Here is a 144,179-nt window from a genome sequence, read left to right on the forward strand (position 1 = left end):
CGTGTGCTCTGATACCATCTTGTAGCGACCAGACCTCAAATGGTCAAGTCTCTGTGCATCAATGTCATCCCTGGATCGGTAATGCTGACACACATAGTACTCGAGGAATTATAACAGAGTTTCAGTCACACACTTATTACATCGAGTCCTCATTTAGATACATTATAACTGAGCACTTTTCCAGCCCTCTCAGATCATCAACATTTCTATCCCTTGGATCGTCTTTTTATGCTTTTCTGGCCATTCGATTCGCTCTTAATCCCACCTAAATCGCACCTATAGGCTAAATCGTGCGTACAGGCCGCACTAGCCTTATCGGGCCGCTACTCCAGTGGCTTTTTTGGGCACCTGACATTCAATTGGGCCTACTGGCTTAATGGGCCTATGCTGATTCCTGTCGATCGCTAAAAGGCTAAAACAAGGGCGGTTGTGACGCTGCTGGTCTGTTTCGCATTCTCTCACTCGCCAATGGCGATCCTTGACATGCCACCGCCATGGATCCCGCTCCTCTCCCCAAGCTCTCTCGTGACCCTGATGGACCAGATCTTGCTGAGGTATGCCACCACCGAGGTACAAATCCGTGGCTCCTGGAGTCCTTCGGCGCCACCCAGGAGCTCTCATCCCAATCCATGCCGAATTCCAGCGGTAGGTGTATCAACGATAGCGCAACAACGGAGAGCAGAGGAGATCGAGGAGGGATGGCCCGTTGTGACGAGATGGTTGGAGGTCAAGCAGCAGCGCTGGAGACAAGGACCCGCGACATGCAGATCTATCATCTTCATCACCCGCACCATGTGTTTTGCACAGCTCGGCACAGTTGTGGACCTGTGGTGTTGGGGCTGCAGGCTCATCCATCCTCCTCGCCGGTCCCTCACCAATCCTCTAGGCACCACATATTCCACTGGGAAAGGTTGAACTGGCAGAAGCCAGTGGACTGAGCATGTCATCGTGGCATCAAACCATAAAATGAAGTCAGAGTCCGGCCAAATCGTCTTCAAGGTGTGTGTCGGTGTCAAAACCGGCGGATCTCGGGTAGGGGGTCCTGAACTGTGCGTCTAGGCGGATGGTAACAGGAGACAAGGGACATGATGTTTTTACCCAGGTTCGGGCCCTCTCGATGGAGGTAAAACCCTACTCCTGCTTGATTGATATTGATGATATGGGTAGTACAAGAGTAGATCTACCACGAGATCAAGGAGGCTAAAGCCTAGAAGCTAGCCTATGGTATGATTGTTGTTCGTCCTACGGACTAAAACACTCTGGTTTATATAGACACCGGAGAGGGCTAGGGTTACACAGAGTCGGTTGCAATGGTAGGAGATCTACATATCCGTATTGCCAAGCTTGCCTTCCACGCCAAGGAAAGTCCCATCCGGACACGGGACAAAGTCTTCAATCTTGTATCTTCATAGTGTTGGAGTTCGGCCAATGATGATAGTTCGGCTATCCGGACACCACCTAGTCTAGGACTCCCTCAGTAGCCCCCGAACCAGGCTTCAATGACGACGAGTCTGGCGCGCATATTGTCTTCGGCATTGCAAGGCGGGTTCTCCTCCAAATTCCATGTACTCACCGAATGGTGTCCGACTCTTCATAAATGCTGTGCTTCTTGGCTTCCACGTCCAATAATGGCCATCTTCCACGTGTCGTACGAATGCGAAAAGCCAGGGTATTTTTACATTCCACCCCCTAGCTGCGCGAATGAGCTGCCTATAAAGAGAGGCGAGGATCTAGATCCGAATCACACCATCCTCCTTTCACGAGCATTCATCGGAGCGCCTCTGACCAAAAATCCATTCCATCATGGACAGTCGACGCGGCTCCTCCTCTCGCGCTCCCAGCCCTCAGCCAGGAGATTGGGGGAGATGCTCGGTTCCGCATAGTGAGCTGGTGACGCTCCAAACCGAGGGATTTCTTCCCCCAGCCTTCATGGTTCCGGTTCGAGCCGGACTTGCCACCTACAAGGACGGGAAGCAGGCAGAGAGCGTCCCCAATCCCTCCAAAGGAGAGCAGGTATGCTTCGTCCCTTATTTAATAAGAGGACTCGGATTTCCCATACATCCGTTTCTCCGGGGGCTACTCGAGTTCTATGGGCTCCAGCTTCATTATCTTACGCCTGCCTCTATCCTGCACATCGCGGGCTTCGTGGCCCTTTGCGAGCTGTTCTTGGGCGTCGAGGCCCATTTTGCGATGTGGAAGAGATTGTTTTGCCTCGTACCCCGTTCTCATGAGGAGTCAATATTTCAAGTGGGCGGAGCCGAAATATGGAGCATCGCCGGGACCGGATATCTATCCGGAACCCCGAAGAAGGCATCCGAAGACTGGCCTTCGGAATGGTTTTATATGGAGGACGCCCCGCTACCGGACCCAGTACGGATCGGCCTCCCGGTGTTCAGCAACGCTCCTTTGAAGAAACGCCTGAGTTGGCGCCCGCGGAGCCCTCAACGGTAGAATGATAGGGACGTCCAATATCTGATGGCCCGAATAAGGTTATTGGCTCATTCCGGATTGACCTTGATTGGGGTCATGGCCACATGCATTATGCGGGGGGTGCAGCCGCTCCAGTATAGGGGCCACCCCATGTGGGATTTCAATGGGGAGGATGATGCCACCCGCCATGGCCGCAAGGGGCCGGGATTGGTCGCCGATCTGGTAAAGATACTGTCCAGCCTATACAAAGGGGAGAAGGAGGACTTCCTCCGTGCTAGTCCATTGAATGGATTTTCCCTGAATAACCCTCGGAGCTGGGTAAGCGGACCTTTATCTCTCCGATCCATATTCCCAAAGTTAAGTGTCTCACTTTGTGATTTTGACGCAGGAACTGTGCCGGGACGTAGAGGACATACACAGCCTGACTCCACAACCCGAGGATCCGGAACGATCCCTTGATCCGGCCTCCGAAGAGGATCCGGACATAAAGGTGGAGCTAATCGATGGGGTGTTCCACCAACTCAGCATTGACAATGCTTTGGTCGCCATTACGGCCGACTACCCTGGAATATGTCCGGTTTCCCAGGTAACTGTGACCGGAGTCCTGATAACATTACTCATCCGTGCTTATCTCTAACCACCGTATACCAATGGTGTTTCGCAGGAGGTGCCTTCGAGGCGGGAAGCCGAACCCGCGGCGGCTGGCCAACAAGGGGCAGCTCAGCCCAGCGGGCGGAAAAGAAGTGCGGCGCGAATCGAAACGTCGCCGCAACGGTATGACGCACCACCGTGTTTAAAGGAAAGATTCCTGGGAGGTATATTAACGCTCATGATTTTCCCAGGAGAAAGAGCGCTGTCGGACTGTGTCCGGAGAGATTGCCAACCGAGCCTCCGCCAGCCAGGCTCCAACACCTGGTCCGGAGGGGGAGGCGATCACAAGGAATGCGCCGGATGCTCCTTCAACGGAGGATGCCGACAGGTTGTCTGCCACCAGATCTGAGGTGGAGAGCGCCATGAATCATAGGCGCCGCCGGACAGTTCTTCGTGACGCGTGTTTCTCCCCGGAGGCATTGAATGCCTTTAATGCAGGAGATGCGCACCTCCGTGCCGCTCGAGATGGTCTAACCAGAGCCACGGAGCAGTATGTGAAAGACATACGGGTGAGTGAATTTTGACCACTTATATATATTAGTAGCCCCCGAGACTTAAAATAGTTAGAATAACTGATTTAAGGATCATTTGTTTTGTAGGATCTTTCAGAAAAGAATACCCATCTATCCCAGGAGCTTCAAGAGTGCAAGGCCCAACTTGAGGCCGCACTAGCCGCCATAAGGAGAGCCACAGAGACCCCCTCTGGTAATACATACTTCAAAGGATGAGTAGTTTGTGAAGTGCGGAGTGTGTATAAGTCTGACAATAATATTGCAGATGGCGCCGGACTAGATCCGGACAAGCAACAGCTACTACGCCAGCTGAAGGCCGGCGAGAAGGTGCTTATGAGGGTGCAGGAAGAGAGGAACAAACTCCAAGATGCCAACACCCAGCTGGGCGAGGAACTAAAAGATGTTCGGGCCCAGCTGTCTGACTCCGTGAAGGAGACTCGGCGACTTCATCGCGGCATTTATAGTAAGTTCTTGAGCAAACTTTTTTGAAAAGAAGAGTTCGACGAGGAAGTCGATTGACAGAAATATGTCTGTAAGCGTGCTCATAGGTCGTCCTGCGGAGGAGATGCCCGTTTCAACGGGTGACCTACTTCCCGAGCTGCTGCAACTGCACGAACGAGTTCGGCAGGTGATGAGCGGAGTCGCCCAGGCCTTGTGGCCTTCCATGTCCCTGCCCGAAGGTCTTGGAGAGCTTGCGGAGAAGCTTCAGGGAGCACGGCGGCGCTTCCGGTTGTGGAAGATATCGGCCTGCCGTCAAGGCGCCAGGGAGGCCTGGGCCATGGTGAAGACACGGTATGCGAAGGCTGACCCGAACCACATGGCCGAGGTCGGACCTGTGGGGCCCGATCGGAAGGAGATCCCTGTGAGCTTAGTGTACGACCAAGTAGAGCTGGCCGCAAAGTACTCACAGCGGGACTGTAAACTAGACAGTTTATTAGATGGTATCGAAGAGGAATACCATCAGTCAGTTTGACTATGTAATTTGAAATGACATGAAAAATGCCTTCTAGCCGGATTGTAGATCGTTTGTCATTGCGGACCTTTTCGCTTCGACCTCGGGACCCGACAGTCTGGAGTGTGTCCGAATACCCTCGTGGTTATGTAACAACCGGGGCATGCATGGAGACCAGGCGTAGGGGTCATTAGTGCTTTATCAGACAAGTGCCCAACTAGTTATGTTATATTACAGGGTTAGTAAGAAACATCTTCCAGGGAGAATAGTTCTGTTAGGGGTTCCTTTCCCTGGGAGGCATGCCCTATAGTGCATGTCCGGACTGCGAAAAAAGCAGGAAAGCATCTGGGGGCAGATAAATAAATGGGTAGGAAATCATCTTTCAATTCACCGACCGAATATTCTCTTAAGAACGCTAGCTTTCGGCTTCACCCAGTCTGAGGTACACATCCGGCTGACCCAGCAGTAACAATCGCAGAGGTGCTCCCTTTACCTCCTAGCCGAACAATAGGGAACATAGGGGTAAGCACAGGAGCCAGGCAACCCAGCTTGGCCAAAACTTAAGTCATATCGATGCATATAATGGTGAATAAAAGGTACATGCGGAAGTGTGACACATGTGTTGGGCATAAGGCCCGTATAAGCTTCTGTTAAAGAAGCCCCCAGGTATAATGAGTGCGAGTAGCACGTCAAGTGTGTGCAATCAATGCGCAGGCGAGCCTGCGAAGGCTATGAGAAAGGGGGAGGGAGAAGGAGAGAAATAAAGGACAGCTAAAGTATAAAATGTAGTGGGAGAAAGGAGACGAACTCGGAGTCCGGCGCTAGGCGTAAAATCTTCAAAGACGGGCTGCGTTCCATGGGTTCGGCTCTAGTCGGTTATCCGATGCGTTTCGAAGATGGTATGCTCCGCCGGTCAGGACTTGGTCGATGATGAAGGGACCTTCCCATTTGGGCTTGAGTTTGTCCTTTTTCTTGTCCGGCAGGCGTAGAACTAGTTTGCCAACATTGTAAGTTTTGGCCCGTACTTCTCTGCTTTGATATCTTCGAGCTTGCTGTTGATAGAATGCGGAACGAGCTTTTGCCACATCGCGCTCCTCCTCTAAGGCGTCCAAACTATCCTGCCGATCCAGCTCGGCTTCTCTTTCTTCGTACATGCGCACACGAGGTGAGTCATGAATTATGTCGCAGGGCAAAACTGCCTCTGCGCTGTATACCATAAAAAATGGTGTGAATCCGGTAGTATGATTTGGTGTGGTCCATAGCCCCTAGAGTACGGAGTTGAGCTCCTCTACCCAGTGCGTGTTAGATTCCTTAAGGGACCGCACTAGTCTGGGTTTGATGCCGCTCATGATTAGACCGTTTGCTCGTTCGACTTGACCATTAATTTGAGGGTGATAGATTGAAGCGTAGTCGAGCTTGATGCCCATGTTTTTGCACCAGAGTTTAACCTCATCGGCCGTGAAGTTTGTGCCGTTATCATTGATGATGCTATGGGGGACGCCGTAGCGGTCTACTACCCCAGATATGAAGTCTATCACAGGCCCAGATTCAGCCGTCTTAACTGGTTGGCCTCTATCCATTTGGTGAATTTGTCCACCATGACCAATAGGTATTTTTGCTTGCGGGTTCCTCCTTTAAGGGGTCTGAGGGAGTCCCGGACTAGGGGGTGTCCGGATAGCCGAACTATCATCATCGGCCGGACTCCAAGACTATGAAGATACAAGATTGAAGACTTCGTCCCGTGTCCGGATGGGACTTTCCTTGGCGTGGAAGGCAAGCTTGGCGATACGGATATGTAGATCTCCTACCATTGTAACCGACTCTGTGTAACCCTAGCCCTCTCCTGTGTCTATATAAACCGAAGGGTTTTAGTCCGTAGGACAGAACAACAATCATACCATAGGATAGCTTCTAGGGTTTAGCCTCCTTGATCTCGTGGTAGATCCACTCTTGTACTACCCATATCATCAATATCAATCAAGCAGGAGTAGGGTTTTACCTCCATCGAGAGGGCCCGAACCTAGGTAAAAACATCGTGTCCCTTGTCTCCTGTTACCATCCGCCTAGACGCACAGTTCGGGACCCCCTACCCGAGATCCGTCGGTTTTGACACCGACATTGGTGCTTTCATTGAGAGTTCCTCTGTGTCGTCACCGATAGGCTCGATGGCTCCTTCGATCATCAACAACAACGACACAGTCCAGGGTGAGACTATTCTCCCCGGACAGATCTTCGTATTCGCCGGCTTTGCACTGCGGGCCAATTCGCTTGGCCATCTGGAGCAGATCGAAAGCTACACCCCTGGCCGTCAGGTCAGATTTGGAAGTCTGAACTTCATGGCTGACATCCGTGGAGACTTGATCTTCGATGGATTCGAGCCACAGCCGAGCGCGCCGCACTGTCACGATGGGCATGATCTAGCTCTGCTGCTGGACAGTACCCTGGAGGCCGCACATGAGTCCGCTCCGACCCTTAATTCGGAGCCGGCTGCGCAGATCAAGGATGGGTGGCTAGACACCGCTTCTGGGGCTGCAACCTCTACGGCGATGGAGCCGAATACTGACGTTGTCCCTTGTGAAACTCGTGACTCCGAGGTTCCGGACTCCTCGCCGGACTCCGAACCTCCCGTGCCCCCTCCAATCGAATCCGATTGGGCGCCGATCATGGAGTTCACCACTGCGGACATCTTTCAACACTCACCTTTTGGTGACATCCTGAATTCGCTAAAATATCTCTCGTTATCAGGAGAGCCCTGGCCGGACTGCGGTCAGGACGGTTGGGATGCGGACGACGAAGAAATTCAAAGCCCACTGTCAGTGTCAAAACCGGCGGATCTCGGGTAGGGGGTCCCGAACTGTGTGTCTAGGTGGATGGTAACAGGAGACAAGGGACACGATGTTTTTACCCAGGTTCGGGCCCTCTCGATGGTGGTAAAACCCTACTCCTGCTTGATTGATATTGATGATATGGGTAGTACAAGAGTGGATCTACCACGAGATCAAGGAGGCTATGCCTCAGAAGCTAGCCTATGGTATGATTGTTGTTATTGTTATGTCCTACGGACTAAAACCCTCCGGTTTATATAGACACCGAAGAGGGCTAGGGTTACACAGAGTTGGTTACAATGGTAGGAGATCTACATATCCGTATCACCAAGCTTGCCTTCCACGCAAGGGAAAGTCCCATCCGGACACGGGACGAAGTCTTCAATCTTGTATCTTCATAGTCTTGGAGTCCGGCCGATGATGATAGTTCGGCTATCCGGACACCCCATAGTCCAGGACTCCCTCAGTAGCCCCTGAATCAGGCTTCAATGACGACGAGTCCATCGCGCATATTGTCTTCGGCATTGCAAGGCGGGTTCCTCCTCCAAATAATTTATAGAAGATTGTGAACACCAGGATAGTGTCCGGCTCTGCAAAATAAATTCCACATACCACCGTAGAGAGAATAATATTTACACAAGTTCAATCTGCTGACATATTCTGTGGCGTGACGTCACACCACAACCAAGCTTTTACTCAAATCGTTTTTATTATACCACCTCAGCGCGTTTAGCGAAGCGGTTTCCTTGGCACGTCTTGTCGAAGCAGAGATTGTGTTCCCCTTATTCCGGGATTCCCATCAATACAGACGTGGGTAACCCAACCGCGCCCGTTGCCACGCCCCCTCCATCGAAGGCGAGTTCCAAACGGTCACGGGGATGGCTCTTGGTATTCTCCCTCTTTATAATGAGACCAAGGCTCGTTCCTTTTCTTCAATCCTCAATCGAATCCGCCCCTCGCCCCGAGTTCCAGCACCCAGGGCTCCAGATTCGGGCACTTCGAACCATCGACAATGTCCGGCTCCGACCTATAGGGCCGGTGGATGCCCTCCTCCGTCACGGAAGAGGACGTGCTAAAGCTGAGGGAAGCCAGGTACTTAACCTACGAGATTTTGCATAGGTTGTCTGCCCAAGGGCAAGCCATTCCTACTCCCGAGCCCGGCGCGAGTGTCGTGTTCGTGTCTCACCTCCGTCGGGGTTTAGGCTTCCCGATGGATCCCTTCATGAGGGGGCTCATGTTTTACTATGGGCTGGAATTCCACGACTTGGCTCCAGAGTCCATCCTCCACATCTCATCATTTATTGTCGTCTGCGAAGCCTTCCTCCGCACTACCCCTCACTTCGGTTTGTGGCTCAAAACATTCAACGTGGAGCCGAAGATGATTGAGGGGCGTCAGGCAGAGTGCGGCGGGGCGGTTATAAGCAAGAGGGCCTACGCTCCATGGCCCGAGGGCTCTTTTCAGGGGGAGCTCGGCTTGTGGCAGCAGGAGTGGTTCTACATCACCGCTCCCTGGGGCAGCAGGCAGAGGCCGCCGCCCGCCTTTCGCTCGGGCCCTCCACAACGGCTGACGTCATGGGTCAACAAAGGGCTTGACTGGGGGCCGTCCAAGGACGTACCCCTATTGCAGGGCCGGATTCGAGACCTCCAAGAGAGGGAGATCAACCTGGTCGTAGTGACGCAAGTTATGCTGATTCGGCGTCTTCTGCCCTGCAAACGTCGCCCCCTCCGCCTGTGGGAATTCAATCCGGAGGGACCTCGAGCTCTCCAACATTTCATGGGCACGACACCCGTGGAGATGTACAAACTGTTCTTCGGATCACGAGAGATGTGTCCGGAATTGACCAAGGACGCTGGCCTAAGTTGCAATCGCCCGGATACTCAAGTAAGTAGCCCTGTGTCCGGATATATCGTCCATTTATTTATCATGGATTTGCTTCTTAACCAGCTATCTCTTGGACAGGAGTGGATAGCGCAAGCAAAACTGATACGGTGTCCGACCCCCCTCCCTGAGACCACGCCGGATCCTGTGTTAGTCAAGATGTTGGAGGTTACGCCTTCGTAAGAGGGCGAAGGGGAGAACAGGAAAACTACCGCCTCCGCTGAGGAGGCTCTCAAGAAGGGAGAGATCGAGAATCCCTCCTTCCAGGGGCAGAAGAGGACCACTTCCGAGGACCCGGAGGCTAAGGCCTTAAAGCGGGGGAAGAGATCCGGACCAGAAGGTCCTGTACCGGGAGAAGCCCCGACCGCACTGTCTCCCCAAGGGAATCAGCCCTCCGGCAAGCCGTAAGTAGAAAGAGGGGAGTTTTGTAATAAGGGACATCCCTGTTTTTTTATTTCTGAGGATAACCGAAGTTTTTACCTTGCAGTTCGGATCTCAGCCCTTCTCAGCAGAGCTCATCTTCGGGGGATCTTCGTCCGGAGATGATGGAGAGCGAGACGCCTCCATCTGCCGCGCCGTCAGGTGGGGCGGGCGACCCTGAGGTGTCGTCGCGGAGGGTCTTCCCGATTCCGGCGGGGCCAGAGAGTTCGGCACCGACTGGTGTATGGCCGGAGGAGCTAAAGAATCTGCTCGAGAGGGCGTCTATCTCAGAAGATCACCATACATTAATGAGTACGGTGATTGAAAGGATTTCATCCGCTGAGAGCGGGTTGCATGAGGCCGTCAGAAGTTTACTGACGGGATTCGAGGTACGTAAAAATGACATACCTTTTGACAGTTTTGCACATAGAGTGCGCCCTGTATAGATAGTAGCCCCTGAGACTCGGTGCGTTGTCAGAAGTGAGGGCGTGCCGAGGATCATAATCTCAGTGTTAAGATGTCGTTGTTCCTATTCAGGGGGCGGAGCGTTCGGTGGCTATCCGGACTGATAGAGTTGCCGAACTGAAGCGGCAACTCAACGTTGCGGATGCGGACATCGCGCTGGTCAATAAGCGACTTGATGAGTCACAAGGTGGGTGCTTTCTCCGCGGTCACCTGGTAAGGGAGCTTATGCCCACGCCTTACAACATGTATGTTTGGTGCAGATGGCGCCGCTGCTATGGAGGGACTTCGGGCAGAGCTTGCTCGAGCCAAGGAGCAAGCCAGAAGGAGTGATGCGGCAGCCTCAAAGGCAGCCGAAGAGCTAAAAGCCGAAAAGGCTGCTCACTGCCGAAGCAGGGAGGAGATGGCCGGAATGTCCGTGAAGCTAAAAGATGTTACCGACCACTATGAGGTTCTTGAAAGAGAACGCCAGGCGGAGCAAGAGGTCCTGAAGAAGGCCACCGCCGAAGCCAAGGATGCCCGTTCTGCAATGCGGGCTATAAAGGAGGAACTGCGTCAGGCCGAAGACATTGCGGCTGGAAAGCCCTTCCTGCTGCATAGAAAGTTCACGGATCAGAAGTATGCCCAGTTAGGCCAGTTGTGGGGTGTGGAGGATCCTTATTTGAATTTGGCAGCGAGTGCGGCGGATGCAGTCGTGCACTTCCGAAGCCAAAAGGATCACGAAATGGAAGAGCTTTTTTGGTCTCAATTCCATAGTCCGGGGCGTCCACTTCCGTTAACCGATCGGTTGACTGAGTGGGCTGAGCTGAATAGGCTATCTGGACTTGCCATGAAGGATGTCGTGGCTCATCTGTGGCCGGAAAGGCCCAAGCCGAAGAGTTATTTTGGCTTAGTGCAGCAATTCCTTGATGCGGTGCCGCATATCAAGGCGATGAAGCGGTCGACATGCATAGAGGGTGCACGGATGGCTCTCGCCCGTGTCAAAACATGCTGGGCAGAGATGGATGCCACTGATGTTGCATCCCGGGATTCGGACAGAAGCCGATTACCCACCGAGCACTATTTTGAGGAAGTCCTGCAGGGCGCTCGTTTAATAGAGTCGCAGTGCTCGAAAAACGTTATGTTCAAATGACATGTATGATTTATAAAACCATATTTATAATATAAGGGCTTTTTATACTTGTGCGTTCAAGTATTGAAATATCTCATGTGCGGCCGTTAATGTATACGTGTATATAACCTGAAAGATGGCAGTCTTCGCCTTCAGCCCCCACGCACATGGTGCGGGGGTGTTTGCAAAGAAGCGCATTTTCACACTTAATCCAACGTCTTGGTCCTGTGAAGGAGGTGGTAGCGTAGCAAACTAGGCAACCGGACTATAATGCTTTATCACTTTCACTTAGCCATAGGAGTTCGAAGGTGGGGCTACGATATAGCCCCTAGGGGCACCGCGCTCTCCGAATTCGGGGCGCGTGTGTGCCTGACCGAGAAGCGGTCCTTCGTCAAAGCAGAGGAATTCTAAACATTCCAGAAGTCGATCGAGTGGCTGACCAGTCTCTCGCTATATCATGACAGTCAGTTTTCGGCTTTCTCTACTGAGGTGCTCGCCCGGCCGAACCGGGGCACAATCATAGTAGTTCTCCTGGTGCCGCGTTAGCCGATGATACGGAACGTAAGGCAGCAAAACACAGGAGCCGGGCAAACCCAACATTTGACCAAAGACATAATTCGGAGCTGATGCATATAAGGCCTAACTCGAGACGTCGAACACCCCCTGAGGTATTCGATCTTTATGATAACGGGCAGAGCAATGCCCTAAGCCCCTAGTGTCCAGGTACGAGCGAGAACTTCTGACGCGGCCGATGCTAAAATGCCAGCCTCCTCTTCGGTTGTGGTAGGAAACCGGGGGATGTGTGTCAACAAGAGACAGTAAGAAAGGTTTACGCAGGGTCTTAATCTGAAAAGAATCCTTGCAACGGGTCCCTGCTGCACGTCTGCGCCTGTGTCTCCGTTGTGCTGTATCCTGGACGGGTGTAGCACGTGGTTCATCTGTAAAAGAGACGAGCTTAGTTTGGAAAAAATATCATGCAAAAAATGTATTTAAAACAGAGTATGATTTGGAAGATGAATAAAGTTGAGCTTTATTGGCTCTCATTGTTCATGCGTGCAGCCCCTTGTAAAGAGGTATGCGGCTAGGAAGCCCCTTGTTTATTTATACCGGACTCGCCTAACCGTGTCCGAGGTCTAAATGACCTGTTTTTAGGGGCTTTGATCAGCAAGGCCGGATTAGTGTGTGGCTATCGAAGCAGTCTCACGTTTTCCATGGTCAAGGAACACTCGAAGTTACCCTTTAATGAGATTATGCCGCGTGGACCGGGCATTTTAAGTGTAAGAGACGCGTAATGCGGTATTGCGTTAAAGCGGGCGAAAGCTTCGCGTCCCAGTAGTGCTTGATGGCTACTTTTGAATGGGGAGATATGGAAGGTTAGCTTTTCGCGACGGGAGTTGTCGGATGAACCGAACACAACCTCTAGTAGTACAGAGCCTGTACAATTGGCATAAAGGCATGGCGTCACTCCTTTGAAGGAAGTGCTGCTATGGCGAATTTTGGTAGGGTCTATCCTCATTCTGCGGATGGTGTCCTAGTATAGCAGGTTTATATCACTGTCGCCATCCATTAGGACTTGTGTGAATTGTAGTCCGTCGATTATGGGATCCAATATCAAAGCGATCCCTCCTGTGTTTCGAATACTTCTGGAGTAATCCTGATGGTCAAAAGTAATTGGTTTTGACATCCAATTTCGGGACTCCACTGGGGTGGACCGTGCGGCGCGTGCTTTAGTGGGTGCCGCACTATTTTTCCTTGTTATCACATGAAGTGAGTTTACTGTTTTGACTTCTAGTGGGAAAGTCTTCTTTTTTCCGGTGCGCTGCTTGTGGGGTTCGTCATCGTCTTCGCTTGATGTGTCGAGCCCCTTGTGTCCGGCGTTAAGTCGGCCAGACTGCTTGAAGACCCAACAATCTCTGTGGGTATGGTTTGCAGGCTTCCGGGGGGTACTGTGGATTTGACATATCCTATCCAAGATTTTGTTTAGATTGGATAGCTCGTCACTGTTGTCCTTAAGGGTAGTGTTTTGTTATTCGGCCGAGAGCTTTTGAACCCGGCGTTGACCGCCGTGCTATTTGGACCATTTTCCTTCTTCCGGCGCTGATCTTTTTTGCGTCGTGCTTTCCCATTTCCATCCCTGACCTCGAATGTACTCGGGTCGCTGGTGCTGCATCTTGCCAGCCAGCTATCTTCCCCCGCGCAAAAGCGGGTCATGAGGCTTGTTAGCGCGACCATTGTTCTCGGTTTTTCCTGGCCGAGGTGTCTGGCGAGCCATTCGTCTCGGACCTTATGTTTAAAGGCTGCTAAGGCTTCGGCGTCCGGACAGTCGACTATTTGGTTCTTTTTGGTGAGGAACCTGTTCCAGAATTTCTGTGCTGACTCTCCGGGCTGTTGAGTTATGTGACTTAAATCGTCTGCATCCGGAGGGCAGACATAAGTCCCCTGAAAATTTGCTCGAAATGCATCCTCGAGCTCTTCCCAGCTTCCAATGGTATTTTCTAGGAGGTTTTGAGACAATGCCGAGCTAGCCCTTTGAGCTTGAGGGGTAGGTATTTTATGGCATGGAGATCATCTCCTCTAGCCATATGTATGTGCAGGATGTAATCCTCAATCCAGACTCCGGGGTCTGTTGTTCCGTCGTATGCCTCTATGTTTACGGGCTTGAATCCCGCTGGAAATTCATGATCCAGTACCTCATCGGTGAAACATAGTGGGTGTGCGGCGCCCCTGTATTTAGGTGTGCCGTTATCTTCGAACACTCACGTGTTGTATTGCTTCTTGGAGCCTTCTTTTTTGGCCCATAGATGGACCTGACTGGGTCATCCTTTTTGCGAGGATCCTTACGTGGATCGTGCGCCGGCTTGTGTGCCGTGCCGCTTGCCGCTCTTAGCCTATCATCTGGTCGTCTATCCGGCCAGGCGGCCTCTTTGTTTTTTGACTGTGGGGGCTCTACGGCCTCGTCAAATTCGAGCAACAGCTTGCGCTTCGAGTAGCTCTTTGCCTGGTGACTATCGCCGTATTTATCTGCGGTCTTGAGTACTTTGCTCCATCTCATTCTGAGTACGTCTTCCGTTGTATTGAGCTTCCGCTTCTGCTTCTTCAAACTTCTTGCAGTGGCGACGAGCCTTTTGTGAAGGTTCTTATGCTCCGGTGATGTGTCCGGCGTGAGATCGTCTGGACTGTTGTTTTCACCGGGGATGGGTTGCTCGTCCAATTCATCCTGTTCGGATGGTTTCTTGGTGGCGTGTTCGTCGTCCGCTGGTTTGCCCTGCTCTACGGCTGGGTCAGTATGGGTGCTGTTGTTATTGAGGCGGGACTTCGGGCGGCGCTTGCATCGCCATTTTGGTTGTTTTTCGGCGGAATTATCCTTCGCCGCGTCCCGTTGTTCTTCGTTATCGCTTCCTTTTGGTGTATCCACCATGTATATGTTGTATGATGAGGTGGCTTTCCAGTGCCCAGTGGGCGCTGGTTCTTGGTCGTCTCCGGCATCATCGTCCATACCGTCGATGTCTTCGGAGTCGAAGTCCAGCATGTCGGTTAGATCGTCGACAGTGGCTACAAAGTGGGTGGTGGGTTGGCTTTGAATTTCTTCGTCATCCGCATCCCAACCGTCTTGACCGTAGTCCGGCCAGGGCTCTCCTGATAACGAGAGATATTTTAGCGAATTTAGAATGTCGCCGAAAGGTGAGTGTTGAAAGATGTCCGCAGCGGTGAACTCCATGATCGGCGCCAAATCGGATTCGATTGGAAGGGGCGCGAGAGGTTCGGAGTCCAGCGAGGAGTCCGGCACCTCGGAGTCACGAGCTTCACAAGGGACAAGGTCAGTGTCGGTGTCAAAACCGGCGGATCTCGGGTAGGGGGTCCCGAACTGTGCGTCTAGGCGGATGGTAACAGGAGACAAGGGACACGATGTTTTTACCCGGGTTCGGGCCCTCTCTATGGAGGTAAAACCCTACTCCTGCTTGATTGATATTGATGATATGGGTAGTACAAGAGTGGATCTACCACGAGATCAAGGAGGCTAAACCCTAGAAGCTAGCCTATGGTATGATTGTTGTTGTTGTCGTTGTCCTACGGACTAAAACCCTCCGGTTTATATAGACACCGGAGAGGGCTAGGGTTACACAGAGTCGGTTACAATGGTAGGAGATCTACATATCCGTATCGCCAAGCTTGCCTTCCACGCCAAGGAAAGTCCCATCCGGACACGGGACGAAGTCTTCAATCTTGTATCTTCATAGTCTTGGAGTCCGGCCAATGATGATAGTTCGGCTATCCGGACACCCCCTAGTCCAGGACTCCCTCAGTAGCCCCTGAACCAGGCTTCAATGACGACGAGTCCGGCGCGCATATTGTCTTCGGCATTGCAAGGTGGGTTCCTCCTCCGAATAATTCAAAGAAGATTGTGAACACTAGGATAGTGTCCGGCTCTCCAAAATAAATTCCACATACCACCATAGAGAGAATAATATTTACACAAGTTCAATCTGCTGACGTATTTCGTGGCGTGACATCACACCACTACCAAGCCTTTACTCGAATCATTTTTATTATACCACCTCAGCGTGTTGAGCAAAGCGGTTTCCTTGGCACGTCTTGTCGAAGCAGAGATCGTGTTCCCCTTATTCCGGGATTCCCATCAATACGGATGTGGGTAACCCAACTGCACCCGTTGCCATGCCCTCTCCATCGAAGGCGAGTTCCAAACGGTCACGGGGACGGCTATTGGTATTCTCCCTATTTATAATGAGACCAAGGCTCGTTATTTTTCTTCAAACCTCAATCGAATCCGCCCCTCGCCCCGAGTTCCAACACCTAGAGCTCCAGATTCGGGCACTTCGGACCTTCGACAATGTACGGCTCCGACCTACAGGGCCGGTGGACGCCCTCCTCCATCACGGAAGAGGACGTGCTGAAGCTGAGGGAAGCCAGGTACCTAACCTATGAGATTTCGCATAGGTTGCCTGCCCAAGGGCAAGTCATTCCCACTCCCAAGCCTGGCGAGAGTGTCGTGTTCGTGTCTCACCTCCGTCGGGGTTTAGGCTTCCCGATGGATCCCTTCGTGAGGGGGCTCATGTTTTATTACGGGATGGAATTTCACGACTTGGCTCCGGAGTCCATCCTCCACATCTCATCCTTCATTGTCGTCTGCGAAGCCTTCCTCTGCACTACCCCTCACTTCGGTTTGTGGCTCAAAACATTCAACGTAGAGCCGAAGATGATTGAGGGGCGTCAGGCAGAGTGCGGCGGGGTGGATATAAGAAAGAGGGCCGACGCTCCATGGCCCAAGGGCGCTTTTCAGGAGGAGCTCGGCTTGTGGCAACAGGAGTGGTTCTATATCACCGCTCCCAGGGGCAGCAGGCAGAGGCCGCCGCCCGCCTTTCGCTCGGGTCCTCCACAACGGCTGACGTCATGGGTCAGCAAAGGGCTTGACTGGGGGCCGTCCAAGGACGTACCCCTATTGCAGGGCCAGATTCGAGACCTCCAAGAGAGGGAGATCAATCTGGTCGTGGTGACGCAGGTTATGCTAATTCGGCGTCTTCTGCCCTGCAAACGTCGCCCCCTCCGCCTGTGGGAATTCAATTCGGAGGGACCACGAGCTCTCCCATACTTCATGGGTACGACACCCGTGGAGATGTACAAACTGTTCTTCGGATCACAAGAGATGTGTCCGGACTTGACCGAGGACGCCGGCCTAAGCTGCAATCGCCCGGATACTCAAGTAAGTAGCCCTGTGTCTGGACATATCATCCATTTATTTATTATGGACTTGCGTTTTAACCAGCTATCCCTTGGACAGGAGTGGATAGCGCAAGCAAAACTGATACGGTGTCCGGCCCCCCTCCCTGAGACCACGCCGGATCCCGTGTTGGTCAAGATGCTGGAGGTTGCGCCTTCAGAAGAGGGCGAAGGGGAAGACAGAGAAACTACCGCCTCCACTAAGGAGGCCTTCAAGAAAGGGGGGATCGAGAATCCCTCCTTCCAGGGGGAGAAGAGGACCGCTTCCGAAGACCCGGAGGCTAAGGCCTCAAAGCTGGGGAAGAAATCTTCACCAAAGGGTCCTGCGCCAGGAGAGGCCCCGGCCGCACTATCTCCCCAAAGGAATCAGCCCTCCAGCAAGCCGTAAGTAGAAAAAGTGGAGTTTTGTAATAAGGGACATCCCTATTTTTGATTCTAAGGATAACCGAAGTTTTTACCTTGTAGTTCGGATCTCCGCCCTTCTCAGCTGAGCTCATCTTCGTGGGACCTTCGTCCGGAGATGATGGAGAGCGAGACGCCTCCATCTGCCGCACCGTCAGGTGGGGCGGACGGCCCTGAGGTGTCGTCACGGAGGGTCTCCCAGAGTCCGGCAGGGCCGGAGAGTTCGGCACCAACTGGTGTACGACCGGGGGAGCTGAAGGATCTGCTTGAGAGGGCGTCTATCTTAGAAGATCACCGTACATTAATGAGTATGGTGATTGAAAGAATTTCATCCGCTGAGAGCGGGTTGCATGATGCCGTCAGAAGTTTACTGGCAGGGTTTGAGGTATGTAAAAATGACCTACTTTTTGACAGTTTTGCACATAGAGTGCGCCCTGTATAGATAGTAGCCCCTGACACTCGGTGCGTTGTCAGAAATGACGGCGTGCCGAGGATCATAATCTCAGTGTTTAAGATGTCGTCATTCCTATTCAGGGGGCGGAGCGTTCGGTGGCTGGTCGGACTGATAGAGTTGCCGAACTGAAGCGGCAACTGGACGTTGCGGATGCGGAGATCGCGCTGGTCAATAAGCGACTTGACGAGTCGCAAGGTAGGTGGTTTCTCCGCTGTCACCTGGTAAGGGAGCTTATGCCCATGCCTTACAACAAGTATGCTTGATGCAGATGGCGCCGCTGCTATGGAGGGCCTTCGGGCAGAGCTTGCTCGAGCCAAGGAGCAAGCCAGAAGGAGTGATGCGGCCGCCTCAAAGGCGGCCGAAGAGGTAAAAGCCGAAAAGGCTGCTCACTGCTGAAGCAGGAAGGAGATGGCCGAAATGGCCGTAAAGCTGAAAGATGCTACCGACCGCTATGAGGTTCTTGAGGGAGAACGCCAGGCGGAGCAAGAGGACCTGAAAAAGGCCACCGCCGAAGCCAAGGATGCCCGTTCTGCAATGAGGGCTATAAAGGAGAAGTTGCGTCAGGCCGGAGACATTGCGGCTGGAAAAGCCCTTTTTGCTGCGCAGGAAGTTAACAGATCAGAAGTATGCTCAGTTGGGCCAGCTGTGGGGTGCAGAGGATCCTTATCTGGATTTGGCGGCGAGTGCGGCGGACACAGTCGTGCACTTCTGAAGCCAAAAGGATCACGAGATGGAAGAGCTCTTTTGGTCTCAATTCCATAGTCCGGAGCGTCCCCTTCCGTTAACCGATCGGCTGGCTGAATGGGCTGAGCTGAATAGGCTGTCCGGACTTGCCATGAAGGACGTTGTGGCTCATCTGTGGCCGGAAAGGCCCAAGCCAAAGAGTTATTTTGGTTTGGTGCAGCAATTCCTTGACGTGGTGCCGCATATCAAGGTGATGAAGCGGTCAGCATGCATAGAGGGTGCGTGGATGGCTCTCGCCCGTGTCAAAACATACTGGATAGAGATGGATGCCACCGACGTTGCATCCCGGGATTCGGATAGAAGCTGATTACCCGCCGAGCACTATTTTGGGGAAGTCCTACGGGGTGCTCGTTTAGTAGAGTCGCAGTGCTCGAAAAATGTTATGTTCAAATGACATGTATGATTTGTGAAACCATATTTATGATATGACTACTTTTTATACTTGTGCGTTCAAGTATTGAAATATCTCCTGTGCGGCCGTTAATGTATATGTATGTATAACCTGAAAGATGGCAGTCTTTGGCTTCAGCCCCCACACGCATGGTGCGGGGGTGTTTGCAAAAATACGCATTTTCACACTTAATCCAATGGCTTGGTCCTTTGAAGGAGGTGATAGCATAGCAAACTAGGCAACCGGACTATAATGTTTTATCACTTTCACTTAGCCATAGGAGCTCGAAGGTGGGGCTACAATATAGCCCCTAGGGGCACCGCGCTCTCCGTATTCGGGGCGCATGTGTGCCTGACCGGGAAGCGGTCCTTCGTCAAAGTGGAGGAATTCTAAACATTCCAGAGGTCGATCGAGTGGTTGACCAGTCTCTCGCTATATCATGACAGTCATTTTTCGGCTTTCTCTACTGAGGTGCTCGCCCGGCCGAACCGGGGCACAATCGCAGTAGTTCTCCTGGTGTCGCCTTAGCCGATGATACGGAACGTAAGGCAGCAAAACACAGGAGCCGGGCAAACCCAACATTTGACCAAAGACATGATTCGGAGCTGATGCATATAAGGCCTAACTCGAGACGCCGAACACTCCCTGAGGTATTCGGTCTTTATGATAACGGGCAGAACAATGCCCTAAGCCCCTAGTGTCTAGGTACGGGCGAGAACTTCTGACGCGGCCAATGCCAAAACGCCAGCCTCCTCCTCGGTTATGGTAGGAAACCGGGGGATGTGTATCAACAAGAGACAGTAAGAAAGGTTTACGCAGGGTCTTAATCTGAAAAGAATCCTTGCAACGGGTCCCTGCTGCACGTCTACGCCTGTGTCTCTGTTGTGCTGTATCCTGGACGGGTGTAGCACGCAGTTCATCTGTAAAAGAGAAGAACTTAGTTTGAAAAGATATCATGCAAAAAATGTATTTAAAACAGAGTATGATTTTAAAAAATGAATAAGGTTGAGCTTTATTGGCTCTCATTGTCCGTGCTTGCAGCCCCTTGTAAAGAGGTATGCGGCTAGTAAGCCCCTAGTTTATTTATGCCGGATTCGTCTAACCGTGTCCGGGGTCTGAACGACCTTTTTTGTAGGGGCTTTGATTAACAAGGCCGGTTTAGTGTGTGGCTGTCAAGGCAGTCTCACGATCTTCCGTGGTAGAGGAACACTCGAAGTTACCTTTTAATGAGATGATGCCGCATGGACCGGGCATTTTAAGTGTAAGAGACGCGTAATGTGGTATTGTGTTAAAGCGGGCGAAAGCTTCGTGTCCCAATAGTGCTTGATGGCTACTTTTAAATGGGGCGATATGGAAGATTAGCTTTTCGCGACGGAAGTTGTCGGATGAACCGAACACAACCTCTAGTAGTGCAGAGCCTATACAATTGGCATAAAGGCCTGGCATCACTCCTTTGAAGGAAGTGCGGCTGTGGCGAATTTTGGTAGGGTCTATCCCCATTCTGCGGATGGTGTCCTGGTATAGCAGGTTTATATCACTGCCGCCGTCCATTAGGACTTGTGTAAATTGTAGTCCGTCGATTATAGGATCCAATATCAAGGCAGTCCATCCTGCGTTTCGAATACTTCTGGAGTAATCCAGATGGTCGAAGGTAATTGGTTTTGACATCCAATCGCGGGATTCCGCTGGGGTGGGCTATGCGATGCGTACTTTAGCAGGTGCCACACTATTGTTCCGTGTTATCACATGAAGTGAGTTCACTGTTTTGACTTCTTGTGGGAAAGTCTTTTGTTTTCCGGCGCTCTGCTTGTGGGGTTCGTCGTCTTCGCTTGGTGTGTCGAGCCCCTTGTGTTCGGCGTTAAGTCGGCCGGACTATTTGAAGACCCAAAAATCTCGGTGGGTATGGTTTGCAGGCTTCCCGAGGGTACTGTGGATTTGACATATCCTATCCAAAATTTTGTTTAGGTTGGATAGCTCGTCAGTGTTGTCCTTAAGAGGCAGTGTTTTGTTGTTCGGCCGAGAGCTTTTGAACCCAGTGTTGACCGTCGTGCTCTTTGGGCCATTTTCTTTATTCCAGCGCTGATCTTTTCTGCGTCGTGATTTCCCATTTCAATCTCTGACCTCGGATGTACTCGGGTTGTTGGTGCTGCATCTTGCTAGCTAGCTATCTTCTCCCGCGCAAAAGCGGGTCATGAGGCTCGCTAGCACGGCCATTGTTCTTGGTTTTTCCTGGCCGAGGTGTCTGGCGAGCCATTCGTCTCGGACGTTATGTTTAAAAGCTGCTAAGGCTTCGGCGTCCGGACAGTCGACTATTTGGTTCTTTTTGGTGAGGAATCTGTTCCATAATTTGCGTGCTGACTCTCCGGGCTGTTGAGTTATGTGACTTAAATCGTCTGCATCCGGAGGGCGGACATAAGTCCCTTGAAAATTTGCTTGAAATGCATCCTCGAGCTCTTCCCAACTTCCAATGGTATTTTCTGGGAGGCCTTTGAGCCAATGCCGAGCTGGCCCATTGAGCTTGAGGGGTAGGTATTTTATGGCATGGAGATCATCTCCTCTAGCCATATGTATGTGTAGGATGTAATCCTCAATCCAGACTCCGGGGTCTGTTATTCCGTCGTATGCCTCTATGTTTACGGGCTTGAATCCCGCTAGAAATTCATGATCCAGTACCTCATCAGTGAAACATAGTGGGTGTGCAGCGCCCCTGTATTTAGGTGTGCCGTTATCTTCGAACGCTCGGCGTATTGTATTGCTTCCTGGAGCCTTCTTTTTTGGCCCATAGATGGACCTGACCGGGCCATCCTTTTTGCGAGGATCCTTATGTGGATCGTGTGCCGGCTTGTGTGCGGCGCCGTTTGCCGCTCTTAGCCTGTCATCTGGTCGTCTATCCGGCCAGGCGGCCTCTTTGTTTTTCGACTGTGGGGGCTCTACGGCCTCCTCGTCAAATTCGGGCAACAGCTTGCGCTTTGGGTAGCTCTTTGCTTGGTGACTATCCCCGTATTTATCTGCGTTCTTCAGTACTTTGCTCCTTCTCATCCTGAGTATGTCTTCCGCTGTTTTGAGCTTCCGCTTCTGCTTCTTCAGACTTCTTGCAGTAGCGACGAGCCTTTTGTGAAGGTTCTTATGCTCCGGTGATGTGTCCGGCGTGAGATCGTCTGGACTGTTGTTTTCGGCGGGGATGGGTTGCTCGTCCAATTCATCCTGTTTGGATGGTTGCTTGGTGGCGTGTTCGTCGTCCACTGGTTCGCCCTGCTCTACGGCTGAGTCAGTATAGGTGCTGTTGTTATCGGGGCGGGACTTCGGGCGGCGCTTGCGTCGCCATTTTGGTTGTTTTTCGAGGGAATTATCCTTCGCCGCGTCCCGTTGTTCCTCGTTATCGCTTCCTTTTGGTGTATCCACCTTGTATACATTGTGAGTTGAGGTGGCTTTCCAGTGCCCAGTAGGCACTGGTTCTTGGTTGTCTCTGGCATTGTCGTCCATACCATCGATGTCTTCGGAGTCGTAGTCTAGCGTGTCGGTTAGATCGTCGATAGTGGCTACAAAGTGGATGGTGGGTGGGCTTTGAATCTCTTCGTCGTCCGCATCCCAACCGTCCTGACCGCAATCCGGCCAGGGCTCTCCTGATAGCGAGAGATATTTTAGCGAATTCAGGATATCGCCGAAAGGCGAGTGCTGAAAGATGTCTGCGGCGGTGAACTCCATGATCGGCGCCCACTCGGATTCGATTGGTAGGGGCGCAGGAGGTTCGGAGTCCGGCAAGGAGTCCGGCACCTCGGAGTCACGATCTTCACAAGGGTCAAGGTTGGTATTCGGCTCCATCGCCGTAGACATGGCAGCCCCCGAGGCGGTGTCTAGCCACTCATCCTTGATCTGCGCAGTCCGCTCCGAATTAAGGGTCGGAGCGGGCTCGTGCGCGGCCTCCAGGGCACTGTCCGGCAGCAGAGCTAAATCATGCCCATCGTGACAGTGCGGCGCGCTCGGCTGTGGCTCGAATCCATCGAAGATCAAGTCTCCGCGGATGTCAGCCGTGAAGTTCAGACTTCCAAATCTGACCTGACAGCCAGGGGCGTAGCTCTCAATCTGCTCCAGATGGCCAAGCGAATTGGCCCGCAGTGCAAAGCCGCCGAATACGAAGATCTGTCCGGGGAGGAAAGTCTCACCCTGGATTGCGTCGTGGTTGATGATCGAAGGAGCCATTGGGCCTATATGCGATGGCACAGAGGAACTCTCAATGAAAGCACCAATGTCGATGTCAAAACCGGCGGATCTCGGGTAGGGGGTCCCGAACTGTGCGTCTAGGCGGATGGTAACAGGAGACAAGGGACACGATGTTTTTACCCGGGTTCGGGCCCTCTCGATGAAGGTAAAACCCTACTCCTGCTTGATTGATATTGATGATATGGGTAGTACAAGAGTGGATCTACCACGAGATCAAGGAGGCTATGCCCTAGAAGCTAGCCTATGGTATGATTGTTGTTATTGTTATGTCCTACGGACTAAAACCCTCCGGTTTATATATACACCGGATAGGGCTAGGGTTACACAGAGTTGGTTACAATGGTAGGAGATCTACATATCCGTATCGCCAAGCTTGCCTTCCACGCCAAGGAAAGTCCCATCCGGACATGGGACGAAGTCTTCAATCTTGTATCTTCATAGTCTTGGAGTCCGGCCGATGATGATAGTTTGGCTATCCGGACACCGCCTAGTCCAGGACTCCCTCACCCACCCACCACCCACTTAGTAGCCACTGTCGACAATCCAACCGACATGCTAGACTTCAACTCCGAAGACATTGATGGTATGGACGACGATGCCGGAGACGACCAAGAACCAGCGCCCACTGGGCACTGGAAAGCCACCTCGTCATACGACATATACATGGTGGACATCCGAAAGGATGGGAATGGCGATGGAACAGCGGAGGAAGACCCCTCCAGGAAACAGCCTAAGCGCTGGTGCACCGCTCTAAATCCCGCCACAGCAATAATGGAGATTCCGGCACCGGAGATAATAACACCCCAGACAGTGCCGAAGACAACCCCCACCAGCAAGATTCAACATAGGAGGACGGAGAAGCCAGCCCTCATGAGAGAGCGGCAGACGAAGAGGTAGAGGATGATAATTACATGCCTCCCTCCGGAGACGAGGCAAGCCTCGACGACGACAAATTCGTCGTGCATGAGGATCCCCATCGAACAAGAGCGTTTTAAACGCAGGCTTATGGCCACGGCAAACAGCCTCAAGAAAAAGCAGCAACAGCTTAGAGCTAATCAAGATCTGCTAGCCGACAGATGGACCGAAGTCCTTGCGACCGAAGAGCATGAACTCGAACGCCCCTCCAAAAGCTACCCCGATTAGAGGAGGAGGCATATAAACCTGCATCACCAGCGCACAATACGGCTGGCCGACCACCTCGTGGCCGCGATAGAGAGGCCTCTAGGCCCTCCACTAGAACCGTACCCCGGCATCGCTAGAAAATCACAAAGCCACAGGGGAACACTCCGGACTTTCGAGAGATATTGGAGGATAAGGCAAGACAATCAAGATCGATCTACGGATCGCGTGGGCGCCCCATGATACGCGACGACATCCATCGCGCCGGACACAGCAAGTCCGACCAGGCCGAACACAGTAGACAAAGCTCGTGTGAGCTACGTCGTGATATAGCCCAATACAGAGGCACCGCACACCCACTATGCTTCACAGATGAAGTAATGGATCATCAAATCCCCGAAGGGTTTAAACCCGTGAATATTGAATCCTATGACGGCACAACAGACCCCGCGGTTTGGATCGGACTATCTCCTTCATATCCACATGGCTCGCGGTGATGATCTTCACGCCATCAAATACCTCCCACTAAAGCTTAAAGGACCAGCTCGGCATTGGCTTAACAGCTTGCCAGCAGAATCAATTGGGTGTTGGGAGGACCTGGAAGCTGCATTCCTTGATAACTTCCAGGGCACGTATGTGCGACCACCAGACGCTGACGACCTAAGCCATATAATTCAGCAGCCAGATGAATCGGCCAGACAATTCTAGACACGGTTCTTAACTAAGAAAAATCAAATCGTTGACTGTCCGGATGCGGAGGCCCTCACGGCCTTCAAACATAACATCCGCGACGAGTGGCTTGCCCGGCACTTGGGACAGGAAAATCCGAAATCCATGGCAGCCCTCATATCACTCATGACCCGCTTCTGCGCGGGAGAGGACAGCTGGCTAGCCCGCAGCAACAACCTCAGCAAAAATTCTGGCAGTCCGGATACCAAGGACCACAATGGCAGGTCGCGTCGCAACAAGCACAAACGCCGCATTAACGGCGACAATACTGAGGATACGGTAGTCAATGCCGGATTTAGAGGCTCCAAACCCGGTCAGCGGAAAAAGCCATTCAAAAGAACTACTCCGGGTCCGTCCAATTTGGACCGAATACTCGATCGCTCGTGCCAGATACACTGCACCCCCGAAAAGCCAGCTAAGCACACCAACAGGGACTGTTGGGTATTCAAGCAGGCATGCAAGCTAATTGCCGAAAACAATGACAAGGGGCTCCATAACGATGACGAGGAAGATACCCGACCGCCGAACAATAGAGGACAGAAGGGTTTCCCCCCACAAGTGCGGACGGTGAACATGATATACGCAACCCACATACCCAAGAGGGAGCAGAAGCGTGCACTCAGGGACGAATACGCGATGGAGCCAGTCGCCCCGAAGTTCAACCCATGGTCCTCCTGCCCGATCACTTTTGATCGAAGGGACCACCCCACCAGCATCCGCCACGGCGGATTCGCCACATTGGTTTTAGACCCAATCATCGATGGATTTCACCTTACCAGAGTCCTGATGGACGGCGGCAGCAGCCTGAACCTGCTTTATCAGGACACAGTGCGAAAGATGGGCATAGAACCCTCAAGGATTAAACCCACAAAGACAACCTTCAAAGGCGTCATACCAGGTGTAGAGGCCAATTGTACAGGCTCAGTTACACTGGAAGTGGTCTTCGGATCCCCGGATAACTTCCGAAGCGAGGAATTAATCTTCGACATAGTTCCGTTCCGCAGCCGCTATCATGCTCTGCTCGGACGGACTGTGTTTGCAAAATTCAACGCGGTGCCGCACTACGCATACCTCAAGCTCAAGATGCCAGGCCCTCGAGGACTCATCACGGTCAACGGAAACACTAAATGCTCTCTCCGAACGGAGGAACATACAGCGGCTCTCGCGGAAGAAGTACAGTGCAGCCTCTTAAGGCAATTCACGAGTCCGGCCGTTAAGCGACCGGACACGGCTAAACGCGCCTGAAGTAACCTACAACAAGACCACCTGGCACGTTCCGAGCACGCGTAGCAATGCGGCCCCAACCCCAGCCCTTGCAAAATTGCAAGACTGGTCCTTCGCGTACATCATTACGCTCTGGAGATACCATGGGCATAGTGGGAGGGGAACGACCACGACAGGCCCATAATGCGGCTTAACCACACCAGGGGCTCCCAAGTGTGTCAATCTTTTTTTCCTTTTTCTTTTTTTTTCTTACCCACAGGACTCCGTTCACCAGAGGCCCTGTCCGGCAGTAGACCTGCCGAACTCACGATGCAACAGCCAGGGAAGGAGAAAGGCTACGACGAGTATCCAGGTGGTCTCCATTACGAGCATTAAATCTGTTTTATACACCATTCAGCAGCCTACCCCTGGAGGGGGACATGTTTAATAGTCCCAACCCTTGCTTACCGCACTATTTGTATCATTCTGCATTCATGGTAGTATTTCTTGAATAAACAATGCATCGCTTTTTTGCTTATAATTGCATTCTTTCTTATACATATGTTCATTTATGACATGTTGCATCCGTACACTTTGGTACGGCTAAATACACCAGGGGCTTAAGTTCCCCACATTATGGTGTGATAAGTCCGAACACTTTCACAAGTGCGGCACCCCGAACTTATAGCATTATATGCATCGACTCCGAATCATGTCTTGGGTCAATAGTTGGGTTTGCCCGGCTCCCATGTTTTGGTACCTTACGTTCCGTTGTATCGGCTAAGGTAGCGCTGGAGAAACCACTGCGATTGCGCCCCAGTTTGAGCTGGGCGAGCGCCTCAGTGGAGAAAGCTAAAACTGACCGTCATGATGAGGCGAGAGCCGGTCGCTATTCGAGAGGTTTTTTCGAGTCCCTAAAGACTTATGCCGCTTAGAGTGAGGAACCGGCTTTGTCCGGCCCAGGCGCGGATAGTGCCCCGAATTCGGCCTTCCGAACACTAGGGGCTTCGCCGAAATTTAAAATTATAGAATTCTATGGCTAAGTGAGAGTGTTCAAGCATTATAAGTCCGGTTGCCTTGTTCGTTGTCTTGAGCGCCTCCCTAGATGGACCCAAAAATGGGAACAAGAGCGCTCAAGTTTATACCGAACACCCCAGCACTTGTGGCATGGGGGCTGAAGCCGACGACTTGCCATCTCTCAGATTTGATAAACGGCCGCACAGAAGGTAATATTTTGAATTAACAAGCGTTGCTTAGTGCATATGAACAAAGTTTTCAGCGCACAGGATAACAAAATGCGAGTCTACTCAAATATTACATCTTTGGAGCACTCACCCGCAATAATGCGGGCACCCTTCAGGACACCCTTATAATACATCTCGGGCATGCGATACTCCTTGCCCGGTGGTGGCACGTCAGTCACAAGCTTCTCAGCGTCCATCTTGCCCCAGTGCACCTTAGCACGGGCAAGGGCCCGACGGGCACCTTCAATGCAGGCGGAGTGCTTGATGACTTCAACCCATGGACAAGCATCCACCAGCCGCCGCACCAAGCCGAAGTAGCTCCCAGGCATGGCCTCCTTGGGCCATAGCCGAACTATGAGGCCCTTCATGGCCTGTTCGGCCACCTTGTGGAGCTCGACCAGCTGCTTCAGCTGGTCGCTAAGGGGCACCGTATGTCCGACCTCAGCATACTGAGACCAGAAGACCTTCTCCGTTGAGCTCCCCTCCTTGGCCCTGTAGAAAGCGGCAGCATCGGACACGCTGCGGGGCAGATCTGCGAACGCTCCTGGAGAGCTCCGAATTTGGGTAAGTAATAGGTAATTCACATTCACATGCTTGCTTTGCATGAACAATGCCTTACCCGCCGCTATTTTCTTCAACGCCTCGATTTCCTGGAGGGCCTTATGGGCTTCGGCCTTAGCGGCTTTGGCACTCTCAAGAGCCGATCCAAGCTCGGACTCTCGAGTCTTCGAGTCGCGCTCCAAACTCTCATGTTTTTCCACGAGAGCTTGGAGCTCTTGCTGTACCTCCGCCACCCGTGCCTCTTGCTTCTCTCGCCAAGCATGCTCCGCGGCCAAATTGCGTTCGGCCGCGGACACCGCCTCCCTCAGGGTCGCCACCTCGTTCGTGGCCCCTGGAGTACCCACGTTATCCTTGTCATTCCTCTTGCAACCAAATCGTTTTCTGTAAGGTACAACTTTAGTAAGGTGTTACTCACCTTCCTTGTCCTCGAGCTGCTTCTTTGCACGGCCGAGCTCCCTCTCGGACCGCTCGAGGCTTTGCTTCAAAGCATTGACCTTCGCAGTCAGTGCGGCAAAGGTCAGCAGCGCAGCCTGCAATCCCATATTGACATATTTTTTAAGACTCCTGCGTATATCTTTTTAGATCCTCAGTCCGGCTTTTCTTTCCGAACACCGAACAAAGCATCAGGGGCTACTGTCTATGCGGTACTATTTTACATATATTAAAATTCTTACCTCAAAGCCAATTAAAAGGCTGCTCCAGGCCTCGGTCAGCCCACTTTTGGCGAGCTGAACCTTCTGAATCACCGCACTCATGACAGTGCGGTGTTCCTCTTCGATGGAAGCGCCGTTGAGCGCCTCCAGCAAGTTATTCGGCGCCTCCGGTTGGACGGAGGCCGCTGGCGTCACAGTCTTGCCCTTCTTACGAAGGGGCCACCCGCCGGACTCCGGAACCACTGCAGGTTCCGGTGCAGAGTCCGGTACGAAGTCCGGGAGGTTGCCCTGTGGCACCTCCGGGGCCTCCTCCTCCGGGTGGGTCCCTCTCTGGGATCCCACCTCAGCATCGTCGGCGTCACGGGGGGTGGAGGCGGTCGTAAGTGAAGTACTATCCACATCCGACGTACCCAAGGACCCGCTCGACGAAGCGGGAAGATCGTTCTTGGGCGGACTGCAGGGTTGTATGCGGCATTAGAAAGACACCGTGTGGCGAAAAGAAAAATCATGAAGTTATTCGGGAGTCCGGATACTTACGATCTTGCCAGGGGCTTGGCCCTTGAGGGCCACTCCTCGTCGCCGTCGTCGACGTTGGCGGAACAGTCTGGGGGAAGGGTCCTTCCCTTCTTGGACCCTTCGGCCTCCCTTGTTGGGGAGGCCTTCCTCTTCTTCTCTCCCCCCGCTGGGGGAGAGGCCTCTTTCTTCTCCTCCTCGTCCTCGTGGGAGGAGTCCGCCTCGGAGTCATCAGACGATGAGTCCGATACCACCTGACGCCGGGAACTCCTTCGGGTTCCCGTGGCCTTCTTCTCGGCCTTCTTCACTGGCACTACGTAAAGTGCCGGGACCAGCAGCCCTGTCAAACGGGCATCCGTTGGGTCTTCTGGAAGGGGAGCCGGACAGTTAACCTGTCCGGACGTCGCCTGCCAAGCCTGTTAAAGGTATTGGGAGTTTAGATCCCGCATAAAGTCAAAACATGAAAAGCAAGTGTCCCATAAAGGATAACATGGCTTACCTCGCCAGCCGGACGCTGCGAGCTAAATCCGCGATCTTCTGTAGCAGATGCGAGAGCTTCGGCGCCCTTGAACAGCACCCTCCAGGCATCTTCGTACGTAGTGTCGAAGAGCCCGCTCAAGGTCCGGTGCTGTGCCGGATCAAACTCCCACAAATTGAAGTCCTGTTGTTGGCAGGGGAGAATCCAGCGGACGAGCATGACCTGGATCACGTTGACAAGCTTGAGCTTCTTGTTCACCAGGGTTTGGAGACAGGACTGGAGTCCGGTCAGCTCTTCTGAGCTACCCCATATCAGGCCCTTCTCTTTCCAGGAGGTGAGCCGCATGGGGATGCCAGATCTGAATTTGGGGGCCGCTGCCCATTTAGGGTCACGCGGCTCGGTGATGTAGAACCACCCCGATTGCCACCCTTTGATGGTTTCCACGAAGGCGCCCTCGAACCAAGTGACGTTGGGCATCTTGCCCACCATGGCACCTCCGCACTCCACTTGGCTGCCCTTCACAATCTTCGACTTGACGTTGAAGGTCTTGAGCCACAAGCCGAAGTGGGGCTGGATGCAGAGGAAGGCCTCGGACACGACGATAAATGCCGAGATATTGAGGATGAAATTCGGGGCCAGGTCGTGGAAATCCAGGCCATAGTAGAACATGAGCCCCCGGACAAAGGGGTGGAGTGGGAAGCCCAGTCCGCGGAGGAAATGGGGAAGGAATACCACCCTCTCATGGGGCCCGGGGGTGGGGATGAGCTGCCCCTTGTCGGGGAGCCGGTGCACGATGTCGCTGGACAGATATCCGGCGCTGTGCAGCTTCTTGATGTGCCCCTCTGTGACGGAGGAGGCCATCCACTTCCCTCCCGCTCCGGACATGATTGGAGAAGGTTGAGGTGAGATGTGCGGACTTGGGCGCTGGAGCTCGAGTACGCAGAGATGGATAAGCAAAGGGGAAGAAGGCGTAGGTAACAAGGTGGATCCTTATCCCCTTATATATGGGCGGACGAAACTATGCGTCCCCACCGGCCTGGTAAAACTCGCTTATCTCCCAAGCGCCACAATCAATGGCGCGGTTGGGTTACCCACGTCCGTATTGATGGGAATCCTGGAATAAGGGGAACATGATCTCTGCTTCGACAAGACGTGCCAAGGAAACCGATTCGCTAAACGCGTTGAGGTGGTGTAATCAAAATGATTCGAGTAAAGGCTTGGTTGTGGTGTGACGTCACGCCACAAAATACGTCAGTAGATTGAACTTGTGTAAATATTATTCTCTCTACGGTGGTATGTGGAATTTATTTTGCAGAGCCGGACACTATCCTGGTGTTCACAATCTTCTATAAATTATTCGGAGGAGGAACCCGCCTTGCAATGCCGAAGATAATATGCGCGCCGGACTCGTCGTCATTGAAGCCTGGTTCAGGGGCTACTGAGGGAGTCCCGGACTAGGGGGTGTCCGGATAGCCGAACTATCATCATCGGCTGGACTCCAAGACTATGAAGATACAAGATTGAAGACTTCGTCCCGTGTCCTAATGGGACTTTCCTTGGCGTGGAAGGCAAGCTTGGCGATATGGATATGTAGATCTCCTACCATTGTAACCGACTCTATGTAACCCTAGCCCTCTCCGGTGTCTATATAAACCAGAGGGTTTTAGTCCGTAGGACAGAACAACAATCATACCATAGGCTAGCTTCTAGGGTTTAGCCTCCTTGATCTCGTGGTAGATCCACTCTTGTACTACCCATATCATCAATATCAATCAAGCAGGAGTAGGGTTTTACCTCCATTGAGAGGGCCCGAACCTGGGTAAAAACATCGTGTCCCTTGTCTCCTGTTACCATCCGCCTAGATGCACAGTTTGGGACCCCCTACCCGAGATCCGGCGGTTTTGACACCGACAGGGTCCAACCATGTCAAGCCCCCAGACCGTGAATGGCCAGGTGATGGGTATAGTTTTGAGGGCGGTGGGTGGCATGTGGCTTTGATTAGCAAAGAGCTGGCAACCAACGCATCGTTGGACTAAGTCCTAAGCATCTGCCCGGGCAGTCGGCCAATAAAATCCTGTACGGAAGGCCTTGCCTACCAGGTCCTACCAGGTCCCGGGCTGCGGCGTGGTGCCCACTGAGTCCGGCGTGAATTTTAGCTAGAAGATTTTGCCCTTCCTCTTCAGAGATGCACCTTTGAAGGACTCCGGTTGTGCTTTTCTTATAAAGCTCTCCCTCATGGACCTTGTAGGCTTTAGATCGCCGTACTATGCAGCGGGCCTCGTTTTGGTCTTCGGGAATTCCTGCCTGGTTAAGTAGGCCAGGAATGGTTCCGTCCACGGGGCAATGACTGCCATTATTTCATGGGCTGAAGGTGTTATTTCATTGGTAGAGCCACCGATTGTGTCAGAGTGTTCGGTGTTGGGCAGTGCGGTTGGTTCCAGGGTGTTGTTTCCGGACTCCCCTTCCCATAGTACGGATGGCTTGAAAAGCCACTCCAGGAAGATATTGGGAGGGACGGCGTCGCGCTTTGCGCTGATGTGTGCCAACACGTCGGCCGCCTGGTTATTGTCCCGGGCTATATGGTGGAATTCGAGTCCTTTGAACCGAGCTGACATTTTTAAGACGGTGTTACGGTAGGCTGCCATTTTCGGATCCTTGGCGTCAAAGTCTCCATTTATTTGGGATATTGCGAGGTTTGAATCCCCGCGGACCTCTAGGCGTTGAATTCCCATGGAGATTGCCATCCGGAGACCATGTAGAAGGGCCTCGTATTCGGCTGCATTGTTGGAGTCTGTGTACATTATCTGGAGTACGTATTGGACTGTTTCTCCGGTTGGGGACGTCAGGACGATGCCAGCCCCCAGGCCAGCCAACATTTTGGAGCTGTCGAAGTGCATGATCCAATTGGAATATGCGCCGTACTCTTTAGGGAGTTCGGCTTCAGTCCATTCGGCGATGAAGTCAGCCAAAACCTGCGACTTGATAGCTCGCCGTGGCTTATAGGTTATGTCGAATGGGAGGAGCTCAATGGCCCATTTTGCAATCCGGCCAGTCGCGTCGCGGTTGTTTATAATGTCATTAAGGGGTACTTCGGAGGCTACTGTTATCGAACACTCTTGGAAGTAGTGTCGCAGCTTCGGGGATTCCATGAACACCGCGTACACTATCTTCTGGTAATGTGGATACCGGGACTTGCATGGAGTTAGGACAGTGGACACGTAGTAAATAGGCTTTTGAAGGGGGAACTTGTGTCCGTCCGTTTCTCGTTCGACGACGAGCACCGCGCTTACAACTTGATGTGTTGCCGCGATATATAATAACATTGGTTCGCCCAAGTTGGGCACGGCCAGGACCGGATTTGTTGCTAATATGGCTTTGATTTCTTCAAGTCCGGCCGTGGCGGCATCCGTCCACTCGAAGTGTTTGGTGCGCCGGAGGAGGCGATAAAGGGGTAATGCCTTTTCTCCTAATGGGGAGATAAAACGGCTTAGAGCTGCCACGCATCCAGTCAATTTTTGTATTTGCTTGAGGTCTTTTGGGATATCCAATTGTGACAGAGCTCGGATCTTGGCTGGGTTTGCTTCTATTCCTCTACCGAATACAATGAAGCCCAAGAGCTTTCCGGCTGGTACGCCGAAAACGCATTTTTCCGGGTTGAGCTTAATGTCGTATGCTCGGAGATTGTCGAATGTGAGCCTCAAGTCGTCTACTAGGGTTTTGACATGCTTGGATTTGACGACCACATCGTCTACGTATGCCTCCGCTGTTTTGCCAATCTGGTTTGCCAGACATGTCTGAATCATGCGCTGATACGTTGCGCCGACATTTTTGAGCCCGAAGGGCATTGTGTTGAAGCAGAATGGTCCGTATGGAGTGATGAATGCCGTTGCAGCTTGGTATGGCTCCGCCATCTTGATTTGGTGGTAGCCGGAGTATGCGTCGAGGAAGCACAGTGAATCGTGTCCCGCGGTAGCGTCGATGATTTGATCGATGCGCAGGAGGGGGAATGGATCCTTTGGGCAAGCCTTATTAAGGTCTTTGAAGTCGACACATAGGCGCCAGGATTTATCCTTCTTTGGTACCATCACCAGGTTTGCTAGCCAGTCCGGATGTTTTATGTCTCTGATGAATCCGGCTTCCAATAGTTTGGCTAGCTCCTCTCCCATTGCCTGTCTTTTGGGTTAGGAAAATCGCCGAAGAGTCTGCTTGACTGGCTTGAATCCTTTTAGGATATTTAGGCTATGCTCGGCCAGCCGCCGTGGGATTCCTGGCATGTCTGAAGGGTGCCAGGCAAAAATGTCCCAATTTTCCCGTAGGAATTCTCGTAATGCGGCGTCTACATCAGGGTTTAATTGTGCCCCAATGGAGGTCGTCTTTGTGGGGTCCGTTGGATGGACCTGGAATTTGACTATTTCATCCGCTGGCATAAAAGAGGTGGACTTGGATCTTTTGTCAAGTATCACGTCATCCCTGTTCACCGTGGAGCGCAGTGCTGTGAGTTCCTGGGCCGCTAGGGCTTCAGAGAGCGCCTCTAGGGCTAGTGCGGCCGTCTTGTTTTCGGCTCGAAGCGCTACGTCCGGATCACTAGCAAGGGTGATGATTCCGTTGGGCCCGGGCATTTTGAGCTTCATGTACCCGTAGTGGGGTATAGCTTGAAAAATTGTGAATGCCTCTCGTCCTAATAAAGCGTGATATCCGCTGCTGAACGGGGCCACATGGAACGTGACCTCCTCGGACCTGTAGTTGTCCGGCGAGCCGAACACCACATCCAGTGTGATTTTTCCTCTGCAACATGCTTCCCGACTAGGGATTATTCCTCTGAAGGTTGTGCTGCTTCGCTCAATGTGGCTCCAGTCTACTTCCATTTTTCGAAGGGTTTCCTCGTAAATGAGGTTTAATCCGCTGCCGCCATCCATGAGTACCTTAGTAAGGCGAAAGCCGTCCACTATTGGACTGAGGACCAATGCGGCTGGTGCTCGGGCTGTTCAGAATTTAGGTTCGTCACTGGCGTTAAAGGTAATAACCGTGTCACTCCATGGATTTATTGTTGCTACTTGGTAGACTTCGGCGAGGCCGCGGAGTGTTCGTTTCCGCATATTATTTGATGCGAAAGTCTTGAAGACTGTTAATACCGTACTGGTATTGCTGGGCTGGTTCTCTGGAGCTAGAAGCTCTTCGCCACTTTTGGCCACCTGCCGTAGTATCCAACATGCTCGAAGGCTATGTGTTGGAGTGGTGCCCTCTGTACTATGAATTTTGCAGGGTCTGCTGAGCCATCCCTCCAGTACGGTTCCGAGCCCTTTAGGGGGTTTTTGTTTTTTGGTTTTTAACCCAGGTGCCTGAATATGATGCACCCTTTTATTTTGGAACATGGTTGTATTCGGAGCCGGATTGTCCCAAAACTTGGTTTCGGTTTTCCAGGCACTCTCCATCACACAGTACTTTCGTACTATGGATGCCAAATCGGCGAAGCGTGTAATTTCGTGACGACTTATGGTGTTCATGATTCCCTTGTCCATGCAATTATTGCAGAGGATTGCAATTGCGCTTTCCTCGCGGCAGTCCTTTATCCTGTCCATGACCAGGAGGAATCTGGCCCAGTAATGGTGTACTGTTTCAGTGGGCTCTTGCCGGATTCGGGATAAATCGCTTATGTTTGGGTGGGCGGGTGGTTTTGGATTCGAAACCCCGTCCAACTAAGGCTTAAAGGCCGAAAGGTTTCCAAACCTTGGAGCTTGGGTTTTTGGGTATTGTCCAATGAATCCCGCCAGCTGCGTGACTTTAGGTTCAGGGTTTGATCGACGTCTATCCCTCCGCGGGAATCCGGCATGGAGGGGTCAGGAATCCGGACATAACTAGTCCTTAATATGGAAGAAGAGTCGCCGCACAGTTCCTCTACCACACCGACGTAGTGGGTAGCTTGGGGAGAGTTGATCTCTCTTAGATCGGTTTTAGGCCCGATCTGATCGTAGTCAGTAGCGACTCCCAGGGCGGCGATGCGATCCAAGAGCTCGTTTAAGGAGGAGAGCTCCATTGGATCTAGCTGCTTGGCGAGTTCCGAGTTGACGTGAAGATTACTTTTGATGATTCGAGAAGTCATCGTCGGCGCGACGGCCGAACAAGCGGTCATGGGAAAACCGCCTAGCCGGAGAGTTTGGCCGACGGCCAAAGCTCCTTCAGCTACGATGCCGTCTTTGAAGATGGGACATGGCATCCTTCCTGATGGCAACGGCACAGAGGAACTCTCAATGAAAGCACCAATGTCGGTGTCAAAACCGGTGGATCTGGGGTAGGGGGTCCCGAACTGTGCGTCTAGGTGGATGGTAACAGGACACAAGGGACACGATGTTTTTACCCAGGTTCGGGCCCTCTCGATGGAGGTAAAACCCTACTCCTGCTTGATTGATATTGATGATATGGGTAGTACAAGAGTAGATCTACCACGAGATCAAGGAGGCTAAACCCTAGAATCTAGCCTATGGTATGATTGTTGTTCGTCCTACGGACTAAAACCCTCCGGTTTATATAGACACCGGAGAGGGCTAGGGTTACACAGAGTCGGTTACAATGGTAGGAGATCTACATATCCGTATTGCCAAGCTTGCCTTCCACGCCAAGGAAAGTCCCATCCGGACACGGGACGAAGTCTTCAATCTTGTATCTTCATAGTCTTGGAGTCCGGCCAATGATGATAGTTCGGCTATCCGGACACCCCCTAGTCCAGAACTCCCTCAATGTGCATCCCCAAATCCATCTCCTTGTTTACTACCTTTGATTCAATTTCCAGCAAGTGTTTTTGGGACAACTAGCAGTGAGTTATCCATCCAAGTCAACATGTCTGTATTGTTTGATTTTTTCCATGCACTGTGGCTGTACATGATATTGGTAAATACAGTGGAGATCATGGTCACAATACAATAGAGATCATGTCGAGGCTGAAATTTTGCTTTTTATATAGTAGCAGGACAGTTAAAAAATGTTTAAATTGTATCCTTCATTTATATATAAGTGAAGATTTTCATTAGATTTTAGTATTGAAAACTGTATACATTGATTCCTTATTTGATGCAAATAAACAAACTGATTGGACATTATTTAGAATCCAAGAAGCGGTGCACGGCATACCAGATCCGAGGCGACACCGCCGCCACCTGCAGCTTGTCCTCCTTGGTCTGATTCTCCACCCTGTATCCCCCCAAACCTCACAAGTTTGCAGGTACTGTCCTCTCTGATCAATAATCTTGTTCTTCCTCTTTGCTCCCAGGTTATTTTCTCTTATTATCTGGCAATCTCTGATGTTACTTTTGATTTTTGTAGTACCATTAGTTTCATTGTACTGATGAACATGGCGGTATGTAGGGAGTGTGCATCTAGGAAGAATGACGTGAAAATAAAAGATGCATTTATTTGATGATAAGATCAATACAATGATAATCCCAAATATATATAGAAACAAATTGAAGAGGAACAATGTACTGCTCCCGTAATGTTCATGCAAATTTCTAAGTAGAAAACAGTAAAACTATGTATTTGGTGAGTCGATTAATATAGACTTGAAATTACAAGTTTAGAATTCGCTTTAGACTTTCTAATTCAAAAGTATTTAAGTTCAAATTCAATAAGAATTCTGAACTGCACACACTGTGAATTGTTGTTCAAGGAAGGATTGTTTACATTTAAGCAGATCACTTTTATGCGACATGGGTTGTAAATAGCCTGTCAGCAACATTATTTATTATTTACCTTGAAGCTAAACAACATGGTGCCTTTGGTTCTTCATGTGTGCCAACTGATTTTTTATCTTCTCCCTCTGCTTATTTGCATATATCCTTAATGTTGCTTCGTTTTCATTGAGAGGCTAGACTTCATTTTGGTTCCACTACAACGATTTTTTTCTATGAAGTGGAAAAAGGGGTCGGAAACTGAATATTGTTATGCCAAAGCACTTCTTGCTGGTGTGTGCTTTTATCAATAAGATGCATGCTTTTGAAGAGAATGTGAACAACAACATTTGCTTCTACTAGGTACTTCCATTTATTGACATTCACCTGTTTGTGTTGTAACATTTAGTTCCATCTAAGGCCCATCAATTAGTTATAAGTTTTTGTATATTTGAATTAAGCTTCGGGGAAGAGTAGCAAATCATAATTTTGAAACATGGATCCTCGCATCGGTGACTTTCTTATGTGGGTATATAAATAGTTACTACTTCGTTGGCACAGTATGATTTTCCGAAATCCCTTTGGCCCAATATTTGCCATGTCTTTGTTTCCTCCTTCCCTTGTATTAAATCTCAGCCTGAACTTATGTTTTTTACTAACCCTATCAGATCATTATTTTTATTCTAATTTTTGTGCAATTTTCTATATCGACTTTTCTGATTGCACTAAAACTTTCTTGTGGTAATATGATCTATTTTGTAAGTTTTGCGGTTTATCTGTTCGTGTTTTGCAGCTGAAAAAATGCCTTGAATGGGTACATGCATGGTTTGGAAAGCTAATTAGTTGGGAAAGGTACATGCATAGTTTAGAAAGCCAATATTCTTCAACAAGGATACACAGACTTGTTTCTTTTATTTATTTTGTAGACATTGCTTGATCCGAATTAGAATAAAAGATCAATTGACGAGGCTGTAATAAACCACATATTTATTACATATTTATTACTAGGCAGTAGTAGTATAGTCTCTTAATTATCCTTTTAAAATTAAATTTATGTTTACCTATTATTAGAGAATTAGAAAAGCATAGGCTCTTCACAAGCTTTCTTGCCAAAAAAGAAGGCCCTTCAAAAAGCAAATACATGTATATATATGATCACATTATATGCATGTTTTTATTCTTTAATTTTCAAATGCTTATAGATCAACCGCAAAAGTAGTGTAGCTTGTAACTCTATAGGTGTTGAAGTGTAATAAATAATATAGGTTTTGTTCTGCCGAGAGGTCATGCAATGCTTCTCTATTTCCATTTCAAGTCGGATTTACCTCCAATCCATTGCATGGATTCTTGCACATAGTATCTACTTTATTTTTGTAACTTTTAATTACTTGCAAATTTTGTTCTCTATTAAATAAGTTATTTGTCTTCTGGATTGTACAAATGATTTTCGCTAATACGCTGCACACATCTTCACCATTGACAGCTATATTCTCCCTCCGTTTCTAAATATAAGTCTTTGGAGAGATTTCACTATGGACCACATACGGAGCAAAATGAGTGAACCTATACTCTAAAATGGATCTAGATACATCCGTATGTGGTCCATAGTGAAATCTCTACATGGACTTATATTTAGGAACGGAGGGAGCACGTTTGATTTCCTGAAGCATAAGATGAATCATTTATATATACATTTGATTTCCTAAAGCATAAGATGAACCGTTTATATATACATTTGATTTCCTGAAGCATAAGAATAACCATGTATGGTTTTCTTTCCATGTGGAAATTATTATGATATCATTTATTAGAGGTGCACACAAGCATGATTTTCTTCTATAGAAATTCAGATTTAGAAATTAGATTCGGCAATTATTTGACATGCCATGTAGTGTGTACTACGCCACTCACAAAAAGCGTAGGCTCCATCGAGCGGCTTTGGCAGAGTTAATCCATACATGCATGTTTAGCCGAATCCAGAAGTATAACTTTTACGGTTTCCTGCATATTATTGTTCAGGTTACTGCAATTAGTCCACTGATTGGAGGCTAGATGTTGCTTCTTGATCAACCCTGTTAGCTTTTAGATGTTGTTTAAGTTACAGGGACAGCTATTATGTCAATTTATTTTTCGACATTTTCATTTGAAAGTAGCAAAAGCTACAACTGGACATGTAGATTGTATACATAACTTTTATGAAACAACTTTTGTCAGTCTATTGTATCCTTTTCCATATTTTGTGATTCAATTATGTTACCTTTTGTCTCCTTGCATTTATAGAAATTCCTATCATTTTATTGCCAAAATAGACGGGCGCAGCAACGCGCGCCAATCATGATCTAATAAAGAGTATAATTACACAAAAATATCATAGTTGAAGGCCATCTAAACTAGAAAACTGCGGAAGCTTCGAAGGTAAATGAGTCCATCAACTCCAACAGCATAGTTGAGTGCAAAACAACGACCTATCGCAGCTTATTCGTCATCTGAGTAGTCTGCAACATGAGACGTTGCAGCCGTGTAGGTCAGTACATTGAATATGCTGGCAGAGTTACACTATAAAGCAATGAAATGCAAGAACTATATCTACATGCAATATTTGGCTGGTGGAGGCTGTAAGTAAGATAGTTTTTCCCTACGTCAAAGGAATAAATTTATTTAACTACTCCCAATTTACCCATTATTTGAGAAGGTAACCCCAACTCAAATCTCAACTAAATGTATCATCATTAACCCAATTCAATTAATTAAAGTAACATGATGAGATCACATCAATAGATTCAAGTACTACCTACTCAAGATGTCCATAACCGGGGACACGGCTAACCATGATTACTTTATACACTCTACAGAGGTTGTGCACTTTTGCCCACAAGACTCGACCGCATCCATGATTGGATGATCGAGACATAGTCTTTCTGAAGCATTAACTCTCTACTCCGGGCGGACCGGCACACGTACTTTCCTCTACATCTGCTAGTCCACGTCTTCAAGAGCTAAGGCCACTTACTCAACCATGCCAGAGCCCATAATGGCTTGTGGCTGCCCACAGAAGTTTCTAGCATGAATAATCTTATGATCCCTTTGAGCCTGGGTGGCATTCCATAGGAAAAATCACACGGGTACTCTGGGATTTCCCAAAAACAGGCAACACTGGGTTCCCCAGGTGCCTCAACCAATCCACCTAGATGTATATTAAAGTTGCCACCTTAATGTTATCCATGATTAAATAACTCTCAACTTCCATGTGTGAATCACGATCCAATCCCCCTCTACGAGCATGGCTAAGCAATAAATAAGCATAACGTATATTCCCTGGGTGATCAAAAGGTATTAGGTTCCTACCTCAAGCACTACAACCAAAACCACATGTTCCCAATCCTACTCATGCAAATATTTGAGGAGCAGAACTAATGCATAGTAAAAACTGGGTATAAAAGAGTATGATCAAAGTGTAACTTGCCTTGTTGACGATCTGCAAACTCTAGGGATTCATAGTCAGAAGCTATGCACTCCGGCTAGTATAGCATAGACAAACAGTAGCATACATAAGCAATCACTCAGACGAAACAGCGAGAAAACCGAGAAAAGATCCAAATCAAACACGAAATAAGCAAACGGCTTAAACTAACAAAATTCAAACCTAACAGCAATATTATCATGTGGATTAGATCTTAACAGTAGGTACATGTGATTAGCTTCGATTTGCAAAAAGAATCAACTCAAACGGAGAAACGAAACTCAAAATATGAACGAAACAAGATCGTTTACTAATATGGACTAAACTCAAATTTTATAGTACTAAAATCATGTTCAAGTTGGTTAACTGGAAGGAACAGATCAAAACGAAGATTTAGGCGCTGGTTTCATCTAATTTGGATAAACGAGTAACAAGTTATGCTAGTTTAAGGATCAGGGGTTAAATCACGATAAAACTATTCATAGATAGTTCCCTGGCCGAAAATGAACTAAAAACAAAAATTCTACGTTGCGGACGTTCGCTAACAGAACTTATACGGTGAAAACCGTTTGTTAAGACGAAAGAAGGAACGAACGTTAGTTAACTAAGAAAAACCGAATCTAAACCGAACCGAGGAAAAGAACCGGGACGGGTCGACGGTTTACCGATTAAACGAAAAAAACAGTCGCCAGCGGTGGTTCAGCGGCTCAGCGGCGGCGGACGATAGCGGTGGCTGCGCGGGGCGTCGGCGGCGGCGCGGGCGTTGCGGAGTGGCGCGAGGCGGCGGCGGCGTGCTGCTGCGGCTGCGGTGCAGCGGCTGGCATCGGTGCCGGCGGCGAGTGGTGGCGCTGGCGGCAGGGTTGGCAGCGACGGCGCGAGACGAGGGGAGAGGGGGCGGTGGCGGCGGTATTTAAAGAGGGAGGGGCGGCGGCTGCTTGGGGAAGGGGGCACGCAGGCGATGGCGGTGGTGGCGGCGTCCGGCTCGGACTCCATTTGTAGCGGCGGTGGGGACTCCTCCCCCGGGTCGGTGGCGCGGCGCTGGGCCGGCTAGGCTTCGGCCCAGTTGGTCCGAGAGAGATTTTTTTTTAAAAAAATTCGCCCGAAAGAAAAATCCTAATATAATATAAAAAAATCTAAAAATATTAGAAAAAATTTTCACCGTCCAAACCTAATATTTAGGACAAGATGAACATTTTTCTGGACTAAGATGCAATTTTCAAAAATGCAATATTTTTCTAATTCAAATAAAATACCAATAAAAAATAATTTGATTTCTCCAATATTTCTCTTACGTTGAAGAAGTCATATTATCTTCTCTCATATATTTTTATTATTGGAAATAATCGGAGAGAAAAATAATAAAATCAATTTGATCCTTTCTTCAAATTTGAATTAGATTCTATCATGAATTTTGTGAAACCTCCAACTCTCTCCTTGGGTCCTTGAGTGGCTTAAGATTTCTAGGATCGCAGCAAAATGCAAGAATAAAATATGATATGCATATGATGATCTATGTATAACATCCAAATTGAAAATTGGGATGTTACAAACCTACCCCCCTTAAGATGAATCTCACCCTCGAGATTCGGGTTGGTCAGCAAAAAGGTTTGGTGGTCTCTACGGAGATCTTCTTCTCTCTCCCGGGTGGCTTCCTCCTCGGTATGGTGGCTCCACTGAACTTTGCAAAACTTGATAACCTTGCTGCGAGTAACTCGACTAGAAAACTCGAGAATCTTGACTGGTTTCTCTTCACGGGTCAGATCACTGTCTGAATTGCTTCCAATGGCACTGTATCTCTTAGAGGAATATCGGCCATCTCTGCATGGCACTTCTTCAACTGGGAAACGTGAAACACATCATGAACTCCTGACAATCCTTCTGGCAATTCTAGCTTGTATGCAACTTCTCCCATGCATTCAAAAACTTTGTATGGTCCCAAAAAACGTGGTGCTAGATTTCCCTTGACTCCAAAATGATTAACTCCTCAAAGTGGGGACACACGACGATATGCTCTCTCTTCGACTTCGTAAACTATCTCCTTTCGTTTAGTATCCGCATAACTCTTCTACCTGGACTGGGCTACCTTGAGTCTGTCGCAAATCAACTTAACCATCTCCTCAGAGTCCTTGATTAAGTCTGGTCTGAACAACTAACAATCTCCAACTTCATCCCACGATAACGGTGTCTTGCACCTCCTTCCGTACAAGGCTTTGAAAGGGGCCATCTTCAAATTGGCTTGATAACTATTGTTATAAGAGAACTCTGCATATGGCAAATTGTCATCCCAACTAGATCCATAATCTAGTGCAGAAGCTCTCAACATGTCCTCCAGAATCTGATTGACTCTCTCGGTCTGTCCATCCTTCTGTGGATGAAAGGTTGTACTAAACTCTAGCCTAGTTCCCAAAGTTTCATGCAACTGATTCCAAAACTTTGAAGTAAATTTGGTTCCTCTATCTGATACAATGGTCCTCGGAACTCCATGCAGACATATGATCTTGGTCATGTATATCTTTGCCAACTTAGCACTCGTATAGGTGGTCTTCACCGGGATGAAATGAGCTACTTTCGTCAAACGATTGACTACAACCCAGATAGAGTCATAGCCTGAACTAGTCCTGGGTAATCCAGTGATAAAATCCATGCCAAGCTTATCCCACTTCCATTCGGGTATCGACAATGGCTATAGCAATCCGGCTGGCTTCTGATGCTTTGCCTTGACTCTCTGACATACATCACACACCGCTACATACTCGGCAATATCCTTCTTCATTCCTGTCCACCGGAAATTTTCCTTCAGATCCAGATACATCTTAGTGTTTCCTGGGTGAATCAAGTATGGTGAATCATGGGCCTCCTGCAGAATCAACTTCCTTATCTCAAGGTCATTAGGCACATATATGCGATCCTCAAACCATAAGGTGCCGTGCTCATCCTCACGAAATCCTTTAGCCTTTCCTTTGCTCATCCTTTCCTTTATCTCTGCAATCTCCTTGTCAGTCTTCTGGGCTTCCCTGATCTTTCCCAAAAGAGTAGATTTAATTTCCAATGCTGCAACATAACCTCTCGGAACTATCTCCAAGCAAAGCTCGCGAAGATCATCTGCTAGATCCTTAGGTAATCCTCCGGTTATGAGTGTGTTAACATAACTCTTGCGGCTCAACGCATCTGCTACGACATTGGCCTTTCCTGGATGATAGTGCAATTTCATATCATAATCCTTGATGAGCTCCAACCATCTCCTTTGCTTGAGGTTCAACTCCTTCTGTGTGAAGATGTATTTCAAACTCTTATGATCCGTGTATACATCACAATGGTTTCCGATGAGAAAGTGTCTCCATGTCTTCAGCGCATGTACTACGGCTGCTAACTCCAAATCATGCGTGGCATAATTTAGCTCATGAGGTTTAAGCTGTCGTGAGGCATATGAAACAACTCTTCCTTCCTGCATAAGCACATCTCCATGTCCTCGACGGGATGCGTCGCAATATACTTGGTAATCCTTGCGTTGGTCTGGGAGAATCAGGACTGGGGCTGTAACCAAACGTTTCTTCAACTCCTAAAAAATGGCTTCACACTCCTCAGTCCATTTGAACTTGGTGTCCTTCTGCAATAAGTTCGTCATAGGCTTTGCAATCTTGGAGAAATTCTCAATAAACCTCCGATAATAACCTGCGAGTACAAGAAAACTCCTGATCTCTCCAACTGATGTGGGTGCCACCCATTTAGTGACAGAAGTAACCTTGGTATTGTCTACTGCTATTCCTTCTCCGGATATAACATGTCTAAGAAATCCAACTTCCTTTAAGCAAAACTCACATTTGCTGAACTTGACATACAACTGATGTTCTCTGAGCTTCTCAAGAACCAAACACAAATGCTACTTATGCGCTTCTTAATTCTTCAAGTAGACCAATATATCATCAATGTACACCACGACGACCTTATCCAAAAACTCCATCATCACTTTGTTCATCATATGCATGAAATAAGCAGGTGTGTTAGTAAAACCAAATGACATAACGGTATACTCATATAGCCCGTACCTTGTGGTAAAAGCTATCTTAGGTATATCCTGCTCTCGGATCTTCAACTGGTGATAACCTGATCAAAGATCGATCTTAGAGAAAACTTTAGCTCCTTGCAACTGGTCAAACAAATCATTGATCATCAGTAGTGGTATTTTCTTGATTGTCACCTCATTCAGCGCACGATAATCAACAACCATCCTCAAATATCCATCCTTCTTATCCACTAGAAGCACTGGGGCTCCCCAAGGTGATGAATTTGGTCAAATGTAACCTTTCTTAAGTAATACCTTTATTAGCGTCTTAATTTGCTCCAGATCCTTTGCGGGCATCCGATACGGTCTCTTTGATATTGGTCTGGTGCCTGGCAATTGCTCAATCAAAAACTCAATGTCTCGATCCGGTGGCATGCCTGGTAACTCTTCCAAAAATACGTCGGGGTAATCCTTCACCACTCGTACTTCCTCCTGTATAAGTCCTGATAAGGAATTCACCTGAGTCCTCCTCGGTGCATGCCGGGATACATACTTGATCCTCTTTCCTTCTGGGGTGGTGAGAAGAATTAATTTACTAGCGCAGTCGATGTTTCCTTTAAACTTGGATAGCCAATCCAATCCTAGTATCACATCCAATCCTTGTGACTCCAGAACAATTAGGTCGGTGGGGAAAACATGTCTACCTATGATTAGTGGCAACTGATAGCATCCCCTACTAGCAATATACTCTGCTCCTGGGGAACTTTCTAACATAGGTGACTTAAGGGCTACGGTTGGCAGGTTATACTTATCCACAAATCCCCTTGATATGTATGAATGCGATGCACTAGTATCGAAAAGAACAAGTATGGTAAATACATTAATCAAAAACTTACCGACAACTGCGTCGGGTTGATCCTCAATCTCCTCCACGCTGAGGTGGTTCACCTGACCTTTGGTGAAGGTGTTGGGCTTCTTGGCAGAACCTCCATTGCCATTTCCATTCTTTGCTTCAGGACATTCAGTGGCATAATGTCCGGTCTTCTGGCACTTGAAACAGGTAATGTGGCTCAGATCCCTCTTGGCTGGTGTTGAAGGGTTGGAATGGTTCTGGCTGCTGCTTCCTCCATTCCCATTGCCATTCTTGGGGCCACTGTGGTTATGCGAACTTGCTCCATTGTGCGTATGTCCTCCATGGTTATGGCCTCCATGGTTGTGGTTATGTCCTCCTGAGTACCAGGAATAGCGGGGCTTCTGCTGAGCTCATGAAGTGTACCTCCCCTGTCCATACTTTCTATTGCGATTATCAATATGTTGCTGCTTTTCTTCAATCATGAGAGCCCTATCTACCAATTATTCCTGGTAGTTGTTGAATGTTGCCACCATCAACTGCATGCTCAGCTCATCATTCAGTCCCTCCAGCAACTTCTCGTTCTTAGCTGCATCTGTAGCTATGTCATCAGGAGCATAGCGTGCTAACTTGCTAAAATCATCCACATACTGGCCCACTGTACGTCCTCCTTGGCGCAAGTTGCGAAACTCACGCTTCTTCATGCTCATAGATCTTGCTGAGACATGGGCAGTGCGGAAAGCCTGCTGAAACTAATCCCATGTAACAGTGTCAATGGGGTAAGTGGCTATGAAGTTCCCCCACCAAGATGTTGCGGGTCCATCAAGCTGATGTGCGGCAAAGCGCACTCTCTCCGCATCTGTGCATCCTGCAGCAGTCATCTGCAACAATCAGCTCGGTGCTACTAGAGAACACCGGAGGATTCAACCTTAGGAAACAGGATAGGTGATCAACAGGGGGTGGTGCTGGTGGGTTGTTGTTGTTGTTGTTGTTGTTGTTGTTGCCTTGGTTCTGGTTCTGAACTAGTATCTGCATCAAGGCATTCTGCTGCTGGATCAACTGAGTGAGCTCCGGTGGGAAGGCAAATCCATTGTCACGTCTCGGAGGCATCTGATGATTCAGAAGGGGTGAGAAAACAGAATAGAATGAGGTCTAGGAGATATTCACTACCCATAATGCTCATGAGACAAACACAATCAATTTCACTTCATTCAATGGCACACAAGATCACACAATCGGTCTAACCTATGATGACAAACTCGATCGTTGCTAACTATTTGGAGGGAAATACTACTAGTTACAATGGTGGTCATCTAGAAATTTTCATCACTAGAAGAATACATGATATCTGCTCCAGCTTCATCAATGTAGTCGTCATCGCTGTCATCATTTGCATCACTATCTGTGTCGGTGTCGTCCAGGATGATGTATTCCTCCGAACGGATCTCTGTTGCTCGCTTGATATTCTCCACTGATATTCCCTTCTTCCTCTTCAGGTCTTCATGCTTCTCCAGTAGTACGGCAATCTCTTCCTCGTATCCATTGCGGGTAGACTTGAGTTCCTCTTCTAGCTCGTTGTTTCTCTTCACCAGTTTCTTGATCTTCTACATGTGGATAATTTGTTGATTCTCCTGTCGATGAATATGATCTCCCATATCTTGAATGTAGGCTGCAACTGATCCATCCCTCCTGGTATGAATCATCTCCCATTTTTCATCTCGGCGACCACATATCTGGTAAATGGTATTCTCCAACTCCTTGTGATACGCCTCACATATGCGTCCAAAGGTGATATATGCTGCCATGCTCTTTCCTATACTCCAGCTTGGTGCATCCAGGGAGAAATCGATAGGCTTTGTTGTTGGCGCAAATGTCCTCCCAGGTACCCAAACTTTGATCTTCCAGCGCTCCTCTTCCGGTATAGATGTAGAGAAAGTCCCCGTGAAGCTTGGTAGTCCGATGTTCAGATACGTAGTGACTTCCTTCAAGTGTTTTTCGAAAGGGGTGTCGTCATCGGGTTGAGTGAACTTGTTCCTCGGATCCGCCATCTATAGAGTAGAAAGAGAGGAGAATTATAAACGAGTAGAGAAGAGAAATCTTGTGGCTCATTCTAGTGGTCGCGTCCTACAGTCAGCGTTTGCTCTGATACCATCTTGTAGCGACCAGACCTCAAACGGTCAAGTCTCTGTGCATCAGTGTCATCCCTGGATTGGTAATGCTGACATGCACAGTACTCGAGGAATTAGAACAGAGTTTCAATCACACACTTATTACATCGAGTCCTCATAAAGAGTATAATGACACAAAAATATCATGGCTGAAGGCCATCTAAACTAGATAACTATGGAAGCTTCGAAGGTAAATGAGTCCATCAACTCCAACGACATAGCTAAGTGCAAAACAAGGACCTATCGCACCTTATTCATCGTCTGAGTAAGCTGCAACATGAGACATTGCAGCCGTGTAGGTCAGCACATTGAATATGCTGGCAGAGTTACACTATAAAGCAATGAAATGCAAGAACTATATCTACATGCAATATTTGGCTGGTGGAGGCTGTAAGTAAGCTAGTTTTTTCCTACATCAAAGGAATAAATTTATTTAACAACTCCCAAGTTTCCCATTATTTGAGAAGGTAACCCCAACTCAAATCCCAATTACATGTATCATCATTAACCCCATTCAATTAATTAAAGTAATATGATGAGATCACATCAATAGATTCAAGTACTAGGTACTCAAGATGTCCATAACCGAGGATACGGCTAACCATGATTAGTTTATACACTCTGCAGAGGTTGCACACTTTTCCCCACAAGACTCGACCGCATCCATGATCGGATGATCGAGACGTAGTCTTTCTGAAGCATTAACACTCTACTCCGGGCGGACCGACACACCTACTTTCCCCTACATCTGCTAGTCCACCTCTTCAAGAGCTCACACCACTTACTCAACTATGCCAGAGCCCATAATGGCTTGTGGCTGCACACGGAAGTTTCTAGCATGAATAATCTTATGATCCCTTTGAGCCTGGGTGGTATTCCGTAGGAAAAATCACACGGGTACTCCAGGATTTCCCAAAAATAGGCAACACTATGTTCCCCAGGTGCCTCAACCAATCCACCCAGATGTATATTAAAGTTGCCACCTTATTGTTATTCATGATTAAATAACTCTCAACTTCCTTGTGTGAATCACGATCCAATCCCCATCTACGAGCATGGCTAATCAATAAATAAGCATAACGTATATTCCCGGGGTGATCAAAAGGTATTAGGTTCCTACCTCAAGCACTACAACCTAAACCACCTGTTCTGAATCCTACTCATGCAAATATTTGAGGAGCAGAACTAATGCATAGTAAAATCTGGGTATAAAAGAGTATGATCAAAGTGTAACTTGCCTTGCTGACGATCTGCAAACTCTAGGGATTCGTGGTAACAAGCTTAGAACTCCGGGTAATCTAGCGTAGACAAACAGTAGCATACATAAGCAATCACTCAAACGAAACAACAAGAAAACCGAGAAAGATCCAAATCAAACACGAAACAAGCAAACCAGTCAAACTAACAAAAGTCAAACCTAACAGCAATATTATCATGTGGATTAGATCTTACCAGTAGGTACATGTGATTAGCTACGATTTGAAAAAATAATCAACTCAAACGGTGAAATGAAACTCAAAATACGAACGGAACAAGATCGTTTACTAATCTGGGCTAAACTCAAATTTTACAGTACCTAAATCATGTTCAAGTTGTTTAACTAGAAAGAACAGATCGAAACGAAGATTGAGGCGCTGGTTTCATCTAATTTGGACAAACGAGTAAAAAGTTATGCTAGTTTAAAGATCAGGGGCTAAATCGCGATAAAACTATTTGCGGGTAGTTCCCTGGCCGAAAGTAAACTAAAAAGAAAAATCCTACGGCCTGAACGTTTGCTAACAGAACTTATGCGGTGAAAACCATTCAGTAAAACGAACGAACGAACGGACGTTCATTAACTAAGAAAAACCGAAACTAAACCGATCTGAACCAAAGCGAGGAAAAAAACCAAAAAGAACTGGGAAGGGTCGACGATTTACCGATTAATCAATAAAAAACGGTTGGCGGCGGCGGTTCGGCGGCGGTGGATGACGGCGGCGGCTGCACGGGGCGTTCGCAGCGGCGCGGGCGTTGCGGGGAGGCGGCGCGGGGTGGCGCGAGGCGGCGGCGGCAGAGTGCTGCTTCTACTGCGGTGCGGTGGCTGGCAATGGCGGCGGGGCGAGCAGTGGCGCTGGCGGCGGGGTTGGCGGTAACGGCGCGAGACGAGGGGAGCGGGGGCGGTGGTGGCTGTATTTAAAGAGGGAGGGTGCGGCGGCTGCTTGGGGAAGGGGGCAAGCGAACGGCGGTGGCGTCGGAGTCCGGCTCGAACTCCTCCCCGGGGTCGGTGGCGCGGCGCTGGGCCAGCTGGGCTTCGGCCCAGTTGGTCAGAGAGAGATTTTTTAAAAAAATTAAATTCCCCCGAAAGAAAAATCCTAATAAAATATAAAAAAATCTAAAAATTTCAGAAACAATTTTCACCGTCCAAACCTAATATTTAGGACAAGATGAACATTTTTTTCTAGACTAAGATGCAATTTTCAAAAATGCAATATTTTTCTAAATCAAATAAAATAGCAAATAAAATACCAATAAATAATAATTTTATTTTAAAATTATTTCTCCAATATTTCTCTTATGTTGAAGAAGTCATATTATCTTCTCTTGTATATTTTTATTATTCGAAATAATTGGAGGGAAAATAATAAAATCAATTTGATCCTTTCTTCAAATTTGAATTAAATTCAAACATGAATTTTGTGAAACCTCCAACTCTCTCCTTGGGTCCTTGAGTGGCTTAAGATTTCTAGGATCACAGCAAAATGCAAGAATAAAATATGATATGCATATGATGATCTATGTATAACATCCAAATTGAAAATTGGGATGTTACACTAGGTTCTTGAAAGGATCGAGAAGAGGTGTCTAGAGGGGGGGGATTAGACACTAAGTGAGAAAAGTTGCAGATTTTAATTTCTTTAAGTTGAAGTGGAGTTTTGGCACAAGTTTAACAATCACAATACATATCAAGCAAGCATGTAAAGAGTATATGAGCAGCAAAAACTAAGGCATGCAACTTGCAAGAATGTAAATGGATGGGATTGGAGTGTGCAAATGCAATTTGGAGACACAGAGATTTTTGAGCCATGGTTCCGATAGGTGGTGCTATCATACATCCACGTTGATGGAGACTTCAACCCACGAAGGGTAACGGCTGTTCGAGTCCACGGAGGGCTCCACCCATGAGGGGTCCACAAAGAAGCAACCTTGTCTATCCCACCATGGCCGTCGCCCACGAAAGACTTGCCTCACTAGGGGTAGATCTTCACGAAGTAGGCGATCTCCTTGCCCTTACAAACTCCTTGGTTCAACTCCACAATCTTGTCGGAGGCTCCCAAGTGACAGCTAGCCAATCTAGGAGACACCACTCTCCAAGAAGTAACAAATGGTGTGTTGATGATGAACTCCTTGCTCGTGTGCTTCAAATGATAGTCTCCCCAACACTCAACTCTCTCTCACAGGATTTGGATTTGGTGGAAAGAAGATTTGAGTGGAAAGCAACTTGGGGAAGGCTAGAGATCAAAATTCATATGGTAGGAATGGAATATCTTGGTCTCAACACAAGTGTAGGTGGTTCTCTCTCAGAAAATGTATGTTGGAAGTGTAGGCATGTTTTGATGGCTCTCTCCACGAATGAAGAGTGGGTGGAGGGGTATATATAGCCTCCACACAAAATCTAACCGTTACACACAACTTACCAATCTCGGTGGGACCAAATCATGAAACTCGGTCGGACCGATTTAGCAAATCATGTGGCCGTTAGGATTTTTGGTGGGACAGACATGCAACTCGGTAGGACCGATATGGTTAGGGTTAGGGCATAACGTAATCTCAGTGAGACCGATTACACAAACTCGGTGGGACCGATTTTGGTAATGGACACACAGAGGGTTGGTCAGGCAAACTCGGTGGGACCGATTCGCTCATCTCGGTTGGACCGAAATGTTACGAAGAGGAACAGAGAGTTTGCATTGTAATCCCGGTAGGACTGATTACACAAACTCGGTGAGACCGATTTTGGTAATGGACATACACAGAGAGACTACAATCCCATCTCGATGAGACCGAGATCCCTATCGGTGAGACCGATTTGCCTAGGATTTGTGGCAGTGGCTATGACATCTGAACTCGGTGGCGCTGGATGGAAAGAATTTGTGGGGCCGAGTTGGACTTTTGGTTTAGGTCATATGTGGATGTGAGAAAGTAGTTGAGGGCTCTGGAGCATATCACTAAGCACTTTGAGCAAGCAAGCCATTAAGCAACACCTCATCCCCTCTTGATAGTATTGGCTTTTCCTATAGACTCAATGTGATCTTGGATCACTAAAATAGAAAGAGTAGATCCTTAAGCTTGGAGCTTGAGCCAATCCTTTGTCCTTACCATCTTGAAGGGGTTCCACATCCTCTAGTCCATGCCACTACATTGTTGAACTTATCTGAAACATACTAGGTAAAAGTGTTAGTCCAACAAGAGATATGTGGACATTAATTACCAAAATCACCCAGGGAGCACTTGTGCTTTCAATCTCCCCCTTTTTGGTAATTGGATGACAACATACATCAAAGATTTAGATAAATATATAAAGAATAACAAGTAAAGCTTTGGAAAGACATGTAACATGCATAGGCTCCCCCTACATGCATGCAATCAATTAAATATGGAATATTGGAGCATGTGAATGCATAAACATGACAGAGTAGGCAATGTGTTACATGTATCTTGGCTATATGCATCAGAGCAAAAGATGTGAATATGGGAAATGTACCTTCATGCTCATGAGTCCTTCTTGCAAACAGTATGTACATCAGCAAGAATTCCTCATACACATGAATGTGATGCATATACTTACCTTGTGGTCTTGAGTTGGCTTAGGATGGAATGAGCCTGCGTAAACAAGGTTAGATAACACAGATGCACTTACTAGCCAGAGCAAACAAAAGAAACCACAAGAGAACCAAGACTGGGCTGACATGTAGAGAGTGAGTACTGAGTACCACATTGGATATAGACATGTCCCCAAAAGTAAAGATGTGTAATGAATTCAAGGATTTCCTTCCCTTAGATGTCTTGCTCCCCCTGAATCTAGCATGGGATACTAGGAGAAGATAGGGAACAGAAAATCAGAGCTCAAAGAGAATAAATGGAGCTAATGCAAACAAACAAATATGAACATGTCTTTCCCCTCTTGAAGACATGTGACTTCTCTCCTCTTGAATACCAAGCATCTGGGGTCCTTGATGATTACTCTCTCTCCCCTTGAGTATTCTCTCCCCCTATAGATATGATTAAGCTTTGATGTGATCTCTCTCTCTCCCCCTTCGACATCAATTTCCAAGAAGGGTTCTTCTGGATTTTTGTCACGAATGGGTTTGGTCCTAGAGTCACAGAACAAAGCAGCAAGTTGAATGTGATGCTGGTAGAGGACAAGATTCATTGAGTGGAGCTGGATCGAGTCGAATGCAGAAACAAGTGGCAAGCTGTTGCTCCTGTAGTGAAATCGGTGGCTCCGAGTTTTATGCTTTAGTTGCACAGAAAGGTTTCAGTTGGACCGAAGGCAATATACCGGTGTGACCGACTTCATCATAGAGAAAACACTTTTTACCTCAGCTCACTAGACAAGTAAGATCTCACAAGGATTTCCAAGGAATTGACTGAAGGATTTGCAATGAATTGGAGGGAGGGAATGCAAAACAAAAATAAACAGAAAAGAAATCTAGATGAAGTTTTTTTTGAAAGGGGAAACAAATATGCATGAGACAAATGCAACAGCACAAAAAAAAAGACACGAGAGAACTTCATCTAGAATTGGTCGGCGACAAAGTCACCTATGTTAGAGTATATTGACTTAGGAGTCAAGTGAGATCACTTGATCATAGGTCATACTCATCGTTTAAGCTCAAAATGGGGTTACCATTTTTCGTTTAAGCATCTTGATGTATTCTCATCTTGTCTAGATGCTTTGACTCATGACTTGGAGTAAAGCTTCTCTAAGATGGAATGACATACCTTGGGTGATGGTGTTGATCGTGATCATGTAGTTGAACTTATGTGGGTTGCTCAAGGTTGATGTAGCTCATCAAGAGTGGGGAGCACCACTTTGGAATTTGAGTTCATCTACCTACATGGGTTAGTTTTTGCAAGGAAGAGCACTTGTGTATCCAAAATGACAATCATGAATCTCAATAATAAATTTGTCAAAGGATATGTTTGAATGGTTTCGTGCTTCCTTGTCTTCAACCACCATTGTGTAGAGACTTGGTGATGTAGAGATTGCTAAAGATGTGAGTGAGTTGCAATCTCATAGATTTAGATTTATCCAAGTACCTACACGGGTTAGATAACATGCAAGGTGCAAATATATCCAAGACATAAGATTATCATCATAAGAGAAATATCAAGGATTAGTCATAGGCTCATGTCTCGCATGCATCAAAATGGAGTTCCTACTCCAAGTTTGAAGCATCGATGATGTTCAGTTCACCTCTTAACCTGCAAAACACTTTCTTATCAAGTGGTTTAGTGAAAATATCCGCTAATTGCTTATCGGTGCGAACATGTTTAAGATTAATGTCCCCTTTGGCAACATGATCTCGAATAAAATGCTGATGAACTTCAATATGCTTAGTTCGAGAGTGTTGCACGGGATTGTGATCAATCTTGATAGCACTTTCATTGTCACAAAGCAATGGAACATGTTTCACATATATCCCATAATCTTTAAGAGTTTGGGTCACCCAAAGTAATTGAGAACAACAATAACCAACGGCAATGTATTCCGCTTCAGCGGTGGACAAGGACACTGAGTTTTGTTTCTTGGAAGACCAAGACACGAGATCTACCAAGAAATCGACAAGTACCTGAAGTGGACTTTCTATTAACCTTGTCACCGGCATAGTCTGAGTCAGAGTAGCCAACAAGATTAAAAGAGGCCCTCTTTGGATACCAAATGCCAAAATTTTGTGTATGGATTAAGTATCTCACTATCCTTTTCACGGCCTTAAGACGACATTCTTTAGGAGCGGCTTGATATCGTGCACACATGCACACACTTAGAATAATATCGGGACGTGAAGCACATAGATATAATAATGAACCAATCATTGAGCAATAAACCTTTTGATCAACCGGTTCACCATCTTTGGTTAAATCAAGATGTCCACTAGTAGGCATGGGTGTAGTCATACCTTTGCATTCTTGCATATTGAACTTCTTGAATAAGTCCTTGGTGTACTTTGTTTGAGAGACAAAGGTACCTTCCTTAGTTTGCTTGATTTGCAAACCGAGAAAGAATTTGAGTTCACTCATCATCGACATTTCAAACTTCTCCGACATTAGCTTTCCAAACTTTTCACTAAAGTGAGGGTTAGTCGAACCAAATATAATATCACCAACATAGATTTGGCACACAAATAGTTCTCCATTAACCCTTTTAGTAAAAAGAGTAGAATCTGTTTTTCCAATTTCAAAGCCTTTTTCAATAAGGAACTTGGTCAAGCATTTATACCATGCTCTAGGAGCTTGTTTAAGACCATAAAGAGATTTGTGAAGTTTGTAAACATGATTAGTTTTCTTAGGATTGACAAAGCCGAGAGGTTGCTTAACATAAACTTCCTCCTCTATTTCACCATTTAGAAAAGCACTTTTAATGTCCATTTGGTACAAGGTGATATCATGGTGATTAGCATAGGCAAGTAAGATGCGAATGGACTCAAGTCTAGCAACGGGGGCATATGTCTCACCATAGTCCATACCTTCGACTTGAGTGTAGCCTTGGGCGATGAGACGTGCTTTGTTGCGAACTACTTGTACATCTTCATCTTGCTTGTTGTGAAACACCCATTTGGTACCGATAATGTTGTGGTTGTTGTCAGGCTTCTCAACCAATGTCCAAACTTGATTTCTCTCAAAGTTGTGTAGCTCGTCATGCATGGAGTTTATCCAATCCGGATCTTCCAAAGCTTCTTCAACCTTCATAGGTTCAATGCTAGAGATGAATGAATATTGTTCACAAAAGTTAGCTAAACGAGTTATAGAGCGAGTGATTCTCCCGGTTTGGATATCATTGTAGATTTGCTCGATGGGATGGTCCTGAGCAACTCTTGCTCGAACTCGTGAAAGCTTTTGCTTGGATCTTGGTTGAACATCTTCTTCATCTTGTTCTTCTTCTTGCCCTTCTTCATTTTTGACGTTGTCGTTGTCTTGTCATGGTGGGGAAGGAGGTTATTGACGTTCAACTTGATGTACTTCCTCGTTTTCTTCATCTTGGTGTGTCCCACTTGTGGATGCTTCCATATCAACTCTTGGTTCACCTTGTCGTGAGGTAGAAGCTCCCACTTGGACGGACGAGGTACTCTCCTTTACCTCCATTGGATGAATCTTGCCAATAGACAAGTCTTGGATTGCTTCTGAGGGGTCTTTGTCTCCTACATCAATTATCAATTGCTCTACTTGCGAGCCGTTAGATTCATCAAACTTCACATCTACCGTCTCTTCAACCTTTTGGGTGAAATTATTGTAGACATGGTAAGTGTGAGAGTTTGAGCCATAACCAAGTAGGAAACCTTCATGAGACTTAGGACTACATTTAGAACGACGATGCTTATCAAGAATGTAGCACTATGAGCCGAATACTCGAAAGTATCCAACTTGGGGTTTGTTACCGGTGAGGAGCTCGTATGCCGTCTTTCCGAGTAGCTTGTGAAGATACAAGCGATTTGTTGCATGACAAGCTGTCTCAACCGCTTCCGTGCAAAAGTGCTTCAGTTGTACTCATCAAGCATCATTTGCGCCATTTCGATGAGCGTCCGGTTCTTCCTCTCAACAACTCCATTTTGTTGAGGTGTGTACGTAGCCGAGAACTCATGTGGAATCCCTTCTTTGTCAAGAAAGGTGTCATCATTTGCGTTCTTGATCTCCGTTCCGTTGTCGCTGCGAACCTTCTTGATCTTCACTTCAAATTGATTTTGGGCCTTCCTAGCAAAGTTTTTGAAGATCTTTTGGACCTGCGATTTATCATCAAGAAAGAACACCCACGTAAATCTTGAAAAATCATCAACTATAACTAGACCAAAATAATTTCCACCGGACTTTTGTAAGCGTTGGGACCACAAAGATCCATGTGAAGTAGCTCGAGTGGACTCCTTGTGGTCATGATGTTCTTCACGGGATGCCTTTCTCCAACCTGTTTACCTGCTTGACAAGCGCCGCAAAGTCTATCCTTATCAAATATGACATCGTTAACACCAAGGATATGATTTCCTTTAATAAGCTTGTCAAGATTTCGCATACCCACATGACCTAATCATCTATGCCACAACCAGCCTTTAGAGGATTTAGCAATAAAGCAAGTTCTAGGTTGAGCCTTTTTAGTGAAACCAACAATGTATATATCACCTCTACGTATACCGGTAAAGACCATTTTATGATTATCTCTATGAAACACTTGACAATCTACTTCAGTAAATAGGACATTAAAACCAAAATCAGCAAGTCTAGATACTGAAAGTAAATTGTATCCAAGAGATTCAACGAGCATGACATTTTGTATGGAGCTATCATGTGATATGGCCACCTTACCGAGGCCAACCACCTTACCCTTTATGTTGTCACCGAAAGAGACATACTTTTGAGGGCCATCATTTTCAGCAAGCTCACGAAACATATCTTTATCTCCGGTCATGTGATCGGTACATCCACTATCAAGAACGCATTCCTTTCCTCGTGCCATATATCCCCGAAGATTTGCCATAAGACCAAAGTGTCTCATTGCATCATCAAGATCAAAGTCACTATCATCATCCCCATCATAGTATCCATCTTCAACATCGTCATGTGGTGGATCAAATCCTAGAGAGGGTGATTCGTTAGAGTGAGTTTGATAGTAATCTTCTTTATGAATTTTAATAGCTTCGGAAATAATATCACTAATAATTCCAACATCTCCTTTGGCACGCTTAAGGTTTGTAAGCTGAAATAGACAATCACTGAACATAGGATCATTGGAATTCATATTACTCAAGGCAATAGACTTATGGAGAATTTCATCTAGATTTTTCAAGGAATAATTTGGAAAACGTTCCTCAAGAAATTTCCATATAGTGTAGGCACACTTAAGAGTAGGCAAACATCCAATCAAGTTTCTAGGAAAGCCTCTAGTAATAAGATTAACAGTTCTAAGATTGCGAATCATGTCAGTTGACTCATCAAGGGTAGGATGCATAGAATCAACATGAGGTGCACAAGAGATAGCAATGTACTTGTTCAAATGATATTCATTAAAAATCACAAGCATCTCATTTTTCCACTCATGAAAGTACTCTCCATCAAGTATAGGCACTCTATGTCTAAGACTCCCCAAAGTAGACTCATCCATCTTCCTCCAATGGTGTTTAAACCAAAGCAATGGAGACCAAAGCTCTGATACCAATTGAAAGGATTGAGAAGAGGTGTCTAGAGGGGGAGATTAAACACTAAGTGAGAAAAGTTGCAGTTTTTAATTTCATTAAGTTGAAGTGAAGTTTTGGCACAAGTTTAACAATCACAATACATATCAAGCAAGCATGCAGAGAGTATATGATCAGCGGAAAGTAAAGCATGCAACTTGCAAGAATGTAAAGGGATGGGATTGGAGTGTGCAAACGCAATTTGGAGACATGGAGATTTTTGAGCCGTGGTTCCGATAGGTGGTGCTATCGTACATCCACGTTGATGGAGATTTCAACCCACGAAGGGTAACGGCTGCGCGAGTCCACGGAGGGCTCTACCCACGAATGGTCCACAAAGAAGCAACCTTGTCTATCCCACCATGGTCGTCGCCCACGAAGGACTTGCCTCACTAGGGGTAGATCTTCACGAAATAGGCGATCTCCTTGCCCTTACAAACTCCTTGGTTCAACTCCATAATCTTGTCGGAGGCTCCCAAGTGACACCTAGCCAATCTTGGAGACACCACTCTCCAAGAAGTAACAAATGGTGTGTTGATGATGAACTCCTTGCTCTTGTGCTTCAAATGATAGTCTCCCCAACACTCAACTCTCTCTCACAGGATTTGGATTTGGTGGAAAGAAGATTTGAGTGGAAAGCAACTTGGGGAAGGCTAGAGATCAATATTCATATGGTAGGAATGGACTATCTTGGTATCAACACAAGTGTAGGTGGTTCTCTCTCAAAAAATGTATGTTGGAAGTGTAGGCATGTTCTGATGGCTCTCTCCATGAATGAAGAGTGGGTGGAGGGGTATATACAGCCTCCACACAAAATCTAACCGTTACACACAACTTACCAATCTCGGTGGGACCGAATCGTGAAACTCGGTCGGACCGATTTAGCAAATCATGTGACCATTAGGATTTTCGGTGGGACCGACATGCAACTCGGTAGGACCGATATGGTTAGGGTTAGGGCATAACGTAATCTCGGTGAGACCGATTACACAAACTCAGTGGGACCGATTTTGGTAATAGACACATAGAGGGTTGGTCAGGCAAACTCGGTGGGACCGATTCGCTCATCTCGGTTGGACCGAAATGTTACAAAGAGGAACATAGAGTTTGCATTGTAATCCCGGTAAGACTGATTACACAAACTCGGTGAGACCGATTTTGGTAATGGACATACACATAGAGATTACAATCCCATCTCGGTGAGACCGAGATCGCTATCGGTGAGACCGATTTGCCTAGGGTTTGTGGAAGTGGCTATGACATCTGAACTCGGTGGCGCCGGATGGAAAGAATCAGTGGGGCCGAGTTTGACTTTTGGTTTAGGTCATATGTGGATGTGAGAAAGTAGTTGAGGGCTCTGGAGCATATCACTAAGCACTTTGAGTAAGCAAGCCATTAAGCAACACCTCATCCCCTCTTGATAGTATTGGCTTTTCCTATAGACTCAATGTGATCTTGGATCACTAAAATAGAAAGAGTAGAGCCTTAAGCTTGGAGCTTGAGCCAATCCTTGTCCTTAGCATCTTGAAGGGGTTCCACATCCTCTAGTCCATGCCACTCCAGTATTGAACTTATCTGAAACATACTAGGTAAAAGTGTTAGTCCAACAAGAGATATGTTGACATTAATTACCAAAATCACCCAGGGAGCACTTTTGCTTTCAGTTCTTTGTTGAGAAAGAAAGGTTGCTCAAGGCAATGAGGTTTGTCCTATATTTACTACGCAGAAGTGAATGGATTGCTAAAGAGCGCAAACGTCTACAACTGAATGGAAAAGGCTCTGCACAAGCTGAATTTCAGTTTGTAACTTCATATGACAGATTATTCAGAAGTCACTGTATCAAGCCGCTATATGACTTCTCGGTGGCTGATCCTTTCACAGAAATAATGCATGAAAAAGATTCTAAAAAAGATGAATTTTATGTGTTTGAATAGTTTGAACCTTGTAATATTTGAATTTGGGCCTTGTAATGCTGAAATTTGAACCTTGCAATATTTATGGTATTTGTTATATAACGTAATTGGATGTTTAGTTTGGTCTTGCAATCATGTCATGTTATACATATATGTTGTTCTTATGTACATAGAGCATATATGTTCTGCGGACAGAGCATATCACATCGCACATGGACCACACTAGGTAACCCATCGGTGATGGATTCATCAATCGCAAACGGTTATATACCAGCAAGCGTTTGCCCACAACACACACAGCTTATTCCATCACAAACAACTCGGATTGGTCAATTGTATGCCATATATCGCACACGCAACTCTGATTCGTGCTTGATGTCTCCGCCATCGCTCGCACAGTTCATCTTATTTCCCACGCATCATTGTGTCGGCCTTTGCTCGTGTCCCTCGGTGTGCTCTGCTCGCCGTCAGGCGCCGCATCACGATCTACTTGCGTCTATCAGCGTGCTCACGTCCATCGACGCACTTTGCTCACGTACCTCCATGCGCTTGGCTTCTGGACAACTTTTGCTTGCATGTTCAACTGATGTATGCATATATATGGTTGCTCATTGTTGAGGCGCCACGAACCGCTCTGCTCGCATCCATGCGCGCGCGCTCTGCCAGCGGTTGCAGCCTGCGCACGATCATGTTGGGGGCCCATATGCATGCGGTTGCATCGCGTGCGTCACCATGATGTAGTTATGTGCGACCTGATGGAGTTATGCGCTGCAAATTAGAACTGCCATCACAGTGTGCGGATATTCCAGTCCGCCCGGCTTCCCCATTAATTCCCGCGGCCATTATAACCTTAGTCTCTTCAACCTTTCGATCTCGCCACACAACACAACAAGCACACCCATGACGACACATACAGAGAGGATATCTAGCAGCACTCCAATGGAGTTCGGCGAGCATAAAAACGATACGCATGCGAGGGAGACATATCTCACGGTGGTGTACACCATCAACCCGGCCGTAGTGGAGGACTACATCAACACCGTGGAGCTTGCTGGAGACAAGAAGGTGGTCGGCATCGACCTCTAGTACACCGCCGGTCTTCCCGACAAAGATCAGAAGGTTGCCGTTGCCTAGTTGTGCGTGCGCCATCATGGCCTCATCTACCACTACTGCATGGCCACAGAGCCTTGCGTATGTTTTGCCAGGTTTGTCAACAGCATCAACTACAAGTTCGCTATGGTGAAAACCACCGACGATGTAAAAGTGCTCAGGGTTACGGGCTTGGCCTGCAAGAACTTTGTCGAAATCCGTGAGCACTACAGGGTCTAGGGGAGCATCAAGAAGGACTCCCTGGTTGAACTCGCCTCAGCCATCATCGACCCCTACTACGAAAAGATGAATCAGGATGTCCAGAGAACAAGTCTTGTATCCTGGCACAGGGCCTGGATGCGGCAACTGGATGAACCTCACCTCAGGTTCGCAGCCAAGAGCATGTACACATGCTATGAGATGCACTGGCGGATCGTTGACATGAGGAAGTGCCTCGTTACCAAAATCGACGAGGTCGGATCGAGCCACAACCAGAGCAGTACTGACGAGCATCGCAAGCAGTAGATGAGGATCAGATGATCGTTTATCCTAGTTAATTATGCATGTAATATATAGTTGACTTTGGTGTGTGGAAATGGCATGTGTAGAGTAGCCACCTATGTAATTATGCATGTAATAGTTTACTTTGGTGTGTGCAAATGTCATGTGTGTAGTAGCCACCTATGTAATTGGATGTTTAATTTGGTTATGCAACCACGTCCTTCTAAGTGTGTATATATAGATGTTGGTGTTCTATATGCAATCCAAACACACAACACACACCTCTTATTAGCAACAATCGTCTGTATTATTATCGGTCTTCGCACACATTTCTGATTACAAACCTGTTTGCCGTGTATCACACACATCTTGTTAAATTGAACCATTTCTGTTATCTTGGCTCAACGCAAACAGTTCATCTGACTAAACTTTTTGCCCTCTATCACACACACCTTGATCTGGCTAACCGTTTCTTTTGTTCCGCATAATCACAAACAGTTCATCCGAGTGAACCGTATGCCGTATATCACACACACCTTCATCCGGCTGCCCATTTCTGTTCTTCTTCCTCATCACAAATAGTTCATTGAACCGAACCGTATCCCCTCAACGCACATGTAACTAAATTCTGAACCATGTTTGATGCATCTGTCATCGCAAAAGTTTTGCATCTTTTTTGACGGTTTTTTACATCACCATTTGCGATAATTGCATCACACACAATTTCGTCGAAGGGTCTCCGATCATAGTGTCGCGTTAGCAACATCCTGCAGTAGTGCCCTCTACTTCTTGCATTAGAGTAGTGTTACTGTTATTGCCTTATCGATTGATGATATGCTGCTGCATAGCCTGTCTTTGTTATTACTATTGATACTTTACCTGTCATCCTATATGCTTAGTATAGATATTCTAGTATCTCATCAGTGGACCTACATCCTTGTCCGTCCGCCATGCTATACTATCGGGCCGTGATCCCTTCAGGTGATGATCACGGATATAATATAGACGATGTACAAGATAAATGATATGAATTAAAGTTAGGTTGGCTCGGAGAGCACCCACGAGTGATTCACGGACTTGCGTAGAAAGGACATTTTTCCTAATGGCCCCTGAGTGCTTCTTTGTAGCGGAACGACATGGTGGGTAGAGACCACCTACGAGAAAGGTGTTCCTGGTCCCTGGTCAATGTCCACGGTTATTTCATGATAGCACGCTTAACGAGATTGGGTATTTGATCTAAGAGCGCTATTTGGAATATACGCACTAACCGCCGTGCCGGGTAATGGCTTATGGAGCCCTCGGCGTTGTATGTTCCTTCTGAAAGCTACCCAGATGTCACAACTCAAAGAGGCGGGCTGATTGTTGGGGTGGGCGGCAGGCCTAGTGAAGAGGTGGGTCTGGTCTCTGGCCAGTCACGCAACGTACATGAGTGCTTAGGGTGATGGGCCCATGACCCCTTTGTGCTTAGGATTTAGACCGGCGTGTTGACCTCTGAAGTTTGCTTGAACTACATCGGTATTTCCCCAAAGAGGAAGGGATGATGCAGCACATCAATAGTAGGTATTTCCCTCAGTGATGAGACCAAGGTTATCGAACCAGTAGGAGAACCACACAACACCATGTAAGCAGCTCCTGCACACAAAGAGCAAATACTTGCAACCCGATGTAAGAGAGGGGTTTGAGGGAGTCCTGGATTATGGGGTATCCGGACAGTCGGACTGTGTACAACGTCCGGACTATTGAAGTGTGAAGATACAAGACTCAAGACTTCAGCCCGTGTCTAGATGGGACTCTCCTTTGCGTGGAAGACAAGCTTGGCGATCCGGATATTGTGTTTCCTTCCTTGTAACCGACTCCATGTAAACGCTGGCCCTCTCTGGTGTCTATATAAACCGGAGAGGTTGGTCCTTAGAAGGCCGATCATAATTACAATCATACCATCATAGGCTAGCTCTTAGGGTTTAGCCTCTACGATCTCGTGGTAGATCTATTCTTGTACTACCCATATCATCAATATTAATCAAGCAGGACGTAGGTTTTACCTCCATCGAGAGGGCCCGAACCTGGGTAAACATCTGTGTCCCTCACTTCCTGTTACCATCAGCCTTGACGCACAGATCGGGACCCCCTACCCGAGATCCGCCGGTTTTGACACCGACATTGGTGCTTTCATTGAGAGTTCCTCTGTGTTGTCGCTATAGGGCTCGATGGCGCCTTCAATTGTCAGCAACACGGTCCAGGGGGAGACTTTTCTCCTCGGACAGATCTTCGTGTTCGGCGGCTTCGCACTGCGGGCCAATTCGCTTGGCCATCTGGAGCAGATCCATGGCTACGCCCCCGGCCACCAGGTTAGGTTCAAAAAGTTGAACTACACAGCAGATATTCACGGAGACTAGATCTTCGACAGATTTGGGCCTGCGCCGAGATCACTGAACAGTCACGACAGGCATGGCTTGAACCTGCTGTCGGGCAAAGTTCAGGATCTAAACCCGGAGCAAGTTGCGTTGCCTAAGGACGAAGGGGTGGACCTCGCCCTGCAGGCCGCACACTCATTGGCGATGGAGCCGAACACGGGTCTCACCTCTGTGGTGTCCTGTGACTTCGGACCCCCGGATTAACATCCGGATGTTGGTTCCTGCCCGCGCGCTCCTGAGCCTGCCGAGCCTGGTTGGGCTCCGGTAATGGAATTCACCGCAGCGGATATCTTCCAGCACTCGCCCTTGGGCGACATGCTGAATTCGTTAAAAACTCTCTCTTTGACAGAGGATTCCGGGCCGAACTATGTCCGGCTCTAGTGGGGAGCAGGCGACGAAGAAATTCGTTACCCACCCACCACCCACTTCATAGACACGGTTGCTGATTTAACCGACGTACTTGACTTTGACTCGAAGGCATCAACGGTATGGACGATGATACAGGAGAAGAATCAGAATCTATGGGGTACCGGACTTCCGCCTCGTCACATGACATATACATGGTGGATACGCCCAAGGAAGACGACGGTGACAATCCGGAAGATAAAACCCCCGGGCAAAAGCCAAAGCGACGGCGCAGACGCCGTTCCAAATCCAGCAACAGTAAAAATATCAGTAAGAGCGCTAGAAGGATGGATACTCCAGTCAACCCCGAAGGCAACAATGACCAAACGGAACCAGCGATGGAGCAGGACGAACCAGGTGACGCCGAACATAGTTCGGAGTAAGCACCGGACACAACAATAGCCGATGGTATGCCACAGCACGTCCAGCTACAGAGGGGCTGCTCACCCCCTGTGCTTTACCAAAGAGGTACTAGACCATGAATTCCCACAGGCCTTCAAACCTGTGAACATAGAGGCATACGACGGAACGACAGACCCAGGGGTCTGGATCGAGGACTTTATCCTACATATACATATGGCTCACGGGGATGACCTCCACACCATCAAATACCTTCCCCTCAAACTAAAGGGACCAGCTAGACACTGGTTGAAAAGCCTCCCTGAAAATTCAATTGGGAGTTGGGAGGAACTCAAAGACGCTTTCAGGGCCAATTTTCAAGGGACTTATGTCCGGCCTCCAGATGCTGACGATTTAAGTCACATAATCCAACAGCCCAGAGAGTCCGCCCGCAAGCTTTGGCACAGATTCCTCACTAAGAAGAATCAAATTGTTGATTGTCCGGATGCCGAAGCCTTAGCGGCATTCAAACACAGCATCCGTGATGAGTGGCTCGCCAGACACCTCAGCCAAGAAAAGCCAAGGACAATGGCAGCCCTAACAAGCCTTATGACCCGCTTTTGCGCGGGTGAAGATAGCTGGCTAGCCCGTAAAGGCACCAGCGACCCCAGCACATCCGAAATAAGGGATGGCAATGGGAATTAGTAAAAGCAACACCACCTTTGAAGGGGTGATACCAGGCGTTGAAGCCTACAGTAGGGGCTCCGTCATACTGGAGGTAACATTCGGCTCTCCAGGCAACTCCAGAAGCGAAGAACTACTCTTCATCATCGCACCCTTCCAAAGCAACTATCACACATTGCTTGGAAGAATGGCCTTCGCCCGCTTCAACGCATTGCCGCACTATGGCTACCTTACACTCAAGATGTCGGGTCCGCGTGGCGTCATCACTGTTAGCGGAATAACAAAGAGCTCTTCGCGCACAGCGGAACATGCAACGGCCCTAGCGGCCGGACTATAAGCAGCCTCTAACATAAAAAAAAACATGACTGGTCGTTAAGACCACAGACACGGTTAGACGAGTCCGGTAGCCCAGATCGAACCAGGGCACCGTATATGTAATCCCATAGCGGATACTAGGGGCTATAAACACTTAATAAAGCCCCACACTTGTCTCAACCTTATTGGCAGGCCAACATCTTACACTTATACTATCCATCTCATACTTACGTTGTACTCTCCTATGACTTTTCTTTTTTTCCACAGACAACGTTCGCGCGATACCCTTCCAGGATACGGCACAACAGAGACAAAGGCGCAGACGTGCAGCAGGGCCCCATTCAACAAGTTTCTTTTTAGATTAAGCCCCTGTGTAAACCTTTTCTATTGCCTCTTGTTGCTTAACCATCCCATGGGTTCCATACCCACAGAGGATACTGCCGTTTTTGGCATTTCGCCATGACAGATTAATGCACGTACCTGGAAACATAGGGTTTACAATGAATGAGCATTCTTGAGCCCATCATTTGTTATAAAGTCTGAATACCTTCGGGAGTGTTCGGCGTCACGAGTTTGCACTTATATGCATCAGCTCCGAATCATGTCTTTGGTCAAATGTTGGGTTAGCCCAGCTCCTGGGTTTGCCGCCTTAAGTTCCGTTACTATCGGCTAAGGTGGCCAAAGGAGAACTACTGCGATTGTGCCCTGGTTATTCCAGACGAGCACCTCAGTAGAGAAAGCCGAAAAGTGACTGCCATGATACGGCGAGAGGCTGATCAACCACTCGAAGACTCACCAGAATCTTTAGGATTCCTCCGCATTAACGAAGGGCCATTTCCCGGCCATGTACACACATGCCCGTATTCGGATGCACGCGAAGGTACCAGGGGCTACATAGTAGCCCCAACATTAAACTCCCGTGGCTAAGCGAAAGTGTTACAGCTATATAGTCCGGTTGCCTAGTTCGACGTGCGATCACCTCCTTAATGGACCAAGACGTGGGATCAAGTGTGATTAAGCACATTTTTTCGCGAACACCCCCGCATTGTAAGCGTGGGGGCTTAAGCCAACGACTGCTAACTTTCGGATTACACACACACACACACACACACACACACATATATATATATATATATATATATATATATATATATATATATATATATATAAACGGCCGCACATGGGACGCAATCATATTTTCAGGCAAACAGTATAAATATAGCCTTATAATCAAAATAAACATTGTTTTCACAATGATTCGACTCATCACTCGAACAAGACATTCTTCGAGCACTGCGCTTCTACTAGGCGGGCACCCTCTGTGACCTGCGCCAAGTAGTGCTCGGCCGGATATTGGCCACCCGCCGGATCCTGGGCCACTATAATGGTGGCATCCATATCCGTCCAATAGGCTTTAACGCGGGAAAGAGCCATCCGTGCACCTTCAATGCACGCCGACTGAGGGAGTCCTGGACTAGGGGGTGTTCGGATAGCCGGACTATCATCATCGGTTGGACTCCAAGACTATGAAGATACAAGATTGAAGACTTCGTCCCATGTCCGGATGGGACTTTCCTTGGTATGGAAGGCAAGCTTGGCAATACGGATATGTAGATCTCCTACAATTGTAACCGACTCTGTGTAACCCTAGCCCTCTCCGGTGTCTATATAAACCGGAGGGTTTTAGTCCATAGGACGAACAACCATTACAACAATCATACCATAGGCTAGCTTCTAGGGTTTAGCCTCCTTGATCTCGTGGTAGATCCACTCTTGTACTACCCATATCATCAATATCAATCAAGCAGGAGTAGGGTTTTACCTCCATCGAGAGGGCCCGAACCTGGGTAAAAACATCGTGTCCCTTGTCTCCTGTTACCATCCGCCTAGATGCATAGTTCGAGACCCCCCTACCCGAGATCCGCCGGTTTTGACACCGACACCGACCTTCCCATGGCATCGATCCGGGGCATGGTCCCTAGGAATTGTTGCACCAAGCCAAAGTAACTGTCCGGCTTAGGCCCCTTAGGCCAAAGATGGTCTATTACAGACCGCATTGCAAGCTCGGACAGCCTGTGGAGCTCCGCTACAGCAACCATCTTATCACTTAACGGCAGCGGGCGAGTGGGAGCATGGAATTGCGACCAGAAAAGCTTCTCCACTTCCTTATCACCTTGATCTTTGAAGAACTCGGCAGCGTCAGCTGTACTCTTCGCTAGATCTGCATATGCGTCCGCCGGACTCCAGCGTCCATCCAGGGGAGCGTACTTCGGATCGAAGAACTTCGTCCGCAGCAAATAAGAGCCCCCAGCCGCGATTTTACCATCCGCCTAGACGCACAGTTCGGGACCCACTACCCGAGATCCGCCGGTTTTGACACCAACATTGGTGCTTTCATTGAGAGTTCCTCTGTGCCATCATGATCAGGAAGGATGCCTCTTCCCGTATTTAAAGACGGTACCATTGCCAAAGGAGCTTTGGCCGGCGGCCAAACTATCCGGCTGGGTGGTTTTCTTAGAACCGCCTGTTCGGCCGCCACTCCGACGATGACCTCTCAGATCATCAAAAGCGATCTTCATGTCAACTCGGAATTTACCGAGCAGCTAGATCCAATGGAGCTCTCTTCCGTAAACGAGCTCTTGGATCGCTTCGCCGCCCTGGGAGTCGCTACAGACTACAATCAGATTGGGCTTAAAACCGATCTAAGAGAGATTGACTCTCCCCAGATTACCCATCACGTTGCTGTGGTAGAAGAACAATGCGGCGATTCTCCCCCTGTATTAAAAACCATCTATGTCCGGACTCCTGATCCCTCCATGCCGGATTTCCGTGGAGGGACGGGCGTCAACCAAGTACTGAACCTAAAGTCAGGCAGCGGACCAGATTCGTTGGATGACATCCAGCAATACAAGCTTCTAAACTCAGAAACTTTTCGTCCCTCGAGCCTCAAGTTGGGTAGGGCTACGGAATTAATTTCACCCGCCCACCCAAACATAAGCGATCTATCTCAAATCCGGCAAGAGCCCGCTGAAACAGTACATCATTACTGGGCCAGATTCCTCCTGGTTATGGACAGGATAAAGGACTGCCGTGAGGAAAACGCAATTTCAATTTTCTGCAACAATTGCACGGACAAGGGAATCTTGAACGCCATAAGTCGTCGCGAAATTACATGCTTCCGACCTGGCATCCATAGTACGAAATACTGTGCGATGGAGAGTGTCCGGAAAACCGAAACTAAGTTTTGGGATAATCCGGCTCCGAACACAACCCTAGTCCGAAACAAAAGGGTGCACCATGCTCAGGCACCCAGGACAAGAACCAAAAAGCAAAAACCCCATAAAGGGCACGGAACCGTACTGGAGGGATGGCCCAGCGGACCCTGTAAAATTCATTGTACAGAGGGCGCCACTCCAACTCCTAGCCTTCGAGCATGTTGGATACTGCGGCAGGTGGCCAAAAGTGGCGAAGAGCTTCTAGCCCCAGAGACCCACCCCAACAGTACCAGTACGGTATTGACTGTCTTTGAGACTTTCGCATCAAATAATATGCGGAAAAGAACAATCTGCAGCCTCGCCGAAGTCTACCAAGTAGCAACAACAAATCCATGGAGCGACACGGCCATCACCTTCAACGCCAATGACGAACCTAAATTCCGAACAGCCCGAGCACCAGCCGCATTGGTCCTCAGTCCAATAGTGGACGACTTTCGTCTTACCAAGGTACTCATGGATGGCGGCAGTGGATTAAACCTCATCTACAAGGAAACCCTTCAAAAAATGGAAATAGACTGGAGCCGCATTGAGCGAAGCAGCACAACCTTTACAGGAATAATCCCTAGCCGGGAAGCACGCTGCACAGGAAAAATCACACTTGATGTGGTGTTCAGCTCGCCAGACAATTACAGGTCCGAGGAGGTCACGTTCCAAGTGGCCCCGTTCAGCAGCGGATATCATGCTTTATTAGGACGAGAGGCATTCACAATTTTCCAAGCCATACCCCATTACGGGTACATGAAGCTTAAAATGCCCGGGCCCAACGGAACCATCACCCTTGCCAGTGATCCGGACATAGCACTCCGCGCCGAAAACAAGACAGCCGCATTAGCCCTAGAGGCACTATCCGAAGCCCTAGCGGCGGAGGAACTCACTGTGCTGCGCTCTACGGTGAACATGGATGATGTGATACTCGATAAGAGATCCAAGTCCACCTCTTTTAAACCAGCGGACGAAAGAATCAAATTCCAGGTCCATACAACGGACCCAACAAAGACGGCCTCCATTGGGGCACAGTTAAACCCTGATGTAGACATCGCACTACGAGAATTCCTTCGGGAGAATTGGGACATCTTTGCCTAGCACCCTTCAGATATGCCAGGAATCCCATGTAGATTGGCAAAACACAGCCTAAACATCCTAAAAGGATTCAAGCCAGTCAAACAGGCTCTTCGGCGATTTTCCGAACCCAAAAGACAGGCAATGGGAGAGGAGCTAGCCAAACTATTGGAAGCCGGATTCATCAGAGACATCAAACATCCGGACTGGCTAGCAAACCTGGTAATGGTACCAAAGAAGGACAAATCCTGGCACCTATGCGTCGATTTTAAAGACCTCAACAAGGCTTGCCCAAAGGATTCTTTCCCCCTTCCACGCATCGATCAAATAATCGATGCTACTGCAGGGCACGATTCATTGTGCTTCCTCGACGCATACTCCGGCTACCATCAAATCAAGATGGCGGAGGCGGACCAAGCCGCAACGGCATTCATTACTCCATACGGACCATTCTGCTTCAACACGATGCCCTTCGGACTCAAAAACGCCGGCGCAACATATCAGCGCATGATTCAGACATGTCTGGCTACCCAGATCGGCAAAACAGTAGAGGCATACATAGACGACGTGGTCGTCAAAACCAAACACGTCGAAACTCTAGTAGACGATTTGAGGCTCACATTCGACAACCTCCGAGCATATGACATTAAGCTGAACCCGGAAAAATGCGTTTTCGGCGTACCAGCCGGAAAGCTCCTGGGCTTCATTGTATCCGGTAGAGGAATTGAAGCAAACCCAGCCAAGATCCGAGCTCTGTCACAGCTGGATATTCCAAAAGACCTCAAACAAATACAAAAATTGACTGGATGCGTGGCGGCTCTAAGCCGCTTCATCTCCCGTTTGGGAGAAAAGGCATTGCCCCTCTATCGCCTCCTCAGGCGCACCGAACACTTCGAGTGGACGGATGCTGCCACTGCCGGACTCGAAGAAATAAAGGCCATATTGGCAACAAATCCGGTCCTGGCCGCGCCTAACCTGGGCGAACCAATGTTGTTATATATCGCGGCAACACATCAAGTTGTAAGCGCGGTGCTCGTCGTCGAACGAGAAACAGAAGGGCATAAATTCCCTCTTCAAAAACCAGTGTACTACGTATCCACTGTCTTAACTCCCTGCAAGTCCTGGTACCCGCATTATCAAAAGATAGCATACGCGGTGTTCATGGCATCCCGGAAGCTGCGACACTACTTTCAAGAGTGTTCGATAACAGTGGCCTCCGAAGTACCCCTCAACGACATCATAAACAACCGCGACGCGACGGGTAGGATTGCAAAATGGGCCATTGAGCTCTTACCATTTGACATAATCTACAAACCACGGCGATCTATAAAGTCGCAAGTCTTGGCTGACTTCGTCGCTGAATGGACTGAAGCCGAACTCCCTAAAGAGTACGGCGCATACTCCAATTGGATCATGCATTTCGACGGCTCTAAAATGTTGGCCGGCTTGGGGGCTGGCGTCGTTTTGACGTCCCCAACCGGAGACACAGTCCAATACATACTTCAAATAATGTACACAGACTCCAACAACGCAGCCGAATACGAGGTCCTTCTGCACGGTCTCCGGATGGCAATCTCCATGGGCATTCAACACCTCGAGGTACGCGGGGATTCAAACCTCGCAATATCACAAGTAAACGGAGACTTCGATGCCAAAGATCCGAAAATGGCATCCTACCGTAACACCGTCTTAAAAATGTCAGCTCGGTTCGAAGGACTCGAATTCCACCATGTAGCCCGGGATAATAACCAGGCAGCCGACGTGTTGGCACGCATCGGCGCAAAACGCGACGCCGTCCCTCCAAACATCTTCCTGGAGCGGCTCTTTAAGCCATCCGTAGTATGGGAAGAGGAGTCCGGAAACAACAATCCGGAACCAACCACACCACCCAACACCGAACATTCTGACACAACCGGTGGCTCAGCCAATGACATAACACCTTTCGCCCACGAAATAATGGCAGTCATTGCCCCGTGGACGGAACCATTCCTAGCCTACTTAATTAGGCAGGAACTTCCCGAAGACCAAAATGAGGCCCGCTGCATAGTTCGGCGATCTAAAGCCTACAAGGTCCATGAGGGGGAACTTTATAAGAAATGCTCAACCGGAGTCCTTCAAAGGTGTATCTCCGAAGAGGAAGGGCGAAATCTTCTGGCTGAAATTCACGCCGGACTAGGCGGACACCACGCTGCAGCCCGGGCCCTTGTAGGTAAGGCCTTCCGTACAGGATTTTATTGGCCGACGGCCCGGGCAGATGCTCAGGACTTAGTCCAACGATGCGTCAGTTGTTAGCTCTTTGCTAATCAGAGCCACATGCCACCCACCGCCCTCAAAACTATACCCATCACCTGGCTATTTGCGGTCTGGGGGCTTGACATGGTTGGACCCCTTAAAGGGGGAACCCACAAGCAAAAATACCTATTGGTCATGGTGGACAAATTCACCAAATGGATAGAGGCCAAGCCAGTTAAAACGGCCGAATCCGGATCTGTGATAGACTTCATATCTGGGGTAGTACACTGTTACGGTGTCCCCCACAGCATCATCACCGATAACGGCACGAACTTCACGGCCGACGAGGTTAAACTCTGGTGCAAAAATATGGGCATTAAGCTCGACTACGCTTTAGTTTATCACCCTCAAACCAACGGTCAAGTTGAACGAGCAAATGGTCTAATCATGAGCGGCATCAAACCCAGATTAGTGCGGTCCCTTACGGAATCTAACACGCACTGGGTAGAGGAGCTCGACTCCGTACTTTGGGGGCTGCGGACCATGCCAAACCGTACTACCGGATTCACACCATTCTTCATGGTATACGGCGCAGAGGTAGTTTTGCTCTGCGATATAATTGATGACTCACCTCGAGTGCGCATGTACGAAGAAAGAGAAGCCGAGTTGGATCGGCAGGACAGCTTGGACGCATTGGACGAGGAGCGCGACGTGGCAAAGGCTCGTTCCGCATTCTATCAGCAGCAGGCTCGAAGATATCAAAGCAGAGAAGTACGGGCTAAAACTTACAATGTTGGCGAACTAGTTCTACGCCTGCCGGACAAGAAAAAGGACAAACTCAACCCCAAATGGGAAGGTCCCTTCATCACCGACCAAGTCCTGACTGGCGGAGCATATCGTTTGCGAAACGCATCGGACAACCGACTCGAGCCGAACCCATGGAACGCAGCCCGCCTCCGAAGATTCTACGCCTAGCGCCGAACTCAGAGTTTGTTTCCTTCCTCCGTCCATGTTTTTTACTTCAGTTTTCTTTTGTTTCTCTCTTTTTCTCCCCACCTTTTCATTAAGCCTTGGCGGGCTGATCCGCGCATTGTTCGCACACACTTGACGTGCCACTCGCACTCATTATACCTGGGGGCTTCTTTAACAGAAGCTTATTTACACGGGCTTCATGCCCAACACATGTGTCAAACTTCCGCATGTACCTTTTATTCACCATTATATGCATCGATATGACTTAAGTTTTGGCCAAGCTGGGTTGCCTGGCTCTTGTGCTTACCCCTACGTTCCCAATTGTTCGGCTAGGAGGTAGAGGGAGCACCTCTACGATTGTTACTGCCGGGTCAGCCGGATGTGTACCTCAGACTGGGTGAAGCCGAAAGCTAGCGTTCTTAAGGGAATATTCGGTCGGTGACTTGAAAGATGATTTTTTACCTATTTATTTATCTGCCCCCAGATGTTTTCCTGCTCTTTTCGCAGTCCGGACATGCACTTTAGGGCATGCCTCCCAGGGAAAGGAACCCTTAACGGAACTATTCTCCCTGGAAGATGTTTCTTACTAACCATGTAATATAACATAACTAGTTGGGCACTTGTCTGATAAAGCACTAATGACCCCTACGCCTGGTCTCCATGCATGCCCCGGTTTTTTCATAACCGAGAAGGTATTCGGACACACTCCGGACTCTAGGGTCCCGAGGTTGAAGCGAAAAGGTCGGCAAAGACAAACGATCTACAATCCGGCTAGAAGGCATTTTACATGTCATTTTAAATACATCGTCAAATCGACTGACTGTACTCCTCCTCAATCCCGTCTAACAGGCTGTCTAATTTACAGTCCCGTTGGGAATACTTAGCGGCCAACTCTACTTGGCCGTACACTAAGCTCACAGGGATCTCCTTCCCATCGGGCCCCACAGGTCCAACCTCGGCCATGTGGTTTGGATCCGCCTTCTTGTACCGTGTCTTCACCATGGCCCAGGCCTCCCTAGCACCTTGACAGCAGGCTGATATCTTCCATAAACGGAAGCGCTGATGTGCTCCCTGAAGCTTCTCCGCAAGCTCTCCAAGGCCCTCGGGTAGGGAGACGGACGGCCATAAGGCCTGGACGACGCCACTCATCGTCTGCCGAACACGTTCGAGCAGTTGCACCAGCTCGGGAAGTTGGTCACCCGTTGAACCGGGCATTTCCTCCGCAGGGCGACCTGTGAGCACACCTACAGACATATTTCTGTTAATTGACTTCCTCGCCGAACTCTTCTTTTCAAAAGAGTTTGCTCAAGCACTTACTATAGATGCCGCGACGAAGCCGCTGATTCTCCTTCACGGAGCCAGACAGCTGGGCCCGAACACCTTTTAGCTCTTCTCCAAGATGGGTGTGGGCATCCTGGAGTTTGTTCCTCTCCTGCTGGACCTTCATTAGCACCCTCTCGCCGGCCTTCAGCTGGCGCAGTAGCTGTTGCTTGTCCGGATCAAGTCCAACAACATCTGCAATATTATTGTCAGACTTATACGCACGCCGCACGCTGCTTATCTTTTTGAAATATGTTGTTACCGGAGGGGGTCTCGGTGTCTCCTCCTGCGGCAGCTAGTGTGGCCTCAAGTTGGGCCTTGCACCCTTGTAGCTCCTGAGACAATTGGGCATTCTTCTCCGTGAGATCCTGCATATCAAATGATCCTTAAATCAGTTATTTTAACTACTTTATGTCTCGGGGGCTACTGGCATATACAACTATTAAAATCCTTTACCCGTATGTCTTTTACATACTGCTCCGTGGCTCTGGTTAAACCATCTTGAGCGGCATGAAGGTGCACGTCTCCCATGTTAAAGGCATTCAACGCCTCTGGGGAGAAACACGCGTCACAAAGAACTGTCCGGCGGCGCCTATGATTCATGGCGCTCTCCACGTCAGACCTGGTGGCGGATAGCCTGTCGGCATCCTCCATTGGAGGAGTATCCGGCTCGCGCCTTGCACTCACCTCCCCCTTCGGACCAGGTGTTGGAGCCTGGCTGGCGGAGGCTTGGTTGGCAACCTCTCCGGGCACAGTCCGGCGAGCGCTCTTTCTCCTGGAAAAGTCATGAGCATTAATACGCCTCCTAGGAATCTTTTTCCTAAACAACGGTCGCGAGCTATACCGTTGCGGTGATGTTTCGATTCGCACCGCACCCCTCTTCCGCCTGCTGGGCCGGACTGACCCTTGTTGGTCAGCCGCCGCGGGTTCGGCTTCCCGCCTTGAAGGCACCTCCTACAAGACACCGTTGTATACGATGGTCAGAAATACGCAAGGACGAAGTAATGGTGTCAGGACTCCGGTCATAATTACCTGGGAAGCCGGAGACAAGCCGGGGTAGTCAGCCGTAATGGCGACTAGAGCATTGTCCATGCTGAGTTGGTGGAACACCCCGTCGATTAGCTCCACCTTTATGTCCGGATCCTCTTCGGAGGACGGATCAAGGGATCTTCCCGGATCCTCGGGTTGTGGAGCCGGACTGTGTATGTCCTCCACATCCCGGCGCAGTTCCTGCGTCAAAATCATAGAGTAAGGCACTTAACTGTGAAAGCATGGGTCGGATGAATAAACGTCCGCTTACCCAGCTCCGAGGGTTATTCATGGAGAACCCATTCAATGGGCTCGTCTAGAGGAAGTCCTCCTTCTCCCCCTTGTACAGGCCGGACAGGATCTTCACCAGATCCGCGGCCGATCCCGGCCCCTTGCGGCCATGACGGGTGGCGTCATTCTCCCCGTTGAAATCCCACATGGGGTGGCCCCTATATTGGAGCGGCTGCACCCCTCGCATAATGCACGTGGCCATGACTCGAATAATGGTCAATCCGGAATGGGCCAACAACCTTATCCGGCCCATCAAATAATGGACGCTCCTGTCTTCCTCCTGTTGAGGGCTCCGCGGGCGCCAACTTAGGCGTTTCTTCAGAGGAGCCTTGCTGAACTCCGGGAGGCCGATCCGAACTGGGTCCGGCAGTGGAGCATCTTACACATAAAACCATTCCGAGGGCCAGTATTTGGACGCCTTCTTTGGGGTTCCAGATAGATATCCGGTCCCGGCGATGCGCCATATTTCGGATCCGCCCACTTGATATATTGACCCCTCGTGAGAACGGGGTACGAGGCAAAATAGTCTCTTTCACAACGCAAAATGGGGCTCGATGCCCAGGAACAGCTCGCAAAGAGCTACGAAACCCGCGATGTGCAGAATAGAGGCGGGCGTGAGGTGATGAAGCTGGAGTCTGTAGAACTCCAGAAGCCCCCAGAGAAACGGATGTATGGGAAATCCGAGCCCCCTTATTAGATAAGGGACGAAGCACACCCGCTCCCCTTTGGAGGGACTAGGGGTGGCCTCCGCTTGCTTTCCACCTTTTTAGGTGGCCAGCCCGGCTCGAACCGGGACCATAAAGGCCGGAGGAAGGTATCCCTCCGCTTGGAGCGTCACCAGCTCGTGGTGCGGAACTGAACATCTCCTCCAATCTCCTAGCTGAGGGCTAGGAGTGCGAGAGGAGGAGCCGCGTCGACTGTCCATGATGGAGTGGATTTTTGGTCAGAAGTGCTCCGATGAGTACTCGCGGAAGGAAGATGGTGTGATTTGGATCTGGATTCTTGCCTCTCTTATAGGCAGATTATTTGTGCAGCTAGGGGGTAAAATATGAAAATACCCTGGCCTCTCGCATTCGTGCGACACGTGGAAGAGGGCCATTATTGGGCATGGAAGCCAAGGAGCGCAACATTTGTAAGGAAGCCAGTCACTATTCCGCAAGCACATGGAATTTGGAGGAGAACCCGCCTTGCAACGCCGAAGACAATATTCACGCCGGACTCGTCGTCATTGAAGCCTGGTTCGGGGGCTACTGAGGGAGTCCTGGACTAGGGGGTGTCCGGATAGCCGGACTATCATCATCGGCCGGACTCCAAGACTATGAAGATACAAGATTGAAGACTTCATCCCGTGTCCGTATGGGACTTTCCTTGGCATGGAAGGCAAGCTTGGCAATATGGATATGTAGATCTCCTACCATTGTAACCGACTCTGTGTAACCCTAGCCCTCTCCGGTGTCTATATAAACCGGAGGGTTTTAGTCCATAGGATGAACAACCATTACAACAATCATACCATAGGCTAGCTTCTAGGGTTTAGCCTCCTTGATCTCGTGGTAGATCCACTTTTGTACTACCCATATCATCAATATCAATCAAGAAGGAGTAGGGTTTTACCTCCATCGAGAGGGCCCAAACCTGGGTAAAAACATCGTGTCCCTTGTCTCCTGTTACCATCCGCCTAGATGCATAGTTCGAGACCCCCTACCCGAGATTCGCCGGTTTTGACACCGACACCGACCTTCTCATGGCATCGATCCGGGGCACGGCCCCTAGGAATTGTTGCACCAAGCCAAAGTAACTGTCCGGCTTAGGCCCCTTAGGCCAAAGATGGTCTATTACAGACCGCATTGCAAGCTCGGACAGCCTGTGGAGCTCCGCTACAGCAGCCATCTTATCACTTAACGGCAGCGGGCGAGTGGGAGCATGGAATTGCGACCAGAAAAGCTTCTCCACTTCCTTATCACCTTGATCTTTGAAGAACTCGGCAGCGTCAGCTGTACTCTTCGCTAGATCTGCATATGCGTCCGCCGGACTCCAGCGTCCATCCAGGGGAGCGTACTTCGGATCGAAGAACTTCGTTCGCAGCAAATAAGAGCCCCCAGCCGCGATTTTACCGGCCTGTTGAAGCTCCTCCCGCGCACCCCTGAGCTCGGTCTGTATTTCCTTGGTCGCATTAAGTGCCTTGCTCAGATCGACCGATTTATCCTCATGCTCCTTTTTCAGGAGCTCATACCGGTTAGCGGCATTTTTTAACTCCAAAGCCATTTCGGCTATCTTTTCCTCGCTTCGGCGATGGGCAGCCTGTTCGGCTCTCAATTCCTCGGCTGCCTTTAGGGCAGCCGCATTGCTCACCCGAGCTTGCTCCTTGGCCTGGTTGAGTTCCGCCCTCAAGGCCTCCATGGCAGCAGCACTATCTGTAGTCCGAACATACTACATTAATATCTTGTCGCCTTCATATTTTTCTATACAAAGGAAGGCAGAGCACATATCTTGTGATTTGTCCAGCCGCTCGTTCACCAGCGTGATATTGGCATCAATCAATCCAATCTTCCTTGCTAGTTCGGCAACTTCAACTTACTGGCCGGCGGCCGGACCCACAGGTACCTGCACATTTTTGGCGACACAATCATTTGTTTATGATCCCCCGTTTGCCGCCTAGCGTGGACAACCAGAGTCTCAGGGGCTACTATCTATATGGAGCACACCTAGCGCGTGCCTCTCAGCCATAAAATGGTGTGTTCTTCACTACATACCTCAAAGCCTCTGAGCAGGCTTGTATATGCTTCATTCAACCCGCTTGTAGCGGATGAAATCTTCTGGAGCACCACGCTCTTTAATGAGCGGTGCTCCTTCGAGAGCGCAGCTCGCTCTAGTAAGCCCGTCAGTATGTCCGGCCGGACATTGAACTACGCTGGACCCTTCCCATCGCCCCTCGTGGGAGCCAAACGCCCCGGGCTCAGGGGGGCTGACGCATTGACTTCCGGCTTCGGCAGATCCGGACTCCTCCGTGACGACACCTCGGTGTCGCCCATTTCATGAGCTGGAGAGGTAGGTGGGGTCTCGCTCTCCATCATCTCCGGAGGAAGATCCCTTGAAGACGAACTCTGTTGAGAAGAGCTGCTAGCCGGGCTGCAAAAGACGAATCCTGGTTATTGATCTATGAGAAGCACAGTATCTTCGAATTAACGATTGACGTACATCTCGGTGGAGGCCTGGCCCGTTGGTGGGCATAATGCGATGAGGATGCCCGTCGCGGCAGAGCCCCTTGGTGAAACCTTCTTCCCTGGTTTGGGCGTCTCCGCCTCCAAGTCTTCGGAGGCGGCCCTATTTTGCCCGCGCGGGGAGGAGGCCTTAGCCTTCCCTCCCCGACTATCCTCCTTAGGGGAGGTAACCATTCCCCCGATTCGGATGCGTAGCGTGTGGAGTTCGGTTTCTTCGTTCTTCCCCGTCTCCTTCCCTGAAGGCATTCTGCTGAGTACCCGGTCAAGCATCTTGGCCATGGTAGGGCCAGGCGAGCCGTCGGGAAGTGGCGCCGGACACCTGATCCTCTCCGCTTTGCTGAGCTATTCCTGGCCACGGATGATTTTCAGAATAAACAATTATGACAAATGAAAAACGAGGTGTCCGGTGTCAAGATTACTTACTTGGGTGTCTAGGCGATTGCAGCTTAGGCCCGCATCCTCGGTGGTGTCCGGACACTCTACTTTCTGTCCGAAGAATAATTTGCACATCTCTTTGAGCCTCAAGCCAAAGAAGTGCTTAACAGTCCGCAGACCCTCCGGATTGAACTCCCACATCCGGAGAGGCCGGCATTGGCACGGCAACATCCATCGGATTAACATCACTTGCATTATGCTGAAAAGGTTAATGTCCCTCTCAAGAAGCTCCCGGATGCGATTCTGCAGTACTGGTACATCACCAGTGGGCCCCCAATTCTGTCCTACGTCTGTCCAAGATGCCAACTGTGATGGAGGGCCCGAGCAGAACTCGGGGGCAACCACCCACTTTGTGCCTCTGGGGGCCGTGACATAAAACCACCTCCGTTGCCATACATCGAATACTTCTGGGAAAGAACCCTCTGGCCATGGGGCATCGGCTTTCCAGCTTATTACGGCACCTCCACACTCCACATGTCGCCCCTCGATCATCTTCGACGTCACATTGAAGGTCTTGAGCCATAAGCCGAAGTCTGGAGTGACGTGGAGAAAAGCCTCAAACACGATAATGAACGACGAGATATGGATGATAGCGTCTAGAGCCAGATCATGAAAATCCAGCCCATAATAGAACATGAGCCCCCTCACAAAGGGATCGAGGGTGAATCCCAAGCCGCGGAGGAAGTGCGGGACAAAAACGACGCACTCATTAGGCTCCAGTGTGGGGATGACCTGCCCTGGAGCAGGAAGCCTGTGTTGGATGTCGGCGGTCAGGGATCCGACCTCCCTAAGCTTCACAATGTCGTCCTCTTGAATCGAGGAGGCCACCCACCGGCCTTGAGGGACGGATCCGGACATATTGGAGGATCTGGGGTGTTGAAGCTTGGGTTTCGGGTGTTAGAACTCGACATGCAAGAAGGCGCGAGGAAGATGGAAAAGAGGCATAGGCCTCGACCCCTTTATAAAGGGGGTGAATATCAAGAGTCCTTGGTGTGACCGTTTGAGGCTTATCTAAAAACACACGGAGTTATACCAACGGCCATCGTGGGGTCACACACGCCCATATTGATGGAAAATCCCGTAATAAGGCGAACACGATCTCTACCTCGACGGGACGTGCCAATAAAACTGCGTCGTAACACGAGTCGAGGTGGGGTAAGAAACGCCGGTTCGCGTTGGACCAGACAATGATGCAAGGGCACGATGCACGAAGATTGCCAGCAAATCAGATTTATACTATATGAAGATCATCTTGCAGATCCGGACACGGTCTACGTGTTCGATAACCACTTTGGAGTACTCGGAGAAGGAACCCTCCTTGCAATGCCGAAGACAATACTGCGCACCGGACTCATCGTCATTGAAGCCTGGTTCAGGGGCTACTGAGGGAGTCCTAGATTAGGGGGTATCTGGACAGCCGGACTGTGTACAACGTCCAGACTATTGAAGCGTGAAGATACAAGACTCAAGACTTCGGCCCGTGTCTGGATGGGACTCTCCTTTGCGTGGAAGACAACCTTGGCGATCCGGATATTGTGTTTCCTTCCTTGTAACCGACTCCATGTAAACCCTGGCCCTCTCCGGTGTCTATATAAAACAGAATTTTTGATGTGGAATGATGCCTAACATGTCCTCGAGTAGTTAAATGATAAGAACAGAATTTTTGATGTGGAATGCTGCCTAACATGTTTATCACATATTCTTTTCTTGGTAGAATGGACATTTGGGATTTTATATGGTTCAAAGAAATAGTCTAGTTTTGACATGAAGACTTTAATACTCAAGCATATCAAAAAGCAACCATGTCTTTAAAAAAATCAACACTAAAGCAAGTTATCCCTAGCCACATATGCTCCACCATTGATCCATTCATGAAACACACTCGAATACTAGCTATACACAATGCTCAAGTACGATCATAGTGCCCCTTAGTTGGTGCTTTATAAGAGAAGATGGAGACTCAACTAAAAATAAAAAATGATAAAGTAAAAGAAAGACCCTTCGCGGAGGGAAGTACAAATTTGTAGAGGTGCTAGAGCTCAAAGCAAAAATTGAGAGATAAAAACATTTTGGGAGGCATACTTTTCCCACCAAAGAAAGGAACTTAGAGTTCCCAACACTTTCCATGCTAGATATATCATAGGCGGTTCCCAAATAGAAAATAAAGTTTATTCCTTTTTCCACCATACTTTCACTTTCCATGGCTAACCGTATCCACGGGTGCCCTCCATACCAACACTTTCCAAGGAAATTATTATTTGACAACATAAAGTAAATTCATTTTTCATTTCGGGACAGGGCATCCCTAATACCTTTGCCATACTCTCGTGCAATGACAAGTGAATAAACACTCATCGTGAGAATACCACATCTAGCATGGAAAACATCGGCCACCCGTCACCGCCTCGCGAGCGGTACGAGCACACAAAAAGAGAAATTTATTTTGAAAATTAGAGATGGCACATACAAATTTGCTTAGAACGGCACGGAAATACCGCATATAGGTAGGTATAGTGAACTCATATGTCAAAACTGGTTTAAAGGGTTTTGGATGCACAAGTAGTGATCATACTTAGTGCAAGTGAAGGCTAGCAAAAGATTGAGAATCGTCCAACCAAGAAACGAAAAATCTCATAAGCGAGCATTAAGCATAACTAAGACCGAATAATGCACCACAAGTATGATGTAATTTCATTGCATAACTACTGACTTTTGTGCTTGCATAGGGAATCACAAACCTTAACACGAATATTCTTACTAAAGCATAATTACTCATTAACATGACTCACATATCATATCGTCATATCCCAACACCATTACAAAGAACCAAGTTTATTTTATCCAATGATCTTCATGATAGTTTTTATTATATCCTCCTTGGATATCTATCACTTTGGGACTAATTTCGTATGTTGCTTTTAATAAGATCAAACAAATTTCAGTGAAAATCATGAGCATAATATTTCTTTCACTCAAAATAATTTAAGTGAAGCAAGAGAGAATTTCTTAAATTTTTTACTAACTCCCGAATAAATCTAAGTGAAGCATGAGAGCATTTCTTCAAAAATAACAAGGCACACCATGCTCAAAAAGGTATATGTGAAGCACTAGAGCAATTCCATGACTCTAGAAATTTAAGTGAAGCATAGGAGCAAGCATAGCATAATTTTTGGCCCTCTCAAAAAGGTGTGTCCAACAAGGATTCAAGACTTAAAACATAAAGCAAAACAAGCAAAGACTCATATCATACAAGACGCTCCAAGCAAAACTCATAATATGTGACGAATAAAAATATAGCTCCAAGTAAAATACCGATGGTTGTTAGAAGAAAGAGCGGATGCCACTCGGGGGCATCCCCAAGCTTAGTTGCTTGCTACTTCTTGAATAATGTCTTGGGGTGCCTCGGGCATCCCCAAGCTTAGCCTTTTGCTAATCCTTATTCTTTCATCCATCATAATATCACCCAAAACTTGAAAACTTCAATCACACAAAACTCAACAAAACCTCTGTGAGATCCGTTAGTATAAGAAAGCAAACCACTACTATAAGTACTGTTGCAAACCCATTCATATTTTATTTTTGCATTATATCTACTGTATTCCAACTTTTCTATGGAAAACACTGTTCAAAGAAAACCATAGAATCATCAAAACAAGCACACAACGCAAAGAAAACAGAATCTGTCAAAAACAGAACAGTCTGTAGCAATCTGGAAACTTTGAATAATTATGTAACTCCAAAAATTCTGAAAAATTAGGAAAACGTGAGAAATTTGTTTATTTATCTTCTATAAAAAGAATCAACTCAAAATCGATCTTCTTTCAAAAATGGGAATTATTTTTGTGAGCGCAAAAGTTTCTGTTTTTTTAAGTAAGATCAAATCATCTCTCACCCAAATCATCCCAAAGGCCTTGCTTGGCACAAACACTAATATAAACCACAAAAACACATCTAATCAGAGGCATAATTTGGTATTTTATTGAAAACAACAAGAAAAGCAAAAAGCAAAAAGATACAAGTTGGGTTGCCTCCCAACAAGCGCTATTGTTTTACGCCCTTAGCTAGGCATAATGCGAAGGATCTAAGTGTTGTCATTTTTGGTTTTAGATCCATATGATGCCCTCAGGATTGATTCATATGGTGGCCTAATTCTTGTTCTAGGTAAGTGTTCCATAGCCTTCCTTAGTGGAAATTGAAATTTAATATTGCCTTCTTTCGTATCAATCACGACACCAATAGTACGTAAAAACGGTCTACTAAGAATAATTGGACAAGATGGATTGCAATCAATATCAAGAACAATGAAATCTATGGGCACATAATTCCTATCTGCAAGAATAAGAACATCATTAATTCTTGCCATAGGCTTTTGCCAAGTGCAAGTTTAAAGAGGATTCTTCAATATCAGTAAGACCAAGCACATCACATAAAGATTTCGGAATTGTAGAAACACTAGCACCCAAGTCACATAACAAAACACTCATAATTTATATCTTGAATTTGATAGTAGGTTCTCATTCATCATGTAATTTTCTAGGGATTGAGACTTCTAATTCCAACTTTTCTTCAAAAGCTTTCATCATAACATCAACAATATGTTTAGTAAAAGCTTTATTTTGTTCATAAGCATGGGGTGAATTATCATGGATTGCAACAAGGAGATACAATAAACAAAAGAGCAACTATCATAATTAAAGTCTGTGTAATCCAAAATAGTGGGCACATCACTAGTTAAAGTTTTGACCTCTTCAAACCCACTTTTATCAATTTTCTCAACATAATTTTCACCCTCCAAATTATCGCGACGCCTTCTAGCTAAAGTTGACTCTTCTCCAGTCCATTTTTAATAAATCTTAATTTTACTAAACAAAGAATCAATAGAAGAAACACCAATCATTTTAAGATCTTCATCACTTTTATGAAAGCAATCACTAGAAAATGTTTTTCTAAAAATTCTCTTTTAGCTCTAAGCATAGTGGTTCTTTTCTTACTTTCATCCATAGAAACATAAAGAGATTTAATTGATTCTTCAACCTTAGGCACAAAATTTTACATCTTAAGAGTTTCTACATCATGAGATTCTATCAATACTTCTAGACATATCTTCAACTTTATTCAGCTTTTCTTCTATCGTAGCATTGAAAACTTTTTGAGTATTGACAAATTCTTTAATATTATTCTCAAGATCAGAGGTGTTCCTATTATTATTGTAAGAAGGATTACCATAGGAATTACCATAATTATTAGAGGAATTGCTAGGAAAAGTCTAGGATTAAAATTGCCTCTATAAGCATTGTTATTGAAATTGTTTCGGGAGATTAAATTCACATCTATTGGATCACTATTTTGCTAAATCAAAGTGGAAAAAGGCACATCATTAAAATCAATAGGATCACTTTTATTAGCAACCAACTTCATAAGAGCATCAACTTTTTCACTCAAAGAATTTATTTCTTCTACCGAATTGACTTTTCTACTAGTAGGATCTCTTCCGGTATGCCATTGTGAATAATTTGCCATGATATTGTCTAGCAATTTAGTAGCTTCACCCAAAGTAATTTCCATAAAACTACCCCCAGCAGCGAAATCTAAAATATTACGAGAAACAAACTTCAACCCCTCATAAAAAATTTGTATGATCATCCAAAGATTTAACCCATGAGTTGGGCAATTCCTTAGCATAAATTTCATCCTTTCCCAAGATTGTGCAACATGCTCATGTTCAAGTAGCTTGAAATTCATGATCTGGGTTCTAAGGGAAATGATTTTTGCGGGCAAAAAATACTTAGTAATAAAAGCATCCTTGCACTTATTCCAATAATTGATACTATTGCGTGCCAAAGAAGAAAACCAAATTTTTCGCGTGATCTCGCAAAGAAAACGGAAATAGTTTCAAGTTCACAACATCATTGTCCACATCTTTTTTTTGCATATCACATAATTCAACGAATTTGTTAAGATGGGATGCGGCATCCTCATTTGGAGTACTAGAAAATTGATCTTTCATAACAAGATTCAGCAAAGTAGAATTAATGTCACAAGATTCCAAATTAGTGGCGAGAGGAGCAATTGGAGTGCTAATAAAATCATTGTTGTTGGTATTTGAGAAATCACACAACTTGGTGTTCTCTTGAGTCATGGTGACTACACACAACAAGATTGCAGTCAAAAACAGATCTGACGAGAAAACGGCGAATGAAAAAGAGAGGGCGAATAATACAACAAATTTTTGTGAAGCGGTGGAGAGGAAAATGAGAGGCAAACGGAAAATAATGTAAATTGCAAGGAGATGAGATTTGTGATTAGGAACCTGGTTGATGTTGATGATGTCTCCCCGGCAACGGCACCAGGAATTCCTTTTGATGTTTGCTTGAACTATGTCGGTGTTTGTGGTTATTTTATAATAGCATGCTTAACAAGATTGGGTATTTGATCTAAGAGTGCCATTTGGAATATACACACTAACCGCCTCGCTGGGTAATGGCTTATGGGGCCCTCGGCAGCGTATGTTCCTTCCAAAAGCTACCAAGATGTCACAACTCAGAGAGGCGGGATGATTGTTGGGGTGGGCGGACCTAGTGAAGAGGTGGGTCTGGTCCCCGGCTAGTCACGCAACGTATAGGAGTGCTTAGGGTGATGGTCCCATGACCCCTTTGCGCTTAGGATTTAGACCAGTGTGTTGACCTCTGATGTTTGCTTGAACTACGTCAGTATTTCCCCAAAGAGGAAGGGATGATGCAGCACATCAACAGTGGGTATTTCCCTCAGTGATGAGACCAAGGTTATCGAACCAGTAGGAGAACCATGCAACACCACATAAGCAGCTCCTGCGTTACTCAATTCTTTATGAACTTAATACTCTAGATGCATGGTGGATAGCGGTCAATGTGTGGAGTAATATTAGTAGATGCAGAATCAGTTCAGTCTACTTGACACGGATGTGATGCCTATGTTCATGATCATTGCCTTAGATATCGTCATAATTATGCACTCTTCTATCAATTGCTATGCATTAATTTGTTCACCCACCATATTATTTGCTATCTTGAGAGAAGCCACTAGTGAAACCTATGGCCCCCGGGTCTCTTTTCCATCATATAAGTTCTCTTTTCCATCATATAAATTTTTGATCTGCTATTTTGCAATCTTTTACTTTCCGATCTATAAACCAAAAATACCAAAATATTTACATTACCATTTATCTTTCTCTATCAGATCTCACTTTTGTAAGTAACCGTGAAGGGATTGACAACCCCTTTATCGCGTTGTGTGCAAGTTCGTTTGATTGTTTGTGCAGGTATTCGGTGACTTATGCGTTGTCCCCTACAGGATTGATATCTTGGTTCTCAAACTGAGGGAAATACTTACTCTACTTTGCTGCATCACCCTTTCCTCTTGAAGGAAAAAAACAACACAAGCTCAAGAGGTAGCTGATGCCTGCTTGAACCACGTCGGTATTTCCCCAAAGAGGAAGGGATGATGCAGCACAGCAACGCTAGCTATTTCCCTCAGTGATGAGACCAAGGTTATCGAACCAGTAGGAGAACCAAGCAACACAACGTAAACAGCCCCTGCACACAAATAACAAATACTCGCAACCCCACGTGTTAAAGGGGTTGTCAATCCCTTTCGGGTAATGGTGCCTGAAATTGGCGTGGAGACATGATAAAGTTGTAATAGATAGGATAATTAGATCGCAAATAAAATAAAGTGCAGCAAGGCATTTTTTTATTTTTGGTTTAATAGATCTGAAAATAAAAGCAAAGGAAAATAGATTGCAAAGGTAAATATGATAAGAAGAGACCTGGGGGGCATAGATTTCACTAGTGGCTTCTCTCGAGAAAAATAGCAAACGGTGGGAAAACAATTACTTTTGGGCAATCGATAGAACTTCAAATAATCATGATGATATCCAGGCAATGATCATTATATAGGCATCACATCCAAGATTAGTAGACCGACTCTTGCCTGCATCTACTAGTATTACTCCACACATCGACCGCTATCCAGCATGCATCTAGTGTATTAAGTTCATGGAAAAACGGAGTAATGCAATAAGAACGATGACATGATGTAGACAAGATGTATTTATGCAGAAATAGACCCCATCTTGTTATCCTTAATAGCAACGATACATATGTGTCGTTTCCCTTTCTGTCACTGGGATCAAGCACCGTAAGATCGAACCCATCACAAAGCACCTCTTCCAATTGCAAGATAAATAGATCAAGTTGGCCAACCAAAACCTAAATATCAGAGAAAAAATACGAGGCTATATGCAATCATGCATATAAGAGATCAAAGAAGACTCAAATAACTTTCATGGATAAAAACATAGATCTGATCATCAACTCAAAGTTCATCGGATCCCAACAAACACACCACAAAAAGAGTTACATCATATGGATCTCCAAGAGACCATTGTATTGAGAATCAAACGAGAGAGAGGAAGCCATCTAGCTACTAACTACGGACCCGTAGGTCTACGATGAACTACTCACGCCTCATCGGAGAGGCACCATGGACATGACGAACCCGTCCGTGATGGAGCCTAGATTGGATGTGGTGGTTCTGGAATTTGTAGTGCCGGAATAGATTTTCGTCGACTCCCCTAGGGTTTCTGGAATATTGGGGTATTTATAGAGCAAAGAGGCGGTGCGGGAGGCCCCCCGAGGTGGGCATAACCCACCTGGGCGCGCCTGGGCCCCCAGGTGCGCCCTCGGGGCACCCCTCTGATACTTCTACGGTCCATCTTGTGTCTTCTGGTCCAGAAAAAATCACAAAAAGTTTCGCTGCATTTGGACTCCGTTTGGTATTGATTTCCTGCGATGTAAAAAACAAGCAGAAAACAGTAACTGGCTCAGGGCACTATGTCAATAGGTCAGTACAAAAAATGATATAAAGTGATTACAAAATTATTGTAAAACATCCAAGAATGATAATATAACAGCATGGAACAATCAAAAATTATAGATACGTTGGAGACGTATCAACCTCTCTGGGAAGTCTAGGTTTGACTATGGCATGTTGATCATCCGAGGCCGGGCATTACCCAGAAAAGGTGTGTCCGGATAGAGGTAATCAAGCATATCCAGTAATGTGGCACACCCCTACAGGGATGTAATCTATTCGAATAGCTGTGTCCACAGTAATAGGACGACTTGGAGTTGTATACCGACCTCTTTAAACTAAACCGGATACTTGATAAAACACACCCAGATAAGTGACAGATACACCGGCGATCGCTTTCTCTCAGGGAGGCGAGGAAAGGATCTCCGGGTAGGTTTATTGCTATAAGTTTCTACTTGATGTTACCATACCAGCTCATCTCTTCTACTGCTGCAAGGTGATGGCCGCAAAAGATGTAGTCGTCAATAGGATGAGCTTCTCCCCCTTATTCTCGCATTTCTGCAGTTTAGTCCACATATACTACCCCATTTCTTTGGTATAGATGCATATGTAGTGTAGATCTGATGTAAGTATTGCGAGTACTTTAGATGAGTACTCACGGTTGCTTTGCTACCCTTTTCTTTCGACCCAGTTGCTGCAACAGATGGTAGCACCGCAGATGTAGGCTTCCCCGATGTCACGTACTACGTGGATACCGACGACCAGGAGCAATCCGGAGGTCCCAGGAAGGAAGCCTCGCCTTTCGATCTAGTGACATTGTTTTGCTCATCCTTCTTAAGGAAGAACTTGTCTAACTATATTTGTACTCAGATATGTTTTTTGTGATGATTTATGTATTTGGGCCCTTGTGGCCCTGGCATGTAATCTAAATATTTTATGTTTATCCTTTGTGTCGTCGAGTTGTGTTGTGACATCTTCCCTGAGTCTCTGATCTTGATTGTGCTTGTTTGCATGTATGATTAGTGCATGATTGAGTCAGGGGCATCACACCTCCCCTTTCTTTCTACAAGTAGAAAGGGGCGCCTCCACCTATTGGGCTCAAATGGCCCAATTCTCCTTCCACCACTTGGCCTTTTAAGGCCTGTTTGTATTAAAATTAAATATAAAAGCCTCCTAACTATTATTAGAGCCTTTTATTATTAATTTCACATCTCCGCAAACATGTTGCACATATATATTATTTATCGGTAATACCCGATATTGCCCGATAAACCCCGAAACTCTTCCGGTGACCCCAGAACGCTTCTGGTTCCTCGCGAAACTACTTCAATTATTAACGGGACCATTTCAAATATTAACAAAACTATTTCAAAAATATTAGCAAAACTATATCAAATATTAACGAAACTATATCACAAATATTAACAAAACTATATCACAAATATTAACAAAACTATTTCATGGCCTCGAGAAAGCTGCGCCATTACTTCCAAGCACATGAGATCACAGTCGTCACTCGTTTTCCGCTGAAGAGGATATTGCAAAATCTAGAAGCGACAGGCAGGATTGTCGAGTGGGCACTGGAACTGTCAAGCTTTGGCCTCAAGTTTGAGAGCACTTCAACTATCCAAAGCAGAGCATTGGCAGAATTCATAGCAGAGTGGACGCCAACACTAGATGAAGAAATTCCAGAGACGAGCATCCCCGTCAAGGAAGCAAGCAAAGAGTGGCTGATGTACTTTGATGGTGCCTTCTCGCTGCAAGGCGCCGGTGCAGGCGTGCTACTTGTTGCACCCACCGGAGAGCACCTCAAGTACGTAGTCCAGATGCACTTTCCCAAGGAGCAAGCAACGAACAATACTGCAGAGTATGAAGGATTGCTTGCCGGTCTCAGGATCGCGGCAGACCTTGGGATTAAGAAGCTCATTGTCAGGGGTGACTCACAACTTGTCGTCCGCCAAGTGAACAAGAATTACTAGAGTCCGTTGATGGAAGCTTATGTTGATGAAGTGAGAAAGCTAGAAGAGCACTATGACGGTCTGCAGATGGAACATGTCCCAAGAGCTCAGAACGACATCGCCGATGGTCTGTCAAAGTGCGCCGCACTGAAGTTACCTGTGGAACCGGGGATCTTTGTGCTCAAGCTGACTCAACCATCCGTAACGCCATCAACTGGACAGAGCAAGAAGAGGAAGTTGATTTCTGGTGACTACTTTCCGGCAGAGCTCCCCGAAGCCGCCGCCAAGAAGGTCCCCAAGATCAACACCAAGGATGCTGAGGAGAAGTCTGCTCCGGCAAGCCTTAGGGCTTGTTCCATTGAAGCAGACGCTCCCGACAAGTTTTGCTTCGGCAAGCTTGCCGGGGAACGTCAAGCTCCGGCTGAGCCGCAGGTTCTTGCCGTAGAAGCGGATGTTCCCGCAGCAGCAGATGTGCCTTTAGTCCTTGTTGTCGAGCCGCAAGCTCCAACATGGGCACAGCAGATTGTCCATTTCCTACAGACAGGAGAACTTCCTGAAGAACAAGAAGAAGCGGAAAGAGTAGCCCGGCAGTCAAGTATGTACCAGTTTGTTGACAACACACTGTACAGAAGAAGACTCAACAGCGTGAAATTGAAGTGTATTCACCGGGAAGATGGACAAAAGCTGTTGGCAGAGATACATGGAGGCATATGTGGCCACCACATTGGCGCAAGAGCACTTGCCGGCAAAGCGTTCCGGCAAGGTTTCTTTTGCCCGACAGCCCTCCAGGATGCAACTGCACAAGTAACCAAGTGTGAAGCATGCCAGTTCCATTCCAAGCAGATACACCAGCCAGCTCAAGCTCTCCAGACGATCCCTTTATCCTGGCCATTTTCAGTCTGGGGGCTCGACATCCTCGACCCCTTTCCCCGAGCTGTCGGGGGCTTTGAGTACTTGTACATTGCAATCGACAAGTTCACAAAGTGGCCGGAAGTGGAACCAGTGAGGAAGGTGACAGCACAGTCAGCAGTCAAGTTCTTCAGGTCGATTGTTTGCCATTTCGGGATCCCTAACAGGATCATCACCGACAACGGCACGCAATTCACGAGCCACACCTTCATGTAGTACGTCCAAGATCTTGGCGCCAAGGTCTGCTTCGCTTCTGTTGCTCATTCGAGAAGCAACGGTCAAGCAGAGAGGGCAAATGCTGAAGTGCTGCGCGGGCTCAAGACCAAAACTTTCGACAGGCTGCGCAAGTGCGGAAGGAACTGGATTGAGGAGCTGCCGGTGGTTCTTTGGTCGATCAGGACGACGCCAAATCGAGCCACTGGCCAGACACCTTTCGCTCTAGTCTATGGAGCAGAGGAAGTTCTCCCCACGGAACTCGTATACGGGTCGCCTCGAGTGCTCGCTTATGATGAGCTTGAGCAAGAGCAGCTGCGACAAGATAACGCGCTGCTCCTTGAGGAGGACCGTCTTCAGGCTGCTGTACGAGCTGCTCGATACCAGCAAGCTTTGCGCCGCTACCATAGCCACAAAGTTAATGCCAGAAGCTTCGAGGAAAGCGACCTTGTTCTTCGGCGCGTTCAGTCCGCCAAGAATTCCAACAAGTTGATGCCAAAGTGGGAAGGCCCTTACCGGGTGAAATGAGTCACTAGGCCTGGCGCAGTCCGCCTTGAGACTGAAGATGGCACTCCGGTGAGCAACTCCTGGAACATTGAGCATCTTCGTAAGTTTTACCCGTAGAGCGCGGTTGCCGGAACCCGTTCCGGCAACCACCTTTTGTACAAGTCTTGCCGATATTGCATGTAAACCTTTGTACAAAGCCGGGCGCAGATCCCGTGCATAAGTAAAGCTCATGTGCTCTGCACACCTTGTCAGTTTCATGCTTTCGCCCTTATATTTGCTTGCATTATCTGACACTTTGTGCAGCGCAACCCCCGGTAAGCAATAACGAGCCGGAAGGCACCATATCTTTATTTTCTCTTCTTTCTTTTTCTAATAAAGGAAAGCAAGGTTCCCTCGCACACAAGTTTGCCGGGGGGAAAGGAGAAGATTACGATGTGGACCAGGCATCGTTCAAGCAAGTTTTGCCTTGCCGGAAAGCAAACGACAGAAAAGCTTAGTTGCCAAAGTTTGAGCAATCAGTTTTTAAATTTTTAAGTTATATTCCTTGAACGACCGTACTTTGTATGGAAAACCTGTGCGCGGAGGAACCAACTCATAGCTAGTTGCGCCCTTACTTTGTTTCGAGTCCGCTCAACAACTTAAGTGAGCTGCGACTAGCTGCGACAAGGTTTCTTGTCGGAAGCGGCACCGCCAGCAGGCTGCTGATGTCCCGCACTCAGCGCTCGCGGCAAAGGTGCCTGCCCCGACAAGTTCCCTAAAAGCGTAGGGTAAAAACATACAAAGCAGGGAATCAAGTAAAGGTAATAACATAGCGATCATTACCCAAAATAGAGTTATATTACAAGATAGCTTGTCGCAGCTCTAATAGATTGTTCTCGTGACATGACCAGCAGCGACAAAGAGAAAAAGAGATGGGCGGCCTAGTCTACGCGATCGCCCTCAACCCTCTTGATCTCGCTCACCTTGTCCATAATGGGTGCAACAAGGGCCTTGAGCGCATCCAGATCAGCATCCGGCGGCAAGGATTTGAGGACGTTGGTGAGGTTGAGGCCTGGATTGCGGAACGCCACCTTCATCAGCACCTTCTGGAGAGCCCGCAGTAGAAGAACAACGCGAAAAAGGGATACCCGTTCGGAGCCAGTCTCGAAGCGGTGGCCGGGAGTACCCTCGTGCGCGGATGCGCTCGCGTCTCCATCGACCAGAAGAGGTAGTAGTACTCCCTCAGCTCCTTCGCACCGAGCTGAGGGGAGAAGAGGGCCCGCTCCTTCCGCAGCGTCGCGAGCCGCTGCGCCTCGGCCGACTTCACGCCCTTCCCCTTGTCGGCTTTTGGATCCATGGCGGAGATGGTGGGGGAGACCGGTGGCGTTGGTGATGCTGGTGGCAATGGGGGGCGGAGCGCTGCTCTCCTTTGGCTTCGGGAAGAAGGAAGGAGCGGCGGAGATTTTTGGAGTTGTAGCAACAACCAGCAAGGTGGGCGAACTACCCCTGTTTCCCCTGCTTATAAAGATGGAGGGGGCGGACGTTTCGCCCTTCCGAATAAAGAAACCACCCATGATCTCTCCCACGATGCCGCATTCAACGCGTGCCGTTCGGGGAGGGCGCGGTGGATACGGAGCAAGATTCGGCGTAACCCAGGCCGCGTGTGCCCGTGCCCGGCTTTGGGCCTGGCCCAACAGCGCTCGGCACCGTGTGTGGCCCAGGCCTGGGGGCTCCTGTCGGTGTACTAGAGTAGGGGTACCCTAGTATCCCGAACTTGTGCACGGGCAGTTGCAGCACCCCGCGGCAAGGCTTGCCGGGCGACCGCCAAGGTCCTCCGTGGTTCACTTGGAGCCATTCAAGAACAAAGTATTTAAGCTCAGGAGACAAGGCCCCGGCAAGAGGAGCTTGCCGGGAAGGCCAACCAAGGCATTTCAAGGAACTTGCCGCGACGCGCCGCGCGTCCCGGCAAGGCCCGGTGAGCGACAAGCTTCCGGACCCGACAAAACAACGGCCGCGGCAAGGCGCTTGCCGCGGCAGGCTACCACTCTGTACCCACGCTCTGGCACATCCACCAACGTGTCGCCATGAGGCCTTTCCAGGCGCACGTGGCAGGAGGCTGTGCAGCCAGCGGTGCGCAGTGGCATGCGGCGCTGACAAGATAGCCATCGTGGCAAGCGGTGGCGCCCCTGACGGTCCCTTTCTGCACTGTTTGGGTGACACAGACGGGCATTTAATGCCTTTGTCCCCTGCCGTCAGGGTTAGGTAGGATGCACTGTACAGTTAGCTGTACCAACCACCTCTCTTTTTACATTTTTACCCCTGTCTACTTTGCCACCTGTCGGTGACCCCTTGAGCATATAAAAGGAGGCCCATGCGCAACGTAGAGGGGGGTTCGGTTCGCTTCGGTTAGGGACCAGAGAACACTCACGCTCGGTCTCATGTGTACTGTAACACTCAGCGCTCCCGAGCAAGAACACAATACAATCAGACAAGCAGCAGTAGGAGTGTTATCTCTCCGGAGAGCTCCGAAGCTGGGTAAACTGCTCGTGTGTTTCGCCTCGATCTGCTCTTCGTGCGATCTCTGCCCCCCCCCCCCCGCCGAACCGAAAGGGGCCACGGTCCGCCGGCCCCATAGGTGTTCGTGGATCAGTTTCCCCGACAGTCATAATCAATATCAATTAATAAAATTGCATACAAATGACCGTGGTGCTCTGTAACTGGTGCTTTTTATAAGAGGATGATGCCTCAGCAACAAATGTAAATAGATAGGCCCTTCGCAGAGGGAAGCAGGGATTTGCAGAGGTGCTAGAGCTCGAATTTTTGAAACAAAGATGAATAATATTTTGAGAGGTATGCTTTCATTGTCAACATACAACTAAGAGATCTTGGTATCTTCCATACTAGATACATTATAGGCGATTCCCAAACAGAATGGTAAAGTTTTTACTCCCCCTCCACCAACAAGCACACTCCACGGCTGGTCCAAAACAATGGGTACCGTCCAGCTAACAACAATCCTGGGGGAGTTTTGTTTGAAGTTATATTTTGATTTGATTTGGGCATGGAACTGGGCATCCCAATTACCAGCCATTTTCTCGTGAATGACGAGCGGAGTCCACTCATCGTGAGAATAACCCACCTAGCATGGAAGATACTGACAGCCCCCAGTCGCTACATGAGCATTTTAGGCATACAAAGCAGATTATTATTTGAAGGTTTAGAGTTTGGCACATGCAAATTTATTTGGAATGACAGGTAAATACCGCATATAGGTAGGTATGGTGGACTCATATGGAACAACTTGGGTTTATGGAAGTGGATGCACAAGCAATATCCCCGCTTAGTACAAGTGACAACTAGCAAGAGATTGAGGAGCGACCAACTAGAGAGCGACAACACTCAATAACATGCATTGAAATTAACGAACAACGAGTGCAAGCATGAGTAGGATATAGATCACCATGAACATAAATATTGTGGAGGCTATGTTGATTTTGTTTCAACTATGCATGAACATGTGCCAAGTCAAGTCACTCGAATCATGCAAAGGAGGATACCATACAATCATACTACATCACAACCATTTTAAAAGCATGTTGGCATGCAAGGTAAACCATTATAAACTCTTAGCTAATTAAGCATAGCATGAGTAACTATAATATCTAATTGTCATTGCAAATATGTTTCATCATAATAGGCTGAATCAGGAACGATGAACTAATCATATTTACAAAAACAAGATAGGTCGAGTTCATACCAGCTTCTCCTCATCTCAATCATTTCATCAAATATCGTCATTATTTCCTTTAACTTGCACGACCGAACGGTGTGAATAATAATAATAATAGTGCACGTGCATTGGACTAAGCTAGAATCTGCAAACATTTATTCAAAGGAGAAGACAAGGTAATATTGGTTCTTTGTTAGATCAACAATAATGCATATGAGAGCCACTCAACATTTTCATCGTGGTCTTCTCCTCTCGACCCCAAAGAAAAGAAAAAGAATTTCAAAGAAACACACTATAATGTTTTTGTTTTTCAGAACAAAATAAAACAAGAACGAGAAAAACTATTTACACTGGAAAGCTCCCAACAAGCAAAAGAAGAACGAGAAATCTTTTTGGGTTTTCTCTTAATAGCACTGCTACACAAGGAATGAAAACTAAAAAGAAGCTACAACTAATTAATTTTTTTTGTTTTTTCTCAAAGTTTTTCAAACACACAAGAAGAAAGCGGGAAAAAGAAAATAAACCAGCATGGATAATACAAGGAAAAGTATGAACACCAACAACTGGAATGAGTGTGTGAACATGAATGTAATGTCGGTGAGAAATATGTACTCCCCCAAGCTTAGTCTTTCTGACTAAGTTAGTCTAGGCCCGTGGATCAAAGTAGCCCTCTTCGATGTACAGAGGAGGATCCTATGGGTTCCACTGGTTAGCGAGCTCCTGTGGATCCCACTGATAAATAGATTCTTGACATGGATCAGGTGAAGGCTCTGGCTCAGGAACTGGGGATCGCGTCCCCCCCAGTATGTGTAGATGTCCACGGGCATGATGAAGTACCTGCCTGAATGAATATCAAACAAAGAAGGTGCAAGCAAGGTAATAACCTGACAAGTCTTCTCGCTAAACACCAGGTTATAGATGAGTCTCTTGTCATCATCTTTATTAATAAAATCATGTCCTACCATACTGTCATAATCTAAGTATATAGTGGGCAACAACTTATCCTCTTTTTCATCGTGCCTAATGGGTATTTCGAAGCATTTAGCAAGACGGGAGGCATAGATACCTCCAAAGGTAGGACCCTACGTACGGTTTAAACTCAACCATTGAGAAACCATAGAACCCAAACTAAAAGTTTTATCACAAAGTAAAGCATGGCGCAAAATAGCAAGGTCAGGAGCACTAAGGCCTCCAATCTCCCGCGACCAATTAAACATCTCCCAGCAAATAATGAGTAGTAGCACAAGAAAATGTAAACTAGCTAATCTCGCTTCTGACACCTTTCTCCTTTCCCCAACAGTAACTTCATCAATAAAATCTTACACATCTCTAGGACGTGGATCATCGACGCTGCCCTCATAAGGTACCTTGCAAGCCTCACAAAAGTAATAAAGCGTCATCTGCTTATGCTCATCATATAAATAAAATTCTACTATGGGTGGTGATCTCCTAGCATGAAAGTGAAAATTTTGCACAAAAGTATTAGTGAGTAGGAGGTACTGGTCACACTTATCATGGAGAAAGTCGGTGATGCCTGCATTCTCAGCCAAATAATAGAAATCCTCATAAATTTCGGTTGCCTCCAAGAATGCATTAGATGGCCATTCAGACGGCCGAACCTCGATAGTGCGAGGAAGGTCATACTTAGGCTTCTTCTTCTCTTCATTCTCATTTTCCTTCAAACCCTGGCTTGAAGAGCCTCTGAACAATTTCGTCATCATTTCCCCCCTCTGAAAATTCTGAAATTTTTAGTGACTCAAAATAAAAGTGAACCAAACTAAACAATATTGATAACAACTACCCCCACAAGCACCTAGAGGCTATATCATGCATCAAAACAACTTTTGACCATATAAATTTGACATGCAAGCTCAAGAACAGGGTCACCACAGCAGCAAAAATTTGCAATAAATAAAGCACTAAGAATAAAAACTAATTGGACCATTGGAGGAGTCACATACCAAAGAACAATCCCACAAAACAGTTTTGCAAATGGATTTTTGCACATGGAGATCAAAAATGGCAGCAAGATGAGCAAGAACCAAGTAGGACGAAGTGGATGTGTACTGGAATAAGTGTGGGAGACCCAAGTAGGACCCACAAGGCAGGGGCGCGTCTAGGGGGTAGGGCGTGCCCTCCACTCTCGTGGTCCACTGGTGCAGCCCCCTGGTGCATTCTCAGTGCCAGAAATTCTTAAATATTCTATAAAAATCATACTAAGTTTTGAGGGCATTTGGAGAACTTTTATTTTCGGGACATTTTTTATTGCATAGATAATTCAGAAAATAGACAGATAATACTATTTTTGCTTTATTTAATCAAAAAAAAGTAAAAGGTTGGTACAAAAAGTTGTACTTTCTAAATTCATCCATCTCATGCTCATCAAAAGGAATCCGTTAACAAGGTTGATCAAGTCTTATTAACAAACTTCTTTCAAGTAACATAAAACCGGAGAATTTTCGAATAACACTAGGTTACCTCAACGGGGATATGCATGTCCCCAACAATAACAATATCATATTTCTTTTTGATAGTAGGGAGAGGGAACTCAAAACCTCCACTCGTAATAGTTGAAATTTTTCCAATAGAATTGATACTATGAACTTGAGGTTATTTCTTTGGAAAGTGTACCATATGCTCATTACCATTAACATGAAAAGTGACATTGCCCTTGCTGCAATCAATAACATCCTCTGCAGTATTCAAAAAGGGTCTACCAGGATGACCGACATATTGTCGTCCTCGGGAATATCAATAATAACAAAGTCCATTAAGATAGTAACGTTTGCGACCACAATAGGCATATCCTCACAAATACCAATGGGTATAGAAGTTGATTTATCAGCCATTTGCAAAGAGATTTCACTAGGTGTCAATTTGTTCAAATCAAGTCTATGATATAAAGAGAAAGGCATAACACTAACACCGGCTCCCAAATCACATAAAGCAGTTTTAACACAGTTTCTTTAATGGAGCATGGTATAATTGGTATTCCCGGATCCCCAAGTTTCTTAGGAATTCCACCCTTAAAAGTATAATTAGCAAGCATGGTGGAAATTCAGCTTCCGGTATCTTTCTTTTATTTGTAACAATATCTTTCATATACTCAGCATAAGTAGACACTTTCAACATATCGGTCAGACGCATACGCAAAAAGATAGGTCTAATCATTTCAAGCACTCAAAATCCTCATCATCCTTTTTCTTGGATGGTGTAGGAGGAAAGGGCATGGATTTCTGAACCCATGGTTCTCTTTCTTTACCATGCTTCCTACAACAAAGTCTCTCTTATCATAATATTGATTCTTTGATTGTGGGTTATCAAGATAAACAACGGTTTTACCTCTACATCATTATCATTACTAGGTTGAGCATCAACATGAACATCATCATTGACATTATCACTAGGTTCATGTTCATCACCAGATTGTGTCTCGGCATCAAGAATAGAAATATCATTTAGATTCTCAGGTGTGTCTATAATAGGTTCACTAGAAGCATGCAAAGTCCTATCAGTTTTCCTTTTCTTTTTATTACTAGGACTAGGTGCATCAGTATTAATTCTCTGAGAATCTTGCTCAACACTCTTAGGATGGCCCTCAGGATACAAAGGTTCATGGGTCATCTTACCACCTCTACTCATGACCTAACAACATTATCATTATTCTTACTATTCAACTCATTGATCAAATCATCATGTGCCTTAAGTACTTGATCTACTTGAGTTTTAACCATGGAAGCATGTTTACTAATAAGCTTAAGATCATTAACAGTTCTACTCATGTAATCACCCAAGCATTCAAGCATGTTAGCATTACGTTTCAATTGTCTACTAACATATCCATTGAAGTTTTATTGTTTAACAATAAAATTATCCAACTCATGCAAGCATTGACTAGCAGACTTATTATGAGGAATATCACCTTCATCAAACCTATAGAGAGAACTTACCTATACTACATGTGTCGAGTTATCAAGACCATGTATTTCTTCAATAGGCGGTAAATTCCTAACATCTTCAGCTTCAATACCTTTTTCTTTCCTAGATTTCTTTGCCTCTTGCATATCTTCACGACTAAGATATAGAATACCTCTTTTCTTCGGAGTTGGCTTAGGAGTTGGTTCAGGAAATGTCCAATCATTATCATTACTCAATATATTATTGAATAGCAGTTCAGCCTGCTCAACAGATTGTTCCAAAAAACACAACCATCACAACTATCTAGGTGGTCCCTAGAAGCATCAGTTAGTCCATTATAAAATATATCAAGTATTTCATTTTTCTTGAGAGGATGATCAGGCAAGGCATGATGTTTGCTTGAACTACGTCGGTATTTCCCCAAAGAGGAAGGGATGATGTAGCACAACAACGGTAGGTATTTCCCATAGTGATAAGACAAAGGTTATCGAACCAGTAGGAGAACCATGCAACACCATGTAAGCAGCTCCTACACACAAAGAACAAATACTTGCAACCCAACGTAAGAGAGGGGTTGTCAATCCCTCACGGGTAAAAAGATAGGTAAAATTGTAGTTGATTGGATAAATAGATCTCGTGGAAACGCGAGATAAAATAAATTACTAAAAATTGCAGCAAGGTATTTTGGTATTTTTGGTTTAATAGATCTGAAAATAAAAGCAAATAAAAGTAGATCACGAAGGTAAATATATTAAAGAAGAGAATCGGGGGCTGTAGGTTTCACTAGTGGCTTGTCTCGAGAAAAATAGCAAACGGTGGGAAAACAATTACTGTTGGGTAATTGATAGAACTTCAAATAATCATGACGATGTACAGGCAATGATCAGTATATAGGCATCATGTCCAAGATTAGTCGACCGACTCTTGCCTGCATCTACTACTATTACTCCACACATCGACCGCTATCCAGCATGCATCTAGTGTATTAAGTTCATGGAAAAATGGGAGTAATGCAAAAAGAATGATGACATGAGGTAGACAAGCTCTATTTATGTAGAAATAGACCCCATCTTGTTATCCTTAATAGCAACAATACATACGTGCCGTTTCCCCTTTTGTCACTGGGATCAAGCACCGAAAGATTGAACCCATCACAAAGCACCTCTTCCCATTGCAAGATAAATAGATCAAGTTGGCCAAACAAAAACTAAATATCAAAGAAGAAATACTTAGTTATAAGTAATCATGCATATAAGAGATCATAGAAGACTCAAATAACTTTCATGGATAAAAACATAGATTTGATCATAAACTCAAATCTCATCAGATCCCAACAGACATACCACAAAAATAGCTACATCATATGGATCTCCAAGAGAATATTGTATTCAGAATCAAACGAGATAGAGAAATCCATATTGCTACTAACTACGGGCCCGTAGGTCTACAGTGAACTACTCACGCATCATCGGAGAGGCACCAATGGACATGATGAACCCTCCGTGATGGTGTCTAGATTGGATCTGGTGGTTCTGGAACTTGCGGCGGCTAGAATTGATTTTCGTCGACTTCCCTAGGGTTTATGGAATATTGGGGTATTTATAGAGCAAAGAGGCGGTGCAGGAGGCCACCGAGGTGGGCATAACCCACCTAGGTGCGCCTGGGCCCCCAGGCGCGCCCAGGTGGGTTATGGCCACCTCGGTGGCCTCCCGCACCGCCTCGCCCTAGTGGGTTGTACCCCCTCAGGGAAACCCTCTGGTACTTCTTCGACCCATCTTGTGTCTTCTGGTCTACAAAAAATCCACAAAAAGTTTCGCCGCGTTTGGACTCCGTTTGGTATTGATTTCCTGCGATGTAAAAACAAGCAGAAAACAGTAAATGGCACTTGGCACTATGTCAATAGGTTAGTACCAAAAAATGATATAAAATTATTATAAAATGATTGTAAAACATCCAAGAATGATAATATAACATCATGGAACAATCAAAAATTATAGATACGTTGGAGACGTATCAGCATCCCCAAGCTTAATTCCTGCTCGTCCTCGAGTAGGTAAATGATAAAAACAGAATTTTTGATGTGGAATGCTGCCTAACATGTTCATCACATATTCTTTTCTTTGTAGCATGGACATTTGGAATTTTATATGGTTCAAAGCAATAGTCTAGTTTTGACATGAAGACTTTAATACTCAACCATATCAACAAGCAACCATGTCTTTCAAAATATCAACACTAAAGAAAGTTATCCCTAGCCCATTATGCTCAACCATTGATCCATTCATGAAACACACTCAAATACTAGCTATACCCAATACACAATACGATCATAGTGCCCCTTAGTTGGTGCTTCATAAGAGAAGATGGAGATGCAAGTAAAAATAAAAATTGCATAAAGTAAAAGAAAGACCCTTCGTGGAGGGAAGTAGGGAATTGTAGAGGTGCCAAAGCTCAAAGCAAAAATTGAGACATAAAAACATTTTGGGAGGCATACCCACCAACGAAAACAACTTAGAGTTCCCAACAATTTCGATTGTAGATATATCATAGGCGGTTCCCAAACAGAAAATAAAGTTTAATCCTTTTTCCACCATACTTTTACTTTCCATGGCTAACCGTATCCATGGGTGCCCTCCATTCCAACACTTTCCAAGGAATTTATTTTTTGACAACATAAAGTAAATTCATTTTTCATTTTGGGACTGGGCATCCCTAATACCTTTGTCGTACTCTCGTGCAATGACAAGTGAATAAACACTCATCATGAGAATAACACGTCTAGCATGGAAAACATCAGCCACCCCTCACCACTTCACGAGCGGTGTGAGCACACAAAAGAGAAATTTATGTTGAAACTTAGAGATGGCACATACAAATTTGCTTAGATCGGCACGGAAATACAGCATATAAGTAGATATAGTGGACTCATATGGCAAAACTGGTTTAAAGGGTTTTGGATGCGCAAGTAGTGATCATACTTAGTGCAAATGAAGGTTAGCAAAAAGATTGAGAAGCGCCCAACCAAGACACAAAAAATCTCGTAAGCGAGCAATAAGCATAACTAACACCGAATTATGCACCACAAGTAGGATGTAATTTCATTGCATAACTTTTGACTTTCGTGGTTGCATAGGGAATCACAAACCTTAACACCAATATTCTTACTAAAGCATAATTACTCATCAACATGACTCACATATCATATCGTCATATCTCAAAACCGTTACAAAGAACCAAGTTTACTTTGTCCAATGATCTTCATGAAAGTTTCTCTTATATCCTCCTTGGATATCTATCACTTTGGGACTAATTTCATATGTTGCTTTTAATAAGCTCAAACAAATTTAAGTGAAGATCATGAGCATAAAATTTCTTTGTCTCAAAATAATTTAAGTGAAGCAAGAGAGAATTTCTAAAAAAAATTACTAACTCCCAAATAAATCTAAGTGAAGCATGAGAGCATTTCTTCAAAAATAAAAGCACACCGTGCTCAAAAAGATATAAGTGAAGCACTAGAGCAATTCCATGGCTCTAAAAAATTAAGTGAAGCGTAGGAGCAAGCATAGCATAATTTTTGGCTCTCTCAAAAAGGTGTGTCCAGCAAGGACTCAAGACTTAAAACCCAAATCAAAACAAGCAAAGACTCATATCATACAAGACGCTCCAAGTAAAACTCATAATATGTGACGAATAAAAATATAGCTCCAAGTAAAATACCGATGGTTGTTAGAAGAAAGAGGGGATGCCACTCTGGGGCATCCCCAAGCTTAGTTGCTTGCTACTTCTTGAATATTATCTTGGGGTGCCTCGGGTTTACCCAAGCATAGCCTTTTGCTAATCCTTATTCCTTCCTCAGTCGTAATATCACCCAAAACTTGAAAACTTCAATCACACAAAACTCAACCAAACCTTCGTGAGATCCGTTAGTATAAGAAAGCAAACCACTACTATAAGTACTATTGCATACCCATTCATATTTTATTTTTGCATTATATCTACTGTATTCCAACTTCTCTATGGCAAAAACTCTTCAAAGAAAACCATAGAATCATCAAAACGAGCACACAACATAAAGAAAACAGAATCTGTCAAAAACAGAACAGTCTGTAGCAATCTGGAAACTTTGAATACTTCTATAACTCCAAAATTATGAAAACAGAGGACAACTTGAGAATTTTTTTATTAATCTTTTGCAAAAAGAATCAACTCAAAATCTCTCTTCAGTTAAAAATGGGAATTTTTTGTGAGTGCAAAAGTTTCTGTTTTTCAGCAAGATCAAATCAACTCTCAATCAAATCATCCCAAAGGTCTTGCTTGGCACAAACACTAAATTAAACAACAAAAACACATCTAACCAGAGGCATAATTGGCTATTTTATTGAAAACGGCAAGAAAACCCAAAAGCAAAAAGATACAAGTTGGGTTGCCTCCCAACGGGCACTATTGTTTTATGCCCCTAGCTACGCATAATGTGAAGGATCTAAGCGTTGTCATCTTAATCTTTGCCACTTTAGTAAGGGTCCTTTCAAATTCGGGGGGCTCTTTGCGCTTCCGTCAATTTTTCGGGAAAGAAACCATCTTGAAATCTAAAATATCCAACCGTTTATTGCAAAGGGTAATCAAAGTGTTTAAACGATTGATACTAGCATTGAGATGTTTGAGAGTCTCATTATATTTTTGCAATTCAACCATATGCTTATGCAAATCACGGAGTTTGTCCAAAATTTGAAATCCCTCTAGGTGAAATAAAACCCTTTCTTTTGTGGTGGAACCCCAAAATTCCTTCTAATATTTCATAGCAGCATCGACATCAAGCTCAATAAAATTCCCTTTTGCGTCAAAATCTAAAAGTTGTCTATGATGAAAAGCCAATCCTACATAAAAATTTCGAAGCAAAATTTTGGCGTCTCTCTTTAAATTGCAAACACAATAGGGTTCCATTAGCCTATACCAAGCATCTTTTAAATTTTCTCATTGTCTTTGTTTGAAGTATAAAACTTCAAAATCTGGTAACAAAGGAGGACTAGTCAAACCAGCCATTTTGATGAGAAAGCAACGAGAAAACGCTGAACAAAAAAGAAGGCGAATAAAATGACAATTTTTTGGGAAGTGGGGGAGAGGAAAATGATAGGCAAATGGCAAATAATGTAAATTGCAAGGAGATGAGATTTGTGATTAGGAACCTGGTTGATGTTGATGATGTCTGCCCGGCAATGGCGCCAAAAAATCCTTTTGATGTTTGCTTGAACTACGTTAGTATTTCCCCAAAGAGGAAGGGATGATTTAGCATAGCAACGGTAGGTATTTCTCTCAGTGATGAAACCAAGGTTATAGAACCACGCAACACCACGTAAGTAGCTCCCGCACACAAAGAACAAATACTTGCAACCCGACATAAGAGAGGGGTTGTCAATCCCTCACTGGTAAAAAGATAGGTAAAACTATAGTAGATTGGATAAATAGATCTCGCAGAAATGCGAGATAAAATAAATTAGTAAAAATTGCAGCAAGATACTTTTTTATTTTTTTGGTTTAATAGATCTGAAAATAAAAGCAAATAAAATTAGATCGCGAAGGAAAATATATTAAAGAAGAGACCCGGCGGTCGTAGATTTCACTAGTGGCTTGTCTCGAGAAAAATAGCAAACTGTGGGAAAACGATTACTGTTGGGCAATTGATAGAACTTCAAATAATCATGACAATATCCAGGAAATGATCAGTATATAGGCATCACGTCCAAGATTACTAGACCGACTCCTGCCTGCATCTACTACTATTACTCCACGCATCAACCGCTATCCAGCATGCATCTAGTGTATTAAGTTCATGGAAAAATGGAGTAATGCAATAAGAATGATGACATGATGTAGACAAGATCTATTTATTTAGAAATAGACCCCATCTTATCATCCTCAATAGCAACGATACCTACATGTCGTTTCCCCTTTGTCACTGGGATCAAGCACCGTAAGATAGAACCCATCACAAAGCACCTCTTCCCATTGCAAGATAAATAGATCAAGTTGGCCAAACAAAACCTAAATATCGAAGAAGAAATACGAGTCTATAAGCAATCATGCATATAAGAGATCAAACAAGACTTAAATAACTTTCAGGGATAAAAACATAGATCTGATCATAAACTCAAAGCTCATCGGATCCCGACAAACACACCGCAAAAATAGCTACATCATATGGGTCTCCAAGAGACCATTGTATTGAGAATCAAACGAGAGAGAGGAAGCCATTTAGCTACTAACTACGGGCTCGTAGGTCTACAATGAACTACTCACTCATCAACGGAGAGGCACTAATGGACATGATGAACCCCTTCGTGATGGTGTCTAGATTGGATCTGGTGGTTCTGTAACTTGTGGCAGCTGGAATTGATTTCCGTCGACTCCCCTAGGGTTTCTGGAATATTGGGGTATTTATAGAGCAAAGAGGTGGTGCGGGAGTCCACCGAGGTGGGCATAACCCACCTGGGCGCGCCTGGGCCCCTAGGCGCACCCTGGTGGGTTGTGCCCCCCTCGGGGCACCCCTCTGGTACTTCTTCAGTCCATCTTGTCTCTTTTGGTCTAGAAAAAATCCACAAAAAGTTTCTTTGCATTTGGACTCCGTTTGGTATTGATTTCCTGCGATGTAAAAACAAGCAGAAAACAGCAACTGGCACTGGGCACTATGTCAATAGGTTAGTACAAAAAAAATGATAAACTCTTACCATAAAATGATTGTAAAACATCCAAGAATTACAATATAACAACATGGAACAACAAAAAATTATAGATACATTGGAGTCGTATCAAGGCATTAAGTAATTGGAGAAGCCTCCCCCAAGCTTGTGGAGACTCTCTTCTTCAATTTGCACAAAGTTAAATATTTCCTGTAAGGCAGCTTATTTCTTATGAGCAGGAAAATATTTTGTAGAGATGTAGTAAATCATATCCTGGGGACTACGCACAGAACCAGGAGCAAGAAAATTAAACCATAACTTAGCATCATCCTTTAATGAGAAAGGAAACAACTTAAGTATATAGTAATAGCGGATTTTTTCCTCATGAGCAAATAGGGTGGCTATATCATTCAATTTAGTAAAATGTGCTACAACAGTTTCAAATTCATAACCATGGAAAGGATCAGTTTCAACCAAAGTAATTAACGCAGGATCGACAGAGAATTCATAATCCTTATCAGTAACAAAGATAGGTCAAGTAGCAAACTTAGGATCATATTGCATTCTAGCATTCAAAGATTTTTCTTTCTACTTGCATAATAATTTCTTAAGATCATCTCTATCCTTACAAGCAAGAAAATCCCTAGCTACCTCTCCATCCATAACATAGCCCTCAGGCATAACAGGAAGTTCATATCTAGGAGAGCTAGGTCTAACAGGTGTTTCAAAGTTTTCAATTTCAATAGTTTCATCAGTTTCAAAAATGCCATCATCTTCAACATAATCAATAGTTCTAACTCTATCAAGATGTTCATCAAGTAATTCACCCAGTGGCACAGTTTTATCAAGCAAAGTAGTACCATCATAAGCATCATTCATAGTAGAAGTAGCATCATCAATAACATGCGACATATCAGAATCAATAGCAGGTGTAGGTGTTGCAAGCTTACTCAAAATAGAAGGTGAATCAAGTGCAGAGGTAGATGGCAGTTCCTTACCTCCCCTCATAGTAGAGGGAAAATCTTGGTTCTAGTATCTTTCAAATTCCTCATAGTGATCAACATATATAAATCTCAAGTGACTTAGAGAATAGAGCTATGCTCCTCAACAACGGCGCCAGAAAAAGGTCTTGATAACCCACAAGTCTATGTGATCGCAACCGTTTTTGAGGGTAGAGTATTCAACCCAAATTTATTGATTCTACACAAGGGGAGGCAAAGAATATTCTCAAGTATTAGTAGCTGAGTTTTCAATTCAACCACACCTCGAAGACTTAATATCTGCAGCAAAGTATTTAGTGGCAAAGTAGTATGGAAGTAACGGTAAAAGTGGCAAAAGTAACAATTACTTTGTAGCAATCATAATAGTGGCAACGGAAAAGTAACTAAGCAAAGATCAATATGTGAAAAGCTTGTAGGCAATGGATCAATGATGGATAATTATGTCGGATGGCATTCATCATGCAACAGTTATAACCTAGGGTGACACAGAACTAGCTCCAATTCATCAATATAATGTAGGCATGTATTCCGAATATAGTCATATGTGCTTATGGAAAAGAACTTGCATGCCATCTTTTGTCCTACCCTCCCGTGGCAGCGGGGTCCTAATGGAAACTAAGGGATATTAAGGCCTCCTTTTAATAGAGAACCGGACCAAAGCATTAGCACTGAGTGAATACATGAACTCCTCAAACTACGGTCATCACCGGGAAGTGTCCCAACTATTGTCACTCCGGGGTTGCCGGATCATAACACGTAGTAGGTGACTGCAACTTGCAAGATCGGATCAAGAACACAAATATATTCATGGAAACATAAAGGGTTCATGGAACTCGAGCCCTAGTGACAAGCATTAAGCATATCAAAGTCATAGCAACATCAATCTCAGCACATAGTGGATACTAGGGATCAAACCCTAACAAAACTAACTCAATTACATGATAAATCTCATCCAACCCAACATGGTCCAGCAAGCCCGGGATGGAATTACTCACGCACAGCAGTGAGCATCATGAAATTGGTGATGGAGGATGGTTCCTGATGACGACATCGACGGATTCCCCTCTCCAGAGCCCCGAACAAACTCCGATTTGCCATCCCGATGAAGAATAGGAGGCGGCGGTGGCTCTGTATCGTAAAACATGATAAATCCTTGTCTCTGCTTTTTTTCTCCCCGAACATGAATGTATGGAGTTGGACTTGAGGTCGGTGGAGGTCCAGGGGACCCACAAGGCAGTGGGTGCACCCTAGGGGTGGGCGTGCCCTCCACCCTTGTGGACAGCCGGCGGGTCCCCCTTTGTTGATTCTTTTGCCTGTATTTTTTATTATTCCAAAAATATTCTCCGTGAAGTTTAAGGTCATTCTGAGAACTTTTATTTCTGCACGAAAATAACACCATGGCAATTCTGCTGAAAACAACATCAGTCCGGGTTAGTTCCATTCAAATCATGCAAATTAAATTCCAAAACAAGGGCAAAAGAGTTTGGAAAAGTAGATACGATGGAGATGTATCATTTCCTACGACGAAGTAGAGCAAGTGCAGCACTGGCATGAAGATGTCGTGCTCCTTGAGGAGAACCGTCTCCAGGCTGGTACATGTGCTGCATGCTATCAGCAAGCCCTGTGTCGCTATCACAGCTATAGGGTTCACACCCGGAGCCTTGAGGAAAGCGACCTTGTCCTTAGGCGTGTTCAGTATGCCAAGGGTGCAAACAAGTTGACGCCGAAGTGGGAAGGCCCTTCCTGGGTAGTACGAGTCACTAGACCTGGCGCAATCCATTTGGAGACTGGAGATGGCATTCAATTGCAAAACTCATAAAACATTGAGCATCTTCGTAAGTTCTACCCGTAAGGCGCGGCTGTCGGGCCCTGCCCCGGTAGCCACCCTTTTGTACAAGCCTTGCCGATGGGCATGTAACCCTTTGTACAAAGCCAGGTGCAAACCCTAAGCATAGACAATAAAATGAAGCGTTGGGGGCCCAAAAACTTGCATGCATGCATAGCATAACATAAACATTGCCATGAGCATGTAGATAAGATCATATGTTGCCTTGTTTTTCTCTGCACTAACTACAGGGCTCTTGCCGCAGACTCGATCCCGAAAATAAGAAACGAAAACAAGCCTACATATCGATCCCCGGCAAGCCAAACAGATAAGTTCCCTTTTATCCATACATGTCTGTGTAAGAAGAAAACTTGTGCATAGAAAAACCTTGTCACCCTCGAAGCATTTGTGCTCCCATCCATCGATTCAAATTTTAGTCAGATGATTGTAGTGGCATTTGATGGAAAAGGTTCGACAAGGGGCTAGTCTCCTTCCATAGCTTTGAGCCCGGCAGGCCAAGCCCAGGCGCCAGCAGGATAGTTTGCCAGAGAAAACTTGTTTACTTAAAAGTATAGAGGCACTCCTCCTCTGCATGGATGTAGTACATGCACAAGTGCCTAGCAAGCCTATGTTTTTCATTAATATGCAGATAAACAAGTACAGACCTTACAGAGTACAAACATGGATAGAAGAGATTACATATTTGAAGCTAAAGTTTGGCAAGTGCCTACTTATTTTAGATTGAAAAAAGATAAGTGCCCCGTAATCCCTTTCTTGTACCTTTCCTCCTAGGGACTACAGCGGGAGGCGAAGTGGGCAAAAGGAGCGCCTGGGCAGAAGCCCGGCCTGACCCCTTCAGGGCCTGCCGGGGGCAACCTGGCAAGATTGGAGGGCGTGGACGGAGGTGATGGGCGGGGAGAGTGACTAGGCGATGCCCTGATCACCGCCACCAGGGCCAGCAGGGCGCATCAGGGCGAACGAAGCCGAAGCCCACGAGGAAGCCTGTCAGGGCCCAGCTGGAAGTCTGCTGGAGGAGAAGGACACACCATCTGCACCCATCCTCCTCGGCAAATCTCCTTGCCAGGGAGGAGATACAGGTGCGTATGGTGGTGCCACCGGCCTCCTGCTGATGCTGACGGTGTGGCTGGTGGTCATCCAGAGTCGTTGTCCTCCCCATTGGTGTCATGACATTGCCATCGCTGTCCTCCTCATCGCCATTGCTCGAGGAGGAGCTTTCGTCGTTGGTGGATCTCTCCACGCACTACCCTAAGCGAGCACCCAAGCGCCCAAAGACCTTGATGGAGAGCAGGGTGGCATCCATTAACTTGAAGTGAAGGATGTGCCCGGCCGCTAAACTGTGGGCACATGCGAAGGTCTTCCAGCCACGCCATAGAAGCATGACGTGATGTGCAGGGAACTCCACATTCGCCCACATTCTGCCATTGTAGCATCCCCTCATGTGCGGCCTCAACCTCGGTAGTTGTTCGATCTCCATCACGCTTGCGAACGGAGTGGGAAGTTGAAGACGACTCTTGCAAACGAATGCTCATTGTTGATGTAGATCATTTGAAGCAATCATTGAAGTGAGTTGCACTTTCAATACCTACATGGGTTAGTCCCACAAGGAACAAACAAGGATATCCATATACATAGAGTGAAGCACACACATGATGATGTCCATGAAAGCATTAGGTTACCTTGTCCCTTGTCTTATCAACAAGAGGGTTTTGTGACTCCTTGAACTAGTGCAAGATGTGGAGGTTGTTTGCACTTGTCCTTGCCAAAATAAATATGAGTTAAGTATGTTGGCGGAGTCACCCTCAAGAACTCTCTAGTTCTTCTTCTTTGGGATCCACATCATCTTGATGGTAATCCTTAGAGTTGTATATGTACTTGATGAAGTAGAACTTGATGTAGTCTTGGGAACCCACTTAACCAAGGCCTTCGAAGCATCTTCAAATGCATCAATCTCTTCTTGAAGCTTTTCCTTGCCTTTTAGCTTGTGGTCTTGTGGCGGAAGATCATCTTGAGCTTGTGTTGTTGGAAATATGCCCTAGAGGCAATAATAAATTAGTTATTATTATATTTCCTTGTTCATGATAATCGTTTATTATCCATGCTATAATTGTATTGATAGGAAACTCAGATACATGTGTGGATACATAGACAACACTATGCCCCTAGTGAGCCTCTAATTGACTAGCTCGTTGATCAATAGATGGTTACGATTTCCTAACCATGGACATTGGATGTCGTTGATAACGGGATCACATCATTAGGAGAATGATGTGATGGACAAGACCCAATCCTAATCCTAGCACAAAGATTGTGTAGTTCGTATGCTAAAGCTTTTATAATGTAAAGTATCTTTTCCTTAGACCATGAGATTGTGCAACTCCCGGATACCGTAGGAATGCTTTGGGTGTACCAAACGTCACAACGTAACTGGGTGACTATAAAGGTGCACTACAGGTATCTCCGAAAGTGTCTGTTGGGTTGGCACGAATCGAGACTGGGATTTGTCACTCCGTATGATGGAGAGGTATCTCTGGGCCCACTCGGTAGGACATCATCATAATGTGCACAATGTGACCAAGGGGTTGATCACGGGATGATGTGTTACGGAACGAGTAAAGAGACTTGCCGGTAACGAGATTGAACAAGGTATCGGATACCGACGATCGAATCTCGGGCAAGTACAATACCGCTAGACAAAGGGAATTGTATACGGGATCGATTGAGTCCTTGACATCATGGTTCATCCGATGAGATCATCATGGAACATGTGGGAGCCAACATGGGTATCCAGATCCCACTGTTGGTTATTGACCGGAGAACGTCTCGGTCATGTCTACATGTCTCCCGAACCCGTAGGGTCTACACACTTAAGGTTCGATGATGCTAGGGTTATAAAGGAAGTTTGTATGTGGTTACCAAATGTTGTTCGTAGTCCCGTATTAGATCCCGGATGTCACGAGGAGTTTCGGAATGGTCCAGAGGTAAAGATTTATATATGGGAAGTCCTGTTTTGGTCACCGGAAAAGTTTCGGGTTTTATCGGTAACATACCGGGACCACCGGGAGGGTCCCGGGGGTCCACCAAGTGGGGCCACCAGCCCCGGAGGGCTGCATGGGCCAAGTGTGGGAGGGGACCAGCCCCAGGTGGGCTGGTGCGCCCCCCCACAAGGGCCCAAGGCGCCTAGGGTTTGGGGAGGGGGCGCCCCACCTTGCTTGGGGGGCAAGTTTCCCCCTCTCCACCCCATGGCCGCCCCCCTAGATGGGATCTAGGGCTTGCCGCCACCCCCTAGGGGTGGAAACCTAGGTGGGGGCGCAGCCCCCTCTCCCCCTATATATAGTGGAGGCATAGGAGCAGCCCAACACATGAGTTTCTTCTCCTGTTGGCGCAGCCCTACCTCTCTTTCTCCTCATATCTCGCGGTGATTGGCGAAGCCCTGCTAGACTACCATGCTCCTCCATCACCACCATGCTGTTGTGCTGCTACTGGATGGAGTCTTACTCAACCTCTCCCTCTCACCTTGCTGGATCAAGACATGGGAGACGTCACCGGGCTGTACGTGTGTTGAACGCGAAGGTGCCGTCCGTTCGGCACTAGGATCTCCGATGATTTGGATCACGACGAGTACGACTCCTTCAACCCCGTTCTCTTGAACGCTTCCACTTAGCTATCTACAAGGGTATGTAGATGCACTCTCCTTCCCCTCGTTGCTGGTTTCTCCATAGATAGATCTTGGTGACACGTAGGAAAATTTTGAATTTCTGCTACGTTCCCCAACATGTGTCCCCTTGAAGGAAGTAGGGTTATACTTCTCTTCTTGAGGAACAAACTTCCTCTTGGGGTATTGATCTTCTTCCCACTCAACTCCATTGGCATTGAACTTTCGTTGAAAACCCACACCTTGATTCTTCTGGTGTCTTCCTTGCTTGTGTACAGTTTCCTCAAATTGCTTACTTCCGACAAGGCTTTTGTAAACACCTTTCTCTATAATTCCTTTCAATAAGTTATTTTCTTGCTCAAGTGTAACTTGGCTAAGAGAATCATTAGTGGAATCAAGAGTACTACTAGAAGCAACAATATTCAATTTAGCATGATTATTGTTACTACTAGAAGAAGAATCTTTCTTGTTCTTGTTGCTAGATTTTACTTGTGGCATGTAAGTAGACAAGAGTAAACGCTTGGCAATGTAAGAAGAACTTTTCTTCCAAAGATCATCATTGATGGCCTTTAATAACTCATGCTCTTGTTCAAGATTGAGCTTTTCGAAGCATAACTTCTCATGATTTTTTATAAGTTCTCGATGATCTTCGAAAGTAGTTTAATGAGCTAACTTAAGAGTGTTTAGTTATGGGCAGTGATAGGCATCAGACTACTGATGTTTTGCTACCTATCAGACTAGTTGGTAGCCGTAGGATGCAAGATTAGATCAGTGGTGGATGAGACATGATTGCATGCAGCCCATCCCGTGTGGTAGTTTCCCAAATAGAAAGTAATCACCGTACATTACTCACAATTGCATGCAGCCGTTTAAGTGCTCACGTAAATTACTCATAATTTATGTTTTTTAGAAACTAATAAATTACTTTAACAAAATTATTTCCCAACGTGCATCAAGGATATTTTATTTCTACTATTTGGTGATGTTGCTTCCAACGCAACTGAAGCCTACTTCGATCTAAAGCATGGCAAATGAAATTAGCTTCCAATATATCCACATGCTTCCTTATTTTATGTCACTTTCATATATAATTTCGCTCCAGGTCCCTGTTACCATCAACTTCCTTTTATTCCATACTTGTTTCCATCATAAGACAAACATGCTTTCGGCACTGCATACGATGCTTCATAATTTGTGCTATGAAGCACGTGTGATTGTATCCGACGCACAATTTTATGATGGTTGAAACCATGTCATGTAATATTGATGCATTTTATGTGTTGGTGGGCCATTGGAAACATAGTTTGATATTGTTGAAGCATGAACTACGTAGTACCGATGCATTGCCGTGATTCTGTAAAAGAAGGAAGCAATTATGTAGATAGTTGGAAACATATTATACATAAGCTGGAAGCATGCCTTGTATTACAACCAAGCACGTATGTGGTACTAAAACCAAAGGAAACTCTGAAGCATTGCATCCATGAAAACAAAACACGACACCCCCACTCTCAGGTACATAACAAGGTATGTGTCGGTGTCAATGATAGGAAGCATCCAAGGCAGTGGTGACTCAAACAAGGCAACATGCAAAGGGACGTCTCCATGTTACCATGGAATAAAGGTGTCGATCTCGTTGTGGTGGAAGCGGCCGGCAACACAGCGGGACCGGATCAGTGGCAAGAATTGGGACGACTCCCAGGTTCTAGCCTGGCCGAGCGTAGATGGGGGAGTTGTCCATGCTATGGACCATGACACCGTGTATGAGATCTATATGCTGAGTTGATCGATCTCACATGTCCGCTCACCATGCAAGGGATCGAGCATGAAACTTCTCGGTAGATCACAACCACACGCATCATGGAGAATTAGTCGGCGCTCCTTGTCGACGGACAGCCGCTACATGCAGATGTACTTTCCAAGGAGATGCTCCTCATCCCTGTTCCCCATCGGCATCCTCACCGTTGTCGTCTGCAGGAGGCAGGAGCGGTGACGAACGTGAAGCTTCGCGATGGTGGTTGGTCACTGGTAGAGAGAGGCAGGACGGGCTGGTCACTAGCAAAGAGAGTGGGGGCGATGGGCGACGAGGGGTGTGGCGAGCTAGGTGATGGAGCAGTGCTCGAGGCAGGCGAGACGAGGAAGAGGATCGGGTCGGTCAGGGTAGGTGAGATTTATGCGGGATATAAAAACTGGCGAGAGATTATAGGGGCTTAATTTGGAAACAGAAGAAGGATTTGGAAAGCAACCCAGCCATGCGATTAATACCATATCAACGTTGATTGACCAGTCTGACGAATGCCTCGTATCATACGTATGGTAGGAAGCGTTTCCCTTTAGTTATTTAGTTAGACGCTCAATCTCCTTCTTATCCCTGTCATTCGTTTTACCTTTAATAGCATCATTAATTGACGTTTCATCATAGTATTTATCACTAGAGTTGTCAACAAGTAAATCATCATCACCTAGCAAGTCATCTTCATCACTATTGAAATCAACATACTCGGGGTGTGTTACCTTGGGGCCTTTACCCATGAAGCATCTCCCAATTCCTTCATTTGGTGAATCAAATATGTCATTGGAGTTGGTTGACACAAGTGCTAGACCGGCAACACCTTCATCTTGAGTATATTCAGAGTCGGAGTGATAACTTCTTTCGGAGTGGTGGTCGGAGTCGGAGCCGGATACCCATTCACCAACATGAGCTTGATGTCTTTGTTTTGTGTAGCTCCTTGATGACTTGTCCTTCCTTTCCAAATCCTTGCTTCTTCGAGAGGTTCTTCGTTCATAGCAATCATCTCTACTCCTTCTCTCTCTTTGAGGTGATTCTTCCATTTTGCTTCTTCTTTTAGGTGAGTATTCTCTTTTTTTGTAGGGAGCCGTACACTCATTGGAGTAGTGTCCAGGTCTTCCACAATTGTAGCAGTTTCGCTCACGACTAGAAGATCTTTTGTTATTGTAGGACCTTGACTTGGAACTTCTTTCCTTGCTTCTACTCTTGTAGAATTTGTTGAAGTTCTTCACCATTAAGCTCAATTCTTCATTGAAGGCTTGTTTCTCATTTGATGATGTAGGAGCATCACATGAGGCTTTGTAAGCACCACTAGATTTGTTGTGAAGCTCTTCTTTGTCCTTGAGTGACATCTCATGAGCAACAATCCTTCCAATGACTTTGGTTGGCTTGAGATCTTTGTAATTTGGCATCATTTGGATCAATGTGCATACGGTATCATATTTTCCATCCAAGGCTCTCAAGATCTTCTTGATGATGAATTTGTCGGTCATCTGTTCACTTCCTAAGCCGGCAATCTCATTTGTGATGAGAGCAAGCCTAGAGTACATTTCAACAACACCTTCACCATCCTTCATTTTGAACTTGTCAAGTTGACTTTGAAGCACATCCAACTTGGATTCCTTGACGGAGTCGGTACCTTCATGCATATCAATCAAAGTATCCCAAATTTCCTTTGCACTCTCAAGACGGCTGATTTTGTTGAATTCTTCGGGGCACAATCCATTGAAGAGGATATCGCAAGCTTGAGCATTGTATTGCAACATCTTCAATTCTTCCACGGTAGCTTCACGGTTTGGTTCTCTCCCATCAAAGCATTCACCTTGCAAGAGGCAGGGTTATGTCCAAGAATATGCATTTTCATCTTATATTTCCAACTAGCAAAATTAGTACCACCAAAGTAAGGACCTCTATAGTGGTAATTTCCCCTTCTAGATGCCATACTCTCCTAGGTTGTGAAACCAAGGCTATGATCACCAAAGCTATGGAAATCAAGGCAAATGGATACCAAAGCTCTGATACCACTTGTAGGATCAAAATTATGTCTAGAGGGGTGTGATTAGACTACTTAACCAAATAAAAATTTAACCTTTTCCCAATTTTAATTCTTGGCAGATTTTAGCAACTTAGCACAAGTCAAGCAATCTCAATACAATTCAAGCAAGCATGCAAAAAGTATATGGGCAGCGGAAAGTAAAGCATGCAACTTGCAAGAAAGTAAATAGGGGGAGTTTGAAGGGAGCAAACGCAATGTTGACACGGAGATTTTTGGCATGGTTCCGATAGGTGGTACTATCGTACATCCATGCTGATGGAGACTTCAACCCACGGAGGGTAACGGATGCGCGAGACCATGGAGGGCTCCACCAACAAAGGGTCCACGAAGAAGCAACCTTGTCTATCCCATCATGGCCATCGTCCACGAAGGACTTGCCTCACTAGGGTAGATCTTCACGAAGTAGGCGATCTCCTTGCCCTTACAAACTCCTTGGTTCGACTCCACAATCTTGACGGAGGCTCCCAAGTGACACCTAACCAATCTAGGAGACACCACTCTCCAAAAGGTAATAGATGGTGTGTTGGTGATGAACTCATTGCTCTTGTGCTTCAAATGATAGTCTCCCCTGTTGGGGAATGTAGTAATTTCAAATAATTTCCTACGCACACGCAAGATCATGGTGATGGCATAGCAACGAGAGGGGAGAGTGTTGTCCATGTACCCTCGTAGACCGTAAGCGGAAGCGTTAGCACAACGTGGTTGATGTAGTCGTACGTCTTCACGATCCGACCGATCCAAGCACCGAACGTACGGCACCTTCGAGTTCAGCACACGTTCAGCTTGATGACGATCCCCGGGCTCCGATCCAGCAACACTTCGGGGATGAGTTCCGTCAGCACGATGGTGTGGTGACGATGATGATGTTCTACCGGCGCAGGGCTTCGCCTAAACTCCGCGGCGATATGACCAAGGTGGAATATGGTGGAGGGGGGCACCGCACACGGCTAAGGAATGATCCGTAGATCAACTTGTGTGTCAATGGGGTGCCCCCTGCCCCCGTATATAAAGGAGCAAGGGGGGAGGCCGGCCGGCTCTAGAGGGCACGCCAGGAGGAGGAGTCCTCCTCCTAGTAGGAGTAGGACTCCCCTTTTCCTACTCCTACTAGGAGGGGAAAGGAAGGGAGAGAGGGGAAGGAAAGAGGGGGGTGCCGCCCCCCCTCCTAGTCCAATTCGGACCAGAGGGAGAGGGGGCGCGCGGTCCACCCTGGCCGCCCCTCTCTCTTTCCACCAAGGCCCATGTGGCCCATTATCTCTCCTGGGGGGGTTCCGGTAACCCTCCGGCACTCCAGTTTTCTCCGAAAACGTCCGGAACACTTCCAGTGTCCGAATATAGCCGTCCAATATATCAATCTTTATTTCTCGATCATTTCGAGACTCCTCGTCATGTCCGTGATCACATCCGGGACTCCGAACAAACTTCGGTACATCAAAACTTATAAACTCATAATAAAACTGTCATCGTAACGTTACGCGTGCGGACCCTACGGGTTCGAGAACTATGTAGACATGACATAGAACTATTCTCGGTCAATAACCAATAGCGGAACCTGGATGCCCATATTGGTTCCTACATATTCTACGAAAATCTTTATCGGTCAAACCGCATAACAACATACGTTGTTCCCTTTGTCATCGGTATGTTACTTGCCCGAGATTCGATCGTCGGTATCCAATACCTAGTTCAATCTTGTTACCGGCAAGTCTCTTTACTCGTTACGTAATGCATCATCCCGTAACCAACTCATTGGTCACATTGCTTGCAAGGCTTATAGTGATGTGCATTACCGAGAGGGCCCAGAGATACCTCTCCGACAATTGGAGTGACAAAACCTAATCTCGAAATACGCCAACTCAACATGTACCTTTGGATATACCTGTAGTACTCCTTTATAATCACCCAATTACATTGTGAAGTTTGGTAGTACCCAAAGTGTTCCTCCGGTAAACGGGAGTTGCATAATCTCATAGTTACAGGAACATGTATAAGTCATGAAGAAAGCAATAGCAATATACTAAACTATCAAGTGCTAGGCTAACGGAATGGGTCATGTCAGTCACATCATTCTCCTAATGATGTGATCCCATTAATCAAATGACAACACATGTCTATGGTTAGGAAACATAACCATCTTTGATTAATGAGCTAGTCAAGTAGAGGCATACTAGTGACCATATGTTTGTCTATGTATTCACACATGTATCATGTTTCCGGTTAATACAATTCTAGCATGAATAATAAACATTTATCATGATATGAGGAAATAAATAATAACTTTATTATTGCTTCTAGGGCATATTTCCTTCAGTCTCCCACTTGCACTAGAGTCAATAATCTAGATTACATAGTAATGATTCTAACACCCATGGAGTCTTGGTGCTGATCATGTTTTGCTCGTGAGAGAGGCTTAGTCAATGGGTCTGCAACATTCAGACCCGTATGTATCTTGAAAATTTCTATGTCTCCCACTTGGACTTGATCCCGGATGGAATTGAAGCATCTCTTGATGTGCTTGGTCCTCTTGTGAAATCTGGATTCCTTTGCCAAAGCAATTGCACTAGTATTGTCACAGAAGATCTTCATTGGTTCCGATGCACTAGGTATGACACCTAGATCGGAAATGAACTCCTTCATCTAGACTCCTTCATTTGCTGCTTCCGAAGCAGCTATGTATTCCGCTTTACATGTAGATCCCGCCACAACGCTTTGTTTAGAACTGCACCAACTTACAGCTCCACCGTTTAATAAAAACACGTATCCGGTTTGCGATTTAGAATCGTCCGGATCAGTTTCAAAGCTTGCATCGACGTATCCATTTACGACTAGCTCTTTGTCACCTCCATATACGAGAAACATATCCTTAGTCCTTTTCAGGTATTTCAGGATGTTCTTGACCGCTATCCAGTGATCCACTCCTGGATTACTTTGGTACCTCCCTGCCAAACTTATTGCTAAGCATACGTCAGGTCTGGTACATAGCATTGCATACATGATAGAGCCTATGGCTGAAGCATAGGGAACATCTTTCATTTTCTCTCTATCTTCTGCTGTGGTTGGGCATTGAGTTTGACTCAACTTCACACCTTGAAGCACGGGCAAGAACCCTTTCTTTGCCTGATCCATTTTGAACTTTTTCAAAATTTTATCAAGGTATGTGCTTTGTGAAAGTCCTATTAAGTGTCTTGATCTATCTCTATAAATCTTGATGCCGAATATGTAAGCAGCTTCACCGAGGTCTTTCATTGAAAAACTTTTATTCAAGTATCCCTTTATGCTATCCAGAAATTCTATATCATTTCCAATTAATAATATGTCATCTACATATAATATCAAAAATGCTACAGAGCTCCCACTCACTTTCTTGTAAATACAGGCTTCTCCAAAAGTCTGTATAAAACCATATGCTTTGATCACACTATCAAAGCGTTTATTCCAACTCCGAGATGCTTGCACCAGTCCATAAATGGATCGCTGGAGCTTGCACACTTTTCTAGCACCTTTTGGATCAACAAAACCTTCTGGTTGCATCATATACAACTCTTCTTCCAGAAATCCATTCAGGAATGCAGTTTTGACATCCATTTGCCAGATTTCATAATCATGAAATGCAGCAATAGCTAACATGATTCAGACAGACTTAAGCATCGCTACGGGTGGGAAAGTCTCATCGTAGTCAACCCCTTGAACTTGTCGAAAACCTTTCGCAACAAGTCAAGCTTTATAGACAGTTACATTACCATCAGCGTCGGTCTTCTTCTTAAAGATCCATTTATTCTCAATGGCTTGCCGATCATCGGGAAAGTCAACCAAAGTCCATACTTTGTTCTCATACATGGATCCAATCTCAGATTTCATGGCCTCTATCCATTTTGCGGAATCTGGGCTCATCATCGCTTCCTCATAGTTCGTAGGTTCATCATGGTCAAGTAACATGACTTCTAGAATAGGATTACCGTACCATTCTGGTGCGGATCTTACTCTAGTAGACCTACGAGGTTCAGTAGAAACTTGATCTGAAGTTTCATGATCAATATCATTAGCTTCCTCACTAATTGGTGTAGTTGTCACAGGAACCGGTTCTTGTGATGAACTACTTTCCAATAAGGGAGCAGATACAGTTATCTCATCAAGTTCTACTTTCCTCCCACTCACTTCTTTCAAGAGAAACTCCTTCTCTAGAAAGGATCCGATTTTAGCAACGAAAATCTTGCCCTCAGATCTGTGATAGAAGGTGTACCCAATAGTCTCTTTTGGGTATCCTATGAAGACACATTTCTCCGATTTGGGTTCGAGCTTATCTGGTTGAAGTTTCTTCACATAAACATCGCAGCCCCAAACTTTAAGAAACGACAACTTTGGTTTCTTGCCAAACCACAGTTCATAAGGCGTCGTCTCAACGGATTTTGATGGTTCCCTATTTAACGTGAATGCGGCCGTCTCTAAAGCATAACCCCAAAATGATAGCGGTAAATCAGTAAGAGACATCATAGATCGCACCATATCTAGTAAAGTACGATTACGACGTTCGGACACACCATTTCGTTGTGGTGTTCCGGGTGGCGTGAGTTGCGAAACTATTCCACATTGTTTCAAGTGTAGACCAAACTCGTAACTCAAATATTCTCCTCCACGATCAGATCGTAGAAACTTTATTTTCTTGTTACGATGATTTTCTACTTCACTCTGAAATTCTTTGAACTTTTCAAATGTTTCAGACTTGTGTTTCATTAAGTAGAGTATACCCATATCTGCTCAAATCATCTGTGAAGGTGAGAAAATAATGATATCCGCTGCGAGCCTCAACATTCATTGGACCACAAACATCAGTATGTATGATTTCCAACAAATCAGTTGCTCGCTCCATAGTTCCGAAGAACGACGTTTTAGTCATCTTGCCCATAAGGCACGGTTCGCAAGTACCAAGTGATTCATAATCAAGTGATTCCAAAAGCCCATCAGTATGGAGTTTCTTCATGCGCTTTACACCGATATGACCTAAACGGTAGTGCCACAAATAAGTTGCACTATCATTATCAACTCTGCATCTTTTGGTTTCAACACTATGAATATGTGTATCACTACTATCGAGATTTAATAAAAATAGACCACTCTTCAAGGGTGCATGACCATAAAAGATATTACTCATATAAATAGAACAACCATTATTCTCTGATTTAAATGAATAACCGTCTCGCATCAAACAAGATCCAGATATAATGTTCATGCTCAACGCTGGCACCAAATAACAATTATTTAGGTCTAAAACTAATCCCGATGGTAGATGTAGAGGTAGTGTGCCAACCGCGATCACATCGACTTTGGAACCATTTCCCACGCGCATCGTCACCTCGTCCTTAGCTAATCTTCGCTTAATCCGTAGTCCCTGTTTCGAGTTGCAAATATTAGCAACAGAACCAGTATCAAATACCCAGGTGCTACTGCGAGCATTAGTAAGGTACACATCAATAACATGTATATCACATATACCTTTGTTCACTTTGCCATCCTTCCTATCCGCCAAATACTTGGGGCAGTTCCGCTTCCAGTGTCCAGTCTGCTTGCAGTAGAAGCACTCAGTTTCAGGCTTTGGTCCAGACTTGGGTTTCTTCTCTTGAGCAGCAACTTGTTTGTTGTTCTTCTTGAAGTTCCCCTTCTTCTTCCCTTTGCCCTTTTTCTTGAAATTGGTGGTCTTGTTGACCATCAACACTTGATGCTCCTTCTTGATTTCTACCTTCGTGGCTTTTAGCATTGCAAAGAGCTCGGGAATAGTCTTGTTCATCCCTTGCATATTATAGTTCATCACGAAGCTCTTGTAGCTTGGTGGCAGTGATTGGAGAATTCTTTCAATCACACTATCATCAGGAAGATTAACTCCCAGTGGAATCAAGTGATTATTATACCCCAGACATTTTGAGTATGTGTTCACTGGCAGAACTATTCTTCTCCATCTTGCAGCTATAGAACTTATTGGAGACTTCATATCTCTCAATCCGGGCATTTGCTTGAAATATTAACTTCAACTCCTGGAACATCTCATATGCTCCATGACGTTCAAAACGTCGTTGAAGACCCGGTTCTAAGCCGTAAAGCATGGCACATTGAACTATCGAGTAGTCATCAGCTTTGCTCTGCCAAACATTCTTAACGTCGTTAGTTGCATCAGCAGCAGGCCTAGCACCCAGCGGTGCTTCAGGGACGTAATTCTTCTGTGCAGCAATGAGGATAATCCTCAGGTTACGGACCCAGTCCGTGTAATTGCTACCATCATCTTTCAACTTTTCTTTCTCAAGAAACGCATTAAAATTCAACGGAACAACAGCACGAGCCATCTATCTACAACAAACATAGACAACCAAAATACTATCAGGTACTAAGTTCATGATAAATTTAAGTTCAATTAATCATATTACTTAAGAACTCCCACTTAGACAGACATCTCTCTAGTCATCTAAGTGATCACGTGATCCAAATCAACTAAACCATGTCCAATCATCACGTGAGAGGGAGTAGTTTCAATGGTGAACATCACTATGTTGATCATATCTACTATATGATTCACGCTCGACCTTTCGGTCTCCGTGTTCCGAGGCCATATCTGTATATGCTAGGCTCGTCAAGTTTTAACCCGAGTATTCCGCGTGTGCAACTGTTTTGCACCCGTTGTATTTGAACGTAGAGCCTATCACACCCGATCATCACGTGGTGTCTCAGCACGAAGAACTTTTGCAACGGTGCATACTCAGGGAGAACACTTCTTGATAATTAGTGAGAGATCATCTTAAAATGCTACCGTCAATCAAAGCAAGATAAGATGCATAAAGGATAAACATCACATGCAATCAATATAAGTGATATGATATGGCCATCATCATCTTGTGCTTGTGATCTCCATCTTCGAAGCACCGTCGTGATCACCATCGTCACCGGCGCAACACCTTGATCTCCATCGTAGCATCGTTGTCGTTACGCCATCTATTGCTTCTACGACTATCGCTGCCGCTTAGTGATAAAGTAAAGCAATTACAGGGCGTTTGCATTTCATACAATAAAGCGACAACCATATGCCTCCTGCCAGTTGCCGATAACTTCTGTTACAAATCATGATCATCTCATACAATAAAATATAGCATCACGTCTTGACCATATCACATCACAACATGCCCTGCAAAAACAAGTTAGATGTCCTCTACTTTGTTGTTGCAAATTTTACGTGGCTGCTACGGGCTTTAGCAAGAACCGTTCTTACCTACGCATCAAAACCACAACGATAGTTCGTCAAGTTGGTGTTGTTTTAACCTTCACAAGGACCGGGCGTAGCCACACTCGATTCAGCTAAAGTGAGAGAGACAGACACCCGCCAGCCACCTTTAAGCACAAGTCCTCGTAACGGTGAAACCAGTCTCGCGTAAGCGTATGCGTAATGTCGGTCCGGGCCGCTTCATCTCACAATACCGCCGAACCAAAGTATGACATGCTGGTAAGCAGTATGATTTGTATCGCCCATAACTCACTTGTGTTCTACTTGTGCATATAACATCAACGTATAAAACCTAGGCTCGGATGACACTGTTGGGGAACGTAGTAATTTCAAAAAGATTCTTACGCACACGCAAGATCATGGTGATGGCATAGCAACGACACGGGAGAGTGTTGTCCACGTACCCTCGTAGACCGTAAGCGGAAGCGTTAGCACAACGCGGTTGATGTAGTCGTACGTCTTCACGATCCGACCGATCGAAGGACTGAACGTACGGCACCTCCGAGTTCAGCACACGTTCAGCTCGATGACGATCCCCGGGCTCCGATCCAGCAAAGCTTCGGGGATGAGTTCCGTCAGCACGATGGCGTGGTGATGATGATGATGTTCTACCGGCGCAGGGCTTCGCCTAAACTCCGCGACGATATGACCGAGGTGGAATATGGTGGAGGGGGGCACCGCACACGGCTAAGGAACGATCCGTAGATCAACTTGTGTGTCTATGGGGTGCCCCCCTGCCCCCGTATATAAAGGAGCAAGGGGGGAGGCCGGCCGGCCCTAGAGGGCGCGCCAGGAGGAGGAGTCCTCCTCCTAGTAGGAGTAGGACTCCCCTTTTCCTACTCCTACTAGGAGGGGAAAGGAAGGGAGAGAGGGGGAAGGAAAGAGGGGGGCGCTGCCCCCCCACCTCCTAGTCCAATTCGGACCAGAAGGAGAGGGGGCGCGCGACCCACCCTGGCCTCCCCTCTCTCTTTCCACCAAGGCCCATGTGGCCCATTATCTCTCCCGGGGGGGTTCCGGTAACCCTCCGGCACTCCGGTTTTCTCCGAAAACGTCCGGAACACTTCCGGTGTCCGAATATAGCCGTCCAATATATCAATCTTTATGTCTCGACCATTTCGAGACTCCTCGTCATGTCCGTGATCACATCCGGGACTCCGAACAAACTTCGGTACATCAAAACTTATAAACTCATAATAAAACTGTCATCGTAACGTTAAGGGTGCGGACCCTACGGGTTCGAGAACTATGTAGACATGACCTAGAACTATTCTCGGTCAATAACCAGTAGCGGAACCTGGATGCCCATATTGGTTCCTACATATTCTACGAAGATCTTTATCGGTCAAACCGCATAACAACATATGTTGTTCCCTTTGTCATCGGTATGTTACTTGCCCGAGATTCGATCGTCGGTATCCAATACCTAGTTCAATCTTGTTACCGGTAAGTCTCTTTACTCGTTACGTAATGCATCATCCCGTAACCAACTCATTGGTCACATTGCTTGCAAGGCTTATAGTGATGTGCATTACCGAGAGGGCCCAGAGATACCTCTCCGACAATTGGAGTGACAAAACCTAATCTCGAAATACGCCAACTCAGCATGTACCTTTGGGTATACCTGTAGTACTCCTTTATAATCACCCAGTTATGTTGTGACGTTTGGTAGTACCCAAAGTGTTCCTCCGGTAAATGGGAGTTGCATAATCTCATAGTTACAGGAACATGTATAAGTCATGAAGAAAGCAATAGCAATATACTAAATGATCAAGTGCTAGGCTAACGGAATGGGTCATGTCAATCACATCATTCTCCTGATGATGTGATCCCGTTAATCAAATGACAACACATGTCTATGGTTAGGAAACATAACCATCTTTGATTAATGAGCTAGTCAAGTAGAGGCATACTAGTGACCATATGTTTGTCTATGTATTCACACATGTATCATGTTTCTGGTTAATACAATTCTAGCATGAATAATAAACATTTATCATGCTATGAGGAAATAAATAATAACTTTATTATTGCCTCTAGGGCATATTTCCTTCATCCCCAACACTCAACTCTCTCTCACAGATTTGGCTATGGTGGAAAGATGATTTGAGTGGGAAGCAACTTGGGGAAGGCTAGAGATCAAGATTCATATGGTAGGATTGGAATATCTTGGTCTCAACACATGAGTAGGTGGTTCTCTCTCAGAAAATGAGTAGTGGAAGTGTAAGTACATTCTGATGGCTCACTCCACGAATGAAGAGTGGGTGGAGGGGTATATATAGCCTCCACACAAAATCTAACCGTTACACATAGATTCCCAAACTCGATGGGGCCGATTCAGCAAACTCGGTCAGACCGATCCAGGTAAAAAGGTGAATGTTAGGATTTTCGGTGGGACATAACGTAATCTCATTGTGACCGATTACATAAACTTGGTTGGGCCTATTTCAGCAATAGGTAAACGGAGGGTTGGTCAGGCAAACTCGGTGGGACCAATTCGCTCACTTCGGTGGGACCGAAGTGTTACGAAAAGGAAACAGGGAGTTTGTAATGCAGACTCGGCAGGACCGATTTGCTCATTTCGGTGAGACCGAAATGTTACAAAAAGGAAACAAAGAGTTTGCAATCCCATCTTGGTGAGACCGAGATCCCTATCGGTAAGACCGAAGTAACTAGGGTTTGTGGCAGTGGCTATGTCAAATGAAACTCGGTGGCACCGGATAGACCAAATCGGTGGGGCCGAATTTGACTTTTTGTTTAGGACATATGTGGAAATGAGAAAGTGGTTGAGGCTTTTGGAGCATATCACTAAGCATTTTGAGCAAGTAACCCATTAAGCAACACATCGTCCCCTTTTAATAGTATTGTCTTTCCTACGGACTCAATGTGATCTTCGATCACTAAAATGAAAATGTAGAGTCTTGAGCTTGTTGCCAATATATGTCCTTTGCATTTTGAGGGGTCCACATCTCTAGTCCTTGCCATGCCAATCATTGAACTTTCTAATGATCATCTAGAAATAGCATTAGTTCAATGAACTATATATTGTTAAGAAATACCAAAACCACTCAGGGATTAGTTGCACTTTCAGGTGCGGTAGCTCGCGGTAACAATGCTAGAGTACGAGCACGAGGCAGGGAGAAGAGGGGAAAGTGCATAACGAGCCTGTGAGGTGCAAGGCGAGCTCGGGGAGGCTCCGGTATGGCCGGATTCGTCATCGAACGACGGCGGGGATTCGAGGAGGAAGACGATGCTGACGCCGGTGCTGGGTCTCTTTAGCTCAAACGGCTTGGCTTAGTCGACATGGGCCACCATAGCAGACTCCCGGACATGGTGGTGAGGCTGGGTGTAGACGGTCGTCGTGGCGGTGCAATAAGAACAGGGACGACATCATCGGCAGAATGGGAAGGAAGAGGGGAGAGGCGGTGGAGAGCAAGGGGGAGTGGGTGAGGCACAACTGGGGGGCAATGATGAGGCCGAGGGCTGCGGTGGCGCCCTTATCCTACCCTGCGGCGTGGCTGGCGACGCGATCCGGCGAGGATGGCGCCCTGTTGCGATTCGTCCCGACAGGTGGAGGAGGGAGGAAGAGAAGCAGGGGGAGTGGGCTGGGCTGGCACGGGCCAGGCACTATGCACTTGGCCCAGTGCACAGTGGCTTATGCTCTTTTTCCTTCCTTCTTTTTTGTTAAATCTCTTATTTTTCTGTTTTTTTGTAAATTTGTTGTTTTTATTTGAGTTTCAAAATACTTTAGTCTTATAAAATATAAAAGTAGCACCTCATTTACTATTATAAATTATGATACTCCCACACTAAATTTTAGCATTTAAATAAATAGTTTGTATTTTTTTTAATAAAAAGCATTTAAAACATTATTTTAGCCATTGTATTAATAATTTTAAGGCATCAAAACAATTTATAAAAATGGTTGTTCACCACCAAAATTAGTTATGGATTATTTGCCACATGTTGAACATTTTAGTTTCCATGTTTGAAGAAATATTATTTTGACTTTAATTTAAATTTGAAAATGGCTTTGGTTTTTATCAAGTGGCAATTTGGCTTAGTTAAAATTTGATGACATGGAATCATTAGGGGGAGATTACCGTAGCTTGACACTGGGGGTGTTAAGAATCTCCTCCACTACAAGAAATCTCGTCTCGAGATTTAAGAGGTGGAGTAAGGGGAAAAGTTCTAGTTACGAAATTCTGATGGATCTTCTCGGTCTTGGTTGCCCTTACCAAGTAGTTGATCCTCTTCATTGATGTCTTTATTTCTCTGCTCCAGATCATCATGATGAAGTAATCATCCATACCTCTGGGTCTTCCTCGTACTTACAAATAGGTAAGGTGCAGCGCAGCAACGATAGAATGCTATAAATGTAATCATCTGGGGTTAACCCATGAATGAACATATGAGTATCTCGTGGGTTGGAACTCAGGAAATACGTCGATTGAAATAAAAGTAGGCATGAGAAATTTCAAGCGGGTAGGCAAATGTTTGATGTCTGAAACAGAGGGTGAGAGGGGTTCAGAGCAACGGGAATAAGTATTATGCTTGGCACCAGAATAGGTTTCTTGGAAGGTGGCTCGTGAATCTCATACGAAGACAAGCGGGTAGAATAACTTTGGAAATAGGGGTGTAAAGGAGAGTTAGGTTTCGATCCTATGGAACTGTGCGTTATGGCCCCACCATGTAGGTATAAAGTAGGGAGGGCGCTGACATCTTGCACGGTCATGATAGCAAGATAGGTCATAGGATGGCATGTTAGTTATGTTGCCAACAACATTGGTACCAAGGGCGAGGGATGAAGATAATAATTTTCCTACTCATTAAATGAGGCGGACCAATAGGCAAAGTTCTCGTCCATCGGTGGTTACCGGAATGTTATCAGCAATAGTAAAAAGTCTTGCTCGCAGAATTATACACTGAGGTGTTTACACAATCAAGGAATTATTATTGCTTATATTAGTTAGATTACAAGAAAGGTTAAACAAAACAATGGAAAGGAATATATGATTAGTATACTAATCAGACCAATGGAAAGGAAAATGTGTTTATTCCCGAATATCAAGAGTATATCTTTCCCATCCATGACAGGACAACAAGTAGATAACCAATTAGATAAAGGACAAGGGAATTCATGTTGTTAGCCATACAATAGTGTTTAGATAATCATCAAGAAACATTTAGCATTGCACTTCCAATGTTCTTGTTAATGATCGGGGTACCATAGACATGCTTCGGGATAGCATTGACATGGTCATTTGGTAAAGGTCAGACTTTGGGGAATACAAAGGATCCATCGAAAACAACTTATAAATAAGTGAAGGAAATATGCCCTAGAGGCAATAATAAAGTTATTATTTATTTCCTTATTTCATGATAAATGTTTATTATTCATGCTAGAATTGTATTAACCGGAAACTTAGTACATGTGTGAATATATAGACAAAACATATTGACCCTAGTATGCCTCTATTTGACTAGCTCGTTCATCAGAGATGGTTATGTTTCCTAACCATAGACATGTGTTGTCATTTGATGAACAGGATCACATCATTAGGAGAATGATGTGATGTACATGACCCATCCGTTAGCTTAGCATTATGATCGTTACAGTTTCATTGCTACTACTTTCTTCATGACTTATACATGTTCCTCAGACTATGAGATTATGCAACTCCCGAATACCGAAGGAACACTTTGTGTGCTACCAAACGACACAACATAAAAGGGTGATTATAAAGGTGCTCTACAGGTGTCTCCGAAGGTGTTTGTTGAGTTGGCATAGATCAAGATTAGGATTTGTCACTCCGTGTTTCGGAGAGGTATCTCTGGGCCCTCTCGGTAATGCTCATCACTATAAGCCTTGCAAGCATTGTGACTAGTGAGTTAGTTGCGGGATAAAGTATATGGAATGAGTAAAGAGACTTGCCGGTAACAAGATTGAACTAGGTATGATAATACCGATGATCGAATCTTTGGCAAGTACATACCGATGACAAAGGGCACAACGTATGTTGTTATGCGGTTTGACCGATAAAGATCTGTGTAGAATATGTAGGATCCAATATGAGCATCCAGGTTCCGCTATTGGTTATTGACTGGAGATGTGTCTCGGTCATGTCTACATAGTTCTCGAACCCGTAGGGTCCGCACGCTTAACGTTCGATGACGATTTGTATTATGAGTTATGTGTTTTGATGACCGAAGTTTGTTCGGAGTCCCAGATGAGATCACGGACATGACGAGGAGTCTTGAAATGGTCGAGACATAAAGATTGATATATTGGAAGACTACATTCCGACATCAGAATAGTTTGGGTCGTTTCGGATAAGTTTCGGAGTACCGGGAGTTACTGGAACCCCCTCCGGAAAGTTATTGGGCCTCATGGGCCTTGGTGGAGAAGAGAGAGGGCCGGCCAGGAGGTGGCGCGTGCGCCCCTTGCCCCAATTCGAATTGGACAAGGGGAGGGGGCGGTGCCCCCCTCCTTCCTTCTCTCCTCCTCCTCCTCCTCCCTTCTCCAACTTGGAACAGGAAAGGGGGGGCGAATCCTACTAGGTTTGGAGTCCTAGTAGGACTCCACCCCCCATGGCGCCCCTCCCCTCTTGGCTGGCCTCCTCCTCCCCCTCCTTTATATATGTGGCCAAGGGGCACCCCATAGACACACAAGTTGATCTTTTAGCCGTGTGCAGTGCCCCCCTCCACAGTTACACACCTCGGTCATATCATCGTAGTGCTTAGGCGAAGCCCATCATCGGTAACTTCATCATCGCCGTCGCCACATCGTTGTGCTGACGAAACTCTCCCTCAGCCTCAAGTGGATCATGAGTACGAGGGACGTCATCTAGCTGAATGTGTGCTGAACGCGGAGGTGCCGTACATTCGGTACTTGGATCGGTTGTATCGTGAAGATGTTCGACTACATCAACCTCATTAACTAATGCTTCCGCTTTGGGTCTACGACGGTACGTGGACACACTCTCCCCTGTCGTTGTTATGCATCACATAGATAGATATTGCGTGATCGTAGGATTGTTTTTGAAATTACCGCGTTCCCCAAGCAGTGGCATCCAAGCCAGGCTTATGCGTAGATGTTATATGCATGAGTAGAACATAAAGAGTTGTGGGCGATAATAGTCATACTGCTTACCACCAATGTCTTACTTTGATTCGGCAGTATTGTTGGATGAAGTGGCCCGGACCGACATTACATGACCGCGTTCATTAGACTGGTTCTACCGATATGCTTTTGCACAAAGGTGGCTGGCGGGTGTATGTTTCTCCAACTTTAGTTGAATCGAGTTTAACTACGGCTGGTCCTTGTTGAAGATTAAAACAGCACACTTGACGAAAAATCGTTGTGGTATTGATGCGTAGGTAAGAACGGTTCTTGCTAGAAGCTCCTAGCAGCCACATAAAACTTGCAACAACAAAGTAGAGGACGTTTAACTTGTTTTTGCAGGGCTTGCTGTTATGTGATATGGTCAAGGTATGATGTGATATAAATTGTTGTATGAGATGATCATGTTTTGTAACAAAGTTATCGGCAACTGGCACGAGCCATACGGTTGTCGCTTTATTGTATGCATTGCAATCGCTATGTAATTGTTTTACTTTATCACTAAGTGGTAGCGATAGTCGTAGTAACAATATTTGGCGAGATGACAACGATGCTACGATGGAGATCAAGGTGTCGTGCCGGTGACGATAGAGATCATGACGATGCTTTGGTGATGGAGATCAGGAGCACAAGATGATGATGGCCATATCATGTCACACATTTTGATTGCATGTGATGTTTATCTTTTGTGCATCTTATTTTGCTTAGTACGGCGGTAGCATTATAAGATGACCCCTTACTAAATTTCAAGGTACAAGTGTTCTCCCTGAGTAAGCACCATTGCTATAGTTCGTCGTGCCGACACACCACGTGATGATCGGGTGTGATAAGCTCTACGTTCACGTACAACGGGTGCAAGCTAGTTTTGCACACACAGAATACTCATGTTAAACTTGACGAGCCTAGTGTCAGGACCCCGACTCGATGTCACATCGATCTAGCCGGTAACACCTCATATCACTTTGCGGCCTCACGCACAGTATTCCCACGGGTGTCGCCTTACCTTTGCCCGGGACCGTTTGCGCCTTTTGGCTCACGTATATGATAGTGTCGCTAGCATCCATATGATAAGGAGCCCGGGCTGACATGACTAGTCGTAAACCCAAAGTGGCACAGACTTATAGGGACAGGCATCCATGACCCAGCTCCGAACGTGTCGGTCATCAGCAAATGGGTCCGGGCTGTAACACTGGGCTAGCAGGACTCCGGTAAACCGGGATGTAGCGGGCTAACAGGACTTCGGTACTCAAAGCGTGACATTTCCCCGAAGGGACAGACACAGGAACGAAGAAGGACACATGCCGGCCAGCCTAAGTGTTCCAGAGCAGTAGCAAGCTACCATGGCTCAGCGGTAACACTAGGAGACATTTCCCGGTAAGAGAGGCTACTAAAGATAAACAACTAGATAGTCAGATCCCACACATACCAAGCATTTCAATCATACACACAATATGCTCGATATGTGCAAATACAATGAAGCATCACAACATGACTCTACGACACAAGTACTTTATTTAAGGCTCAGGGAGCCATACATAACATACACAAAGGTACGGGTCTCACGACCCAACATACAAGTCATACAGTCATACAAACCAGCAGCGGAAGTACATTGTCTGAGTACAGACAACTAGTAAAATAAAAGAGGCTTGGAAAGCCTAGCTATACTACGTGGTCCATCACAATCTCAGGGTCACCACCTGGGTCTTTAGCCTACTCGTTGATGTCAACGTCTACATAGAACCCATCAGAAGGGGTTGCAGCGTCTTCTGTAAAAATGTAGATTATAGCAACATGAGTACAAAGGTACTCAGCAAGACTTACATCAGATCCTACATACATGCATAGTATCAAGAAGGGTTGGTGGAGTTATTGCAGCAAGCCAGCTTTGACTCTTGGCTAGGCTATCCTACGATACTTCAATTTGAAATGGTTTTGCGCACACGAGTCCACTACTCACCACTTCAATACACTACCGAGGATCCACCTCCGTCTTCCTACGGAAGAGCCATCCTCGGCACTCACACTTATCTTGAGGCTTTTAGTAGTTTCCATTTGCTTGTCTATGAACTGTATAGGCAACCAAGTAGTCCTTTACTGCGGACGCGGCTATTCGAATAGATCATGTTAACCCTGCAGGGGTGTACTTCTTCATACATGTTTCCACCACTTAGCGTCTGCACACGACATGTGCTCGGCAGACTTCAAGCGAAAGCCGACGTGGGTGTAGACCACGACCTACCTAAACACTTAAGCCTCTAGTCCAGGTTTATCGCCTATTCAGGTTCCATCCGCAGGGAGTCCGGCCGAGGTTTCCCATACGGCCCCGAACAATGTGAACAAGGTTCCCGAGATACCTAACGGGTATTCGGTACACCCGGCCACGTACCTACCGCATCACAGCCCACCCCTACGGTCAGTGCTGTCCACGGCCTCCAGTAGGCTACAAACACCAGAAACTACTTGCAACTCCTGGACAGAGAGCTAGGGTGAATAAGAAGTCGAGCGGGGTCATATTTCAGGGCCCAATGCATGGTAGTAGCTGTATCTTAAATCACATATACAGATCTCAGTGCTTAAGGTCGGCTTCAATGAAACAACCCACCATGTACTCCTACATGGCCTCTCATCGATACCTTTACCAAATCGTGTTCACCACACCACTCTCATTACCGACATAAACATTTCACTCTAGCCCATCACCCAGATGAACCAGACCTGACACGACTCTAAGCATAGCAGGCATAGCAAGGTAGGAACAACACATACACATGGCTCAATCAACTCCTACACATGCTAGTGGGTTTCATCTAGTTACTGTGGCAATGACAGGTCATGCAGAGGAAATGGGTTCAACTACCATAGCACACAGCAGTTTGAAACGCGTTGTCTTAATGCAGTAAAAGAGAGCAGGAGCGAGAACATGGGATTGTATCGATATGATCAAATGGTTGGTTGCTTGCCTGATGGTTCGATGCACTGATACGGTTCTTTGTTAGGGTAATCACGGTACTCCTTGGAGGCAGAACCTGTCGTAACGGACAGCGATGCACAAACATCACCAAACAATATGCGACAATATGATGCATGCATGAAACATGGCAATATGAGTGTCTTGGGCTAATGCAACTAAAACCAGAAGGGTTTGAACAAATTTGAATCAAAGATTCAAATTTCAAACTCAAACATGGCCTTTTAAAGTGCTTTTCCTTGTTCTGCTTAAAACATCAATTTAACTTGTTTGATCATGCATGAAAATAGTACAGATGGATAGATTGGATTTTTCTGATCATTTTTCATATATAATTTGTCTAATTTGGAGTTACAGAATAAAAGTTATGAATTTTTGAAGTTTGAATAATATTCTGGAATTTCCTGATTAAATTTAAATCCAGAAATTATAATTACTGCGCCAGCATGACGTCAGCATGACGTCAGTGGTCAACTGCGGCTGGCTGGAGTCAAACCTGACGTGTGGGGTCCACACGTCAGTGACAGGGGGTTAAACAGGGTTAGTTTAATCCTAATTAGGGGTTAGTGGCGATGGGGGCCCATTGTCAGTGTCAGGGGTTAACCATTAGTGGTTAGCACTAATCCTAATTAGCTACAGGGCTGGGCCCACCTGTCAGGGACTCAGGGGGTGTCCTGCCGTGGTCAAAGTGGGTCAAACCCACCGGCGACGTGACGCCGGCGAGGTCCGAGACGGCGGCGCGACGCGGGATCGCGCTACAGGGCACGGGCGAGGCCGTGCTTGGGCTCGTTGGAAAGCTCTTGCTCCCGCGTGTCGAACGGTGGCCGTGGCTGGGCCTGGGGTGGCCGGAGTCGACGGCGGCGAGCTCGGCTGCGGCCGCCGGAGTTCGGGTGCGGTCGGGATCGGTGTTGCAGGGGGTTTGGGGAGGCATTAGCGCGTGCTGCGTACTCCTAGTGAGGTGTGGAGCACGATAGTGTGCTCGGTTGGGTGCTACGGTGACCGTGGCCACGACGGCGACATTGCCGGCGGCGTGGAGCTCTCGGCCAAGGTGGGGCTACGGCCTAGAGGTCGGAAGAGACCAGGGGAGAAGGGGGAAACGATCCGGGGGCTCACCGCGGAGCTGCAGGGATGGTTAGCGGGCTCGGGAACGCGCTGGAGACGACGAATTCGACGGCGACGACGGTCGGAGCCCGAAGAGGGGAACGGCGACGTGGCGGCGATGCAGGGCTTCCGGGGAGCTGTGGGTCGGTGGAGAGGGAAGAGGGGGTCGTGGCGAAGCTTCTGAGCTAGTCGGGGGAGCGAGGGGTGGCCGGAGACGGCTGCTGTGGCGAACGGCGGCGAGGGTGGTGTTCGGCCGTGTGAGAGAGAGAGCGAGGGAGAGGAGGGAAGAACTGCGGGAGAGTGAGAGAGAGCAGGGGGGAGGCGTGGCGTCGTCCAGGGGCATCGAGGCGAGGAGGGGAGGGCAGGCAGGCAGGGAGAGAGGTGGCGTGGCGCGGTGGCGCGCGCGCGCGCCGGCCACACTCCCCTCCCTCTGTCGAGACGAAGACGACAGAGGAGGGAGGTGGGCTGGGCCGGCAGCTGGCTGGGCCAGCCAGCTGGCTGGGCCGCACAGTGGAGGAGCCCAGGTAAGCTCCTCCTGTTATTTATTTCTGTTTTTTTCTAATTTCTGACATTTGTTTTGATTTAAATAATATATTAAATCATTTATTTAACTTATGCCAATTTTTGCAGGAGCTAGATATATTATTCCAGAGCTCCTTTATAAATGGCATAATATTTGGACATATATTAATATATATAATTAATATATTTCCAATGCAAATATTTATGCATTAATTCCAAATGCCCAAAATAAATACCTATGAGCTCTAAAAAATATTGGTTTGATTTTTATCTCTGTCCAATATTTTCAGAGAGCAACATGAGCATTTTCTTGGACCCTTTTGGAGAAATTTTTATTTGGATCATTTTCAAAATGATTCTGAGGGTTTCACAGATCCCCATTTCAAATTAAATGGAAATTTAAACATGATGCACACACTCTGATGCATGACTAGCTAGGGTGTGACAACTCACCCCCACTCAAAAGAATCTCGTCCCGAGATTTGGGTTCCTCCGGGAAGAAGGCGGGATACTCGAGTCGAAGACGATCCTCCCTTTCCCAAGTTGCTTCATCCTCAGAATGGTGCGACCATTGAACTTTGAGAAACTTGATATTATGACGTCGGGTGGTACGTTCGGCCTTATCGAGGATACGGATGGGGTACTCTCGATATGTAAGATTATCTTGGAGATCAAGCGTTTCGTGGTCCACTTCACGGATAGGATCCGAGAAGCAACGCCTGAGTTGAGAAACGTGGAAGACATCGTGGACTCTGGAGAGGTGCGGAGGTAGTTCCAACTGGTAGGCAACTTCTCCTCGTTTGGCGAGAATGCGAAAAGGTCCAATGTAACGAGGAGCCAATTTGCCTTTGATACCGAAACGATGGGTTCCCTTCAGAGGGGTGACCCGAAGATAAGCCTTCTCGTCAACCTCGAAAGTCATAGCCTTATGTTTTCTGTCATATTGACTCTTTTGACGAGATTGGGCTGTTTTCAACTTTTCACGAACGATGCGAACTTGTTCTTCTGCTTCCTGAATCATATCCGGGCCAAAGAATTGTCTTTCCCCGGTCTCTGACCAGTTAAGGGGTGTTCGACACCGTCGTCCATAGAGAACTTCAAAAGGGGCTTTACCCAAGCTAGATTGATAGCTGTTGTTGTAAGCGAATTCGGCAAATGGAAGGCACTTCTCCCAGTCCATTCCGAAAGAGATAACAGAGGCTCGAAGCATGTCTTCTAGAATCTGGTTGACGCGTTCCACTTGACCAGTCGACTGAGGGTGGAAAGCGGTGCTAAAGGAGAGGCGGGTTCCCATAGCATTCTGAAAACTTTCCCAAAATCTAGAGGTGAAAAGACTTCCTCGATCCGAGTTGATTTCCAAAGGAACACCATGGAGGGACACTATTCGGGAGATGTATAAGTCTGCCAGCTGGCTAGCGGTTATACTCTCACGAACAGGCAAGAAATGAGCTACTTTGGAAAGACGATCGACCACGACGAAAATAGCATTATTCCCTCTCTTGGTCCTGGGAAAACCGGTAATGAAATCCATACCAATTTTATCCCATTTCCATTCAGGAATAGCTAAGGGTTGAAGGGTGCCAGCAGGCCGTTGGTGCTCTGCTTTTACACGACGACAGACGTCGCAATTAGCAATAAACTGAGCAATTTCTCTCTTCATCCTAGTCCACCAGAACCTCTGGCGTAGGTCCTGATACATCTTAGTACTACCGGGATGAATGGTGAGAGGAGATTCATGAGCTTCTTTAAGGATCAATTGCCATAGATGCTGGTTCTTGGGAACCACTAGACGGTTCTCAAAGTACACAACACCATGATCATTTGTGGAGAAACAACTAGCACCTCCGCTAGCAATGTTCTCTTTGATTTTAGATATTCCCTTATCTCGCCTTTGGGCAGCGATGATTTGATCCGTAAGAGTAGGTTTTGCTACCAAGGTGGAAAGAAAACCTTGAGGAACAATGTGAAGGTTTAGCTTCCGAAATTCCTCATGGAGAAGCGGTTGACTTTGTTGTAACATCAGGTTGTTACAATAAGATTTACGACTTAGCGCATCAGCCATGACGTTGGCTTTCCCTGGGGTGTAGGTTATTCCTAAGTCGAAGTCTGTGATCAATTCAACCCAACGTCTCTGCCTGAGATTCAAATCCGGTTGGGTGAAAATGTACTTCAGACTTTGGTGATCAGTGAATATTTCGCAACGATTACCGAGGAGGTAATGTCGCCAGGTCTTAAGTGCATAGACTATGGCTGCAAGCTCTAGATCATGAGTAGGATAATTCTCCTCATGTGGGTGCAATTGCCGTGAAGCGTAAGCAATTACGTGTCGATCTTGCATAAGAATGCAACCTAGTCCTTGTCGCGAGGCGTCGCAGTAGATAACAAAGTCCTTGGAAAAGTCTGGCGGTACCAGTACGGGAGCAGAGGTCAGGCGTCTTTTCAGTTCCTGAAAGCTGTGCTCACATTGTGGAGTCCATTCGAACTTTTTATCTTTCTTGAGGAGTTCGGTTAGAGGCTTAGCAACTTTGGAGAAGTTCTCGACAAAGCGACGACAATAGCTCGCTAAGCCTAGAAAACTCCGAACTTGCTTGACCGATTCAGGTGGAGTCCAATTAAGGACGGCTTGAACTCGTTCAGGGTTAACAGCAATACCTTTACCAGATATTACATGACCCAGATAGGTCACTTCTGACAACCAGAATTCACATTTAGAAAATTTGGCATAAAGACGATGCTCTCGAAGTTTCTTCAACACTAGCCTTAAATGTTCGGCATGTTCTTCCTCGTTCTTGGAGTAGATGAGTATATCATCGAGGTAAACCACGACGAATTTATCCAAATACTCCATGAAGATTGAGTTCATTAACCGAGAAAAGGTGGCTGGAGCATTGGTTAAACCGAAGGACATAACGGTGTACTCGTATTGGCCATAACGAGTAACGAAGGCCGTTTTAGGAATGTCCCCGTTTCTGATTTTGATTTGATGGTAGCCCAACCTCAAATCCATCTTGGAGAAGACTGAGGATCCAGCGAGCTGATCATACAGATCGTTGATCCTGGGAAGTGGATATTTGTTCTTGATTGTGACCAAATTGACAGGTCGGTAATCTACAACCATCCGATCCGTACCATCCTTCTTCTTGACGAATAGGACGGGGCAAGCCCACGGAGATGAACTAGGTCGGATGAAACCTTTTTTTCAAAGACTCATCGAGTTGTTTCTTAAGCTCGGCTAGTTCTAGGGGTGCCATCTTATAAGGTCTTCTAGCAATCGGAACGGTTCCGGGGATGAGGTCTATTACGAACTCAACATCCCTGTCAGGTGGAACACCTGGCAATTCCTCTGGAAAAACATCCGGGAAGTCACGGACTACCAGAATGTCCTCAAGGTCTGGCAAAGGGCTGGCGTTAAGAGAATATAATTGTCGCTTGGCTATTCATGTCAAGACATTGACTATCTTCCCCGAAGGATGGGTGAGTTGAACAGTCCTAGAGAAGCAATCAATTTTGGCTTGATGAGCTGACATCCAGTCCATACCCAAAATGATATTAATATCTGAAGATTTAAGGGCTATCAAAGACGCGAGAAAAACAAGTCTGTCGACTTGGATTTCATTTCCATAACTTACCCTAGAGGTCTGCCATCTAGAACCGGGGGTAGAAATTTCCATAGTGGATGGCATGTCACAGAATGCAACGTTATGCAAACGAGCATAATTTTCGGATATAAAAGAATGAGAGGCTCCTGTATCGAAAAGAACAGATGCCGGGTGGCAATTTACAAGAAGCGTACCGAGAACGACGTTGGGATCCTCTTGAGCTTCTTCGGCAGAGATACAGTTGACATGGCCACGTGGAGCGGTGACCGGTCTGGCGTGGAATATTTTTCCTGTCGGCTTGCCACGGCCAACAGCTTTAGCAGATTGATTGGGGTTGGTCTGGGGACACTCACGCATATAGTGACCAGATTCCCCACACTTGAAACAAGTCACGGAACTGGTACGTGGAGGAGCATTGTTAGTTGGACCCCCATAGGGCTTGGCCGGTGCAGACTGTTGGACGGGGCAAGGCTCCTGGAAGGATGGCCTCGGTGTGAACCTGGGTGGCAGGGCGGTGTTGGGCACCCACACGCGGCGCTTCTGAGGACCAGCACCGGATGAGGAACCCATATCACGGCCATGCTTGCGTGTTGCGTCATAGTCAGTCTGACCAGTTTCAGCACTGATGGCTTTATTGACAAGTTTCTGAAAAGATGTGCACTCATGCAGACGGAGGTCGCGGCGAAGCTCAGGACTAAGTCCCTTACGGAACCTTGCTTGCTTCTTGGCGTCAGTAGAAACTTCCTCGGTTGCATATCGTGCGAGATTACCAAACTCCCTGCTATAAACATCCACAGAAAGTCGGCCTTGGGTGAAATTGCAGAATTCCTCACGTTTACGGTCCATGAGACCCTCCGGAATGTGATGTTCACGGAAAGCCTCGCTGAATTCAGCCCAAGTAGTGACATGGCCCGCTGGGCGCATAGCTCCATAATTCTCCCACCATAGACTGGCGGGGCCTTCAAGATGATATGCAGCAAAGGTGACCTTGTCAGCCTCCGCTACCAGCGCGGAACGCAGTTTGTGAGAGATACTGCGAAGCCAGTCATCAGCGTCGAGAGGCTCGACGGAGTGGTGGAACGTGGGTGGATGTAATTTGATAAAATCACTGAGTGACACCACGTTAGTCCTCTGATGGTGTGCTGTGTTCTATTCAATACGCTCCAACAAACGGTTGGTCTCCCGCTTGTTTCTCTCAGCTTCCATCATAACCTCGGCTAGTGAAGGAGGATGAGGCAGATTTGCATCCCTGACTTCACTGCCTTCGGCCTGCTCTTGAGGAGCAGGGTTAGTGCGCGTGTTGACCATCCTAGGTAAACAAGACAATGATTTAGTCAGGATGATAAGATTCCGACATAGGACACATAATGTAAGGAATAACTCGGAACGCAAGATGATCATCCGTATGACATGGTAGATACAGAAATTGCTTCTTTTATTCCATCGTCATACACACCATACAGGGTTTAGTACAAAACCAAACAAAGTACTAATACGGTGAAAAGAGGATTACATCTCATTGGAGGCATCCCAAGCTCCTATACATTATTTCTCTACACCTCCGGAAGAGTACAAACTAGGTCATATCCCACGAGTCACGCGGAACGATAGAAGACACAGCTAGTGCGAACTAGTGATACTACCACTAACTCAGACCGATCCGTAGTAGTCCTCGTAGAAGTCACCTCCATAGCCTGGAAGCTCAACATGATCATCCGGAAACAGACGGTCTCGCGGAGCTTGTGGACCATAGGGGCTAGGATGAGGCCTTGGACCAACAGACGGTGGCCTGCGGGGACCGCGAGGTGGGGTGATGCCTCCTACATCACGCCAAACCATCACGTCCGGCAGAGCAGATCTCACAGGATAGAGATCGCGCATATCTGAGTATCCAGCTTGCACCGCCGGTGCGAACCGAGTCAAAGTGGCCCAGTGGTCAGCACGGGTATTGAAGAGCTCTAACCTCAAGGCCCGATTTTCACGGTCCTTATCCTCGAGCATCTCAGCAGTGGTGCGAGTCCGTGAATCCTCCTGAGTGGGGTCAGCATAAATAGCCTGGAGATACCCTTGTGCTCCCGGAAGTGATCCTGGCATATACCGGAAATCAGAGTCCCGAAATAAACCAGATCTGACTCGCATAATGGTCATCATAGAGTAGGCGGCGTCCTGCACAGCCATCTCAATAGTAACCCCGAGTCCATAGGAGCAGTGAAGAGGCTCGGTGGATCCAGGATAAGATGGAAATATCCTGACAGTGCAGAGATACTGGCTTTGATTAAAATCTCGGAATTGCTCTTCGACCGTGTACTTAGGATACCAGCGGTATCCAGCCTCAGTCATTACCCTGACCAACTTGGCAGTATGGCCGGGTACATCTAGGCATCGAGTCAGGCGAACCACTTGATTGAGGTCGCGAGTGGCCATCTGAAGCACAATCATAATGCAAAGGCATTAGAACTTCTAGCAAAATTTCGGCAGCATAACAGCTGTAAATGCTCAAAAAGGATTTTGAGACATTTGACAAAGGATTTCGTACACACTCAACATCATCATATCAAAGTTCTGAAACCATTCTAGCAACATAATGTGGTAGTAGAACTGAACTAGGCTTGTAACCATCAAACTTATAAGGTACTACTGATTAGTAACTCGTGATCCTGATAGAGAGAACAAATCCTAATTCCTTAACCCCCGGTGGAAGAATGGACTGACTCAGATCAGAAAGTCATAAGATAAAGGAGTAAAAAGAGCCTTACGTTCCAACCCACAAACAATTCCCCTACATATAACTAAAGAATTTCTAGACTCAACATCGACCAGTTTGGCTTGGAGAACCTACAGGCAGTCCGGCTCTGATGCCAACGCTGTCAGGACCCCGACTCGATGTCACATCGATCTAGCCGGTAACACCTCATATCACTTTGCGGCCTCATGCACGGTATTCCCACGGGTGTCGCCTTACCTTTGCCCGGGACCGTTTGCGCCTTTTGGCTCACGTATATGATAGTGTCGCTAGCATCCATATGATAAGGAGCCCGGGCTGACATGACTAGTCGTAAACCCAAAGTGGCACAGACTTACAGGGACAGGCATCCATGACCCAGCTCCGAACGTGTCGGTCATCAGCAAATGGGTCCGGGCTGTAACACTGGGCTAGCAGGACTCCGGTAAACCGGGCTGTAGCGGGCTAACAGGACTCCGGTACTCAAAGCGTGACATTTCCCCGAAGGGACAGACACAGGAACGAAGAAGGACACATGCCGGCCAGCCTAAGTGTTCTAGAGCAGTAGCAAGCTACCATGGCTCAGCGGTAACACTAGGAGACATTTCCCGGTAAGAGAGGCTACTAAAGATAAACAACTAGATAGTCAGATCCCACACATACCAAGCATTTCAATCATACACACAATATGCTCGATATGTGCAAATACAACGAAGCATCACAACATGACTCTACGACACAAGTACTTTATTTAAGGCTCAGGGAGCCATACATAACATACACAAAGGTACGGGTCTCACGACCCAACATACAAGTCATACAGTCATACAAACCAGCAGCGGAAGTACATTGTCTGAGTACAGACAACTAGTAAAATAAAAGAGGCTTGGAAAGCCTAGCTATACTACGTGGTCCATCACAATCTCAGGGTCACCACCTGGGTCTTTAGCCTACTCGTTGATGTCAACGTCTACATAGAACCCATCAGAAGGGGTTGCAGCGTCTTCTGTAAAAATGTAGATTATAGCAACATGAGTACAAAGGTACTCAACAAGACTTACATCAGATCCTACATACATGCATAGTATCAAGAAGGGTTGGTGGAGTTATTGCAGCAAGCCAGCTTTGACTCTTGGCTAGGCTATCCTACGATACTTCAATTTGAAATGGTTTTGCGCACACGAGTCCACTACTCACCACTTCAATACACTACCGAGGATCCACCTCCGTCTTCCTACGGAAGAGCCATCCTCGGCACTCACACTTATCTTGAGGCTTTTAGTAGTTTCCATTTGCTTGTCTATGAACTGTATAGGCAACCAAGTAGTCCTTTACCGCGGACGCGGCTATTCGAATAGATCATGTTAACCCTGCAGGGGTGTACTTCTTCATACATGTTTCCACCACTTAGCGTCTGCACACGACATGTGCTCGGCAGACTTCAAGCGAAAGCCGACGTGGGTGTAGACCACGACCTACCTAAACACTTAAGCCTCTAGTCCAGGTTTATCGCCTATTCGGGTTCCATCCGCAGGGAGTCCGGCCGAGGTTTCCCATACGGCCCCGAACGATGTGAACAAGGTTCCCGAGATACCTAACGGGTATTCGGTACACCCGGCCACGTACCTACCGCATCACAGCCCACCCCTGCGGTCAGCGCTGTCCACGGCCTCCAGTAGGCTACAAACACCAGAAACTACTTGCAACTCCTGGACAGAGAGCTAGGGTGAATAAGAAGTCGAGCGGGGTCATATTTCAGGGCCCAATGCATGGTAGTAGCTGTATCTTAAATCACATATACAGATCTCAGTGCTTAAGGTCGGCTTCAATGAAACAACCCACCATGTACTCCTACATGGCCTCTCATCGATACCTTTACCAAATCGTGTTCACCACACCACTCTCATTACCGACATAAACATTTCACTCTAGCCCATCACCCAGATGAACCAGACCTGACACGACTCTAAGCATAGCAGGCATAGCAAGGTAGGAACAATACATACACATGGCTCAATCAACTCCTACACATGCTAGTGGGTTTCATCTAGTTACTGTGG

This window comes from Triticum aestivum, chromosome 6B (assembly GCF_018294505.1).
Source record: "Triticum aestivum cultivar Chinese Spring chromosome 6B, IWGSC CS RefSeq v2.1, whole genome shotgun sequence".
Classification (NCBI taxonomy): domain Eukaryota; kingdom Viridiplantae; phylum Streptophyta; class Magnoliopsida; order Poales; family Poaceae; genus Triticum; species Triticum aestivum.